At 40.5% G+C, this 144,179-nt stretch overlaps 1 long non-coding RNA gene across 1 annotated transcript; it reads left to right on the plus strand.

Annotated features, from left to right (window-relative positions):
• The first annotated feature begins 55,559 nt into the window (after positions 1-55,559).
• LOC140469461 (uncharacterized) lies at positions 55,560-118,896 on the plus strand. The gene is made up of 4 exons (XR_011956117.1): positions 55,560-55,698; positions 105,798-105,880; positions 108,836-108,917; positions 118,722-118,896. It is a non-coding gene; the product is annotated as an uncharacterized lncRNA (long non-coding RNA).
• The last annotated feature ends 25,283 nt before the right edge of the window (positions 118,897-144,179 follow it).

Below are 144,179 nucleotides of genomic sequence, written 5' to 3' on the forward strand. Positions count from 1 at the left end.
GTCATAAAAATGTGCAGCTCGGAACAAACACAACTTACCATTTGATTTTCTGACAGACTTGAGTATCATGAAGTACATGCTCTAACACTTTGCTGCACAAAACTTGATATGCCTGACATTAATGAGCATTGGGACAATATCAAATTAGCATTAATAATATACACCACTACCTATGTTAGTTCAATTACAGTGAAGATAGTTAATGCATATTCCTAAGTATTTGATAAATGTAGCAACACATTTCATCAAACCACTGTCTGCAGACTGATATAAATGTGTTCACCTCCCCTGGTTCACAACATTTTCTGTCTCTCCCTTGCTGGCAATGTTGTTGTTGTGCTCTTCAGAGTATTTCATTCAAATTTGAAACAGGTTAACAGGCATAACAAGCCACATTGCAGAGAAAAATTGCATTTTAATGTCAAAATACTTTCAGCAATTAATCTGTGTAAGATAAATCTATTGGAACTCTATGAGTATTCAATAGTGTTTATTTTGACTGCAAGTAAACACAACTAAAGAGTTTGAAGAAATTTTTGATATATGCAAGACTTGTGTCTTGCAACAATGATAAGATGGAGAGATCCAGTTATCTTCACTGGTTGTCTCTGCTTCAGTCCAATCAGATATTTTATGAATGAAGTAAGTTTGGACTCTTGAGGCCAATGGTGGTCTAGCATGGAGAATTTGAAAAAGTGAGGACTCCAGATGCTGGAGATCAGAGTCGAGAGTGTGGCACTGGAAAAGTACAGCAGGTCAGGCACCATCTGATGAGCAGGAGAATGAACGTTTTGGGTATAAGCCCCTCATCAGGAATGAAGAGTTTGTCTTTTATCGAAGAAAAAATGTGGAGTGTGTTCAAACTTAAATGTTAGTGGTTTATAGACAAAGAACAAATCTTTAAACAAACAATGTTATCTTGGTGCCTTGAATTTCCAATTACTGTGTATAATGAAGGATATAAAATATGACTTAAGTATTTTCTGAAAAAAAATTAAAGTTTACAATATTACATGGTGCTGGGGCGGCACGGTGGCTCAGTGGTTAGCACTGCTTCCTCACAGCACCAGGGTCCCAGGTTCAATTCCAGCCTTGGGCGACTGTCTGTGTGGAGCTTGCACATTGTCTGCGTGGGTTTCCTCCGGGTGCTCTGGTTTCCTCCCACAGTCCAAAGATGTGCAGGGCAGGTGAATTGGCCATGCTAAATTGCCCATGATGTTAGGTGCATTAATCAGAGGGAAATGGATCTGGGTGGGTTAGTCTTCAGAGGGTCAGTGTGGACTTGTTGCGCTGAAGGGGCTGTTTCCACACTGTAGGGAATCTAATCACATAAGGACTTAGAATATTGAAAGGTATGAGGATCCTTGTTTGAACATTTAGACCAAGTCTTGTATGATACAAAGCAAAAAATATTTTTTTGTTTATGTGCCCAAGAGGCTTTGTTTGACTTTACTCAATATTAACCCCATGACTGTCTTTCTTACTTTATGAAAACATTCACAACAAAATCAGTATTCTGTCCCTTTAAACTGCTTCACCATCAATTAGATTATAGCTAATCTACATCTCAACTCTTAATTTTGCTCCATATCCCTTATTTATTTGTTTAGCAAACATTCACTATTTTCAATCTTGAAATCCAATTTACCTCACATTCAGAGCCTCCTTTGTTTCAGAAACAGAATCAACTGCAAATTCAACCAATTTAGAATATTTGCATTGTCAATATAACAAGATTTAAATTGCTGACTGGGATAAATTGATTAAGTGACTGGGTAAATAAAAAAAATGGGAACAATGTGTTACTGGGTGCAGAAAGAGCGGTTTTACTGTGTAGTCAATAAACTTTATTCACAAGGAAAGGTGCCTTGATTTCTAATCATCAACAAGCTGAGGTCCAAATTGATACACATGAAGGATTTCTGTTTAATTCATGTCTTACAATGCAATTAGACTTTCAACACTCACAGTAAATATGCCTAACATCCCCTTTCCTGATACATTCAAATGATATTTTTCTTTGATATTTGTAAACTAGACCTAAATACCAGCATTTCTTTATCCTTTAGAAATGTGAATATTTCAGCTGGGTTATCTCAAAGGTCTTTGGTCAAGTTGTCTCCTTCTTCAACACGGACATTGGTAAAGGTTTAGGAAGCCACGTTTGCACATCTAAGAGTTTCTGTCAAGGTTTCGCAGATGTGGTGGAAGAGAATCCCAGGAAATTCACTCATCATTGCGTGCCTAGGTCACATGCTTTCAAGTCAGCAATGGTGCAGTTTCTGTTAATGAGTTACAGATTAGGGGTGAATTCCTTCAAGCATTTTCTGGCAACTCTGTCATCTGGGGCAAGGAACTTATCTCCTGGCTCGACAAGGCTGTCCAACCTCCACAAAGTACAATTATAGGTGAGAAAAAACATTCTCCACATGCTAAAATGAGTGCAATAGCAACACCATCCAGAACAAAGCAGCCTACTTAATGGAGAGGTCATCCAACTTAATATCTACTCCTTGTTCTATTGGTGTATCATAACTATAGTCTATGCTTTCCACTCTGTGTGCTGGAGCAATGCACTGAGACATCTTTGATAACATCTCCTAAGCAAGTGAATTCAACCACCTAGAAGAATGAGAACAATAGGTGCACAGGAACGCCATCAGTCTTGGATTCGGCACCAAATTACATTACCTCTGGACTTTTGACTCTAAGCACTGTTCCTTTATCATCACTCAGTCAGAATTCTGCAAAGCAGTACCTTACAGCACTGAGAAAGTACTATCCCCACATAAAGCTACAGCAGCTCAAAAGTAATTAAAGATGAGAAATGTATTCACACCAGGCTGCGAGCATTCACATCGGGAAACAAATAAATCAGATCAAATGGGCCAATGAGCAGAGGAATGGCAGATGGAGTTTAATTTAGATAAATGTGAGGGGTGCATTTTGGAAGGACTTATTCACTTCCAGGTCTTTTTGCTATAATGTGACATTTGTGTTCCTCTGCAATCTTGCGCTATAGAAAATCACATGATGGATAACCGCTATAGAAAATCGTACCCAGGTTCCTGTTCTGTAAGGCAGCAATACTAACTATTGTGCCTCCATGCCATCCCTCTCATATCTCACATCTCAACATGGGACTTACATTTTCCAATTGACACAGTGTTAATTGCATAAGCATCCATTGCACTTTTTCCCTATTGTGGCTGGGGAACATATGCTGTGTGAAGCTGGATATTCCACATTTATTTACAGTTAAGTAAGTATCTTAAGACCATAAGATCATAAGACATGGGAGCAGAAATAAGGCCATTCAGCCCATCAGGTCTGCTCCACATTCAATCATGACTGATAGGTTTCTCAACCCCATTCTCCCACTTTCTCCCTGTAATCCTTGATCCCCTTGATACTAAAGAACTTATCTATCTCAGTCTTAAATATACTTAATGACCTGCCCTCCACAGCCTTCTATGTCAATGAATTCCATAGATTCGCCACTCTCTGGCTGAAGAAGTGTCTCCTTATCTCCATTCTAAATGGTCTTCCTTTTAATCTAAGGCTGTGCCTTCAAGTCCTAGTCTCTCCTACCAATGCAAACATCTTCCCAACACCTACTCTGTCCAGGCCACTCTTTATTCTCTATGCTTCAATTAGATCTCCCACATCCTTCTAATCTTCATCAAGTATAGACCGGGAGTCCTCAAACGTTCCTCATACATTAAATTTTTCTTTCCTGGGACCATTCTAGTGAACCTCCTCTGATTATACTTCAAGTCCAATACAGCCTTCCTAAGATATGGTTCAATTTCATCCTCAATCAGTACATGTGTGGAGTTTGCATGTTCTCCCTGAGTGTGCTTGGGTTCCTCTGGATGCTCTGGCTTCCTCCCACTGTCCAAAGATCTATAGGTTAAGTAGGTTGGCTATGCTAAATTGCCCGAAGTCTGCAGGCTGGGTGAGTTAGCCATGGGGAATGCAAGGTTGCAGGGGTGGGGTGGGTTTTGGTGGATTTTCTTTGGAGGGTCACTGTGAACTCAATAGGTCAATTGGCCTGCTTCCAGACTGTAGGGATCCTATGATATAGTTATAAGTGTAGTAACTGTTTGGTTAAAATATTCCAACTTTGTGACAATGCAAAAGAATTATATTAACTATGACCACACTGATCTAGAAGGTTGGAATAATGGTTTTCATACCTAAAAGGGTGTCACTTTGTTGCTTCCTTATACTTTTTGTCTTGTGCCAAATTAAGTATTGTGATGTTGAGAAAATGTGTTTTCTTAACGTACTGTGGGCTTAAAATTTTATGAAAGATTGATAATTATTGAAAACTTTGATGAATACCTTCTAATTCTGCTTCTATGTGAGTCAAAATACCTCATACATCACTGCTGGTACAAAATATTATGATGTAACCACATCATTTGATAAGAGAATTAGTAAAAATAAAAAATAAAACAATGCTGCAAAATGACAAGTGGCTACCAAAAATCAAAACATAAGCCTCAAGTGGTCCTTCAAAAATAAATCCGTGTCCTGCTTACACATGCAAAAATGAGTTGGCCCTTAAGTTTGCCATAGTCACTGTAGAGAAGGCCCAGTGAAATATCATTCCTTAAGCTGTCAAACTCCTTTTACATCAGCAAAGTTCTTTGTAAATTTTCAAGGCCCATCATTTTAGCAGAGGAAATGTGCTAAATGAGTAGAAAGTACTTATGATGTTATTGTTCAGGAAGAGAGACACAATGAATTAAAACTATTTGTCATGAACCAACTAAACTTTGAAAAAACAGCTGACTTTTTGTCTCAATCTCCCAGAAGGCTATACATCTGATCAGGGCAACAGCAGATGAATGAGACTTCAGTTCAATTCTCCAAAGGGAAAAGAAAAACACAGTTCTCAAACCTACAGGGAATTACTTTTGGGGATTATAATCTTCATGGATGAAACTATTCTTGATCGACAAGGATAATTCTGACAGTGTGATGGTGCAAAGTAACTGCAGTAGCAAATACGCTCAGTATTTGTTATTTGAAAATAACAGAAATTGTAATCTTTTAGCATTGCTTTCTCTCGCATGAACCATTTACAACGAAGATGTTATCAACAGATAAGTGATCCTCGTCTTGCTTTCTTCTTTCAAATCTTCAATGTTGTCACCCTTTCTGTAGTCTAGCCGTCTATTATTATCAGCACTGATCTTCAGCTTTTCCTTTGGCTCTTAACCTTCACCTCTGCCGTCTCACCTCTGTCCTTTAATCTGCCTCCATCAAATCCTTTAGGACCTTAAAATTTCTTAGGTCTTTTGATTTTCCATTTCCTTTGCAATCAACAGATCTTTGAATCCGATGTGTGGCATCACCTGGACATAAGGAAGCTGCTAGCCTTGGGAATAACCCTTTCAACTCCGAATCAGAGATTTGTCAATTTGTGCCCCATTTCATACATGCAAGCCCATGTTCGAGGCTGGCACATCAATGTGATACTGAGTGAATTCTGCACTGTCAGTAGTGTCACCTCTCAGATGAAATGATAAACTCAAACCTTTGTAAACTTTCCCATGACATTTCTCAAAAAGGGAGTTGTGCATTCTGATAATGCCATGCCCAAAATATATCTTGCAACCAAAACAGTACAGAAACAGATTGGGTTTGGTTATGTACTCATGCAGATGTATGACCAATTTCAATCACAGAGTCTTGTCAGCTTGTCAACTCTGTCACCTTGCCAAGTAAACCAGGCAGAAAATTTACAGGTAGCCTTGGCCAGTTGTATATTTAGTTGGCATTGAGGCAACTTCCTGAATGGCTCCTAGCATAAGTTGGTGGTTCAAAGTAAATCCACAAGGGATGTACAGTCTTTTGAAGGATGGGAATTTTATGACAGATGTGCAGAATTTCTCATATTCCTCTGTGTCAACAAACAAATTGTGGGCAGAACCTTTTAGGCATCTGGACAATGTGGACCATGGTGAGGTGTGATGTAGAATCGAGCAATAAGTGCAGCAAGCCCCCACTTCACATTAGGATCACCTCGATTCATGTTTTTTGCTTTTCACATGTAGTGTGACAAGATTTTCACAAGGCAGTGGTTTAAAAAAAAGATTGGCAGTCATTATTGCTTTTTTCATGCTTTGGTATTGCAATATCTCACCTCATGAAGAGTCGGACTGCTTTCTGACCAAACTTGGCAAACAAGCTTGATACTGGGGGGGACACCAAAGTGAGCAGCTGGTGGATTCAGCTTACCACTTCTTCCCAAAAAAAACATCTTGTATGAAACTGGACATAGGTACAGGCCATAAAGAATTCAAATTCATGTCAGTCTCCTCCATAATTTTGACAATTTACATTTTTGGATGTAAGATTGCTCACTGAGCTGGAAGGTACGTTTTCAGATGTTTCATCACCATTCTAGGTAACATCATCAGTAGGCCTCTGATGAAGCGCTGGTTTTATGTCCAACTTTTTATTTATGTGTTTAGGTTTCCTTGGATTGGTGATGCCATTTCCTGTATTGGTGATGTCACTTCCTGTTCTTTTTCTCAGGAGGTGGTGGATGGGGTCCAAATCAATGTGTTTGTTGATAGAGTTCCAGTTGGAATGCCATGCTTCTAGGAATTCTTGTGCATGTCTCTGTTTGGCATGTCCTAGAATGGATGTGTTGTCCCAGTCGAAGTTGTGTCCTTCCTTATCTGTATGTAAGGATACTCATGACGTGGGTCATGTCTTTTCGTGGCTAGTTGATGCTCATGTATCCTGGTGGCTAGTTTTCTGCCTGTTTGTCCAAAGTAGTGTTTGTTGCAAGGTATTTTGTAAATGATGTTCATTTTGCTTGTTGTGTGTACAGGATCTTTCAAGTTCATGAGCTGTTGATTTAGTGTTTTAGTGGGTTTGTGGGTCTACCATAATGCCAAGAGGTCTGAGTAGTCTGACAGTCATTTCTGAGATGTCTTTGATGTAGGGGAGTGTGGCTAGAGTTTCTGGATGTGTTTTGTCTGCCTGTTTGGGTTTGTTGCTGAGACATAGGCAAACAGCGTTCATGAGGTGCCCATTTTTTTTAACATGTTGTATAGGCGGTTTTCCTCTGCTCTGCGTTGTTCCTCTGTGCTGCAGTGTGCGGTGGCTCATTGAAATAATGCTCTGATGCAGCTTCGTTTGTTGATGTTGGGATGATTGCTTCTGTAGTTCAGTATTTGTTGTTTTACTCCTCTTTTGTAAATTTTATGCCAGTAAGGATATTATTGATGGTCTTGAAGGCTTCCTCTAATTTGTTTCATTTAGTGATGACAAGGGTGTCATCCTTTTAGCAGACTGAAAATTTGGGGTGGATGGTTGGCTTACCACCCACTACACTTTCAATAACAAAACCTACAGATGAACCAACAGAACACCCATGGGATTCCCGGTATCAGGATTCTTAGCAGAGGCAGTAATGCAGAGATTCAAACAAACAGCTTGAGATATTCCTTCTTACCTCTGTCTTAACTGGGCAACCCATTATTCTAAGATTATGCCCTCTGGCCCTAGATTCTCCCACAAGGGGAAGCAACCATTCCACTACTACTACCATGTCAAGTCTGCTAAGAAACTTGTTTGTTTTTCAATAACTCACCTCTCATTATTCAAAACTCCAATGAATACAGGCTCAAATGACACAATCTTTCCTCACAAAACAGTCCACCCATAACTGGGATCAACCCAGTGAACCTTCTCTGGACTGTCTCCAATGCCAGTTGATATGTTTCCTTAGATAAGGAGCCTAAAATTGTTCACACTAATCCTGCTGTGATCTGAAGATGATGTAACATAAATTTAGTGTTCAACTTGTAAGCAGTTTAAATAGTTAGGTCCATGAAACAAGGATTACATGAATAGTCTCTGCAAATGCAAAGAATTCCAACAAAGAACAAAATGCTTGTTGGAATTTTGCCTTCATATGCTTTCATCTCTTTTGGCTTCATGTGGTGTTGTTTCTATTTGATATTAATGTAAATTATATTTTATTTAGCCCAGTTCTGATTTCTTTAATGTTGGTCAAAATCAGAAGTCACATGACACCAAGCTATAGTCCAACCAGTTTATTGAAAATCACAAGCTTTTGGAGCATTGATCCTTCATCAGGTGACTATAACCTGGTGTTGTGTGTCTTCTGACTTTGTCCACCTCCACATCATGGTAACTGCTACTTGGTTAATTTTAATTGCCTTGAATGTAATTAATTACTTTATAATTTTGCACATTTTCTCATTCATTGTAAGGTGGTCACATTACCTAGCAACTCCTTCCCATTATTATAAACTGCAACATTCACCAAATTCTCATTTTAAAGTCCTGACACCATTTTATCATTCAATCTGTTAAAAGGTTCACTTGCCATGTGCTTTGAGGTCTCTTTCCTTAAGTGATAGTGCCATCACTGTGAAATATCCTGTGAGAAATCAATTCAAAATGTTACTGAGAGATTATTAATTCTTACTATGTTGTTTCTGGGGATTTGAAGATGATTTTTAGTCATGCTGGCTACGTTTAGCATGTGTTATCTTCTTGTGTAGGACCAGGGAGACAGAGAATTCTTTTGTTTGTTTTGTATATAAGTCAGCTATCGTTGTTGGCTAAGTAATTTTGATTTTGCTTGTATTGATTTGAGGCACAAGATCAATTGTTATTTTCTGTATAATGGCAGAAAGACATTTGTTGAAGTTATATCTGGAGCATCGTATTCGAGATGACAGCCGCAAAGGTAGAACTGGGAATCAGCCTGAGCAGACATTTGCGTGGTCGAGTTTTTTTTATGAGCCTATCACTTTCTCTTTCTCTGAAATAGATTAAGGAGGGCAGAGGTTTGGTAAAAGAGACCTTGAGGTCTGAGCGAGTTTTGAGAAGATGTTTAGCTCAGGTTGAGGTTCTGGATGTAAATTTGCTCGCTGGGCTAGAAGGTTTGTTTTCAGACGTTCCATCACCATACCAGGGAACATCATCAGTGAGCCTTCGGTTAAAGCACTAGTTAATAGGCCACTTTCTATTTATGTGTTTAAGGTCCATTCCAAAGATCGTGAAGAGAAAGAGTGACTACTGACTGTCATACTGACTTTTTGCCTGATAGTCTCTGTGCAAAATACAAACTTGCTCACAGCAGACTGAGAGGATGTAAATTTGTATGATTTCTTTCAGTACAAGTTATTAATCAAAGAAGAGCTTAAGGGACTCTGACACAAATGTGATACAACAACTAAAAGACATATGGAGCTACTTTAATGGTTAATGCATGAAACAAGTGAACTGTTTGGATAAGTGTACATATTTCATCACTTTGTGGATGTGAGTGCTTTTCATTTCCATTAGACTACAGTGTATTTACTGTGTTGGCATTCAGAGTGACAGGATTTGAGTACAGGATCAGGACTGTCTTTTACGTGGCTTTGGGAGACCGTACCTTCAATATTGTGTGCAGTTTTGGTCTCCTTATCTGAGGAAGGATACTCTGACTATGGAAGGGATGCAACAAGGATTTACCACACTATTCCGGGGATGGCAGGTCTGACATCTGAAGAGAGAGTGAACCAGATTGTTTACAAGAAGGAAGTGGATCACATTGAGAGCCATAAATTTTTAACAGGACTAGACAGGGTAAATGCAGGAAGGTTTCCTGATAAGTGGGAGCACAGAACCAGGGATCACAGTCTAAGAATGTAGGGTAGGCCATTTAGGACAGAGATGAGGATAAATTTCCTGAGCTTGTGGAATTCTCTGCTACAGAAAACAGTTGAGATCAAAACGCTAAATGTTTTCAAAAAGGAGACAGGAGCCGAAGTGATTAAGGAGTGAGGGGAGCAAGCAGTAACAGGGTACTGACTTGGATGATCAGCCATTATCCTATGGAATTGTGGGGCCAGTTGAAAGGCCACATGCACACTCCTGCTCCCTATTCCTATATTTCTATGTATCCCCTTTCTCACTGAATAGGAGACAATTCCTGATAAATATCTGTGGAGGAATTTACTGATGGTGACATGCTTCTGGCTGGGTGGCTAGCCAGGTATAAGTGCCCAAGGTAAAAACAATGACTGCAGATGCTGAAAATCAAATACTGGATTAGTGGTGCTGGAAGAGCACAGCAGTTCAGGCAGTTCATTGCACACAAACTGCTGTCATTTTTTAAAAAATCCCTCCTATCACCTTAAAAACATAACCCACCCCCCCGTCTTGAAATCCTCCCCCACCCGAGGGAAAAGACACCTGTCACTCATCTTATCCATGTTTGTGATTTTATGAAGCTGCAAGGTCACCCCTCGGTCTCCTACACTCCAGTGTTGATGCAGCCTGAACTGCTGTGCTCTTCCAGCACCACTAATCAGGTATAAGTGCCCATCAGGCCTATAATGGGCAAGTTTTGGGAGTTCCCTCGGAGGTAGGACCTTGGACAGATATCCCACCTCCTAAAGGCTGTTCGTCAATTAGAGGCCAGCAGTTGTCCACTACCTGTTACCATCACCTGGGAGTGGTGGCTACTACCGGTGCTGCAGCTACCAGACTCTGTGGAATGGCAAGGGCTTCCCACGCCACCGGTGAATAAGAGATCATAAGGAGGAGGTTACTCTTTGGGGCAGAAATGGCCAAGGAAATGATTGGATGGTGGTCCTCACCAATGCCCAGTCTCTCAGTCAGGCATTGAGGGTCTCTAAATAAGCACTTCGAACCACCGCCCCGCCCCCACACCCCTACCCACCAACTCCTTTCATTGATGCCTACAAGCTAATCCAATATTAGAAGTCTGTTATCTTTTCAAATTTGTGCAATCTCTGTCCTGTTCCCAGAAAGTAGGTGCACCAGCCACTGTTCTGCTGCCCACAACCCACAACGTCAATCTCACCCTCCCTCCTTCTCACAGGCTAACTTGCTCGTTGGTGCTTAGCAGAACACACGAAAATGTTTGTTGTCACTGCGCCCTACCATGAACGGTTGAATGGCTTATTTTTTTGAATGATTTATTGTCATTTGCATTTTACAGTGAATAAACCAGTAAAATACAGTGAAAAGCATCAACTGTTGCCACAATCTGGCGCCATGTTGAATTGTATAAGAATGAAAAGTTGCAACTGACAAAGAATCTACCTTCATTCCACTGCCTCCACTATGAACCCTGAACTGACTCAATAGTGACACCTGCTCTGCCTCCCCTCCTCCACCTCCTCACCACCATCTATGCCCAATCCACCAACATAGGATTTGCCATGTCTTCGCTGCCGAGCCCACCTCACTGACATGGAGACCCAGGTAAACCCACACTCGCTGTGCAACCCGGGGTCCCTGGCTTCGCGGTCACCTTGCAAATGATAGGAGTCTCTGCTCAGGGCCTACTGCAACCAGGAGTCCCTAGCTCTGGGTCTACAGCAAGCAGACTCCTGCCAGGGACTCTGGGTTGCACATACAGTGCAAACAGTTAATCCATTCCTACTGAAGTTTCATTGGAGCCATTCTATTCCAATATCCAACTCCACCTTGTATCTCAAGAGTTCTGTAGAATTCTTCTAACTGAATATCTGTTTGTATTTAAACGTTCATGAAGTCATGGAATGCCTTGTTTTCCATATTGTACTCATTGATAGTGTTGAATGACCTTAGGTCAAATAAATTTCATGAAAAACATTGCAATCAGACAATCCTTCACTCCTGCAGTGAATTTGAACCTCAGTTCCAAAGGAAGCCATAGTACTTTTAAACACAACAGCATTCAGTCCTTTCCTGATGGAGTTCTGCTGGGTTTAATGTGATCCCACAGGACAATTTAAATTTACTTTTGGTAAAAAGGCATGTGATTATTTAGGATACATCGTGGTGGAAGATGAAAACTCTAATGGTGCATTCTCTCAATGAAAACATAACATTGACTATATAACACTTAAAAATATTAATCAATTTCCAAGGCAAGGGCAGAAGAGAAAATAAATGCCAAGCAGCAGGAAGAAGGAAAAGGGGATTATATAATAGAGGAATGCAACTACATTTTTAAGGTGAGAGGAGCGAGATTTAAAAAAGACATGAGGAGCAAGTTCGCGTGTGGAATGAACTTCCTGAGGAGGTGATGAATGTGGGTACAGCTATGTTTAAAAGACATTTGGATAAGTACATGAATAGAAAAGGTTTGGAGGGATATAGGCCAGGAACAGGCAGGTGGGATGAGTTTAGTTTGGAATTACATTCAGCACGGACTAGTTGGGCCAAAGAGTCCGAATCTATGCCGAATGACTACATGCCTCTATAACAGAGAGACTTGAGTGTAAGTCACAACTATTTAGGGTTTACAAAATTATGAGGGGTATGGATAGGGTAAATAGGCAAAGTCTGGGATCGAGGAGTTCAGAACTAGAGGGCATAGGTTTTGGGTGAGTGGGGAAAGATATAAAAGGGACCTATGGGGCAACATTTTCACACAGAGGGTGGTACGCGTATGGAATGAGCTGCCAGAGGAAGTGGTGGAGGCTGGTACAATTGCAACGTTTAAGAGGCATTTGGATGGGTATATGAATAGGAAGGGTTTGGAGGGATATGGGCCGGGTGCTGGCACGTGGGACTAGATTGGATTGGGATATCTGGTCGACATAGACGGGTTGGATCGAAGGGTCTGTTTCCGTGCTGTACATCTCTATGACTCTATGACAGGTTACCAATGCATGGGAGATCCTGGTGGTTAGAAGTATGGACACCAATTTTCTCTTGGTTTACTAAAGTACATTGCATGGCTTCTGACTCATGGCTGACTTTGCCTGGGATTTTGGTTTCTTCATGTCAAGGACAGTTTCCAAAGCACAGTTTGTAAGAAACAATACAGTGAGGTAGAGGTGCAGCTGTGAGGGAAAGCTCGTTAGAAGGCCCATATCTGCTCTTGGAGACAGCCATTTTTATGATCACCTCTGTTCTTGTGCCATCTAAATCTAATGATTCACTCGAGTACACATTCTCATGTACCTTGCATGCTTCCTCAGATTCCTGTACCTTCAATGTATGCCACCTCATATCCCACATACCACTTCCATCCATCCTCATGTGGCCTGTAACCCCTCCATGACCCCCCTATATACACCATAACCAGGCATCCAAAATTGACAATGTAATGTCCTCAGGAACCATGCAGTAGCAATGGGCCCAGATTACAAGTAAATTAGCGTGTACTAATCAAATTAAACTCTTATTCAAACATTTGTAATTGATATAGAAAGAAACTGTTGTCCTATAGAAGAAATTTTTATCTGTTAAGTGGCCCTTACATTGTTTAAAAGAAGCATGTATTTGTAAACCACATCAAAAGTAGAGCAATGCAATCTCTTAAACTGTGAGTCACTCTCATTATTCCATTGAGCCGCTGCATCCACAGAGTTTAGTAAGCCAGTGACCTTTGGAACTCAGCCAAAACATTCATAATGGACAAAGCTATAAAATGTTAGCTGACAGCTCCAGCTCCTGAAACCGAAAGAGAAGTGGTGTTACATTCAAACCAGTGTTCCTTTCACAATCGAGTGGAGCCTATGTTTTTCTTTTACTTCCAGCAGCATGGCATTTTTATTTACAAATTGAAAGGGCCCCTCCTCGTTTAAATCACTGTCCAAACCATGAAAGGAGAATCTCCCAGCATATTTTTCTTTGATTGCATTGTGGCAGTTTTTCAATCATAATACACCTCAACACCTCAATGCCGATCATTGTAATGGTAAACTTACCTCTGCGTGAGATCAAACGCTGCACTAAAGTAAGCACATTTACATTACAATGCAACCTCTAATGGTAACAGATAGAGTGTCAAATCATGTAAAACTTACCTGTTAGAATGTTCTGAATTTCCCACAGGCATTTTCCAATGGTTGCAAACACTACAGGGTAGTACACTTATTCTGGGTCAATAAGTGAAAGCAGCACAAGAAAGAAAATTCAACTTTTCAATGATCTTTGTGCAGTGACCATAAACATGAAATTGGAATGTGTGTGATTTGCATCCAAAGCTTTCACAAACTACAAAAAAGCTAAGCAAAAAGAGCATCTTGGCAGGGTGGCAAAGGAAATTTGATATGGCAGTCAATAAAATCATCTCACTTCCAAGTTTCCAAACCTGATTCCTGGTCCTGCTGGAGGAAGAAAAGTATCCAGATCTTGGAGTTTAAAATCTAGGTCGTGCAAAAATAGGATAAGGACCAGTTCTGAATCATATCAGACTTTCCAGACCAGACAGACCTGTGACTTAATAAAGTTATATAACCCTGTAGCTGACAAGAGATGTCAGGGACAGCATAAAAGCAAAAAGTAAAAAAATGCACCATGTGGTGAAGATGAATGAGAAGATTTTACAGCCATCCTCCTGTCTGTAACCATTGACCAATTTTGAGCTAGTTAATCTAAGGGGTGTAACTGCCTTCTAAAACAAATAACAACTCCTCACTCCCTGCTGTGTTCACAGTGTTCGAAGCTCAGACTCCAGTTCAGTAACTGTGAGCTAGAGTTTCTCAGACAATGAACCACAATGGGGTCCACCAGCTCCCACAGCATGCAATTCCAATGCATTGCCTAGCTTGGCATTTCTATTATCAATACTTAGTTCGTAATTTGATTTTTTAAAAAAATTTCATACTAGTATTTTAGTTTGTAGCTGTCAATATATCCCTACCATAACTTCATGCTGAAAATAGCCTATACTAGATAATCAAATTAGTAGCTATCACCAATCAATGAATTGATGATTTACCTGTAATGTCACTCTTTTGTGCTTGGCCCTTGATCATGGGCTTCAATTTATCCTGCTAAAAAATATCTTACAAACTATGAGTCAAAGAAACCAAGGGAAAAGCACCACTCCCCCTCTGCCCAATTCCCACACGGCCTCCAAAATGTCAAACTGTATATTCACCTCGGCTGTGTCTCACTTTAAATGTGATCTCTCCTTCCTGACTGTGCAAAGCTTACTCAGATTGGCAACATCTCAGTCAGCGATAAATCAGGTGAGTGCAAAGACAGCAAGCTGAGGACCAAAAGATGTATCTTTTGCAGATGCATGAGCAGAGTATGTGTCCCTGGGCACAAAGCGATCAGGCAGAAATAAGCAAGTCACAGGTGTTCCTGAGCACAAAAGTGAAGACTTTAAGGGGCTGAAGAGGGCTGTGAGTTGGTCTCAGAGCAGGGTTGATGATCCAAACAGGCAGGTAATTTTCTGAATTGCGTTAAAGACGGGTTGAGGAAGATGATGGTCATGGACCAGAGAAAAGCATTGTTGTGAAGAAGCAGTTACATGATGTCCAGGACAAGCTTTCAGTATATTGCTGACACCAGGTACCCACTACGTTGTACATGTCGGGAATCTGCACTCTCTCGTTTCTCAGTGGACCAGGGGAGAATCGGAGGAAACATGCAAATAAGACAAAGGGCTTCAATGAAATGCAAATGTATGGAAACAAGATGACTGAAAAGTGAGTTGAAGAAGAATTAGAGATTGCATGATTTTTGCTGCATCAAATGCTAAAGATTCAGAATGCACTGCCTGAAACTGGCTTAATATGATGTATTATAGGAATGGGATAAGCAAGAGAAATAAAACTGCAGGGATGGAGGATTTATAATAAAAGTTAACTAAAAGGCTTACTCTTAGAAAGAGTTGATGCAAGTTAGATGCTCTGATCCTCATCTGCCTTTCCTCCTCATTCCCTCTCCTCAAACCCCTTTTCCTCATTCCACCCTCTATCCTCAATCCAGTCTCATTCCACTTTCTCCTCGACCCATCCTTCTCCACACTCCACTTCATCTTAATCCCACCTTTTACCTCTTCACCAATCCACACACCCCAGCTCCACCTCCCCTCTCCTCTGCTTGCTCAGATGAACCAAAGGGTAGAACTGGAAGTTATCCTGAAACTATGTTCTATTCAAATCTGGTACTGGATTCATGGCCAAGAAATGAGACAGTGGGGTAAGTGGGTTTGGGAATTCCAATGGTAATGGGCGTTCTCAAGCTTAAGTTGGCAAGCTCTCATGTGGTGGCCTGCCTAATAATTAATAACAATACCCTGAGAATATAATAATCTAAGGTTTTTTACATTTTAAAGGAGGAGAGGGAGAGGTGACACCCAGGAGCAGGGGGCTGCTTGGAGTATATTTCGGCATCAGCTGAACCCAAGATATGACACATGTAGTGTCTCCCACTCGCCCTTCTCCTCTAACCAAAAAAAAGGACTCTGAAATGTGCATTCAGATTACCTATAATTGTCTCAGGATTTAATTTTTAAATTTGTTTTTCGACCTCTCTTTGGATTGGACAAGCCAATCTTATCATCTCGACTGATATTCTGCTTGAGCTCAGTTAAATCAGTGCATTGTGGATAGCAAATCTATCACAATAAGATCTGAGTCACTCATTATATTGTTTCAGGATGTACTTATTGGGACTAGCCACAGGTAGAAAGGAAAGTGACCTTTGTGTATTTGATATTCTGAGAAACAGCCAAACAGGTAGTTTGATTTAATACATTGTATAATCAAAATATTTGAACTGTACTTGTTAGCTCTTCCTGCAGTGCATGATATGGATATCACCACACCTCAAAGAGACTCATTTGTAGAATTTCAAAACCAAATTGATGGGAAAGATGCAATCACTTTCAGACAACTCAGTCCTTGTCTCTGATAATAAGACAAGTGACATTCCAAATATTTTATCTAAGGGTAGGCTCTATTCATCTCCGTGAAGACTCACCAGGGCATCATGCTATGATTTCTCCTCATCAGTTAAGGTTGCCACCCAAGAGTAATATTGAAAGCTGCATACTTCTGACCACTGCCACTTCAACATATCTGAAGAGTTCTTGAATATTTCCAAAGCAAAGGTAGATAAATTCTTGATAATCCAGATGGTGAAATGTCATTCAGAAAACGTGAATAATGAGATCAGCCCCAATCCTACTAATAGTCTACTCTTCCTTCTAATTTGATTGGTCATAAATGCAGAGGATGGCTTGCAGGCCACTTAAATACGACAGGATCTCTGTTACACATGGCCTGGCTGAGACCTATTTGACTCATTGGCTTGTTTCTGTGCTGTACATTTAATGCGAGAGTCATAGAGTCATAGAGATGTATAGCATGGAAACAGACCCTTCCACCCAATTTGTCCTTGCTGACCAGATACCCTAAACTAATCTAGTCCTATTTGCCAGTACTTGGCCCATATCCCTCTAAACCCTTTCTATTCATGTACCCATCCAGATGTCTTTTAAACATTGTAATTGTACCAGCCTCCACCACTTCCTCTGGTTGTTCATTCCATACGTACACCACCCTCTGTGTGAAAAAGTTGCTCCTTTTAAACTTTTCCCCCTAACCTTAATCCTATGGCCTCTAGTTCTCCACCATCAGCATGTTTGACTGCAGTAATCTAGTCTGCTGTTTCTGACTATATGATCATTTTCCACCCATTGAATCTTATCCCTCTAGCAGCATATCTTTCCTATTCCTTAAGAACAATATAGTTGCTACAAATATCCACAAAGTTGTGGAGTGAAGCTCCATTAAGGTTAGATTTCTTTCCATTTCTGTTTTTCAGTGAATCCACTTCATGCACCATAATTAGGTAGTCAAAGAAAAGACGTCCTCATGTGCAAGTGCTTCAAGGCTTAGAGGGAAACAGAATGAAAGTGTTTGGGCAAGAGATGTGGCTAGGGGACGCGAGGATGATTTTTTTTTCCCCATAATAAGTGGTTGTGATCGAGAACTCGATGCCAATGAGGGTGATATGACACCCTCAATGGTTCAGAAAGTAACTAGATGTGCACTTGAGAGAAGTAAACTTCCAACAATTGCAGGGACAGAGTAAGGGAATAGAACTTGCTCAATTATTCTGCAGATAGTTGCTTGGACACAGCAGACTGAAGACCTCTTTCATTGCGTCTAGACTTGATGACTGTGAAATGGGCTGGAGATTCGAGATCCTCACATCCCAAGGTCACTATTTAATGTTGCATTTCTTCAAATTTCTGTTTGCAAGAAGTGGAGAAAACACTCAGACCTTTCTCATTTACTTTTTCATTGACATTGCAACATTGTAAGATGAATCTATCATTAATACTTGTTTCAGTTGCTTGAAAAGTGTGCTACTTTATCCAGAACAGAGATATGGAGTGTAAATTGGAATCAGAGACGTCTATTAAAATGTGTAAAATCTGCATTGCTTGTTTCATAATAATGCTTTTGTCAGCTTGAATTGACAAAACCTCTTGAGGTTTGTGAGATAAGATTCCTTTGGGTAGCCATTTTGCTTAGCAAGAATTGGAGGTTCGTCTTCTCTGAAAGAACTACTCAATGTTTGAAGTGGATTTTTCACACTTTGAATTGACACAACGAGCTTTTACTAAAGAATCAAGAGAATGTAAGAAGGAGTTCTTTTTAGCTCACTTAGGGGATGTTCGCAACCCTGGCTGGGCCAGTGCCCATTGCCCCTCCCTCATTGCCCTTCAGAGGTGGTAGTGAGCTGCCTTCTTGAACCACTACAATCTATTTGGTTCAGTATAACCACAAAGGTGTTCAAGAGGGAGTTGGCAGATTTTGACACAGTGTCACTTAAGACATAACAATACATTTCCACATCACGATATTGATTGGCATGAAGGGGAACATGCAAATGCCTGCAGCCCTTTTGAGTTTGGGAGATGCTGTTGAAGGACCCTTTGTGAATTTCTACAGTGCATCTTGTAGACAGTGCATATTGCTGCTGATGAGCATCGGTAGTGGAAGGAGTGGATGTTTGAGTAGGTGGTGCCATTCAAGTGGTTGGTTTTGCCTTGGATGGTTTAAAGTTTCTTGAGTTTTGTTGAAGTTGCATTCAACTAAGTAAGTGGGAAGTATTCCATCACACTCTTGTCTTTTGCCTTGTAAATGTGGGCAGGCTTTTGAGAAGTCAGGAGTGAGTTACAGTCTGCAGGATTCATAGCCTTTGACATGCTTTTGTAGCCACAGTATTATTTAGCTACTGCAGCTTAGTTTCTGGTCAAGGTAACCCCCAAGTGGGGAATTCAACAATGATAATGCTATTGAATGTCAAGGATCATGGTTAGGTTGTGTCCTGCTATTGCTTGGCACTTGTGTGATACAAATGTTGTTTGCATCTTGTCAGCCTGAATGATGGATGTTGATGTCCCAGAATTCATTCTGTGCTTTACCAGCTTCAGTGCTTCTTCAAATGGTGTTCTACATGGAGGAGTGCTGATTCATCAGCCGACAGAAGTGTGCTGTGTGCCAGACAACAGGAGGCTTCCTTAAACATGTTTCACCTAATTACATGAGATTTCATTTGGTCCAAAATCCCAAGGTGACTCTCTCCCAACTGTTCCCACTGTGCCAACACATCTGGTAGAACTATCCTGCCAGTCGGATAGGACATTCTTAGAGAAGGTGATGTTGCCTGGTACAAGTTGTATAAGGTACAACTCTGTGGTTTTGACAATGTCAGGCTATGTTTGACTAATTTTTGAGGGAACTGTCTCAATTTTTGCATCAGCCCTGAATTAGTAGTAAGGAGACTTTTGCAGGGTCAATAAGATTGTGTTTGCCATTTTTTGTTCCTGGCTGACTATGCCAATGGGGTGTTGTCAATTCAGTTTCATTTCTGAGACTTGTAAATGTTTGGATTTGCTGAGTGGCTTGTTAGGTCACTTCAGTTAAGTACCAAACACGTTTCTGTGAGTTTTGCGTCAAATATGGCACAGACCAAATTTAGGCAATAACTTTCTCCCTTCTTCTAAGGACATTGAACATTGGTCAACATTAAACTTTAAGTTACAGATTTTAAGTTTCAATTCAAATTTCATCATCAGCCTTGATGGGATTTGAACCAGATTCCACAAACCATTCCCTGCGTTTCTAGTGACAATACTGCCATACCAATACCTGTCCATTTCCGGGCTTCTTAACTGTAACAACTGGGAAAATGGATTGGTGCAGAGGTGGGAGCAGCTTGCTTGTGATTCTACCTTTTAACAAAAATGTTATCAAGTTGCGCTGTGTGAAACTGAGATTTTCAAGGAAAAACTAGCAGCTTCTTCCCAGGAGGAAGCTGACTCAAGTCATTTAAATTTACAATAATCTATCAAATTTCAATCCTGATTGTCATTCCCTGTGATTCAACATTTCATTGCTGCTTCGAAATGAAGAACGTTACTGGGAGCAAAGCAACCAGCATTAAATTATTAAAGTGGAGATTTGCATTTCCATGTATCTTCAGGGTGTGAACGTGTTTGCTCATAAGCTCAAAAATAATTAAACATAGGAATTATAGGCATGAAATAGAACTGTGATTGAAATAAATACATTGCAGAGTAACTGTCATACAGCAATTGGACCGACTGAGTAAGAGGCATGAGGGTGAAACAATTGTTGCACAGCTTTGAATGTTTTTTTTAAATGGGGCAGAAAAGGTTTTTTTTTGTAATGAAGTCTCAATACTTTTCCCCTTTCATTTCAATTGAAGTTTAATTATAATTATAATTATGCAGTTGTTATATCCCAAAGAGGCAGTTCAGTACCTGACATTACAGTTTATGGGCATGACAATCATATATTGCAGAATTTGAGGATTTTATGCACTATGCTGCCTGTGTTATTCTGTAAGGTATAAATATGAAATATAGATAGAAGGAGCATTCTCAACTACTTTACTGAAATGGTTTAAAACATTTTTTATGTCTGCAGAAGTAAATTTATAGCCTGACTTTGAATGTAATCCAGTCAGATTTTTACCTAGATGCTTTAAAAGTTAAATCTAGACAGATTCATAAAGACATACATCTAAAGCATGTTCCTGTACACAATACTGTTTCATGGTCACTTAGTTGGCAATCTTTCATAGAGAACAGAGAGCTTATTAGTCTGTACAGGGCACAAAGTGATAGTGTGCCAACACCCATCACTGGCATCCCTCACCTTAGTGGAAGCAAATTCACTGCAAAATCCGTAAATTTATTATAGGGAAACAGTAAAAGCTGAATTACTCAAGTTCCACATCACTAAGAGTCTAATTTGTTATTGAGTGACCTTCAGTGATTTATGATGCAGGAGTCTGCAGATTTTAATTTGTGCTTGGAGATCAGAAACAAATTCATTAATCTTTATCAACTGGGTGTCTTTAAAAGAAAAATAAATGTGAAAGAATCTCTGCACACTTTTGCTGTGTGCTTTAAATGTCAGACATGTTTACTGCTGTTTGCAAGTTTGAGGCTATCAGCAGGAGGTTAATGCAAGTTAAATAGGACAGTGCTGATGTTGATGGATGTACATAGCTTCTGCAGCCCTATCACTCTGCAAGGTCTGCTGTTACTATTTTGAGCTGTGTTAAGTTTTCTTCACCATTTCTTTTGGTCAGTTGTTTGAGGAGGACAAGCACACACACACACATTCGTGGTGAAACAAGAAAATGAAAGGATTGTTGTTGCCGATAAGATGTAGTGGAGGATGAAAGACAAAAAGCTGATAGTACAACAACTGCATCCATCTCTCTGTCTCTCTGTCTCTCTCTCTCTGTCTCCTACAAATTGCAGGCATGACAGAAAATGATGGAAATAAACAATAGAATCAGAATCAGAATCAGAAAAAGTGATGGGATTAACTTAGAAGTATTAACCTTTGATTGGGACACACATAACAGTGGCTGAAGTTCCCCGCTATGAGAAGGATCACGTGATATATTTGGGAAATATTTGCTGATGTTCGGAATTGCTTAATCTTCAGCACTATTTGCTCAAAGAACCAAAGCAACTTATCACAGGGGTACATTTCACAAATGTGGAAAAATGACTGCATTCATATTGTAGATACATAGTTTTTATTGTATTATGTGTGAATATTGAAAAGATTTAAACTTTTTATTCTTGTGCATTACTCACAGTGCAATGTGACTCTGCCTTAAAGTTCTGAACTAAAGTTAATTCTGCCAAACAAAGAAATTAAAAGGCTTGCATTCAGTAGGGACCTGCCATGATCTAAGATTGTCCTAAAGCACCTTGTCGGAGAAAGTGAGGACTGCAGATGCTGGTGATCAGAGTTGTAAAGTGTCAACTTTTCAGGCATAAACCCTTCATCAGGAAGTTATTGATGAAAGGCTTATATCAAAAACACCGACTCTCCTACTTCTCAGATGCTGTCCGACCTGCTGTGCTTTTCCAGTACCATACTCTTCAACTCTAAAGCACATTGTAGCCCATCAGTCATTTAGAAAGTGGCATCATTATTGTATTGCAAGAAAACAACATCAAATGTATGCGTAGAAAGTTCTTTGGTATGCATCATAGAAAATATACCTTCATGGGATTTATTCATAATGTCATCATTGCATTGTGGCATGTGACCTAATAATATAACGCTCACAGTCTCCATCTTCCTGAGCTCTGTTCTCTTACAGTACATTGAGAAAAGTATGCCACAGTGCATCTGATTGGTAAGTTAAGGGTCCAAATGTGCAAGTTCCAGTGGTTTTCATGTACATACATAGATACCAAGCTCTTTAATAAAAGCTTCATTGAATTGTTCAATACTGTATGACCTAATTATCACCCTTATGTTGTGACAACGAATACACAGTCACAAACAGGAACAGGCCCTATGGCCCAACAAGCATGAGCAGACATATGATGCCTTTCTAAACTAAAAAGCCCTGTTTGTATCCCTCTATTCCCTGCCTTTTCACGTATCTGTCAAGATACCTCCAAAATATTGCTATTGTATCTGCTCCTATCACCTCCTTTGGCCACAGATTCCAGGCACTTAGCATCATCTGTGTAAAATACCTGCCTTTAGCATTTTGTTTCAACTTTCCCCCTTTTACATTAAACCTCTGCCCTCTAGTGATTGACATTTCTACCCTGGGAAAAATACTCTGACCATCTGTTCTACCCATGCTATAATTTTGTAGACTTCTATCAGCTCGTCCCTCAGCTTGTGATGTTCAAGTGAAAACAAACCAAATTTGTCCAATCTTTCCTCATAGCTAATACTTTACAACATCCTGATAAGTCTTTTCTGTACCCTCATCAAAGCCTTCCCATGCTTCTGGAAGGGTAAGCAAGATTCAAATGGGGCCTTACTAAAGTTCTATACATTGTAACATGACTTGCCAATATTTATATTTTATGCTCTGACCAATGAAGGCAACCACGCTATACACCTTCTTGACCACTTTATCCACTGAGTTGCCCCTTTCAAGGAATTGTCAACCTGTGTGCCGAGATCCCTCAAAGAGTTGTGACATTTACTGAATATTTGCCTCCTGCATTAGATCTTTCAAAATGCACCACCTGACATTTGTCCAGATTAAATTCCATCTGCCATTTCTCCGCCCAAGTCTAAAGCCAGTCTCTATCCTGCTTTATCATGGAACCCCTACAGTGTGGAAACACACTATTTGGCCCAACAAGTTCACCCCAACCCTCTGAAGAGCAACCTACCCAGAACCATTCCACTACATTTCCCCTGACTAATGCACCTAACCTATGCAACTCTGAACACTAAGGGCAATTTAACATGGCAAATTCACTTAACCTGCTCATCTTTGGATTGTGGGAGGAAACTAGATCACCTGGAGGAAACCCATGCAGGCACGGTGCAAACTCAACACAGACAGTTGCCTGAGGCTGGAATTGAAGCTGGGTCTTTTGCGCTATGAGGGAGCAGTACTAACCACAGTCTCCCCCAATCTTTGTGTTGCCCTCAAACCTCATATCAGACCACCTACATTCTCTTCCAAATCATTTATATATACACACACATATTACAAACAATAAGGGTCCCAGCACTGATCCCTGCGGAACACCACGTCACAAATCTCCAGTCAGGAAAAGTACCTTTTCACCGCTACACTCTGTCTTTGATGACTGAGCCAGTTCAGTATACATCTTACCAGATCATAGCAGATACCCTTGTGACTTCACTTTTTGTATCGCCTGCCATAAGGGACCTTGTCAAAGGCTTTGCTAAAGTCTATATAGACAACAACCATTGTCCAGCCCTCATCAATCAACTTTGCTACTTCCTCAAACAACTCAATCAAGTTTGTGAGATATGACCTTTCCAGCGTAAAGCCTATCATTAATAAGCCTATATTTTTCCAAATGTGAGTAATTCCTGTTTTTAAGAATCTTCTCCAATAATGTCCCTACCAATGACACAAGGAACCAACAGTGTGATAATTGCTGATTATCAGTCTATCATTCAGCATAATGTCATTGGGTTAGACTTAGATCACATTACAGTGTGGAAACAGGCCCTTCAGCCCAACAAGTCCACACCAACCCACAACCCACCCATACCCCTAACCTAACACTACGGGCAATTTAGCATAACCAATTCACCTGGCCTGCACATCTTTGGACTGTGGGAGGAAACCGGAGCACCCGGAGGAAACCCACGCAAACACGGGGAGAACGTGCAAACTCCACGCAGTCAGTCGCCTGAGTCGGGAATTGAACCCGGGTCTCTGGCGCTGTGAGGCAGCAGTGCTAACCATTGTGCCACCATGCCGCCCAGCAGGTTTGTAAATGATAATGTGATAATGACCAGAGAAGGATCGAGATTCTGTGCTCAGCTGTGAAATAACAGTGCCAACAGACACATACAATTATACTTGTCAACAGACCTTCCATAGGAATTCACACCTGGACTTCATGTGATTAGAAGTCTATTTCAGCAAAGTATTCTCTACAGGAGAGTTGAGACTAGTGCAAACAGGCTAAACAATAATTTACCAAAGCTCCTTTGACAGCATCTTCCAAGCCTGCACCTCGAACATTGAGCAGCAGATGCATGGGAACATCTCCATTTGCAAGTTCCTCTGCAAATCACCCGCCATTCTGACTTAGAACTATATCACCATTCCATCATTGGCACTGAGACTAAATCATTGCATTCCTTTTCAAATGATTGTTTAGCTATGCCTACTCCACGTGGACTACAGCAGTTCAAGAAGGCAGCTCACCACCACCACCTTCTTTTGAGCAATTAGAGATGGACAGTAAGTGCTCGCATTGCCCACACTCTTGTGAAAAAAAAGTTGTGTATTATTGGACTGAAGAATCCAATCAAAACAGATATTTCAATCACTTGTTCATGGGTATGTTATGACATGCAACTGGAGCAGGTGGGACTTGAACCAAGAAGTAGGAACACACGAGTCCTCAGTGAAAAACACTGTCATTCTTATGTTCATGGTGCTTGTCTCATAATGAATTGCTCATCAGTGATTGATAAGCTCTGTGGGTTAGTTTATTTAAAATAGTAAAACTGGTGATAAATTATGAAGTAAACAATACAGCAAACCAAATGATTTCTGTGAGTGTGCAGCATGCAGGCCCATAACTGACAGGCAGTCACAATATTATATACACACACCATATAGATTTCTTCAACGTGAGCATCCTTAAAAGGCAAGGTACATGTACAACAGTCCGATAATTGCATTGTCAGGATTTCCCAAACAGTGGGATGCAAGAGTTCTGCTCTGATGGTATTTCTTGGAACTAAAATTCCATCTCAAACATGGATGTTTTCAATATAAGACTCCTGCCTGTTTCACAACCTGGTTGGGATAGGGGCTTGGTGGTGGGGGGTGCAGTGTGCAGAGCTGGCTGGAGCTTGGAATAAGAAATGAAGGTGTTAAGGGAGAGTCCGTGATCATTGACAGAATCGGATTGGCGGAGAGATGAGGGGAGGGAGTTTGGGGGTTTTACCAGAGGAATAAATAAAAACAATAACTGTTGGTCCTTGGTCAGACTGGAACCCCAAACTGAAGTATGAAAAATCAGTATGTATCATTTACACGATTTACCATTTTTTTAACTTCTGTGTTGATTGATCTGTGGGATCGATTGACAGATTTGTTTTGAGGACTGGCAAAAGCATTTCTGCTTCTCCTAATCCACAATTTGTGCCAAAAATGCACTTAGCTCATCCATGCAACAAACTCCACTTTCTTGTGCTGTGAACTCTAAAGTCTGAGGAAATCAGTTGTCGAACATTCAGTCTGAAACACATTAAAATCGGAGGCATGGAGTCTTATTAATATGTTTGGATGAGCAGCCTGGCATCTCCTTGTTACTCCAAATATAAATGGCTTACTGACCCTTGGGGTGGCATCTCAGGTTTCAACCTTCTGTGGAAAATCTGGACAGTGCTAAACCAGTTGAGGAAGGACCAGGGAAGATGTGGCCACTTTCTCCATAAGTATATTATTGAACTAGAAAGAGTACAGAAAAGATTCACTAGGCTGCTACTTGGACTGGAAGATTTGAGTTCTAAGCAAAGGCTGGATAAGCTGGGATTGTTTTCCCTGGAGTGTAGGAAACCGAGGAGTGACCTTATGGAGGTTGATAAAATCATGAGATGCATAGATCAGGTAAATAGCCAACATCTTTTTCCCATGGTAGGGGAGTCTAAAACGAGAGGGCGTAGGTTTATGGTATGAGGGGCAATTTTTTTCAAACAGAGAGTGCTGAGTGTATGGAAGGGGCTGCCAGGGGTACTGGTGGAAGCAAGTACAATTTTATCATTTTAGAAACATTTGGACAGGTACATGGATGGGATATGCATAGAGGGATATGGACCAAATGCGGGCAATTGGGACTAATTTAGTTGTGAAAACTGGATGGCAAGGGACGAAGAGCCTGCTTCCATGCTATAAACCTCTCTGACTCTATGATTCTATAACAAGAGGAGGAGCTCAAATTGTGACTAACGACAACCATCCAAGCCATTGAGAGGTCCAATGCTTGTGGCATCACCATGATTAGTAATTGCCTAGCTGAAGCCATTCAATGTTTTGTTAAATTTCCCCAGCCATTTAAATGTTAAAAAGAAAACCATAGAACACCACAACTTTGACCTAACAATGATAGAGAGTCATTGTTAAAGCAATATACAATTGGCATTGATATAAACTAGAACTGGCTGCAGATGCTGTCTGATCTAGTCAATAAGCAGGGAATATAACAACATTATTTGGGCACAGTTATGTAAAACAGAGATAGGAATGTTGAACTGATCTCCTTACTGGCTATGGTCTTCACTGAGATATTTTCCAACAAGCAGTATTTCACGTTTGGGCTTTGGTCACTATTAAACAGGCTGCCTGATGTTAATTCTGAGATGGAAAAGAAAGCCCTGCTACTAGAAGTGAATATGGGCTGGAAGAAATGTATTGTACCCTCTTCCAATTCCCGACTAGCATTAGTAGTCACCTTGAGCAGAAACAAGCTCACATTTCAGCAATCACTAATTTCCCAACTGTACTCGACACAAGATAAAACAGCAGCCAGAAGATCAAAACTCTCCGCATCAGTCTGCTGCTTGTAACATTCCCAGCTTCAGATGAGAATTCCCAGCAGCACCAGCTGACACTTCCCATGTTGTATCCAATGTGCATGCGTGAGGGCTCAGGCTATTAAATCACAGAGATGTCCTGGAGCCTCACATCCATTGGGAACTAGAAGGAGATTGTCAGAATTCATTTCACCAGTGACATGCAACAGCCATCACTGATAGCAGACTCAATTACATACCCATAGCTGGACCTCACTGCAGGTTTTAGAGATTATATTGTTTCAGGCAAGTGCTTGGCAGGTTGTGCCATTAAGTCAATGAACAACTATTAAAAATTAACCGTGGCATTTGGAAGAAAGACTTTTACATAAGAACAAAGATTGTGTTGTCACTTAAAAGTTTTCTCTGAACAAGAACACTCTGATCTAATTTTCTTAAAGTCAAAGGTGTACATTAACATTCCTTCCATTTGCACATTTAACTGAGTAAAAAATCCAGTGATATAAACTGTAACCAGGAATTTGCATTACAACTGTGGTTTTCAAACATATACTGAGTTAATTGGTTGTGCCATCATTTTGTAGAAAGGAATGGTTTTTGCGAGATCAGAATTATCAGAGGTGGAGAATATGATTTTCACAGTCCAAATGAACATTGTGCATGTGAATTAATCTAATGAAATTGTTTTTAGGGATGATTGTACAGTCTGAAATGTTTCACTGACTAAAAGGCATTGGCCACCCTCTTTTAAAATGGATTCACTTTCTGTCCGTGGCACCCAGAACCAGTATGAAGATATAGGCTGAGGGGTAATCTTATCGAAGTTTATGAAATCATGTGGGGCATAGATAAGGTGAGAAGCCAAGGTCTTTTCCTCAGAGTAGAAAAGTCCAAAACTAGAGAGCATAGGTTTAAGGGGAGAGGGTAAAGATTTAAAAGGAATCTGAGGGGCAACTTCTTCACACAAAGGGTGATGCATGTCTGGAACTTCCTCTGGAAGTGTGAGAGATGGGAACAAATACAACATGTAAAAAACATTTGGACGGTCCTTGGGCGGCACGGTGGCACAGTGGTTAGCACTGCTGCCTCACAGCGCCAGAGACCTGGGTTCAATTCCTGCCTCAGGCGACTGACTGTGTGGAGTTTGCACATTCTCCCCGTGTCTGCGTGGGTTTCCTCCGGGTGCTCCGGTTTCCTCCCACAGTCCAAAGATGTGCAGGTCAGGTGAATTGGCCATCCTAAATTGCCCGTAGTGTTAGGTAAGCAGTAGATGTAGATGTAGGGGTATGGGTGGGTTACGCTTCGGCGGGGCGGTGTGGACTTGTTGGGCCGAAGGGCCTGTTTCCACACTGTAAGTAATCTAATCTAATCTAAAAAATAATGGGCCAAACACAGGCAAATGGGACTAATTCAGTTTAGGAAACCTAGTCAGCATGGATGAGTTGAGCCAAAGGATCTGCTTCAGTGCTGTACGGTTGTACAGTTGATGGGTTGTGGCTGTTAACTTGATCACTGCAGAAGGACAACAAGTCAATGTGAAGTACGAGATAGACAATGGTGCATCATGCAGCTCTGTGAGTGCTGCTGACCTGCGTAAAGTAGATGAAAATAGTCACCCTAAAACGTAATGATTGCTGGTAAAGTTAAGGCTATGTCATTCAGCAATACTCATTCAAAAACTACAAGAAAGCTAAGAGCTCATTACAATTGGAAGAATGAGGAGTTAAAGTTTCAAGTTGTAGATATTGAGCAAATATCACTCATCTCTTCTGAAGCAAAGTCCAAAACATGTAATGGTAACTCTACATTGTACCTGAAGAGATAAAGAGTATTTCACGAACCGATTGTTGAACTAATCCTAAAAGATTACGAAAGGCAGAATCTTTTGTTTTGGTCACACATGAGTTGCATTGAGATTTTTTAGAGAGATTTTCATGCGAGGTCTAGTAATGTCACCATACTGTATCAAGCTCACTGTATTAACCTCCTTTTCCTGACCCCTGTGGTGTTGCTCACATTGCATTCTAGGTCCATCTTAGCCAACCTCCAGATGCTGTTCCCTGGTGTACTTATGTTTTGTCTGGGTTAGCACACAGCACAACACTTTTCACTGTATCTCAGCACATGTGGTCATAATAAATCAAATCAGATTAAATCAAAAATGTTGCCACTTGGGTTAGCAGAGTATTCACAGTGCAGACAGTACTGCGAGAATGTCAATGACCTTTTCTGCTATGCCAAGGTAAGTGCCACAATCTTCTCACTGCCACCTCACAGTAACTCTGTCTCTGCTACTGCCTTCACCTCCCACCTAGGCTCATCTAACATCTTCCCTCATTTGCTCTCATGCTCTACAACCATCTACACTACCAGCCTGACATGCTCTCTTGCACTGCCTCCTCACTAACTCTTCCAGCTCATCTCCAGTTATCTCAGCTTACTGTGACAACTCCACAGCTTGCTGAAGAAGAAATGCCTGGCACTTGGACCACTGCTGGAGACCAGCCTCCCAGTCAGCCCCATGCAGGAGAGAATGGTCTGCCGTTGGAAATTGAGCATTGTCCACGTGCATGGGCAGGAACAGGAGCTGCAGGTAGCACACCAATGTCTATCATTGCCCAGAAGCTACAGCAGTGAATCATGCCATCGTCTGGCTGCGTCCATGGACAGGTTAGCAACTGCCCTGAATAGCCAGGTCCAGCACCCCCTGGAGAGGTGCAGGCATCCACAATCCAGTACCCCAGCTGCTGGTTCAGTATTGAAGGCACGGTGACAGGGGGGGTGGGGAACCTGGTGCCCTTTCTCAGAAGGAGACTGGGCAGTGCCACAAGGCATCCAGCTCAAATACCTCCAATCAGGACATTCCAGGATTGGCTGAGCTCTACCCCTCCCCCCACCCTCCTCTGACCTTTGGAAACTGAAGACAAGGAGGCTCAACTAAACTCTGACAGAAAGCCAATCAGCAACCCCAGGGTCAGATGAACAAACATCCAGGTCCAATGGACTCCAGTGCAGAGCAGGCTCACTGAGAAACCAGAGATGCGCATAGATGTAATGGAAAGGAGATAAGACAGAAGACTTAACTGCGCCACTGATTGAAGTCACTTTGGTGGCATGGATGACAGTACATTGTGGATGATTTTGCACTTTTAAAAAACATCACTGATTTCCCTTGCATTTGGTTGTTCATCTTTTTGTGTAGAAAGTCATTGTTATAGCAGGAGACATAATGCTGTGTCCACAAGCAGATCTTCCACAGATAGAGGTCTTTTCTGAGATTCTGCTGTATCATTTGTAAACAGAAGGGAACAAGGAATATTCGGGGCTATAGTTATTACTGACAGAGAATCATAGAATCCCTCCAGTGTGGAAGCAGATCATTCAGCCCACTGGAGTTCACACCAACCCTCTAAGAGCATTCCACCCAGACTCAACCCCCTTCTCTACCCCCATAATCCTGCATTTCCCATGGCTAACCCACCTACCCTGGTCACTATGGGCAATTTAGCAAGGCAATTCCATCTCACCTGCTCATTTTCAGACTATGGGAGAAAACTGGAGCACCTGGAGGAAACCCATGCAGACACAAAGAGAATGTGCAATCTCTACCCAGGCATGCAAGGTGGAATTGAACCCAGATCCTTGGTGCTGTGAGGCAGCAGTGCTAACCACTGAACCACCATGCCTGTCAAATAGCCTGCAACATCTTTGGCCTTTCTTGAATAATAACCCTATTCTTTTGCAGCCTCTGTGTACAAAAGTCTAAGTGTAAATGAGTTGTTCAGTGATATCTGTGGGATGGGGAACAATGTGTTAGGATTGCATGTATGCCATCATCATTTACGTAGATCTTAATGCAATCTCCAATCTGACACTTTCTGAACCGTAATCTTATAATACAGGTGTAATATATGACTGTTAGGTTGGTGCAAGGTGTTTACTTTATTTCTATATTCTAATTCCAATATTGCCATCAATAAGACATAACTAGAGTGACTTTGAGTCAGTGATGCTTCCATTAAGTAATGTTTTCTGTTCAGATTGTCTATGTGTTGATCTCTCAACCCATGTATCCAAGATAGAATCTTTGTAAACCCTTTCCCACCATCAGGGATTATTTGTTTGCAAGAACATTGAATAACAACATTCATCTTTGCTTCAGTTTTGGTGCTGGGTTTTTATCCCTCACTGTAATGAAAACATGATAGAGTCCACTGTAACACAGACCAAAGCTCCACAGAGTCAATTCATAGTGTGGATGAGAAGTTAAACAGCATACAATATTCATTGTTCATTTAGAAACTATTTCATAGAATATATTCTTCAAAGAAAGATACTGAAAAGTATTAAGATTAATTCTGTCTTTTTTCTTCTCATTGAATTTTTGTTTAAATAATACTATTAGGACAAAGAGATGGTAATCATTTTTGAGCTTTACAGAAGAAAGTGTAGAAATTAATTTTGGTAGAAATAATTTCATTAAAGATCATGAAATTAATCTCAATTTGTTTTGCCAGCAGCCTTTGGAAGGACATTGATGGGGCTATATCACTTTGAAATTCATGGGAAGTTACCCCAATTTTTAAAGAAAATGTGAATCTAGTTCAGAAAAGTGCTGGAGGAACTCAGCAGGTCTGGCAGCATCTGGAAAGAACGCACAGTTAGTGTTTCTAACAAAGTGATACTAGACACAAAACATTAAATCTGCTTTCAATCCACAGACCAGCTGAGTTTCTCCAGTAATTTCTGTTCTAGTTTAGACTTCTAGCAATTCTCTTTCTCATAAAGGAAATGTATCATTCCTTTTGCAACTGAGAAAAAAAACACTTAATCATGCATTTGCTTCACTAACAACTTACACCTCGAATGTAATGAAACATCCCAAGGATCTTCTCAGGAACATTGTAAACAACCAGTGACACTGAATTGTTATGGACCAGACCAGACCTCCTCAAAATATATTAAGGAGGCATCCTAAACCTTAATATTTTATTTCCTTAATGTAAATGTCAGGTGCTGTGTTCCAGGCACAATCTGATTGGTCAAATTATTTGATGTTAAGCAAAACACAATTTATCCAAACACCATAGTTAAAATACAACAAAAGAAAGAACTTGGAATAATTTAACTCCGATGGAAAACTCAACAAAATAATAGATACAGTAACCATTACTAATTAGCTATTCCAATATAGTAACATCTCATGAACACAGCAGTGGCAAAAGGCAAATTCAACAAATAGTTTTTGTCTCACTTGCAATCCAGCAGCCCCCCAGCTTTTGGCAGAACCCCCAGCTTTTGGCAGTAATTGGGAAAAGGTAAAGTAGCTTCCACTTCTTCAAGACCCCAAAGTAGTAGGGAACACCCTGCCTGCAGCAATAGTAGACCTGCCAACTTTTAGGGCATTTAAATGTTCATTGGATAAATATATGGATGAAAATGGAATAATGTAGGATAAGTGGGCTTCGGATTGGTTCCACAGATCCCGCAACATTGAGGTCCGAAGGCCTGTACTGTGCTGTAATGTTCATTCTGTTCTAAAACAACTGCTGCTAAAAACTAGAAGTCCCTTGTTCTATTGATGGGAGATTATATTGTTCCAGCTTCTAAAAAATAACACCCAAGGCATCACTAGTTGTTTATCTTCTCATAGTCTGCTCACACCTTCCCCCAAACTTTCTCTCTGTAAAAGAAACCAGGAAAAAAACACACTTCTTAAAGCCATAGAACCATGACAGAGTCATGTGAGGAGATGTTAGCTTAGATGACCAAATATTTGGTCAAAGATATAGGTTTTAAAAAGTATCTTAAAGCAGGAAAGTAAGGTAGAAATGCTGATAGAGGTAGGGAGGGTATTCAAGAAGCTTGGGACATAGGCAGCTGAAAGTGCTGCCACCAAGTGTGGAGCATTTAAAACTAGAAAACATAGAAACAAGAGTTTGCTGTTCAATCTATCGAGCCTACTCTTCTATTCAATGTGATCATAGCTGATCAATCACCTCAGTGTCTTGAATCCACACTGCTCCCATAACCTTGTATGAAATTGGCCATCTGAAATCTGTCAATTTCTGCTTTAAACATGCTCAAAGATTAAGCTTCAAGGCTCTCTGTGGTAGAGAATTCCAAAGATCAGTACACTCAGAGTAAAAATAAATTCTATTCATCTTGGACCAACATGGTATCCCTCTTACTTTTAAACTGTTCCCTTGACTCTAGGTTCTATAAGAACCTGCATCTATCCTGTCTATCCATTTAAACATTTTGTAAGTTTTAATGAGATTACCACTTATTCTTCTAAACTCTAATGATGACAGGCTCAGTTTGCCCCAGCTCACTTCCTGGGACAGTCCACCACCATCCAGGAAGCAAGTCTGATGAACATTTGTTGTCATTCCTCTGTAGGAATCTCATCTTTCTGGATGCAGGGAGCCAAAAAGTGGACATAGTGCTTCAGGTGTGGTCTAAACAGGCTCCTGTTATTGAATCAAAACGTCACTACCCTTACCCTTCACTCACAGACTTTCACCAGAAACATTAACATCCCATTAGCTGTCCTGATATCTGGATGCACCTGTATGTTAGCCTTCAGTGACTTATTGACAAGGATACCTCAGTCCTTTCAAACATCTGCACTTTGCAACTCTCTTACCATCTAAGGAACATTTGTTCCTCCTACCAAGGTGAATAAACTCAATTTTTTTCAAATTATTTTTCCATCTGCTGTATTTGAGAATGATTGAGTTATGCAGCATAGAAACAGACCCTTCAATCCCACTAGTCCATAATGATCATATTCCCAAACTAAACCAGTCCTACTTGCCTGCATTTGGCCTATATCCCTCCAAAACTTTCCTATTAATGTTGTTATCCAAATGTCCTTTAAATGTTGTAGCTGTACCAGCATCCACCACTTTCTCTGGAAGTTCATTCCACACATAAACCACCTCTGTGTAAGAAAGGTTGCCCTTCATGCCATTTTAAAAACTTGCTCCTCTTACCATAAAAATATACCTTCTTGTTTTGAACTGCCTCACCCTAGGGAAAACATCTATGCCCCTCATGATTTTATGAACCTCTGTAACTTCACCCCTCAAACTCGTACACTCCAATGAAAAGGTCCCAGCCTATCCAGCCTATTTTACGACTCAAACCCTCTATTTTTGGTAACATCCTGATAAATCTTTTCTGAACTCTCTCCAATTTAATGATATCTTTCCTAAAGCAGGGCAGCCAGAACTGCACACAGTACTCCAGAAGAGGCCTCACCAACATGCTGTACAACTTTGACGTGACATCCCAACACCTACACTCAAAGATTTGAGCAATGAAGGCAAGCATGCTAAACACCTTCTTCACCATCTTGTCTACTTGTTATGTAAGTTTCAAAAAATTATATACCTGAACACCAGATCTCTCAGTTTTACAACACTACCCAAGGACCTACCAACTAAAAATCCTGCCCTTGTTTGTTTTATCAAAATGCTATCCCTCACATTTATCCAAATTAAAATCTATTTGCTATTCTTCAGACCATTGACTTAATTGACCAAGATCTCTTTGAAATCTTAGATAACCTTCTTCGCTGTCCACTGTACCACCAAGTTTGGTGTCATCCATAAACGTACTAACTATGCCTCATACATTCTCATCCAAATAGTTTGTATAAATGACAAACAAAACTGGATACAGTACTGTAGGTCACAGGCCTCCAGTCTGAAAAATGACCGTCCACTATCATTGTTGGTCTTCAAGCAAATTTTGTATCCAATCATCAAGCTCACCCTGAATCCCATTGAATCCAACTTTACTACCATGCAGAACCTTGTTAAAGTTTTACTGAAGTCCATGTAAAAAACATTTACCACAAATCAAGCCTTTTGGTTATTTTCTCAAAAAACTCAATCAATTTTCTGAGGAACAATTTCCCTCACACAAAGCCATGCTGAATATCCCAAATTGGTCTGTGCCCCTTCAAATGCATTTAGATTCTTCAAGTGTTTCCAAATCCTCCTGAAGTCTAATTATATCTTCCATCCAACACACATTTTGACTTAGCTTTGTATAAGATACAAATTCTGGATATACAACATTCCCCCCTGCCAGCAATATCTCCAAATCATTTACATTATATTGTGAACAGCTGGGACCCAATCATTGATCCTTACTTGTCACAGCCTGCTTATATATGCATTACCCATTTACCCCTACTCAGAGAATTTTACAGTGTGGAAGCAGGCCGGTTGGCCCATCAAATGCACATCGACCCTCTGAAGTACATCCGACCTCCCCCATCCTAATCCATCTCGCCTACGCATCTGTGGACACCATGGGCAATTTAGCATGGTCAATCCACCGAACCTGCACAAGTATGGACTGTGGGAGGACCGGGAGGAAACCTATGCAGACACAGAGACAATGTGCAAACTCCACTCGGACAGTCACCCAAGGGTGGAATCAAACTTGGATCGCTGGTGCTGTGAAGCAACAGTGCTAACCACTGAGCCACCATGCCACCCCAAATTGTAAATAATGTCTTCAAAAAAAAACACAAGCAAGTTGATCAAACACGATTTTTTAGTCCCAAATCTATGCTGACTATTCCCAATCAGAGAAGGTTATAAGAAGTGCTTATAATCTTGCTGGCAGATCTTTCAAGCTGTGAACTTGGAACAGTAGTCTTTTGGACCCAGAAGTTGCCAGCTTCCAAATGGCAACCTGGGTCACACATGTTAAGGTTTGTAATTCACTGCAAAACCTTCCCACACTCACCTATCAGCTCTTCTTGAGTTAATAGGTGGATGATAAGGTGCTCTGTCTGCAGGCTGGACTCAAACCTGGGTTCCTGGCACTGTGAGAGCATGGCCAATTCACCCTAACCTGCACACCTTTGGACTGTGGGAGGAAACCGGAGCGTCCGGAGGAAACCCACGCAGACATGGGGAGAATGCTCAAACTCCCCATGTCTGCATGGACTTCCTCCGGATGCTCCGGTTTCCTCCCACAGTCCAAAGATGTGCAGGTTAGGGTGAATTGGCCATGCTAAATTGCCTGTAGTGTTCAGGGATGTGTGGGTTAGGTGCATTAGTCAGGGGTAAAGGTAGGGGAGTGGGTCTGGGTGGGGTACTCTTTGAAGGGTTGGTGTGGACTTGTTTGGCCAAATGGCCCATTTCCACACTCTAGAGATGTTGCTCAAAATAATATTGCTAGTATTACAGTGGTGCTTATCACTTGGGAATTTCATAAAGCAGCTTACTTACAGAGCAATATACTCACTGCCAAATAATTTTAGTGGATTTTGACTTCAATGTGAGGATAAAGAAAAAGAACTCTTATTTACACAGCATCTTTCACAACCTCTGAAGAAACTAAAATACATTGCAATCGAATGTTGAAATGTCGTCTCTGTTGCAAGTTTCTCATCGAATCAAAAGAGTTAACACCAATGACCTGGTCACCAGAAGATGCCAGCCAATTGGAAGACTGCTTGTCTTCCATGATGGGAAGATGCTGCTACCATTGATAAAAAAGATTGAGAATGAAAAGGCACCGATTTAAGGTCATTGGCAAAAAAAACCAGTAGTGGTGTAAGGGAACTTTTTTTGTCATGTAGTAATGAATGCACTGCCTAGGAGTGTGATTCAAACATGGCTTACATGAGGAAATTGGATTGTGATCTGAAAACGTATGGTGTACCCTGTTACAAGGTTAAAAAACAGACACTAAGTGAATTGTTCTTGCAGAGAGCCAGCACAGATACAGTGGGCTGAATGGTCTCACTGTGTATTGTAACCACTCTGTGAATCTGAGAAATCTTGCTGTGTTAGCTGTTGCATCAACAATTTGATATCTGTCCTGCACTGGCAATGTGATGAAGTGTGGAATAATCCTATATGACTTGTTGGTCTTGAATGAAGAAGGATGTTTGGTTTTTGGCGAGAGAAACATCCTACATCTTCATCACATATTGATGTAGGAGCATGTGGGAGAAGAAGACAAGCTTCATTTTCTTGTCAATTATCAACACATTGCTTTAATGTTAGTGAATCCCCAAATTCCTTTGTCCCATGTGTGGTGACTCTGTCTTTGACTTCTGGAGTTCTGTTCCCTAACCTTTTTGCCTCTCTATGTCTCTTTTCCCCTTAAAGGTGCTCCAAAAATGTATTCTCACTAGTCTTTATGTCTCATTATCTGGCTCAATTCTATTTTTCTTTTGTTTGCTTTCATTTCTGTTTAGTGCCTTGGGCTGTTTGTTAAAGTGATAAATAAATCCAAATTATTTTTATCATGGTATAAATAGTAACCCTCAAAATACTCCCAATTTGAGATCATTCATCAGGAGACTCTTTTCTGTGACAGCCTGAACCCTGACGGCCAAGTCAGAATTGTCACCCAAACAGTGCAGCAAAATTGGCTCCATTATGATTTGGCTCACGATGATAGACAGAAAAGATGTAATATCTCAGGAGTCTGATGCAAACTTCAAACTGTTTAATCACTGCAGTGGTCACGGTAAATGACTGTGTTGCTGTTCAAAACAGGATTTACTCACACCTCCCACTATTCAGAGAACAAATCAAAAAGAGGAAACTTATTTTCACGAGTATCACCAACCTTCATCACAACACTGAAATTCATCTCTTTTCCAGCTGAAACATGGCACTGTTTCAGAAAAGTGTTAATGACTCTGACTCAACAGAGTCCTGCCTTGATTTGAATACTTCAACTCAAAAATGCAATTCTTTAAAATAAAGAAATGGAAATGCACTCAAAAATGGATTAACTTGGTCAGGCTGAGTCAGGAAAGCAGCAGCAACAGGCTCCTGGACACTTCCTGTCAAAATAGAAAACAAAGTAAAACTCCATCTTGTTGGAGAATTTCAGAATATCGCTGTGAATTATTTTCTCTCAGAACCCTTCAACTGTATGATTTGACATTGCCCTATAATTAGTCAAAACTGAATGTGTGGCAGGTAGACCAGAGGATTCATTCAACATACCACCTGACACATGAGCCATTCATTAGCCTCTAGAGTACCAAAAGAGACGGCCTTATATTTGGTGTGTTAAAGAATTCATGGTGCAGATTTGGATGAGGAAAAACACTCAGCTTTATCATTCAAGAACATTAACTTTCCATGGGGATAATTTTGACTTTGGAGAAGAGTGCATTGAAATGCTCGAAATCAGCTCAGACATGAGATGGGACAAGTTACAGACAACCAATTCCAATCGCAAGTTGGTCATTAAAACCTTTTAAGAAAATTGTTTGTCCTCCTTTTAACAGGGATTAATTTTTTAAATAACTGAAACAAGGCAGGTAAACGATGAGGTAAGAAGAGCTTGATCCATAAGGTTCATACTTTTCGAGCACTGCTTGTGGGCCAGGATTTTGTCAACATTAAACAAACTAACCTCTGGACTAAACCACACCCCTTCTCACATTATGAAACTCTCCCACTTCTTTCTGCTTCACTGCATGACCGCACTCCACCACCATCACCAGTTCCCCTTTAACTACCATCTTCTCTTCCTATGACCTCTAATCAGATGCCATCTCCCCGTTTCCCCCCCCCCCCAAAACACACACCCATCTCTGCTATACCACCAGTCTGCTCAGCTCAGCTATGACCTTGCTCTTTCCATGTTCCCAAATTACCTGTCTCTAAATCAGGCTGGCTCGCTAACAGCAGCCTTAAAAAATAGATGCAAGATTGTCAGCTTTTGCCCTAAGATAGATAGGTGTGTTATTCAAATGATGGCAAGCCAGGAGCTATGGGCGATCAGATGGAGGTGACCACAAGTACAGATTCTTAATAAGTAAAGGAGTGAAAAATGATAAGGGATAGATAGGAATCTGGAGTAATTAAATCAGTCAGTCAAAGACCCACTCTTGCTTCTTCTTCATATGACCATATCTATGTGGATCACTGAACTCCAGTGAACAGGGAGACGACTGTTGGAATTTTATTGGAATTTTGGACAACTGGAACTTGTACAATTAATGGTACAGTCATGGGTTGTGTGTTTGAACAGAGAGACCAACAGTTTCAGATACATAATTCTTTGAAAGTTGTGTCACAGGTAGACAAGGGAGTTAAGAAGGTGTTTAGCACACTTGCCTTCATTGTTCAGACCAATGAGTACAGGAGTTTGGACCACAAGAGAAGTTGCACAGGATGTTGGTGAGAAGACTTTTTGGAGCATGATGTGCAGTTCTGGTCACCCTGCTGTCAAACGGATATTATTAAATTGAAGAGGATTCAGAAAATGTTTACCAGGATGTTGCTGGGACTGGAGGGTTTGAGTTACAGGGAGAGGCTGGAAAGGCTGGGACATTTTCACTGGAGCATAGGAGGTTGAGGGGTGACCTTATCGAGGTTTATAAAATCATGAGGGACATTGCAAACATCTTTTCGCTAGGGTGAGAGTTCAAAAGTTGGGTGCAAATATTTAAAAGATTTAAAATGGAACCAAGGGGCAACTGTTTCACACAGAGGGTGATTCATATGTGGAATAAACTGCGAAAGGAATGGTCAATACAAGTGTAATCACAACATTTAAAAATAAAATTGGGAAGGTGCATGAATAGGAAGGTTTAGAGGGATATGGATGAAACGTAGGCAAGTGGGACTGGTTTAGCTTGAGAAACTTGGTCAGCATGGACATGTTGGACTGAAGGGTCTGTTTCTGTGCTGTATGACTCTGTAACTCTATGAAGCTTTTTTCCAGATTTTTTAGATTAGAATCCTTACAGTGTGGAAACAGGCCCTTCGGCCCAACAAGTCCACACTGACCCTCCTTTTTTAAAGGGCTTGAATCCAAAGAAGAAGAAATGAAATTTCAGCTGTGTAGAGCTGTTGCGTTATACCTCACAGTCAGTATATATTTAAAAGGCATGCTTAGCACTACTCCATCATAGCATCTAACCTAAGGGTACACAATTCAGGCTCCATCATAACTCAAATAACTTAAGATATGATGCATTCATATATGTATGTTACCCTTTGTACCCTGACAGCTTAACGTTAGTCCAGATGTGGATGTATCTCTGACATCAGTATTTGTATATATTAATGAGTTGTAATAAATGTCAGTTGGATCTCTCAATAACTCATTACCCATATCTTGTTTTAATATTATAAAAAATATTATAAATATTGGTCCATTAGGCGCATTCCTGTTCTGCACACAAAATGCATATCAAGTACCAGAGTTAGATCCCATTTAAGGTATTGCCTTTGAACTTGCATAACAGACCTCAGATCATGGATGGGTTTTAAACTGATTAATCTGAATGATATCACATGTTAAATTATGAGTATGTGTTGTTTAGAGTAGACTTGTATTTCTTATAAGTATAGAAACTTAATGGTTAATCTAATGAACTTCAGCAGATTTTGTTTAAACTGGCACATTATAAACCAGCACTCTTGATAAATAGACAAAAAGTATATACTTCAAATACATGTACTGTGAAGTTTATTGTATTATTCTGTCCAATTATTATAGTTTTTAATTTATTTAGTTCAATGTAGATATACTTGCTGTTCAATCAAATAGCCAAACAAAATATCAATATTTGTTGAGTCAATTTATCCTTAAATATCGCAATCTACTGTCAGAGTAACCAATTGAAGGTGTGAGTGGGAAGACTATCTGCAATAAGTTTTATTTAAGGCAAAGTTGTATTATTATTTAAATGATTTATGCTGCAATAAAGTATAACAGTGATGTGTATACTCCCTACATTATCTTTATATTACTCAGCGTGTGTTTTTTCATTGATTATGCGGACCTTTAGATTATCTGGAATATTTGATCAAACCTTAGCACACTTCAGGTCCCATGGGGCCAGTTAATAAAATGTTTGCTGTATTTAAAAGCATACGTAAAGATCAATTCAAGCCTTGGCTGGAAACACTATCGAAGTCAGACCTCCCTTAGGTTGAAAACAGAACAAGACAGGACTTAAATACCTACATTTCTGACTGGGAACACTATAGTGCGAGTACTATAAATGGGTCAGTTTTTGTCCAGTGTGTGCAGGAGGGCTTCCTGACACAGTATGTAGACAGGCTAACAAGGGGCGAGGCCACATTAGATTTGGCACTGAGTAATGAGTCCAGCCAGGTGTTAGACTTGGAAGTAGGTGAGCACTTTAGTGATAGCGATCACAATTCTGTTATGTTTACTTTAGTGATAGAAAGGGATAGGTGTATACCACTGGGCAAGAGTTACAGCTTGGGGAAAGGCAATTATGATGCGATTAGGCAAGATTTAGGAAGCATAGGATGGGAAAGGAAACTTCAGGGGATAGGCACATTAGAAATGTGGAGCTTATTCAAGGAAAAGCTACTGTGTGTCCTAGATAAGTATGTACCTGTCAGGCAGGGAGGAAGCTGTGGTTTACAAAGGAAGTGGAATCTCTGGACAAGAGGAAGAAGAAGGCTTCTGTTAGGATGAGGTGTGAAGGCTCAGTTAGGGTGCTTGAGGGTTACAAGGTAGCCAGGAAAGACCTAAAGAGAGAGCTCAGAAGAGCCAGGAGGAGACATGAGAAGTTGTTGGCGGATAGGATCAGGGTAAACCCTAAGGCTTTCTATAGGTATTTAATGAATAAAAGAATGATGAGAGTAAGATTAAGGCCGATCAAGGACAGCAGTGGGAAGTTGTGTGTGGAATCAGAGGAGATAGGGGAAGCACTAAATGAATACTTTTCAACAGTATTCACTCGAGAAAACAACAATGTTGTCGAGGAGAATATTGAGATACAGACTACTAGACTAGGTGTGATTGAGGTTCACAAGAAGAAGGTATTAGAAATCCCGCAGAGTGTTAAAATAGATAAGCCCCCTGGGCCGGATGGGATTTATCCTAGGAAACAGACCCCAGGGAAAAGATTTTGTCTATTTTTCCTATACATGTCCCTCATGATTATGTAAACTTCTATAAGGTCACCCCTCAGCCTCCGATGCTCCAGGGAAAACAGCCCTAGCCAATTCAGCCTCTCCCTATAGCTCAAATCCTCCAACCCTAGCAATGTCCTTGTAAACCTTTTCTGACCCTTTCAAGTTTCACAACCTCTTTCCAATAGGCGGAGACCAGAATTGCACACAATATTCCAACAGTGGCCTAACCAATGTCCTGTAGAGCCGCAACATGACCTCCCAACCCCTGTACTCAATACTCTGACCAATAAAAGAAAGCATACCAAATGTCTTCTTCACTATCCTATCTACCTGCGACTCCACTTTCAAGGAGCTATGAACCTGCACTCCAAGGTCTCTTTGTTCAGCAACATTCACTAGGACCTTACTATCAAGTGTGTAAGTCTAATTGGAACCTTCTTAGTGCAAATAGATTGAATGGAGTTGATTTTGTCAGGTGTGTCCAGGAAGAATTCCTGACTCAACATGTAGATAGGCCAACTAGAGGGGAAGCCATTTGGATTTGGTACTTGGCAACAAACCAGATCAGGTGTCAGATCTCTTGATAGGAAAACATTTTGGCGATAGTGATCAGAACCCCTTGACCTTTATTATCGTAATGGAGAGGGATAGGAGCAGACAGTATGGGAAAGTATTTATTTGGGGGAGGGGGAATTACAGTTCTATTAGGCAGGAACTGTGGAGCATAAATTGGGAACAGAAAATGCACAACAAAATGTGGAGGTTGTTAATGGAGCACTTGCGAATGCTGGATAGGTTTGTCCCACAGAGGCAAAGAAGGGATGGTAGGGTGAAGGAACCTTGGATGACAAGCAATGTGGAACATCGAGTCAAGAGGAAGAAGGAAGCTTACTTAAGGGATGGTAGGGTGAAGGAACCTTGGATGACAAGCAATGTGGAACATCTAGTCAAGAGGAAGGAGGAAGCAAGGGTCAGGCAGGACTCTAGAGGGTTTCAAGGTAGCCAGGAAGGAGCTAAAGGATGGACTTAGGAGAGCTAGAAGGGGGCATGAAAAGCCTTGGCGGTTAGGATTAAGGAAAACTCCAAGATACACCTTATGTGAGGAACAAGACGATGGACAGAGTGAGGGTAGGGCCAATCAGAGGGAACTTGTGCCTGGAGTCAGGGGAGGTAGGGGAGGTCCTTAATGAATACTTTACTTCAGTATTCACGACTGAGAGGGACCTTGTCATTCGTGAATACAGCATGAAACAGGCTGATATGCTCAAACAAGTTTGATTAGAGATAGTCAGCATGCCTTTATGAGGGGCAGGCCATGCCTCACAAGCCTTATTGAATTATTTGAGGATGTGACAAAACACATTGATGAAGATAGTGCAGTGGATTTGGTTTATATGGATTTTAACAAGGCGTTTGATTAGGTACCTCATGGTAGGCTCATTCAGAAAGTGAGGAGCCAAGGGACAAATGGAAATTTGACTGTCTGGATACAGAATTCACTGGCCCATAGAAGACAGGATGGTAGGAAATGGAAAATATTCAGCCTGGAGCTCGATGACCAGTGGTGTTCCACAGGGATCTGTTCTGGGACTGCTGCTCTTGGATGAGGAAGTGGAATGGTGGATTAGTAAGTTTGCTGATGATACTAAGGTTGGTGGAGTTGTGGATAGTGTAGTGGGCTGTTGTAGGTTGCAACAGGTCATTGAAAGGATGCAGAACCACACTGAGAAGTGGCAGATGGAGTTCAATTTGGAAAAGTGTAGAGTGATTCGAGTTTGAATGCAAATTACAGGGTTAAAGGCAGGATTTTTGGAAATGTGGAAGAACAGAGGGATCTTGGGGTCTGCTCCCATAGATCCCTCAAAGTTGCCTCCCAAGTTGATAGGTTTTTTACGAAGACATTTGGTGAGTTGGCTTTTATTAGCAGGGGGATTGAATTTAAGAGCCAAGAGGTTTTGCTGCAGCTCTATAAAGCCCTGTTTAGAACACACTTGGAATATTGTGTTCAGTTCTGGTCGCCTTATTATAGGAATGTCGTGGAAACTTTCAAGAGTGTACAAATGAAATTTACCAAGATGCTGCTTAGACTGGAGGGCATGTTTTATGAAGAAAGGTTGAGAGAGTAAGTGATTTTCTCATTGGTGTGAAGAAGGATGAGAGGTGACTTGATAGAGGTGTGCAAGATGATGAGAAGCATAGACACAGATAGTCAGAGACTTTTTCCCAGGGCAGAAATGGTTATCACAAAGGGACATAATTTAAGGCGCTTGGAGGAAGGTTTAGGCGAGATGTCAGAGGTGGGTTCTTTACACAGAGAGTGGTGGGTGCATGGAATGCACTGCCAGCAGTGGTTGTAGAATCAGATACATTAGGGACATTAACACCACTCTTGGATAGGCACATGGATGACAGTAAAAAGTAGGGTAGTTTGACCTTAGAGTAGGATAAAAGGTTGGCACAACATCGAGGGCTGAAGGGCCTGTTCTATGCTGTACTGTTCTATGTTCTATGTGGATAAACTTGAGAGACTGATAAAATGATAGCAACATGTAGAAAATAGGATACTCCTATGAAGTGAATAGTATCAATCTCTGAACCAAATGTAAAGCTTTTATGAGGAAGAATTGTGCGCATAAATTTGCATTTCCATCATACCTTGGTCAATGTTTTTAACTTTGATACATGGCTCCAAAGGTCAATAAGACATTATATTAATAAGGTGTTTGCTGATTGCTAATAAATTGTTTCAAATAAAATATTTATAATGAATAGTGCTTGAGAGTTATCTCTGATGGATCCCTGTTAAGGTGCATGCATTACTCCATGACTGTAGGGTAATAAACCTAAGATTCTTAATCTCATTCCTGTGAAGCTTTTTGAAGGCGAAGTTCCCCATCAGATTGCTCATTGGGAACTCATCAAAATGAAACCTTCTTATAATGAATTTGTTCCAAAATAAACTTGAAAAATACTTTTTAAAATTCATTCATAGAATGAATTTATTAGCATTTATTTGCCCATCCCTACTTGCCCAGAGTACAATTAAGCATCAACAACATTGCTGTGGATGTAGAGTCACAAGGACATTCATCAGCCAGATGGACTTTTCTAACAATTGACAATGGATTCATGATCAATTTAAGACTCTTAATTCCAGATTTAAAAAAATAAAATTCAGATTCCACCTACTGCTGTAGCCAGATTCCAACCTCGGTCCCAGGATTAATAGTCCAGTGACAGTAACACCAAGCCATCATCTCCTCTGATTCCAGGTCTCTCCCAATTATTGATAAAACTTGACTTTTTTTTTTAGGAATTTGAGCATAAAACTTTCATTCCAATTCATTCTGCAAATTTCTCAAAGTAACAATCTGAGGGTACCATAAACTGCTTTACTTTTTAATCAGTTTTAATATTGGTAACTAGGAGAAAGTGAGGACTGCAGATGCTGGAGATCAGAGCTGAAAATGTGTTGCTGGAAAAGCACAGCAGGTCAGGCAACATCCAAGGAGCAGGAGAATCGACGTTTCGGGCATGAGCCCTTCTTCAGGAATGAGGAAAGTGTGTCCAGCAGGCTAAGATAAAAGGTAGGGAGGAGGGACTTGGGGGAGGGGGCGTTGGAAATGCAATAGGTGGAAGGAGGTTAGGGTGAGGGTGATAGGCCGGAGTGGGGGTGGGGGCGGAGAGGTCAGGAAGAAGATTGCAGGTTAGGAAGGTGGTGCTGAGTTCGAGGGTTGGGACTGAGACAAGGTGGGGGGAGGGGAAACGAGGAAACTGGAGAAATCTGAGTTCATCCCTTGTGGTTGAAGGGTTCCTAGGCGGAAGATGAGGCGCTCGTCCTCCAGCCATCGTGTTGCTATGGTCTGGCGATGGAGGAGTCCAAGGACCTGCATGTCCTTGGTGGAGTGGGAGGGGGAGTTGAAGTGTTGAGCCACGGGGTGGTTGGGTTGGAATGCTGACAGGGGAGGGGAGGGAAATATATCCCTGGTGGTGGGGTCCGTTTGGAGGTGGCGGAAATGACGACGAATGATTCGATGTATCTGGAGGTTGGTGGGGTCGTAGGTGAGGACCAGTTGGGTTCTGTCCTGGTGACGATTGAAGGGGCAGGGCTCAAGGGCGGAGAAGCGGGAAGTGGAGGAGATGCTGTGGAGAGCATTGTTGATCACATCTGGGGGGATATTGCGGTCTTTGAAGAAGGAGGCCATCTCGGTTGTTTGGCATTGGAACTGGTCTTCCTGGGAGCAGATGCGGCGGAGATGAAGGAATTGGGAATATGGGATGGCATTTTTACAGGGGGCAGGGTGGGAGGAGGTGTAGTCTAGGTAGCTGTGGAAGTCGGTCGGTTTATAATAAATGTCCGTGTTGATTCGGTCGCCCGAGATAGAAATGGAGAGGTCTAGGAAGGGGAGGGAGGTGTCTGAGATGGTCCAGGTAAATTTGAGGTCAGGTTGGAAGGTGTTGGTTGCCCGAGATAGAAATGGAGAGGTCTAGTGGATGAACTGTTCACCCCCCACCTTTTCCTCCGCTACATCGATGACTGTATTGGCGCTGCCTCGTGCTCCCACGAGGAGGTTGAACAGTTCATCCACTTTACCAACACCTTCCACCCCGACCTCAAATTTACCTGGATCGTCTCAGATTCCTCCCTCCCCTTCCTAGATCTCTCCATTTCTATCTCAGGCGACCGAATCAACACGGACATCAGCGTTCCGAAAAGACCACTCCCACCATGACTCCCTTGTCAGGTCCACATCCCCCACCAACCCAACCTCCACTCCCGGCACCTTCCCCTGCAACCACAAGAAATGCAAAACTTGCACCCATACCTCCCCCCTTACTTTCTTCCAAGGCCCCAAGGGATCCTTCCACATCCGCCACAAATTCACCTGCACTTCCACACACATCATTTACTGCATCCGCTGCACCTGATGTGGCCTCCTCTATACTGGGGAGACAGGCCGCCTACTTGCGGAACTTTTCAGAGAACACCTCTGGGACACCCAGACCAACAAACCCAACCAACCCGTGGCTCAACACTTCAACTCCCCCTCCCACTCCACCAAGGACATGCAGGTCCTTGGACTCCTCCATCACCAGACCATAGCAACACGACGGCTGGAGGAAGAGCGCCTCATCTTCCACCGAGGAACCCTTCAACCACAAGGGATGAACTCAGATTTCTCCAGTTTCCTCATTTCCCCTCCCCCCACCTTGTCTCAGTCCCAACCCTCGAACTCAGCACCACCTTCCTAACTTGCAATCTTCTTCCTTAACTCTCCGTCCCCACCCCCACTCCGGCCTATCACCCTCACCTTAACCTCCTTCCACCTATCGCATTTCCAACGCCCCTCCCCCAAGTCCCTCCTCCCTATCTTTTATCTTAATATTGGTAACAACCTGATCATTTACGCCAGGATTCTTGAAGGAAATAATCACTACCAAAGGGTTAAGGTGGAAAAGAAAGGTTCATCCACATTTTCACTGCATTATAATTACAAATTTGAGCAATATTTTGTAAAAATAAACTGAGGTAATGATGGAACATTTGTCCCCATTAAAGATGTATAAATGAGTATAATCATAGGGAAGGATCTTGTGATATTAAACATAACATATGTATCCCTGAAGTAATTGTGAACAAGAGTGAATAATGTGGTTATGGTAAATTTTTAAACTTTACTATTTATTAAAGAATACTCTGCTTAAAAACTTAATGGACCAAGGAAGGGCTGAATGCTGTAAGCATTAAGCATAAATCAAGTCTACTCACTGCCATTGATTTACAGGCATTCCTTTCAATATTTTATGACATTGCGCAGGTGTCTGATGTACTTCCACAGTCTCCATCAAAGTGCAATTTAGAGTAGTGATTTCCAGCAACTTTGAAACAAGCTTTTAAAAATCAATCATCATAAACATAGCTGTCATTCTGCAGAGCAATCGAACATGTGCCAGCAGACAAATGAGGAAACCTCTCCCTAAGTAATGCTGAGAATGTACCAACTGTGTGTCCTCCACCGTGAAGCTGCTGGGAGAGAAGAGGCAGCATTGAAAAGCGGGTGATGTTTTAAATTAAATGAAGAGTATCGACCGAAAGATATGGAGCATTGTTGGCTCGAGGGTCTCTGGCTATGAAGCTGCAAAGGAATAATTTGTAAGTTATATTTGTACATGCAGGACATCATTCCACAGCTGGTTTCAGTTTATCCAGTGAGTGCAGAGAAAGATGGCTACAGATTTGACCTCCAATCTTTGCTGAGTTGCTTAAGTTCATTTTGGGTGTCTCACCAAGTAGTCTTGATACCCCTGGGGGATATAGAATTGTTTGGAGTTCTGACTCTTGATATTAATTCAAGCTCCAGGAGCACTTTTGTTGACTTAATGCAGGGCTAGGATTTTGCTATTATGTTGCCCACCATCAAGTTGCCTTTTGATGTTCAAGATTCTGTCCATCACTTGGTCACATGTTACACCATTTGACGCTTGTGTAACCATGCAACAGCTCTTCAGAAAAAGGCAGGAAATGGAAGGAAATAATGCCGATGGGAGCTTGTGTTTTCAATTATTCACAAATGACCATTTAAATTCAACAGAAATCATAAGAATCAGGAACAGCATCAACAGCAGTAGGTTCGAATGTGCTGAGTCTAGGTTCATTTGAAACCAATTGCAGTATTTGTAAACCAGCATACTGTTTTAAAACTGTATCTATATAGCGAGGGGCACAATTTCAGGTAACTGTATTAATGAGGATTTGGAATAAATTAGATGTCTGTGGCTCAAGTTGCAGATATTTGACAAAACTAATCCCCAAACAATAGCAGGGTTATCCCCAGGCTGACAATGTCAATGACCAGGATATTCTGAACAAAGGTAAGTGCATCAACTGGACCTATAGTGGGCAACTGGACTGTTTTCAACATGTAATCCTGTCTCATTTCCAGGACATTCACTTTGTAAAAAGAAACTACCTCACTCTCTTTCAATGTTTTTTTTGAAATAATTTTAACTAAATGTTTTAGCCTTTTTAAGAAATCTATATTTTATTTGTGATGCATGCATGAGTATATCTGAGATTGTCAATGACTGGTGTATCGATCACATTTGGGAGTTGATGTTTGTATCGGCTTAACGAGGCTACTAAAAATTATGAAGCAAGCAAATGTGTTGGAATGACTGAAAAAACATAGTAAATTTGTTCTAAAAGGTGACCAATCTAAGATATGTCAAAAATAGAGCTACATTACCCTGTATGGTATGGCACGGAGTACAAACTACACCAGTAGAATTTTGAATTTAGCCTCTACTTTGTTTTGAATTAACTGGTGTTAGTCTGGCAAAGCATGAGGGTGATACTGTTGGCCTCAATGTCACTGGAGATGGAAAGATAAGCCTGTTAAACTGTTGCTCATCAGTCAGCCCCATTAGAATCTCATGACAGTAGATATGTCATCAACAGAGTTTGGATCAAGCCTTCAAATTCAAACTGATACCAACTCAAAAAAGACTTAAGGGGAGCAGTTCCTAAATAGGTTATGAGTGGCAACATTTTTTACACACAGACTGATTCATGTGTGGAATAAACTGCCAGAGGAAGTGATGGATATGTGTACAGTAACGATGTTTAAAAAACCTTTGGATAAATACATGAATAAGAGAGGTTAGGAGGGATATGGGCCAAGAGCAGAAATGTCGGACTAGTTTGGTTTGGGAAGAGAGTCGACACAGACTAGTTGGATTGAGGAGTCTGTTTCCATGCTATATGATTTCATGACTATTGTGCCAGCTGGAAAAGTAGACAAAGAAGCCTGTCAAAGTGTCTTTTCATTCTGATGCTTTAGCATATTGTTTACATGATTGAAATTTTGGGTTAACACAGCACCTTGTACATTTTCTGGAATAATTCTAAATTCCAGATTTCGAATGATAGTCCAGTTTCAATAGTAAACCGAGACAGATTATGAAGCAATGAAACAGACTACATGCTAATGGGAGAACTGGGCATTTGACATTACAATGGGTCTTAATTTTAAGTTTCTCTAACAGAATCCTTTGCAAGTTTAAAATCATTATTTTGAGAATTGACCTAAACCGCCAGAAAACCAAATTAGTTTTACTTTGAAGGTTTAATCCTTCACTCTGCTTTTATATTGGTCTATTTATTTTGTAGACTTAAAATTGTCCACGTTCTGATTCATGTTCTATCTTAACAGAACCAGGGATAAAAGCAAATGGAATCTAATCTTATAAATTTTAGAGAATGCATCAATGCATCTGTGAGGCTCTGTACCATTCCAGTAGATCAATTGTTTATTGCCCAAAGAGATTTAATATCTTATTATTTCTGAGTTGCTGTTGTCTAACATTATCCTCCCTGCTGTTTTAGCAAGATTGATACTAGTACATTAAATAGACTGAGGTTGGACTGCATTTAGAATGTTCTATGAAGAGGTTCTTTGGACTAAACAGAGTAAGGACAACCTAAATGTCTCAAGAGGTCTCTCTTAATTTAAGAGATTTGGTTTGTGTAATTGCGGCCTGGTTTTTTTGATTGCTGGCTGGTCATTTTTCAAGTGTAGTTGGGATTTGTGCATGGAGACCCTGTGAAATCCTCAATGTAGCAGACTCTGAAGGAATTGCACAGAACATTGAAGATTGAAGCTGGGCAAATCCATTCTGCTTGGAACCCCTGACTAACCTCCCTTCCTCTGTTGACAGACCTAACAGCATTTCCCATACTCGGTTGCTCCAGATGCAATCATTTCCACTCACACCAGCCTGACCTAAACCCTCACTTACCTGGCCCTCTCATTACCTTGTCCTCTAGTATACTACCTACCTTCCCAACCACACCTCCCTATCCTGACAACATACCCACTTGACATCTCACTTAGCTCGCATCCAATTCCCTTACCACTGTACCTAGAATCCAAACCCTCACCTAGCACGTTACCCTTCTGAAACCCTAACGTCACACTTACCTCACATAAATACCCTTGAAAGCGGCTGTCAAAGTAACTGGCTATAATTTTGGAACTCTAGATGTCAGAAGCAGCTCACTGCTGTGAAAATGTGAGAGAGATAAGCCCTCCCTGAATTGTCAAAATGGAAGTACAGCTCCACATTTCTGACAAAGCCCTAATCAGAATCTTCTATCAGAAAAGAGGAACTCATTCTTTGCATAAAAAAAGGGCTGCTATTCCTCAGAAAATTCAACTTCATGATATTTTTGTCAAAGCAATGTACCTTGTCAAGGGCTTTAGCGGTTAATTGAATTTCTACCCAGTCAGACCTTTTCACAAAACTGTGTGGCAATGGTTAAACCTTTTGGTAGAAATCTTGTAAAATATGCAATCTGTTATCAAGTTGCAATACATCTCAGTTTAAGGTTCAATGTTTCAGTGATTGGGATGACAAGAGTCATCATATTTAATTTTATATATTTCTTTCTGTTTTATAATCTAGTTCTTAATTGACCTGAATTCAGAATGAGTAATAAATGCTGGTCCAGCCAAAGACATCGACATCTGTAAATGCAATATGACTTTCCCTCTCAACTGTTATGGATATGAAAGGAGCTTTTCTCCTCATGGTTACCTGAATGTGAATTAACTTCAATGCTGACACTATCAAGTTGTAAATAAAGTAAACAGAAAGACACCAGTGAGGGTCTTGATTATTGGGCGGGATTCTGGGGGAGGATATGGAAGAAATCAGCTTCCAGAAGGCCATTCTCACCCATCCCCCCTTCCCAATCCTAATTCCCACAATCAGAAACTAATTTTTTTGATTGAAGGACATGTCTGTCCACTCTGCAAGCAAACACCAATGGGGTTTGCTTTCCAAGTTCGCTGTGAGGTCAGTCTCTCACTTGCTGCTGAACGAATGCCATAGTTGGCGGCAGGATGATGCTCTTCATTGTGGGTTGTGCCTAGTTCAGACCCTCAATTGTGGTATGGTGGGGAGGCTCATATTCCCCCTGAAGTGGACCCAATCAGAGCTGAGGACGTCCTTCCGCCAGCCTCCTGGGAGGTTAAATGCTTCCTTACTGCCAAACATGCCTAGAAAGGGGCATAAAATTCTGCCATTAGTCTGTAATTTATTTCCTGGATCTGTTAGATAGGCACTTCTGACATTAGCACCCACTCACTTCCACAGCATTCCTGAATTATTCAGCCCTTGAATATTTGAGATCTGATCACCTCTGCTTTTATTATGACTTTGTTCAATAATTCAAAGGGATCTGGACCATGGATGGGTTCAGCAAACTGTATTGGTGCCAACAACACAAGCTGTAATGAAGGTCTTAATGCAGCTCAGCTGATAATATTCATCATAATAATTACTCTGTTTCTCCTGCTCTTCAAAAGCTATTTCCTGTGTGAGTTATTAAGAATAGAACGCAACATTCGCCTCGATAGTGTCAGCATTGAAGTTAATCCACATCATGTAACAATGAGGATTAAAGTTCCTTTCATATCTATAACAATTGAGAAAGGTAAGTCACATTGCATTTCTGCAGTCAGTCATTGGCCCCGCAGAATGGGAATAACAGCTTTGTGCCTTTAAGATTGGCAAATAGTGTTTTCTCTGTTCAAGTTTTCTGCTGTCTCTGCCTCTGATTGTGACATGACGTATTATTCCAGAGATGCAGGTTACTCATCAGTACTCCAGTAGAGGTGACCCTCTTGAGAAACACGCAGAAAGTGCCTGTGGGTAACATCGTGAAAACTGCCTTCCTCATCCCTTCTGTGAAATTTTTACATAGTGGATACAGCAGTCTCTTATCAGCTGGACCTTTTTTATCGCACAAAAAATGCCTTTTAGAATGTGGAATGACTATTAGTATTCATGAGAAATTTATCTTTTGTTGACCATTGGTGAAAGTTGCAAAAGCTTCCAATGAAAGTTGGTATCTCTGTGTTCACACAAATTCCAGCTGGTAACAGGTAGCTGGTAAAAATGTTTGAGGTAAAAACAATAACTGCAGATGCTGGAAACCAAATACTGGATTAATGGTGCTGGAAGAGCACAGCAGTTCAGGCAGCATCCAACGAGCAGCAAAATCGACGTTTCGGGCTTTTATTCCTGATGAAGGGCTTTTGCCCGAAACGTCGATTTCGCTGCTCGTTGGATGCTGCCTGAACTGCTGTGCTCTTCCAGCACCACTAATCCGGTAAAAAATGTTTGCCTAGTGGTGCAAGTTTTTATTTTAAATTATCTCTCCAAAAGCAATTAATGGCTTTCTCTATTTTAACATTTCTTTCCATTATATGAATTAAGCGTTTGAGAAGAATTGGTGATGGGAACTGAGTCTGGTCTTTGTGAGGGAGATTTGCTCATGGAAAGCAGACATATCTCCACCTGCATACACAGTCAGACAATACAGGTGCGCACATAGAAACATCCCATCATCAGCAGTCCCTCACGGACGAGGATGACTCTCTTCCCCTCTCAGGGAGGGTCTGTAGGTGGTTGTACAGACTGATACAACTACTGCAGGCTCTGTTACGCTTGGGGAAGGTGGTAGTCATGGGAAGGGCATTAGTGTGGCAATGCACTCCTTTCACTGTTTTCACTTCCACTTTTTCTCGATGGCAAGGTGCTCAATTCCTTCCTGGATGCTTTTCCTCCACTTTGGACAGTTTTGGGCCAGTGATTCCCAGGTATCTGTGGGAATGCCGCACTTCGCCACAGAGGTCTTGGGAGTGTCACTGAATCGCTTCCTCTATCCACCTGGGGCCTGCCTGCGGTTTCGAAGTTGGGAGTAGAGTGCTTGCTTGGGGAGTGTTGTGTTGGTCAGGTGGACAACAGGCCCAGCCCATTGCAGCTAATTAAGGCAGGGTCAGTCCCTCGATGCTGGGGATGTTGGCCTTGTCAAGGATGCTGGTGTTGGTGTGTCTGTCTTTCCAGCGGATTGGCAGGATCTTGCAGAGGCCATGTTGGTGGTGCTGCTCCAGCGTTTTGAGGTGTCTGCTAGAGACAGTTCATTTCTCAGAGCCATATAGGAGAGCGGGAACCACCACAGCTCTGTAAACCATGACAGACACACACACCCACAGACATACACAGATGCACACAGATGTCTACACACAAGTATAGGCTCATATACACATAAACACACGGACAGAAAGGTGCACACACATGATAAACATACATGTGACAGCAACAGAAGATAAAACAGACCACTTTACCATTCTCTTAATCATGGGTGTTAGGACACAATTATGTCCAAGGTTTGAAAAGATTATCACGGAATAGAAGGTGCATGGAAAAATCAGACAAGGAAGAAGGGATAAAAGCAAGTTGTCAGTTCATTACAAATGGTTTTGCATTCACCAATTTTCACCAAGGGCCAAATTTTCCAATGCCCTTAAGTGGAAACTTAAACCTTGGAATGAATTTTAAAAATATTGTTGGGGTATGATGGGGGTACCATGCATTTTATTTCTTTTTATCCAGAACCTATGGCATAGATTGGGTGATCTTAGTATCCCAGTCCCAGTCCACCTTATTATTATGCATTCAACAATGAAATTTAAATCAGGACCATAAATTAGTTCCTTTTGTCTTCATTGACTTAGCTGTGTTGTCCTTGTCTCAGTTTTGTGCTATGTATTTTTAGCTAGTCACACTTTTCCACCACCCACTTGGTTTACTTTGTAAGAGACCTATTTAAGCAAAAATATGTAGAGGCGTGAAATGCAAGAGAAGCAATAATCACCCAGATGGTGTTCCTTTTAATATCAGTGTTGGGATCTGAGCATTTATCAGTTTTCTTCCTCCTCCTCACTTCCTTAAAATTCTTCCAAATATGGTGTCCTTCCGTGTTGGTTGTAACTTGCATTCACAACTTCCTCCTTAGCATTTTATAAATAGAGAGCCGTACTTAAACTTCCCAAAATTTCCAAACATCCAACCCAATTCATGTTTGATAGGGATTATCCATATTAAGACAAGGCTCACCAGGGTGATAGAAAGTAAAAATTTGATGAGATGTTAGTTGGCTCATTTTCCACAGACCAGAAAATATATTCTGAAAACTCAAACACTGTCGATTGTTGTGCTTTGAACTTAGTTCACTCATCTCACCAAGAAGTCTTCCTCCAGCTGTTATATTTCTGTGAATTTGGGAGCAAATTATATAACAGTGTAATATTGTATCTATGTTGCAAATGTTAAAGGGACATACAAAGTATTTTCCACCCACACTATACAGAGACAGCTTATCAAATTATAGAATGTTAACAATTCACTCTGTCATCAATTTCACAATTTTTCCATCTATTGCATGCTCCCCACAGGTTACACCTTTATCAAGCAAGTGTTTCTCTGTTCAATGATTGATGAATTCTCTTCACCAATGGTTTGTGAGAGAGACAAAGAAACTGCAGGTGCTGGAATCCGAAACCAACAGGCAGGAGGCTGGAAGTACACAACAGGCCAGACAGCATCAAGAGGTGGAGAAGTCAACATTTCAGGTGTAACCCTTCTTTAGGACTGGGGGTGGGTGAGGGAGGTGTTGCAGATAAAGGGGGTTGACGGGTCAGGGTGGGGAAGTGGGGATAGGTGAAGAAAGGAAATGAATCCGGTTGATGGCTGGGAAGAATGGAAGGGAGGGGCTGAGAAGGGAATTGGGGGATGGGGAGGGAGGTTATTTGAAATTGCAGAAATTAATGTTGAGTCCTCTGGGCTGAAGGCTGCCCAGGCAGAAGATTACGTAATATTCTTCCAATTTGCGGTTTGGTTTGTTCTGGCAATGGAGGAGGCCAAGGATGATCATGTCGGAAAGGGAGTGGGAAGGGGAATTAAAATGGGCAGTGATTGGGAGGTCTGGTCGGCCTCTGTGGGCCCGGCTGGGATAATTGGCCTTACAGAAGGCAGAGAGGTGGGGAGCGGAAGATGTCCTTGGTGGTGGGGTCTAGTTGGAGTTTGTGGATGCATTGGATGTGGAGAATGGTGGGCTGGTAGGGGAGGAAAAGGGGATCTCTGAATTATTGGGTTTCGTGGGTGGGTTTAGAGCAGTGGAACGAGGAGTGGAGGTGGCGTGGCAGAGTGCTGTTTGGATGATGGAGGGGGAGGTAAAGCACATTATTCAAATAAGGTGGAGTGGAATGTCTCCTCATCTGAGCAGATGGGGCAGAGGCAAAGAAACTGAAAGAATGGGATGGAGTTCTTGTAGGGAGGAGGTGTGGTCCAAGTAGTTATGGGAGTCTGTAGGTTTGTAATAAATGTCTGTCTGGAGACTGTCATTGGAGATGGAAATTGAAAGGTCAAGAAAGGACAGGGAAATGTCTGAGATGGACCAGGTGAATTTGAGGGTGGGGTGGAAGTTGTGGGCAAAGTCGATGAACTGCTCCAGTTCAGCTGGGTGCAAGATGCTGCATCGATGAAATCACCAATGTAACGGCGGAGGTGTTGGGGCACAGTGTCTGTGTAGGTACTGAATAGAGACTGTTCAATATCGCCAACAAAGAGGCAGGCGTAGCTGGGGCCCATCTGTGTGCCCATGGCCACTCCCTTGATTTGGAGGAAATTGGAGGAGTTAAAGGAAAAGTTATTGAGAGTGAGGATCAGTTCGGCAAGGTGGTGGAGGGTACTGATGAAGGGTGACTGGATGGGTCTATTGCAGGGGAAGAAGTGGAAGGCCTGACGGCCATCCTTATGGGGTGTGGACGTGTATAAGGACTGCACGTTGATAGTGAAGATAAAACGCTGGGGGCCAGGGAACTGGCAGTGGAAGGGAGATCACCAAAGGCAATGAGGGCACAGACAGTGCATTTGCTTTTGGTCTGTTGGGTCATGGTGGGGTCATTGGTAAGGGGAAGTAAGATGTGGTATTGGAGAATTAGCGTTCGGCCTCTGCGACATAGGGGCTATAAGTTTGGAGGCAGCGAAGGGGAGCAGAGAATTCCATGTTCTGATTGCAATTCTGTCCAGCTTCATTTGTTGCTGAAACTTTGCTCCAGCCCTTTGCTACCTCCAGACTGGCAATACACAACAATCCATCTTTAATCCTCTATAAGCTTAAGATCATCGAAAATTCTGTTTCCCTTATTCTATAAGGGATGAAGTCCCGTTCTCCCATCACCCCGAGCTCACTGGCTCCCTTTTCATCAACTTTCCGCAGGCCAAAGGTGTGTATGATAAGTGGATAGGCCATAATAAATTGCCCATTCTGTCCAGGATGTACAGGTTAGGTGGTCTAGCCATGGAAAATCCAGGGTTACTGGAATAGATTAGGGTAGTGGGTCTGGGTGGGATACCCTACAGAGGGTTAGTGTGGATTCAATGGGCTAAATGGCTTGTTATCACATTGTAGGGATTCTATGATTCTATGATTTCTCAATTGTAAATCACTCATCCTTGATTTCAAATACCTCCCCAGCATCAGATCTCTCTCTGTCCCCCTCCAGTCCTAAAACTCTCCAAGATATCAATACATTGCTAAACATCTGAACCTCTTGATGTTACCTGATCGTAATTGTTCCCATTGGCAGGCCATGCAACAGGTCCCAGACTAAACTCCTCAAACCACGACACTTCAGATCCTTGCTGTACTCATTTAACAAACTCCTTAAGCAAATTATCTTGACCAAATGATTGCTCTCAAACCCGTTACGTGACTTTGTGTCAGATTATGTGAATTGTTCCTTTGCAAATGACTTGGAGCATTTTAATTTTTCAAAGGCGTTGTATAAGTACAAGCTCTGGTCATTGTTTCATACATAAAGATTTCATTTTCCAACCTCACTATTATGCTGTTCTGTAATTATCTTAATTTTACCTCCTGTCGTTACAGCCTCAACATCCTGTCACAAAAATCTATCACTGGCTTGTTATAATGCTTCGTGATCTCGAACACTTCTATTCAATCACTCTGTAGTTATAATGGGGAAAACATCCTGAAAAAATGCCTTCATTCCTCATCCCTGAAAAGTAATCATGTTGATTTTGGTAGCAGAGACTCACTACGATTTGTCACTTTAACCTTTGCTCTATTTTCTGTAAGTTGTATTTCACACTTAATTTTCAACACATAGCAAAAATATAATGGAAGAGAAAACATTTCCTCAGGTGTTTTTTAGGATCTTCAGCATCAGGCATTGTACCTGCTGTGCACTGTAATACTCATACTGGAATCAGCACAGCAGGGAATGTTACATTTTGAAAAAACAAAGCAGCTATTTTGGGATTGGCAAAAAAGTGTTGTAGAGATCCAATAACTGATAGATTTTACAGGTATACTTGCACCAAATCTTCTGCCTTTTATGTTCAGGCATCTTTCATTTCAAACAGAAGCAAATATCAGAAACTTGATATATTTTACAAAATGCTTTTCTTGACCAGCAGGTCTCTCAAAGAACTTTGCTACCAATTAAGTACTTTGTTTGGAAGGGAAGTCTCTGTTGTGTTATGTCAGAAACATAGCAGTTAATTTATATGCAACAATCTTCCGTGGCTAACAATGTGATTATTGTTATATAAGGTTATGGTCTTGAAGATGGTTATGTTGAAGTGATATTTGCTCCACTTAGCCTGGTGGTAGAGAAATCAACAGCTTTGCCTGAGATCGTAATAAAGATAAAGTAATCTGGCTCCTGTTAGCTGTAATTATATCTAACTAGTTAATGTTAATTGTACCTATCATGAAATTAACTACACCTTGTTTTATCAGACAAGTGCCTCTTATTAAGGTTCTGTAGCAGTCGAACTTCTATCACAGATAATTAGACAAGATTAAATTCAAAGGAAGATAGGGGTTCTTTTGGTATAGTGGCAACGTCCCGACCTCTGACCCTGAAGGCCTGGGTTCAAGTCACACTTGTTCCAGACGTTCATTGTAAACATCTCAGATTGATTAGAAAAACATTACACTATGGGCAGTGTATGTAATTCATTCTTTTCAGGGGGGTCCTCTTGTGGTGCAACGGTAGTGACCCAATCCCTGAATCTAGAAACCAGGCTTCAAGACCCACCGGCAACACAGGTGTGTGTAATAGCATCTCAGAACAGGTTGCTTAGAAAAGCAGGTTGAACTAAAATTTAAAAGGAAGGTAAGTGTTCTTGTGGTGTAGTAGTATTGCTCCTACCTTTGAGCTAGGGGACCTGGGTTCAAGTCCCACCTGTTCCAGAGGTGTGTAAATACATCATTGGGCAGATGATTAGAAAATCAGTTAAAATAAAGAGAAAAGAGCTGTGGTAGTGTTCCTGCTGAGATAGCCTGAGTTCAAATCTCACTTGGCCTGGATCTATATTATAGCATGTCAAAACAGGTAGGTTAAAATAACTGCCAGATGCTCAACAGAGTACAATTGATAACTTGGTCACTGTTTATAAGTTTAAAAAGAACAGTAGTGATAAATGTAACCTAGCTCCTGTTAGCTGTAATTATAATGAACAAGTTAGCGTTAATTGTACCTATCATGAAATTAAAACAAGTGCCTCTTTATTGACACAGCCATATAGGGTCCTGAAGAAGGGCTGATGCCCGAAACGTTGATTCTCCTGTTCCTTGGATGCTGCCTGACCTGCTGCGCTTTTCCAGCAACACATTTTCACCACAGCCGTATAGTGTCCCTACCTCTGAACCCTGATGCCCAGGTTTAACTCCAAACTGTTCCTGAAGTGTGCAATAAGATATCTGAGCAGGTTGATGAGAAAATATGTAAGAAAGGAAGAATATCCCAACCACAAGCCACCAATGGTTGATAATGAAACGAAGTGACATTCTTGCAGCTCAGCTACCTGAAAATACAACAAATAGATGGTCTGTTTCTTGATGTCAATTCGGCAATTAAAATATTTGCAGTTGCGCACATGCAAAATGAAAGATGCCTCATATGGTAATTTTCATTTTGCTTTCTTAATGCAAACATCTCTGAATATGCTAGGCTGAAGATTTGAAAGAAGATGAGCAATTATTGTTTTGGAGACTGGAAATAACTCCACTATTCCTCTTCAGGTTTTGTCAGGAATCTTTTATGACCACTTGAGCAAGTACGTGGGGCCTCATCTGACAGTGGAGTATCAGCCTTGGCAATGCAGGCTCCAACAAGAGATTCAACCATATATTTAAACATCAAGTTATTGTTAATTAAGTAACAGTATCATCTATCTGAAATGGAAAAAGTTGTGAAGTCTTCGGAGAGTTTGGTTCCTGGCCTGAAGGCCTTCAATGACTGAAGAGATTGGGTTTGTTTTTCTTGGAAATGAAAAGGTTGAGAGGGGATTTGACTGAGGTCCTAAAATCTTTCCATTGCTTTGAATTAACCCTGATATTTGTTAGAGTGTGGCTGACTACCTGCATGTCTTCCTTCTTCCTAAACATTTGGTAAATGGATTCCTCAATGTAGTACGATTGTAACAAAGTTACTAAAGGATTGTCAACAACGTTGGCAATTAACTTTAATGACATTTTGTTAAATATAAGCACAATATACAAGAGGAGTTAAGAGAGGTCATTTCTGGAACCCGACATAATGTGTTATTCTCCCAACATCATTGATGTTGGAGTCTACTACTCAGCAGAGTACTGTATATCAACGACAGTTCTTTTCATTGTAGCAGGTAGCACATCCAAGTCTTCCCCGGTTTTCACAGAGGTGAGCACATCCTATCTTGCTAAACCAAATGGCTCAAGTCCCGGAGCAAATTGATTGCATTTATCTATTTTGTACAACTGCAGTACATGACTGAAGTCACCAATGCAAATATTCCACATCAATTTCAAAGAAAAACATTCCTTGAAATGAGATGTCTTAATGATTGTTCTATTCTTGTGTTTCCTATCCTCTCTGTCTTTGCAAACATTTGCATTCATTGATTTTCAAATTGAATTGCCTTCAATGTCCCATTGCTGACTGATCTGCTTATTTGCCTTTGGCCTCGTTCACAAGTTCTATATTCAAAGCTATTGAAAAAAATTCAAGAAAGTAAGAATTCATTTCAGATTCAATCACTGCGTAGTGAGAGTAATAGACGTACATCAGATTATATAGAACTTAAAGCACAGAAACAGACCATTTAGCCTCGCAACAGTGCACTGCTTCCTTAGTGGTCTGAAGCTCTATATGAGCCCACTCTCACTGTCCTTTATCCAATCCTTTTTGCACAGGCTTCCACTACTTTATCTCACTTGAACCTTCCTTTTAAAAAGAATGTATCTATATGACTCGGATTTTCAGATGGGCACATAACAGTTTCAGAAGGGTAGACGGGATTTATGCGTGGGGACGTTATGGAATATCCATCACAGCAAATGCCAAAGGAATTGAGTGGGAAATTTAAGATTCTGCGGGTCAGTTTTCAAATACCTGAAATCTCTTTGCTTAATGTATCCATCCAATTGATGAATCTAGAGGGTTCATTTTAAGTTAAATAAGTTGTTATTCTGGAAAATGTAGCTAATTAAATACTTAGTCTGACATTGAGTCACTACTAAACAGATACCCAATCTACCTCACACGTCCGCAACAGCGCCTTGCCTGAGAACCTTTATAGTCCCCAACTCCTGATCCAACCACTTTTCTGTTGGTTCAGACTCAACTCCTGCATTGCTCTGCCACCCAATCTAACACCCCTGATCTGGATCAGATCATTGTCACCTACCCCACAGAACCCTGAACACCCATTTCCTCACTGTGGATCTAACATCCTTGCTCTAGTGCCAGAGTCAACCCCAGTCTACGGGACCTGACAACCTTATAACCCCCAACTCCTAACTAGACCTGATATCTCTCATTTACCTGACTTACTCAAAGCATTCTATCATTTACCCACTGAATTGCACACTACTCCCTAACTTTCTACTCACATGACACTATACCACCTGTCTCTCTACTGCATTACTCAGTTGATAACTTATCTACTTGGCACATCATTTACTTCATGACCTAGCCTCAGCTTATATACTTACTTACCCATTGACAGCAGTGGTCAAAGTGGATGGATTTGTAAAACAAAGACTACAGCAGCTGACTGCTGTAGAACAGGGATGTTGTATGCTTTTCCCCCAGACGATCATCACAATCAGGGACCTGTCAGAATGGAAGAACACTTCACATTTTTCATAATTACATGATAGTCATTAATATCAATAAATAATTTAGGAGGAACCTCTTTATTTGGAGGGTAGTTAGTTTGGGCAGATTGCAACCACAAGCAGAAGATAGAAAAATAGAAATAGAATCCCTACAGTGTGGAAACAGGCCCTTCAGCCCAACAAGTCAACGCCAACCCTCCGAAGAGTATCCCACCCAGACCGTTCCCTTACTCTATTAGTCTACACTTACCCATGACTAATGCACCTCACCTACACATCCCTGAACAATTTAGCATAGCCAATTCACTTCATCTGTGCATCTTTAGATTGATAATGGGACATGGGACCAGACTTTCCAAGGAGTGCAAATCAGAATGACCTGTTAGAAGCAAGGAGCTCGTTTGTTGTGTAAAAAAGGTGGTAATCTGTGTCAGATATTGAATGATATATAATTTATAGCCCCTAGTTTTCTACTCTACCCATGGGTGTAACTTCTTTATATCCACTATATCAAATCCCTTCACAATGGTAAATGCCTCAGTTAGGCGCATCTTGCACCTTTCTCATTCCTTGAGGAAAGATCCTCAATTTATCCAATTAAAGTATCAAGACAAATTTGAAAGTAAAGATTGATTGAATACTCATGAGCAATTGGCTTTTTTTTTCTTCAATCACAGTCAGGATTGTGATGAGTGGTTTGATAAGAAGATCCTGCATTTCAAAATGCGATTTGCCAGCAATAATATATCGTTAACTCTTCATTGTCCTTGAGGTTGTCTGGCAAGTCACTCAATTGTCTCACAAATAACTGCAGTGGTTAAAAGGAAGGTTCTCAGGATAAACAGAAAATACTGATCTTGTCTAAAGAAGCTATGCCATTATGGGTCATCCATCCAAAATAAATATGCGATACTGTTCCCTTCATAGAATCCAATTAGCTTCAAGTCCTCCATTTCTTATAGTCTTTACAATTAATGATGACGACTGAGTCTCATGCACAGCGTTGAAATCAAGTTGAGATGAGTATTTCTTTGGAACAATATTCAGATCAATATTGGCACCAGTACATTAGTACCTCACCTGATCTCAGAACATTTCAATTGACTCAGAAGCGATGTTTGTCATTGTCAGTTAGACTTCTAAAGTCAGTTCCAGGTTTCTGATTAAAGAGGAGTTTTTAGATGTTCACAGTTCCCTGCTGGTAGCACATGGCAGAAAGATTGGACATATTGACCCTGACTGACACACAGGAAGACTTTGTCCCTAACATTATCAAAATGAGTAGGTGTAGGAAGATGTTTCCATTGTTAGGAAAGACGAGGAGGGCACAGCCTTAGAATAAAGGGAAGACCTTTTAGAATGCAGATAAGGAGAAGCTTCTTCAGCCAGAGAGTGGAGAATCTATGGAATTCATTGCCACAGAAGGCTGTGGAGCTCAGTTCATTGAGTATATTTAAGACTGAGATAGATAGGTTCTTGAGTATCCGGGGATCAAGAGTTACAAGGAGAAAGCAGGAGGAAGGAGTTGAGAAACCACTTGGCTGAATGGCATAATTTCTGCTCCTATGTCTTACGGTCTAATGTTGCTATGGAAAGGTGAATATGTAACCCCTATCAAATGAATTACCAACAGCAGAAGCTTGCATTACTTCAAACTTTTGATGTTGGGAATAAAAGATACCAAGTCAGACACCTGTAGCAAAGGGAAGGTAAAGAGGGAAGAGTGAAACCTTGGTTGAAAAGGTTGATCCCAATACCTGGATTTTCTATCAAACAAAATTCCTCCTCTCTCCATTAGAGAGAGAGGAAAGTAAAACTGGATCAGAATCAGTTGGACAGACTGTTGGGAGGTGGAAGAGAATTTTGCAAAGTTTGTTGAGCCAGGCCATCAAAGATGATAAAGTTAAACTTGAGATGCTGGGATCTTGAGAACCAGCATGGTTGGTGAGCACAAGAATGTTCAATGAACAACACACAGTTAAGAGGAGCCTATTTTTAAAAAGAAAAGTTTTTCATAAGTGAAATTTTCTTCCTAAAACTACATAGCAGTTTTTACAAAGAGGTCTTTTAATGTAGCGAATGCAATGTCAATGGAGCTTAAAACTAATTTAGAGAATTATGCCAAAGTGTTCTCTGTTTGAGGTTTCCTCCCATTTTGGTTCAGCACAGACTTTTAATGTATAAATATAGGCATATTAGAAGAACAGAAAATATCATGACAGGAGGCACAACAACACTTGATATTTGACTGCCAAGAATAGTCCAAATAACCAGTGATGGATGATGACACCTCTGAGTTATCAGGTGAAACCTCCCTTGTGAATACATGCAATTTGATATCACATTTCATGAGGCATCCTCTATCTAATCCACACTGCTTGGTCAACCAAAGTCATAAAGAGAGCATCTGTGCACTGAATGTGATCTCTTTCATTCAGTTAAGTGTTGCACTGGATTTTGGAAAAAAAGATAGAAACCCTTATGACCTAAGGGACATTGAAAGGATGAATTGTTATTTTAAACCATGGTTATATCAGGTCTGGGATACTCGCATGGCTAGTGAGTCTGAAGTAAAGTATTATAAAGAAGCTGCAGTATAATAATTGTATGGTTGATGAGAGGTATTCTCATGAGAGGTATGCTGTTCTTATTTATTAGTAATTTTGAACTTTGATTGATGACCTCAGCTTCCAGACAGCAAACACATGGAAACATGATTTGTCTTGGCAGTGTAAAAGAAGACATTTTTTCTATCTGTGATAGTGTGCTAACGGAAAGCTGTTATCAAGTCTGCACTTTTATTGTCTTTACATATCAAAATATATGGCTCTTTGTGTTAGCTATCTCTGCATAATTTATACATTCTATTTCCAGAACTAGGTGCTGGCGAGTCTCTAGAGAAAGGAAACTGTGAGCAGATCAGGAAAATGCATTTTCAATAACTTACCATGCAAAGCAATCAATCAACAGCAAGAATAGATGAAGTGATAAGTTATTCGATAGACAGAATTCACTTTTGTTTCTTGTGAGATTATGACATTGCTATAATATAAATTGCCTCAGCGATTGTTGAGATCAGAAGAGATTTATTGCTGCAGGCTTTCATCGCAATCCTAGTTCTGAAGGAGTAATACAGATTTGAAGGAACAGAGGTGTTGTTTGCATTATGCTTTTGACTTTACCTTGTATTACTCAGTAGGCTTTATTATTTGTTATGACCATTTTCCGAATTCATTACAGTTCCAGACAAAATACTGCAAATCATTAAACTGCTGAGTGTGGAGAAACAAACTGACTCCCTTCTTTGCTTTCTCCATTGGCTGGAATAAATATAATTTTAAAAGTATCCCTTCCTTTATGGATATCTTTCTTCCAGACCAAACTAATGCATCTTTTAAATGGAGATAATTTATCCAGGCTTTCCTGAGTTAACAAAATAATGAGTTTATTTGTTACTAAATATGAAAGAAAGCAATATACATACACAGATTAGGAAAAAAATCCTTCAATCCAAAAAAAAGTTTTTTTTAAATGTATGCAGGACTTTCTCTCATTGACTCATTAGGATTAGATGGTAGAATATTGTAGCCATTACTTTGGATGGTATTGATAACATTAGCATTAGTGGATGAGAAACCAATTTTGAGATTTCTGACTTTTCAAGCAGATTGAAATTCTTTGATCCTGCTGTCTTCGCATGGCAGCTAACTTGCAGCCAGCAGCGTGAGATGCATGCATTTTTTTTCCTTTCTTTACCTGCAGTGTAGGGTTGAGTAATGGATGTTCCCAAACTTCACAGTACACCAATCCATCCAAGGGTATATCAGATAACTGACTACCAGATCAAGGGCTGCAGACAGTTTTTTTTTAACCCCATTTTTCTACATCCCTGGAAGTGTACACACAAACATGCATGCAGTAAATGGCTTCTTGCTGAGACGGGGAGTACGCAGTTAGCATCTCACTACCTTTTTCTTGCTAGCCTTTCTATTTGACATTTGAAGTTTGCTTTACCTTACAGGTTTCACTTTCTGTGGGTGCACGCACCAGAAACTCACCAAAAATACATCTGCAGACATCTTCTGCCTGTGGCAGTCTTCCTTTAAAACACATCTGTTGAAATAAAAGTATGATATATCCATAACTCCTGTGAGGATGTGAGCCATTACTGTGACACTTACCCCACAGGATGAATGAAAAGTGATCCCATTCTTATTGAAAAAAGGCTGGAAAGAATTAAATATATAAAACAACAAACTCACATGTACATTTAATCTGTTAGCCTCAATCATTGTTATCCCTTCAGTTTGAACCAGCTCCCTTTATGTTATGGATAGATCATCTGTAACTACCTTCGATTTCCTTGAATGTGGGTCATTTTTTAAGGTGGACAGGTGAAGGAACAAAGTCTAATAGAACAACCTGGTATTCTGGCTCTTAAACTTGTTCATAAAAGTAAATGGGTTGTGGTCAGTTTAGACTGTCATCTCTCTATACTCATTCTCACACTACATCTCAAAGTGTTTGAATGCCAGTAGTAAATGAGAGATTTTGCATTGCACTGTAGAGTACCATTTCTGTTGTTTATTTAGGTTTTTTGGAGAAGTAACTGATTGATCCCTCTATCCAGATTTGTGTTTCTGAAGGAAAACAGCTCCATTGTGATATATCGCTTGCATCAATGGCTGCTTTAAATATTTAGTTAAAGTTTAGAGTTGTAAGCATGGGCTTATTTACTAAAGGGGCCTTCAATGTTTCCAAAGCTATACGTCTGTTAGCAGTACAATGATTGTGCTGATGCTTGAGATAAAAGATCAATAGAATCCAGACATTCCTAAGAACCTTATGATTTCCCATTTTGCTTTGAGAATGGGAATCTCTGCTCCCACTCGTGAATTTGCTGCTCTGGGCATCAGTCCTCCTCAATTCCCTTTCCCCCCTCCCCATGTGTCCAAGATAGATCCCTTGAGCCTTCAGTAAATTCGTTCTTTGCAAGATTGACCACTAATACAGCTGACTATATTTCTGCAAGAGGGCTTCCAGCTGCACTGAGTCATTGTACTCTGTGAAGTCATCTCAGTGTGCTGCACAATTAAATAAGTCTGCTGCTAGCTGGTTCATCGATCTTTGAAAGGTAAGTCATAGAGTCATAGAATCCTACAGCACGGAGACAGGCCCTTTGATCCATGCCAACCAAAATGTGACAGGAATCCAATTTCAGAATCCGATTGGCACGACCTGACACTGATATAACTACAAGGGGGCATAGCTTTAAATTAAGGGGGGGTAGATATAGGACTGATGTTAGGGGTAGGTTCTTCACTCAGCGAGTCGTAAGTTCATGGAATGCCCTGCCAGTAGCAGTGGTGGACTCTCCCTCTTTATGGGTATTTAAGCGGGCATTGGATAGGTATATGGAGGATAGTGGGTTAGTGTAGGTTAGGTGGGCTTTGATCGGTGCAACATCGAGGGCCGAAGGGCCTGTACTGCACTGTATTCTTCTATGTTCTATGTTCTATGTTCTATGTTCTATATGGAATTAGAAAAGGGGAGTTTCCTTCACTCAAGCAGTCAAGAAAGCCAACCAAGAATAAATACTTTTTGGTAATGTAGGCTGCTTTACCTACTTCATCAATGTCATCATCCAGCCAGGGGACTGGATACAATTCAGCTTGGGTCACTGCATTAACTTTTCGGTCGTTAATACTGAGCCTTTTAGAATTCATCTGGCTCCAGCACAAGAACAATTGGGAAGCTCCTGCCATTGCGGCTAGACTCTTCTACCATTTAGTTAATCCCTTCCAAAACTGACCCGGCATTTCTGGGTCTACATGAAAGGGATGCTACCTAATGGGATGTTCCTCTCCTGTATCCATACCATGTTGATCTAGAGTGGTGCAGCCTGGCTTGTCTTTGCTTAAGACCTTAAAAACCTTAAAAATTAGGTCTGCACAAAGGTGTATAAATAAAGAATCTAAATTTCTTAGTATATTGGTTGGATAGGTTTTTCAAACAGGAAAAATTTAATCTAAGACAGAATTGGGATTTTGCAAAGCTTTGTCACAGAGTTTATAATTTATTGGTTGAAATAGACCCCTCTGTCTATTAACTTTTTCCCTCTACCTATTAACAAGGTAACGGGGGTTCCGTGTGGATCTTCCCCATGTCTCCCTCCAATTCATGATAACTCCTCCCCTTGTCCTCCAGGCTGGTGTAAATGGGGCAGACTGTTACCTTGCTTGTCCCCTTCTTGATAACGGTACTGATTTATCATGTTGAGATGACACAGCCTTTGTCTTTTTCACCGATCAGGGGGTCTGCATTAGAAAATTCACTTCCTTAAGCTTCTCAGCTACTCTGTATGGGCCACTGAACAGGGCTTTCAAGAGTTCACCTGATATTAGTTGGAGCAGTGACACATACCTCCTGTTAATGCCTCCTAAGAAGTGAAAAAGACAATCAAGGTTGTAAGAGATGGTATTTTTTTTCTGAGAGAGGGGAAAGGGTAGCTAGTCTGTCAATACCTGTTCTTCTTTTTTCTTTTGATATGAGGTTTTCCTGATTCTCTACGAGTGTATCATGGGTCCACTCTGAACTTTGTCTGAAAGTCTCTGAAGTTACATCCGCCCAGTCGTCTTTTGCTGACATCAGTTCTCCCTTCAAAGAGACATGCTAGAATTGAAAGTTCAGTATATCCTGTGGGATTCCAAACCATTAGTAGAACACTTTCTATGATCTAATCACAACTGTTCACAACCAATCTTTGATCATAGACATGAGTCATTTGCTTCTTTTGTGTAAATGGATGGGGAGGGTGAACATCCCTATTCTGGCTGGGAGTAATGGCATCTCAGTGAACAGGCAAACTGGACTCGGCATCTCCAAATCATGGACAGTTCTCAGTTGAGAACAGATACTGCAAAGTTGGATACACATGGATAAAGAGAAATTGGATTTCCAAAATCTCAGATGCAGTCAGTTGTTAACGTGAATGTTCTAAATGTACTCTTCACTGCATTCTGAATGTCTTTAGATCACCAAGGAGCCCTCATTATTGTCCCAACCATTTTCTGAAAGCTATTTGGCACTTTGCAAATGGAAAGCATGTATATTATCCACACTTTTCATGTCTTGCACATTTTTAGCCACTGCTATTTTTGACTGCACTTTTCCTATTTAAGGAAATAGCAGGAAGAAGTACTGGACTAAAAGGATAAATACAGAACATAGAGGTGACAAAACAAAGAAATTGTTAGTCCATCGATTGAGCCTAGATTCAAATCCAATCATCAGGTTCAAAAGATAATGTGCAACACCACTCAATCTCTTCTGGACTACTTTTGCAAGATACTTTAGGGTAGACTACTGGTCTGATGATCTTCAAATATAAATCATCGTTTTTGAACAAAGGTTCATTGGGGTGGCATGGTGGCTCAGTGGTTAGCACTGCTGCCTCACAGCGCCATGGTCCTGAGCTTGATTCCAGCCTCAGGTGATGGTCTGTGTGGAGTTTGCACACTCTTCCTGTGTCTGTGTGGGTTTCCTTTGAGTGCTCTGGTTTCCTCCCACTGTCCCAAGATGTGCAGTTTAGGTGAATTGGCCATGTTAAATTGCCCATAGTGTTCAGGGGTGTTCATTAGTCATGGGAAATGTAGGGGAGTGGGTCTGGGTGGGATTTTATGTGGACTTGTTGGGCCAAATTCCGGTGTCCACACTGTAGAGATTCTATGACACTGGAATACATCAAATTTAATGTTAGGCTAAATTAGGATTCATTGTTACAGAGTTTATAATTTGTTGGTTGAAATAGCACCCCCTACCTATTAAAATAAATTGGAGATGGAAATGTGGTTTGGTTCTGGAACAGTTTCTCATATCTGCATCCCTAATTGACATCAGGGCTTGGAAATATGTGCACCACTTGGCAACAATTCAATTCTATTTCTATCTTCTGTGTCCTTCAGCCTGTGTGACAATGCAAGCGACAAAAAGAAGACAAGTTGCCCAACCCTCTATTTGATTTTGAGAAGTACAGGGATCCACGTTACAGAAGAATTATTGTTTGAAATTCAGCCTTCAGGCCTGTTTGCTTCTTGGAGCACGTTCACCTAACTCTCAAGTGTGTGCTTTGAATTCTTTCATTTACAGCAACAGAGGTGTACAGGGCTAAGTGAATAATTAAAATGGTTCAGTACAGCAAAGGCATTACTCAATTCAGTAATTGATGAGAAAGCACACACAATAATGTGATTGAAGTAATTTGTTCTTCCATTTGCTGACTGGGACCTGGAGATTGAGACTGGTGAAAGACGAGTTTAAATTATAAGGGGCATGTGGCAAAGGATTTATTTCATTACTTCGTGTGAATTGAAGTTCCATGATGGCAACAGAGGCCAGGACAGCATCAAAAGTTTAAGCACAGGGCTTTGACAGGTGGATTATAAGCACTACTGTGAGACAGTGTTGCTGTGTCTCTTATTTAGCATTCAGATAGTTTTTATTTTGAAATATCAGAGGCTAATTGTCATCATGACCAAGGATTTATCAGTGTAACGGTGCATTGTGAATATTTGTATTTTCATGCAACAAATTAAAGATAGACTGTTCGTAAACAGGCAGTCTAACCTGGAAACAAACTGCACAGTGTTGCCATCAAGTAATGAGGGGTCAAATGACCCTCCTGATCCCCCATGGATTTTGTTTTAAGACAAGAATATATATGGCAATTTAATGACTGCTCAACTGTTTATGTTCCCCGGACATAAACAGATTTCTTTCATTTTGGAAAAAAATAATACTGAATGGTATATTTGATCTGGTTTATTGGAAAAGAAGAAACATGCTCGAACTTTCGTGCACACGTGTAACATTTACAGCCATACCAATAGGTTACAGAATGGGAGGACAGATTAAGTCTTTTACAGTCCAGTAAAGTAAAAGCCGATATGATCCTTAAAGATTAGTGACCTGGCTAGCTTTAGGCTGAGTTCAGCAGTCCTCCTGATTTCACAATGAGAAGGCTTAAAGATGTGCAGTTTGCCACTTCCTTTGAACATAACAGCTGCTCTGTCTACAGCACACGTATCTGCAGACAAGGTTCAAACCTTGCAGTTTTCTTTTAATTTCAAAAATATACTTTCTTCATAAAAGTATCTTTAGAGACATGCATAGTGACTGAAGCAGTTCAGTCTGATACAGTAGCAAATGAAGAAACAAACAAATATTGGAGTTTGACATGATCCAGCAAACAAACCAAAGGTATCTCTGAACACGACTGAATTTACAAACACCTGAGGCAAGAGGGTGGAGGGAGAGGTTCAATAACTGAATGAATCCCCAATTAACTTGCGCAGAAAGACCTTAGATGGTGATCTTTCCCCATTGCTCCTTGGCAGCAGCTGTCCCAAGCTTCAGTGTATCCCTCAGCATGTGGTACTGGATCTTGGAATGTACCAGTCTGCAGCACACAGTCGAGGAGAAAGTGAGGACTTCAGATGCTGGAGAGTCAGAGTCGAAGGGTGTGGTGCTGGAAAAGTACAGAGGCTCAGACGGCATCCGAGTCACAGGCAAGTCGACATTTCAGTCATAAGCCCTTCATCAGGAATGTGGGGAGGGGAGAAGGGGGCTGAGCAATATATAGGGGTCGAGGGGTTGGAGGCAAGGTAACTGGGAAGGTGATAGGTAGATGCAGATGGGATGAGTGTGATACATTGGAGCGGAGGGTGGAGTGGAAAGATGCAAAGGAAGATGGACGAGTAGGACATTTCAAGAGGACAGTGCCGAGTTGGAGGGTTCAATCTGGGATTTCCCAGGTGAGCATAAAGACTTGGCACCACACTGCCGTTTTTACCTGCCCTACCTGTCCACCTTCCTTCCCACCTATCCACACCACCCTTTCCTCCAACCTCTCTTGACCACAGTCACAGTCAACTCCTTTGTTCTCGAAGATGAATAAGTTACGGACGAACCAAACAGCAATTTTGTTCGGGTTGACGGTCCTCCAGGTGTAGTCAATGTTTGTGTGCGTCCCCCAGGAAGCAGATGGTAGAGCATGGAATCCCACGTCACGGAGCTACTTGGGATGAACCTCGACAAAAGCCACAGCATCTCTGTCCAGACATCCTTTCCAAAGGCACATCCCAGAAGGGGGTGTGTGACAGTCCCAACTGCTCACACTCCTCTGCAGCTGCTTTGAGGACAGTGTGTGGTGACGCAGACATACAGGGCACACAAAAAAGATTTCATAGGTAGTGCCCTTCTTACCACCAGCCAAGCCATGTCTTTGTGCTTGTTGGAAAATTGTTGGGGAGGGACAGAGAGAGAGAGAGAGAGAGTATGCAGGCATTGTGTTTTAAATGCCAGTGCTTGTCTGAAGAGAAAACAGCTGCTTAACATGCAAATTGTGAGCTGAATTCTCATATGAATTCTCATATAGTGGGATTCCACGTATATTGCTGACAAAAAGTGATTTCTGAACAAATTCATTTCATAAACAGAGCCACATTGTCCGAATGATTTTGTCCAATGGTTTATGTCCATTGGGTTGAGTACCCCAGATGATTATTGGGATATTTTGTGAAATGAATAGGTGACAATCCTATTCATACTCCTTCCAGCTGTTCTTCGTGGTGACAATTAGCAGACTATCAGAATGCGGAAGATACAATACTGCAAATGTTCCACCACAGAGCACACCAGATGGCCCCCTTCTTTAAAGACTGCAATTTCCCCTCCCACGTGGTTGATAATGTCCTCCAACACATCTCATCCACTTGCTGCACCACCACCCTCAAACCCCACCCCTCCAACCACAACAAGGACAGAACCTCCCTGGTCCTCATCTTCCACCCCACCAACCTTTGTTTACATCGTGTCATCCTCCACCATTTCCGCCACCTACAAACAGACCCCACCACCAGAGATATAGTTTCCTCTCCACCCCCCGCCCCCATCCACTTTCTCTAAAGACTGTTCCCTCCGTGACTATCTCGTCAAATCCATGCCCCCCACAACAGGCACCTTCCCCTCCTGGCACCTTCTCCTGCCACTGCAGGAATTGCAAAACCAGTGCCACACCTCCCCCCCCTCATCTCCATCCAAGGCCCCAAAGGAACCTTCCACATCCATCAAAGTTTCACCTGCACTTCCACCATGCCATTTACTGTACCCATTTCTCCCGATGCGGTCTCATCTACATTAGGGAGACAGGACACCTAGTCGCAGAGCACTTCAGAGAACATCTCCGGAACATCCGCACCAACCAAACCCACTGCCCAATTGCTGAATACTTCAACTCCCCCTCGCACTCCTCCAAGGATATGCAGGTCCTGGGCCTCCTCCATTGCAACTCCCTAACCCACTGGATATCTGGAGGAAGAATGCCTCATCATCCGCCTCGGGACCCTCCAACCCCGTGGCATCAATGTGGATTTCACCAGTTTCCTCATTTTCCCTCCCGCCACCTTATCCCAGTTTCAACCTTCCAGCACTGCCCTCATGACCTGTCCTACCTGTCGATCTTTCTTCCAATCCGCTCCACCTTCCTCTCCAACCTATCACCATTACTCCCACCTCCGTCCACCTATTGCACTCTCAGTTATATTTCCCCCCAGCACCCCCACCCCCAATTTATCTCTCCACTCCCGAGGTTCCCAGCCTCATTCCTGATGAAGGGCTTTTGCCCGAAACATTGATTCTCCTGTTCCTCGGATGTTGCCTGACCTGCTGTGCTTTTTCAGCACCACACTCTCAACTGCAAATGTACAACAAACTTTTACTATTATTTCAAGTCCCTGGAATGTGACGTCTGGAAAATAATCTGTGGTTAATAAGTACCAGTAGCTAATAAATTCATGAAATCACATCTCACGAAGGAAGATTTTATAACACAGAGGTTAACAACCACCCTATCAACAGGATTATTTATTCATTTTCCCCTTATGTGCTTATCTAATGCCCCTCCCTTAAATGCACTACACCCCTCTACTACTCCATCAGACAGCTCGTTCCACATTCTGCACAAACTTTGGCTGAAGAGTTTCATGAGAAATCCACACTGGTTTAATTATACAGTGTTTTATTTATGACCCAACATTTTTGGACACCCCCAAAGATGTGGTCACATCTCCTTTACATCAATTTTATCAGAAAACTTCAGGGTTGATTTTCTTCTGACCAGACAGTCAGTGTAGATGGGCGTTACGAGTGGGGATCCTGTGGAACCCCAATCAGAGCACACTCTGAAGGAATTATCTGGAAAATTTAACTTTTTAATTTTCCACTAGACAATTCCACTCGGTATGGAATCCTGCAAAGTATCCATGAGAAACAGAGACTTTGCATGGTTCAGATGAACTTCAGTAAAATACTTACTCAGGAAAACGTTTGATTTTTAAATGTATCGTCCAACAGCTGAATAATTATTAAAGTGAGCTCAAACTTACCTCACTCACATCCATCTCCCGAGACCTTACACTCTGAGACTTTGACCCAACATCCCTGAGGATCTGACAACCATCGGGGATACTTAAAGCCATAGCTCCCAGACCCCAAACCTCCTAACCAAGGATCCAATGCCCACACTCCCAGAGCTGACACCTCTGAATGCCTCACACTCCAAATCCCCTCGATCAGACCGTCGGCAACTATTACCAAATCCAATCATCTTTTTTTTTGTTTTCCTGCCTGGTCAGACCCAAACTTCCTCCCTCACCTCAGTGGAGCCGATTTCTCTGGCCCATCTGGACCCCCCCTAAACATTTAACCTGCTCCCCTGCCACCTTGCACCTTGGCACTCACAAATGGCATCCCAGCAATTGGCCCCAAGCCCCTCCCCACCTTGCACCCTATCCCCACCCCAGCCTGCACCTTACTAGTCTCCTACACCCTACCCATCTGGCACCCTACCTCCTTGTCATCTGACCTAACTAGCATTCCAACCCACTCCCTATCAGGCACCTCAGCATCCTGACATATATATCATTAACCTTTGATGGCAGCTGTCAAAGTGACAAACTGGACCTTTAAGTGTCAGAATACAGTAACTGACCGCTAAGGAAAATGGTAATCGTTTCATCTCTCTCTGGTAGGTCGACACTATCAGAATGAAGGAATACTTCCACATATTTGAAGGGCCAAGTTTCTGGTATTGAGACTGGCTCTAATGCAATGAGGGGTACGTCGGCTTCCAAGAGATCAATTGTGTTAGGGGATTCTGTAGTCAGAGGTACAGACACACGTTTCCTTGTGGCCAGCAGGGAAAAAGCAGAATGGTGTGTTGTTTCCCTGGTGCCAGGATCAAGGATGTCTCACAGAGGGTGCAGCATGTTCTCACGGGGGAGAGGGGCCAGCAGGAGGTCATTGTTCACATTGGAACTAACGACATTGGAAGGGAAAAGGTTGAGACTCTGAAGGGAGATTACAGAGAGTTAGGCAGAAATTTAAAAAGGAGGTCCTCAAGGGTAGTAATATCTTGATTATTCCCAGTGCTATGAGCTAGTGAGGGCAGGAATAGGAGGATAGAGCAGATGAATACATGGCTGAGGAGCTAGTGTATGGGAGAAGGATTCATATTTTTGGATCATTGGAATCTCTTTTGGGGTAGAAGTGACCTGTACAAGAAGAATGGATAGCACCTAAATTGGAAGGGGACGAATACACTGGCAGGGAAATTTGCTTGAACTGCTTGGGAGGATTTAAACTAGTAAGGTGGGGGGTGGGACCCAGGGAGATAGGGAGGAAAGAGTTCGATCTGAGACGGGGACAGCTGAGAACAGAAGTGAGTTAAACAGTCAGGGCAGGCAGGGACAAGGTAGGACTAATAAATTAAACTACATTTATTTCAATGCAAGGGGCCTAACAGGGAAGGCAGATGAACTCAGGGCATGGTTAGGAATATGGGACTGGGATATTATAACAATTACGGAAACATGGCTCAGGGATGGGCAGGACTGGCAGCTTAATGTTCCAGGATACAAATGCTACAGGAAGGATAGAAAGAGAGGCAAGAGAGGAGGGGGAGTGACATTTTTGATAAGGGATAACATTACAGCTGTGCTGAGGGAAGATATTCCCGGAAATACATCCAGGGAAGTTACTTGGGTGGAACTGAAAAATAAGAAAGGGATGATCACTTTATTGAGATTGTATTATAGACCCCCCAACAGTCAGAGGGAAATTGAGAAACAAACTTGTAAGGAGATCTCAGCTATCTGTAAGAATAATAGGGTAGTTATGGTAGGGGATTTTAACTTTGAGGAGAAAGTGAGGACTGCAGATGCTGGAGATCAGAGCTGAAAATGTGTTGCTGGAAAAGCGCAGCAGGTCAGGATGCATCTAAGGAGCAGGAGAATCAATGTTTCGGGCATGAGCCCTTTCCTGAAGAAGGGCTCATTCATGCCTGAAACATCGATTCTCCTGCTCCTTGGATGCTGCCTGACCTGCTGCGCTTTTCCAGCAACACATTTTCAGCAGGGAATTTTAACTTCCCAAACATAGACTGGGGCTGCCATAGTGTTAAAGGTTTAGATGGAGAAGAATTTCTTAAGTGTGTACAAGGCAATTTTCTGATTCAGTATGTGGATGTACCTACTCGAGAAAGTGCAAAACTTGACCTACACTTGGGAAATAAGGCAGGGCATGTGACTGAGGTGTCAGTGGAGGAGCACTTTGGGGCCAGCGACCATAATTCTATTTGTTTTAAAATAGTGATGGAAAAGGATAGACCAGATCTAAAAGTTGAAGTTCTAAATTGGAGAAAGGGCAATTTTGACGGTAGTAGGCAAGAACTTTCGAAAGCTGATTGGAGGCAGATGTTCGCAGGTAAAGGGACGGCTGGAAAATGGGAAGCCTTCAGAAATGAGACAAAAAGAATCGAGAGAAAGTATATTCCTGTCAGGGTGAAAGGGAAGGCTGGTAGGTATAAGGAATGCTGGATGACTAAATAAATTGAGGATTTGGTTAAGTAAAAGAAGGAAGCATATGTCAGGTATAGACAGGATAGATCGAGTGAATCCTTAGAAGAGTATAAAGAAAGTAGGAATATACTTAAGAGGGAAATCAGGAGGGCAAAACGGGTATATGAGATAGCTTTGGCAAATAGAATTAAGGAGAATCCAAAGGGGTTTTACAAATATATTAAGGACAAAAGGGTAACTAGGGAGAGAAAAGGGCCCCTCAAAGATAAACAAGGCGGCCTTTGTGTGGAGCCACAGAAATGGGGGAGATACTAAATGAATATTTTGCATCAGTATTTACTGTGGAAAAGGATATGGAAGATATAGACTGTCGGGAAATAGATGGTGACATCTTGCAAAATGTCCAGATTACAGAGGAGGAAGTGCTGGATGTCTTGAAACGGTTAAAAGCAGATAAATCCCCAGGACCTGATCAGATATACCCTAGAACTCTGTGGGAAGCTAGAGACGCCATTGCTGGGCCTCTTGCTGAGATATTTGTATAATCGATAATCACAGGTGAGGTGCCGGAAGACTGGAGGTTGTCAAACATGGTGCCACTGTTTAAGAAAGGTGGTAAGGACAAGGCAGGGAACAGACCAGTGAGCCTGACCTCAGTGGTAGGCCAGTTGTTGGAGGGAATCCTGAAGGACAGGATGTACATGTATTTGGAAAGGCAAGGACTGATTCGGGATAGTCAACATGGCTTTGTACGTGACTATCTGTGTGGAGTTTGTACATTCTTCCTGTGTCTGTGTGGGTTTCCTCCAGGTGCTCTGGTTTCCTACCACAGTCAAAAGATGTGGAGGTTCAGTGAATTGGCCATGCTAAAGTGCCCATTGTATTCAGGGATGTGTAGGTTAGGTGCATGAGTCAGGGGTAAATGTGGGGTAAAGGGATGGGTCTGTGTGGGTTACTCTTTAGAGGGTCGGTATGGACTTGTTGGGCCAAGGGACCTGTTTCTACACAGTATGGATTCTTATTTTCTTTGCCTTTACTAATCAATTTTATTTGCATAAGAATGAATCTTGGATTCATTTTTGATGATTTTGTTGACGAATGCAAGAACTTTTAAAGATTTGTGTCCTATACCCTTGAATTACTTTGCTCCTAATTACATTCTTCTCAGGCAAGTTTCTTTTTAATGTGTTCTTGGAATATAAGTATTGCTTAGACATTTCTTATAAATTGCTGTGAGTCTGGAGTCACGTGGAGGCCAGACCAGGTAAGGATGGCAGATTTCCTTTCCTAAATGATAGAAATTTTTTAATAACAATTGACCATGACTACACAATTGGCCATAAGACTATCTTTTTATTACAGATTTTTATTCAATTAAAGTTTCAACATCTATCACTGGGGCAATTGAACTCATATCCCGAGAAACAGTAGCTTGGTTTCCCAGCTTGCTGAACTACCATTACATCACCACCTCTCCTTATGTGACATGCTTAATCCTCCCACAAAAATGCACATCCTCATCCCTACCTCTCGTGGAATTAATTGGCATTTGCACAATCAATTTATATACACCTTCTTCCATATTGTTGCAATTTTCGTTAATGTTATCTCTACTCCACAATTTAATGTCATCTGCAAATTTTAAAGTGAGCTGTTCATTCTTGTGTCTACATCATTAATATAAATGTGAGCAATAATGGTCCCTTACTGTATACAATATATTATTTCAAAATTGTACGACACTGCAGTCCCAGTACTGATCCCAGTAGAACACCATTTTCTAACTTCTGCCAGTCAAGGCAATTATCTTCAACATCTAGTCTCTTTTATTTTTATGCTAGTTTGCTATTCATTCTGTCACTTGTCCCCTGACTCCACATGCTCTGATTCCAGTCATGGGGCTACTTATCAAAGAGCTTTTGAAATATGTTGACTCAAAATTATTGGAAAGCAGCATTTTGTTTTGCCAAAGGAGAGGAGCTGATTCTCTCATCCACTCTTGATCCAAAACAATCCTGCAGCCTGTTAAACAGAAGCCATCACTCTGTTTAAGATTCTTGTCTGGATGTCTACTGCCCTTCCCCCATTCTTCAGATGCTGAAAATCAGTCAGCGATTTTAGCTCCTCACTTTTAGTACAACACAGATGCTGTTACTGTGGCTCTTGCAAGTGTTATTGAAAGGAAGTATTATTCTGGTGCTGACTTAAGTGAGGTGGAATATTTATAAAAGTGTTTTAATATTTATTGGCAGCAAAAAAAGTAGTCAAAAAAAGCTCACTTATCTGTTGATGAAGCAGAGGAAACATTCAATAGCTTCTCGCTTTCAAATTGGGTAAAATTGGATGTTAAATTGCCACGTAAGGATTTTTAAATTAAGGATTTTGAATTTGGCACATGATTTATAAATTGAAGTTGCTGGAAATTCATTTTAACACACAGTAGACATCTGTCTTCAGTAGGCTGAGAATTAATAATTGATCCACTTTTCAGAAAAAAAGTTTGTCCAATAATTTAAAGTCACTGCCACTTACTTCAAATGGAGGAATTTGGTTGAAATTTAGGAGGAGGAAGAAGGAAGGCAGATTATTCAAGAGTAAGTCCTTATTTAGTACTTCTAAGTTACCACAAGGAGCAGAGCAGACCCTATATCAGAACAGGTGCCAGAAATCAATCAATAAATTAGAATTCCAGTTCAAACCACATACTGCAACAATATGATGACATAAATATATTTCACATTTGACAGGTAAAGAGATTGCAACCATCCAAAAGATCCTGGATGTAGGTTTGCTCACTGAGCGGGAAGGTTCAGTTTCAGATGTTTTGTCACCATATTAGGTAACATCAGTGAACCTCTAAATGAAGCACTGGTGGCATGGCCCACTTTCTATGTATGTGTTTAGGCTTCCTTGCGTCAGTGATATCATTTCCTGTGCTGATGTCATTTCCTGTTCTTTTTCTTAGGGGGTGGTAAATGGGATCCAAGTCAATGTATTGGTTATAGAGTTCCGGTTGGAATGCCATGCGTTCTAGGTGGGCCATAATAAAAAACAGGCCATACCATCAGTGCTTCATCTGGAGGCTCACTGATTATGTTATCTACTTTGGTGATGAAAAGTCTGAAACCGAACCTACCAGCTCAATGAGCAAACCTAGCAATCCAACATCCAGAACCTCAACCTGAGCTACAATCTTCTCAAAACTTACTAATCCAAGAGATCATAGGCTATTTGATGTTAGTTGTATGTTCATCTCTTTTTTATGCTTCACAGGTTTAATGCTGAAGTCCAGATCAACAGAATATTGCATTTGTAATACTCCAGGAGGTTTTTATTTATGTATAAAGTAAGCTCAGGTCCAGCTTTATAGGATACTGCTTTAACAAAGTATTCACTTAACTCAGGTAGTTGATGAGTAAAGGAATTTTGTGCAGCGATTGAGAAGGAATTACTCTGGAAGTCAATAGAACAAGGAGTGGTCTGTGAGAGTGAAACCAGAGAGCTGACTTCCAGCGACATTAACAAAGTAAAGAGCCAGATGAAAGGCTGATTCAAGGTTTTAAGGTTAATTTTGATAATATTAGGTTGAGAAGGAAGTTCCACTGACAATGGCCCTGTTCGGGGTACAATATACTCACTACTTGTGAGAATGAAAAAAAATATAGAGCAAAGACTGCCACAATGCAAATCCAGGCACTATATCTCAGAAGGCTGTCTAGAGGCAGGGACTGTATTGGTGATGGACATCAAAATAGAAATGTTTAGTAACAGGGCACTCTGTAATTTGAGAGATAAATAGCTTCCACTGTTTCACAGGAAGGGGAATCTGAAGGATTGAGTTGCTTATCCATATATTTTTATTGGAATTTTTTTAAAAAATTAAACAAATACAAAGCAAAACAATTCAAAACACTACACAGAAAGAACACCAAAAAAACTTTAAAAAACCCAAACGGCCCTCATGTACAAATGTATAAATATGTGTATACAAAAAAACTCAACTACTTAACTCAATAAATAATAACTAACAACAAACTAATAAATAATAATAATACAGCTCAGCCAGACAAAACACTAACTCTTGCATATCGAGAGCATTAATTTTCACTTACTCATACATTCGCAGTTTCCCCCGTCTGGATATTAGACTAGTCTGCCCAGTGTGTTCCTTGTAGATGTGCATAAGAAAAAAACTTTTCATTATCCTCACTTTCTGCGCAAGAAAGAATACTTTGCTAGGTTGAGTATCTGAAAATCCCCCAGGCCTGGCGGGTTGGCAGAAGATTGTTATGGAGAATATCCCCTTGTATTATCTCACAAGTAAGGTACACCACAAGACTGAGAATTTCTATGAGACATGGCAGCCCTTTTTGGAATCCAGTCTCAGTTTAAAGGGCATCTCATGGTGGCTGAAGAGATATTTGAGAAGAGAATATGTAAATCCAGTTGCATGGTTTTTGTCAGAACAAAATGACATAAGTATAAACATGAAGAGAGGTCTCCTGAGGGATTAGCCAGCGTTAGGTTCCAAATTAAAGAACAAACTTTAAAAGGTATTAAAGGTGGATTATTGCCAGAAAAATATGTGAATAAATCCAGGAACAAATGATCAGGAGAACTAACATGGATCAAGGACTGGTTTAGGAAAGTGTGAGAGGTTCATTACAATGGGACATTGACAATGGTTCCCAACCAGGAGGAACTGTATTGGTGAGGTGGGCTGTACCTGAACTGGAATGGGTGAATAGGGGAGGTCGCAAGAACTTTAAATGAGTAAGATATGATTCATTGTCTATAAGAAACATAAGCAGCCTGAATGAAAACAAATAAAATGTGGAACATTTGTGTATGAAATAATAGAGTAAGGGAAGGCATTGATTATAAGTTAATAAACTGACTTATAGAGCAAAAAATCTAACACAATGGTTAAACCAGAAGTGAAAGGAAAACTTATTGAAGATGACTTAAAAACGTTAGCACAGCAATTTGTCTGTATTAAGAATCTGATGGCAAAAATGAACTAGGGAGGAACAAAGCATAATAGGGATCATCCAGATATAGCCACAGAAACAGCAGAATTGTGAATTAAACATCTCAGCTGACAAAATATTTTTATAAATAGAAATAAAAAATGGGAATGGAGCCTTTCCACTTATTTGGGTCAACATAATAGCAATAGAACAAAGGGTGTACTTAGTAGCAAAATAAAAGAATCCACATGATTACCTTTCAGAGATAAGAAAAGATTTGTCACATTTATTGATGGGGTGTATCGGCCCCCATTGATGGTGGGTGGGAGTTGGAGGAAAAGTAATATGCAGAAAAGTTAGCGTATTGAATGAAAAACATAGAATAATAAATGCAGGGTTTTTTTAAAACAACTCTGACATTAATTAGACAGATGAGGTAGGTAAGGTGGATACAGGGATGCAGTTCATACAAAATGTATAAAACTCCCTTCACACCCAAAATGTAAAAGGTCAAAGATGTATACTGTTGGACCTCATAATGGAAAATGAGCCAGAGCTGCTAACTAAAGTGAAAACATGGGAATATTAGGACAATAATAGTCATAATACAATTAATTTAAAGGTGTAATTGGGGAAGCAAGAGACAAGTAAGAAATTAAGAGAGTAGGGAAAATTTGATGTTGAACAGCTGAATAATTTTGTTTGCTGGAACCGTGTTCAAGAAGATTATTAATCAGCTGTCACCCTCTCAATCCAATTAAAATACCAATATATTAATTATCACATAAAAATGCTGCAACAACACTATTTTACTGACACTTTATGAATACAGTTCAATAATTATGAACATCATTGATTTGGATACACTGTCAATATGCTTCATGCAGAGTCTGTCTCAATTTGGCAGGGGTACAAACATCGCAGGTAAACTGACATAGCAAGAGAGCAGAGGAAGCAGGATCATGAAGTAACAAAAGAATGAGGACAGCAAAGCATAAAGAAAGCAAGAGTGGAGGGATTGGAGAAGCTGGGAGAGACAGCAGGAGCATGAGGACACAGCATGGAGAAAGAACGGTGTAAGTTTGCAGATGACACTAAACTTGAAGGTTTGGGGGCCAGCAAAGAAAGTTACCTCAGAATACAACAAGGTCTTGATCAGATGGCCAATAGGCTGATGAGTGGCAGATGAAGTTTAAGTTAGATAAATGCAAGGTGCTGCATTTTGGGAAAGCAAATCAGAACAAGATGTACACACTTAATGGTAAGGTCCTAAGGAGTGTTGCTGATCAAAGAGATCTTGGAGACAAGGTTCATAGCTCCTTGAAAGTGGAGTTGCAGGTAAGTAGGATAGTGAAGAGGGTGTTTGGTATGCATTCCTTTATTGGTTGGACCATTAAGTATAAGAGTTGGAAGGTCCAGTTGCGGTTATACAGGACATTGGTTAGGCCACTTTTGGAATATTGCGTGCAGTTCTGGTCTCCTTCCTCAGAAGGATGTTGAAAGAGTTAAAAAGATTTACAAGGGTGTTGCCCGGGTTGGAGGATTTGAGCTATAGGGAGAGGCTGAATAGGCTGGGGCTGTTTTCCCTGGAGCATCGGAGGCTGAGGGGTGACCTTATAGAGGTTTATAAAATAATGAGGGACATGAATAGGGTAAATAGATAGTCTTTTCCCTAGTGTGGGGGAATCCAGAACTAGAGGGCATGAGTTTAGGGTGAGTGGGGAAAGATGTAAATAGGAACTAAGGGAAACCTTTTTCATGCAGAGGGTAGTGCATGTAAGGAATGAGCTGCCAGAAGAAGTGGTGGAGGCTGGTACATTTACAACATTTAAAAGGCATTTGGATAGATATATGAATGGGAAGAGTTTGGAGGGATATGGGCCAAATGCTGGCAAATGGGACTAGATTAGGTTAGGATAACTGGTCGGCATGGACAGGGTGGACTGAAAATGCAGGGCAACTCTATGACTCTAAATAGGTTAAAGAGGCCATGTTAGAGAAAGAGCGCGAGGGCACAGGAACACACCTTCAGCTATCGACTGATTGTTCAGTCTTGACCATGTTGCCTTCAGTACTTGTCGGCATTTCAAACTCTCAAAGTGAGTGATCCTGTATCAAAGAACACAGGAAAAAGATCTATAGACTCCAGTTTGAGTTACAAATATATTTCATTGCTTTTACTGGGGCTTGCATTGTAACACAAAATAGCTGCTACGTTTAATTAGATTGCAACAATGAATACACTGCAGAAGTACTTAATTAGTTGCGAAGCTCTTTGGTGCATCATGATTGGGGCTATATAAATGCAAATTGTTTCTTAATTCAACATATACATTTGCAGATTTTGCATTTCTCTCGAGTCCGTCTATCCTTCTGGTAATCTGTTTTAGCATAGTTGTGAACATTTTGCTGCTGTCTTGTGCTGTCTATCATAAATTTCCTTTGGTTTGATTTGAAGTGGAGATCTGTTCTATTCTGATGGCTTTGAGTTCGAGCTGATGCCATACCTGGCTTTAACGTTCAAAAAACAAAGTGCGTTATGGAGAAACAAAAGATTAGACACTTGCCTGCTGCTGCCAATTTAAAGAAAAGAAGAGGAATTAGCAGAAGCAAAAATTAAAAGATTGTTTGCACATTGTGCTGGTATGATTAGCATCATGCTGTTCTTTGCTAAAGGTTCTGTCAAGTGTGAGAAAAAATCTAAATAATAAGAAAGCAGGTACCAACTTTGAAAGTAACTCATTCCTGGTGGTTTCACGTAGACCTCAGAAAATCTATTTTGACTAATGATCAAAGTTTCTTCACCAACTCAATGTACTGTGTCAGCATTCAGCTTCAGCAAGCAATTAACTCCAAGGTAGGTATTGATTTCATAGTCACAGCTTAGTTTTATAAAGGTTCCAAACAAAACCACGTTTATTTTCATTTCCAGTGAAAAAAGAGCATTTAATTAATTCTGAGTTTTTCTTTCTTGCGATTGGTTGTACTGATATTGTTCTTAATTAAGTTAAACAACGCAAAAATAAGGAAACCTTTCCAGTATTTATTTGATTATTTCTGCAGTTATGTCCAAATTGGTGGCACAATGATGGAAACATTTTTCAAAGTTTCAATCAGTTTTGATGGATACTTTTTAATTTTGGAAACTCAACAGGCAAAATAGGGGCCCAAGGGCATTAATGGAGATTTGATGAAATATCTGTCACAACAATTCATGATCGGGTAACCAGATAAAATTGGAAAAAAGATTAAGTTGCAAAATAGCTCACAGGTCCAAAAATGTATGCATGCATTCAGGATTAATCTCTACGCTACTGAAAGTTAAGAAGTAATTTAATGATGCTTGTTGAAGGTTCGTTTTTGCCAACCCTTAGATCAAATACTTTGTTGAAGCAGAGGTACTTAGTCTAGGCAAACTGCCCATTTAGATACCAAGTTCCGAGAGTATGAACAACAGCTCCTGCGTAATTTACAGCAAGAGCATAAGTTTTCCTCAACTGCTAAAGAAATGTTCACTAGATTGACTTCTGACACATGGCTCACTTTGCTATGATAAGCATTATTTAAGAAATAAAGACAGAACAGCAAAGGATCAACATCTTTTGGGTACTGAGGCATCTTCCATCCTTTCTGATCAAATGAAGCATGTTTATAGCTCTTTGGGGAAGTGTCATAATGTTTACAATGCTCATTTAAATGCTGCCGCATGTTAATTAGCTGAGAGCGTGCTCGTGTTTTTAAAGCACAATGGAATTTTTTGTGGGACAGAAATGGTAAGTACAGTGCCAACGACATGAATTAATATGGCATGCATCATGTGCAAACCCACAAAGGCAAATAGCTGATATGAGGGCAAGCCAAACAGCTAACAGGAGATGAGTCAAAAACATGGTGTTGCTTTTAAAGAGGTTTTTAAAGGAAGAGAAAGTTGTAGAAATGTTAAATTATTTAGATAGGGAAACCGAAGAAAGAGTATTAGAAGATATGTTATTGATGACGGAGAGAAAAATATCTGACACATAAATATACCAAATTACAAAATAATCTCAGTTATATATGCCAGATATGCTATCTAAAAAATACACTTTGACATCTAGCCAAGGCTCCTTCCAACTTTGCAAGCTTTACTGTGCAGGAGAACATGAGCAGTCGACACCTGCAAGTATCGCCACCTGCAAGAAACATGTCATTCAGATCTTCACATTGTATTGGAGGCCCGTGACTAGCAGTGTGCCACAAGCATTGGTGCTGCTCTACTGCTTTTCGTTATTTATATAAATGACTTGGATGTGAACATAAGAGGGATGGTTAGTAAGTTTGTAGACGATACCAAAATCGAAGGTGTATTGGACAGCCTAGAAGGCCACCTCAGATTACAATAGGACTTTGATCAGATGGCCAATGGGCTGAAGAGTTTAATTTAGATAAATGTGAGCTACTGCATTTTGGAAAGGCAAATCAGGGCAGGACTTATACACTTAATAGTAAGGTCCTGGGGAGGGCTGCTGAACAAAGAGACCTTGGAGTGCAGGTTAATGGTTCCTTGAAAGTGGAGCCGCAGCTAGATAGGATAATGAAAAAGGCGTTTGGTGTGCTTGCCCTTCTTTGTCAGGGCTGAAAATGTGTTGCTGGAAAAGCGCAGCAGGTCAGACAGCATCCAAGGAACAGGAGAATCGACATTTCGGGCATCAGCCCTTCTTCCTGAAGAAGGGCTGATGCCCAAAATGTCGATTCTCCTGTTCCTTGGATGCTGCCTGACCTGCTGCGCTTTTCCAGCAACACATTTTCAGCTCTGATCTCCAGCATCTGCAGTCCTCACTTTCTCCTCCTTCTTTGTCAGGGCATTGAGTATAGGAGTTGGGATGTCATGTTGTGGCTGTACAGGGCATTGGTTAGGCCACTTTTTGCATACTGCAGTTCTGGTCTCCCTGCTATCGGAAAGATGTTGTGAAACTTGAAAGGGTTCAGAAAAGATTTACAAGGATGTTGTCAGGGTTGGAGGGTTTCAGCTATAGGGAGAGGCTGAAAAGGCTGAGGCTATTTTCCTGCAGTGTCGGACGCTGAGGGGTGACCTTATAGTGGTTTATAAAATCATGTGGGGGATGAATAGGATAAATAGACAAGACCTTTTCTTTGAAGTGGGGGAGTCCAAAATTAGAGGGCATAGCTTTAAGGTGAGAGTGGAAAAAGTTATAAGGGACCTAAGGTGGAACTTTTTCACGCAAAGGGTGGTGCTTATGATGAATGAGCTGCCAGAGGAAGTGGTGGAGGCTGGTACGATTACAACATTTGAAAGGCATCTGGATGGGTAAAGTTAAAAATCACACAACACCAGGTTACAGTCCAACAGGTTTATTTGGAAGTACTTTGGTGTTGTGAGATTTTTAACATCCACCCCAGTCCATCACTGGCACCTCCACGTCATGAATGGATATCTGAATAGGAAGGGTTTAGAGAGATATGGCCTAATTCCAGCAAATAGAACTCGATTTATTTAGGATATCTGGTTGGCATGTACAAGTTGGACCTAAGGGTCTGTTTCTGTGCTGTACATCTCTATGACTCAATGACTCCATGTATTGACTTTCCTTCACTGATGCTGCATCAAAATCCAAGAGTTTCCCATCAAACAGCACTGTGCACCTAAACCACATGGTCTGTATAGGTTCAAGAAGGTGTCTCACACCGACCTTGTCAAGGGCATTTAGGGGTGGGCAATTTTAGCCTCTTATGTATGAATGGCAAAACAAAAGGTGTTCACAATATCTGGATGTGTCAATATACCTTACTGCCCATTTTGAAGTATAGTTCCTATCATAATGAAACAGGAACAATTAGAGAATCTGTGTTTTTTTTAGAACTGTTGGATTCTTCTTCAAATATCATTGTTTAGGTGTGTTAGATCCAGCTGAAAGGTGTGTTAGATCCAGTTTCATCTTCAAGGTGGTACCTTCAGTTCCAGGACTCTGAAGGTGCAGCTTCACCTTTGTACACAAATCTCTGCAGTGGAACTTGGATCCTCAACCTTTGAACTTCACAATGAGAAGTGCTACCACTGAAATGAGAAGTGTTTAAGGAAGACCTGGCTGTCCCAGACAGCAGAAATACAGCACAGAAGCTGCAAATGTGCATTGGGAAACATGGAGAGATAGGTGAGGATGAAGACCCAGGGAGCAATATGTTGGAAAGACCAGAGGCAAACATTGATCATTGAGGAGGGAAACCACAGAAGGAAGTCCAGAAGTTCCTTCGATGCAAAGCAACAGACTGTGAATGCTAGAATAGGAATTGTTGAAGATACTGAGTAGATCTAATGGTATCTGTGGAGACAGAGTTAACATATTCATTCCTGGGGTGGCAGGACTGGTGGATGAATAGAAGCTGGATTGGTTGGGACTCTATTCAAGAAACGTAGCACTGGAAAAGCACAGCTGGTCAGGCAGCATCTGAGGACCAGTCGACATTTTGAACATAAGCTCTTCATCAGGAATGTCTGATGAAGGAAAGTCTGATGACTCTATTCCCTGGAGCTTAGAAGAAGGAACAGGAAATTCATAGAAACCTATAACTTTTTAACAGGACTAGACAGTATAAATGCAGGAAGAATGTTTCCATACATTGGGAAGTACAGAACTAGTGTTTTAAGGAAATGGGATAAGAGCTTAGGACTCAGATGAGATGAATTTACTTTATCCAGAAAGTGATGAGTCTGTGAAGTCTGGGCCAGAGGCTAAAACATGGAATGTTTTTCAGAAGGAGTTTGGCATAATTGATAAGGCTGAAGAGATTGAAGAGTATGGTCACAAAGTGGGAACAGGTTACTGAGTCGACCGATCAGCCAGGATCCTATGGAATGGCTCAGCTTGAAGGGTCAAGTGCCCTCCTCTTGTTTCTATTTGCTTTCTTTCCTTGGGTCAATATGGCTCATTTCTTGAAACTTTTATCGCAGGTACTTCAAAAAAAAACACACTTACACCTCAAGTGAAAACGTCCTTTCAGATGTTTCAGAGTTTGATCTGTTGCATTATTTGAACTTGAACCAGATTACAGCAGTTATTTCACTAGGATTAGTGCGCTCAAAGTCATGGGAAGGACAAGGTCCTGCATGGCTAGAGTTCTTGCTGCCAGCGAGTGTGAAGTGTCTGTGTCAAGGCAATGTGCGCATTGGGATTAGCTCTACCTGAGACATTGGGTTCCCTAGAAAGGGAACTGTTGAAGTTTGTAACATTCCCTTTTTTGTGTGTGACAAGTAACCTTTCTGCTCCAAGATCTTAGAATGCCTACAGTGTGGAAGGAGGCCACTTGGCCCATCAAACCCATGCTGAGTTTTCGGAGAGCATCCTACCCAGACCCACCCCCACCATCTTAACCCTGTAACCCCGCATGGCCAATCCACCTAACCTGCACATCTTTGGGCTGTGGAAGGAAATCGGAGCAACCAGAAGAAACATATGCAATCACAGAGAAAATGTACAAACTCCACACAGACAGTCACCTAAGGGTGGAATCAAACCTGGGGTCCTGGTGTAGTAAGGCAGCAGTGCTAACCACTGAGCCATCTTGCTGCCCTGGCATCACACTGGTGAGATGGGTCAAGAGTATATACAGTGTACATCAGTTGGACAGATACAGAGCACATGGATCTTTGCACCAATCTGAAGTCAACACTGCTTTGATTGCATTATTGCTGTTAGGAAACACAACCTTTCAGCCAGCATTCTACCTTAACCTTTCATCACACATGAATAGATTCTCATCTCCCCAACACTTCAGCAACCAATAGCCTACTTGAAACCTATTCAAAACCTAATCACTGGTTAGTTGCTGGTTGATTTCTTCTGGCTGTTGTTGTGATTCTTTGAGTGTTTGTGCTTCCTATAGCTGTTCCAAAAGCACACAAATCTAAAGGGAGTAGTGTGGCAGGTGCTGAAGGACTTATTGCTGACTTCAAGCATTCTGCACAAATCAGCTGCTCCCAAACAGCAATGTACTCTGAACAATTCCCTTTAGAAAACAGCCACGATTTGGAGAGCGAAATGAAATCATTTAGAGGAGAACAAGCTGCTCAAAATGGGAAGAGAGGGGGAGGAGGACTCTTAGGCAGACACTACATCTACCCAAGATATTCAGGAAGCAAATCTCATTCCTGAATTTGAGTGAAGACCATTACATAAGAACATCCTCACTGAAATTTATCATCTGCTGTAACTTGAATCTCAGAACAGGGTAATAATTACATTGCCAGGGACTATGAATATGAATACACCCTCACTCGAATTTTATGTCAGAAAGGTCACTGGGTTTCTCTATTCGAAAAGAGCTGACAGTATTTTCACTTTACTAGAGATACGGAAACAGAGCGAGGATATCATTGTGCTGAGCTGATATTTTCTCTTCAGTGAAGGGTGCCATTGACTGAGCATATATCGTTCTGCAGCTATCACATGTCACCTTAAAGGGAAACTGAGTGGTCCCTGCATGTCCAGCTGGCGACAGGCAGAGTACCATGCAGGTCAATGCCTAGTACTCTGGCAGCAGTCATGGCATCATCATGCAGAAGTCCACTGTACTAAAGGGTAGTTACAGGGCACCAAGCAACATGGTTGATGACATTAGTGCACAATCTATTACTGCACGAATTATTGCCAAGCAACAGCAATGCCTTCCCAACCTGTCCTGCATGATGGACAAGCTCCTCATCATGAGGGGATAGTTCTGTTCACAGTGATAAGGCTAGAAGCACATCTGAGGGAAAAGGAAGGGAGGTGAGATTGAAAAGTTGACAGCCTTTTCTGCCTACACTTTCCAGGAATAGGTTACCTCAGTAAATGCGACCGCAGTTTCCTGTTCACTGACAGCCCCAGACCTGAGCTTTGCTGTGCCACAGACCATCAAAGTGTCTGCTTGACCCCAGTGCAAAATCAAAAGCCACATCAGCCATGGTGGGGGCAACAATGTGATTTGTCCACAAATGTGCAAGTGTAGATGGCCACTGTTCCATTCTGTAAAGTGTGAACTCCAACTTCTGTGCAAAGTTAAATTAAAATAATGTGGATGGTGAAGATCTGAAACAATTGCTGGAGAAACTCAGCAGGTCTGACAACATCTGTAAAGAGAAAAACACAGTTAAGATTTCAAATCCAGTGACCATTCTTCAGAATGTATAGACAGCATCATTCTGAAGCAGGGTCACTGGTCTCAACATTTACTCTGTTTTTTATTTCTCTCCACAGATACTGCTAAGGTAGAGTTTCTCCAGTAATTTCTGTTTTTGCTTCTGTGCAGAGTCAATGTGGGACCCTTCCCTTGACTCTAACATTGATCACAGGCTTTCTGGCATCTCACCAACTCATCAAGTATTTTATTGTTTCTATCCATCAGTGTTCTTCAATATTCTGTGCATCAAATGCCTCATCTGAAACCCCTGAGGTGAAACTTACCTATAGCCTCACACTCCAGTGGAGTGACACTACCCCAGCACATGTCCCTTAATGCCCTTTATCTCACCATGGGCAGATCCTGCATGTAATCTATACTATAAGATAGACAAAGTGTCACCATCTGTATCTTGCTATCATCGCCATCTTGGTGTTCCTCTGCTTCCTTGCCAGTTTGCACCTTTTGGCTATCTGAAGATATTCAAGTATGTGGATTAATCTGTAGTGCAAATTAGAGCAGGAATGTAAGCACTACATACTTACACCATCAGCCACTTGAGCATTAGAAGAAAGCATGGGATGAATCTGGGTGAAAATGTAAGAAGGAAGGTTAAATTTGAAGGTGCATCTTCTGATGGTTTCAGTCATGACCATTGCAAAAGAGGTTAGTGAGATATCCTCCACCCATGACATGCAAGGATGTTGGTCTCCTGAAAGCTAGGTCCTAATGTCTCTTGTTTAATGTTGCCTTGTTCTTAAGTGATAGAGAACTGTGCCAGTGATTGTTGGACAATCTCTTTGACTGATGTGGATAGCATAGTTGGTGGGGGAGGGGTGGTGTCTGTGTGTGCCTGTGTGTGTGTGTCTCTGTGTGTGTAAAAGCTTTGCAGTGTGGATGCAAGATTTGTAATACTACTAAGTGAGATAAAGCATAGCAAGGTTTAGGTATGTGCTCAGTTTTGGGGCCCATATCTCAGGGAGGATATACTGGCCCTGGAGCATCTTCAGAGGAAGTTCACAAGAATGGCCCCAGGAATGAAAAGGTTAACGTATGAGGAACGTTTGAGGACTCTCAGTCTATACTTGATGGAATTTAGAAAGATGGGGTGGGGGGATCTAATTGAAACTTACAGAATACTGAATGGCCAGGACAGAGTTGATGTTGGGAGATGTTTCCATTGGTGGGACAGACTAGGACCCAAGGGCATAACCTTAGTGTAAAAGAAAGATCTTTTGGAATGGAGATAAGGAGAAATTTCTTCTGCCAGAAAGTAGTGAATCTATGGAATTCATTGCCACAGAAGGCTGTGGAAGCCAGGTCATTGAGTATATTTAAGACTGAGATAGATAGGGTCTTGAGTATCAAAGGGATCAAGGCTTATGGGGAGAAAGCAGGAGAATGAGGTTGAGAACCTTATCAGCTATGGTGGACCAGATTCAATGGGCTGAATGGCACAACTTTTGCTCCTATGTCTTATGAGTCTTCTGTGTGTACCCTGATTGATAGGGATTGATGATAGCTGAGTAATGGTGTTGGGATGATTTGGGATGAGTATACAATAGATAGGACAGAATCCTTGAAAATGCATCCAGTGAACTTGACGACATGTCATTGAACTCCTTGTGCACTGCCTTACAAACTTGATTCCTGTCAGTGCCCTGCATATTTAGTTATCTCTGCCCATTTTCTTTTGAACATTTATCCAGAAGAGAACCACGTTCTCTGTACTTACAGGACATCTCTATTCATTTCTGATCCTCAGCCAAGGCATTGAGAGTGCACCCTCCAACCTTTTGAACTTGTGCTCTGTCCAATTGTGCCTTAACTCACTTATACCCAACTACAATCCACCAGCTGGAGTATTGATTCCAATTCTGGACATATATTTTAGGATGAGTGTCTATATGTTAGAGAGGGGTAGAAGAGATTTAACAGGTCATTACTGGGTTGTAGGACTTCAGTTGCATGGGGAAACTAGAGAAGATGGGATAAAAGTAGAACATCTAGTAGATACTCAACATTTGCAGAAAGAAAAACAAAGTTTCAAGTGTAATATGAGTCTTCTTCAGAACCTATTCGAAAAGCTAGGATTATTCTGATTAGAGCAAAAGTTAAAGGAAAACACAGTGGAGGTGTTCAAAATTATGAAGAATTATAAAAGCTGTGAGGAAAATTTGTTTTGAATAATTAAGAATTATTAATCAAAGTGCAATAGCAATGATCAAAGGAACCAGAGGTGAGATGAAGAGATTTTTCTTTAACTTCAGTTCTCATGCTCTGAACTACCCTGCCTGAGGAAATGGTGGAATCAGATTTACTACTAACTCGCAGGAGGGAACTCGAAGGAGAAACACTTTGTTGAGCTTTGGAGGGAGGGTAGGAGATGGACACGGATTGCTTTTTCTGAAACTTGGCACAGACATGATGGGCTGAGTGGCTTTTTCCTCTGCTGTATCATTCTTGTATTCCATATCATTTATGTAGTAAAACATTGAACCATATTTCTGATTTGCACTCAAAGTTAGATCCATTTAATTGTTTCTCTGCTGCTACAATTAATCAGATTTGCTCATTTCAACTTGAACTGCTTTCTACATAAGTGGTAAACTAATAATTTAATGGTTTTATTGCTGTAGTACTTGAACAATTCGAATGCAAGTGTTCCAACATGAGCAACTGGCAGGAGAGCAGTGTTAAGTAGCTGCAAAGCTGCTTCAACTCAGTACAGACCAACACAACATTACAAAACCTTTTATAGTCTTTTTTAAATCTAACCCAATTGCTCACAAAGACCATCAGTTCTCTTTGATCTTCCACAAGTGCACACTAAAATAATTCCTCCACAATATCCAATGTTAATTCCCAGAATCTCCTTCAGTCTTTTCAAACTGTCGACACAATGTTTAGAACACAGAACATAGAACAATACAGCGCAAAACAGGCCCTTCAGCCCTCAATGTTGCGCTGACCTGTGAACTATTCTCAGCTCATCCCCCTACACTATCCCATCATCATCCATGTGCTTATCCAAGGATTGTTTAAATCTCCCTAATGTGGCTGAATTGACTACATTGGCAGGTATGGCATTCCACTCCCTTACCACTCTCTGAGTAAAGAGCCTGCCTCTGACATCTGTCTTAAATCTATCACCCCTCAATTTGTAGTTATGCCCCCTCATACAAGCTGATGTCATCATCCTAGGGTTTACCTGATTTTGCAAGTAGTGGATCTCTCATTGAAGGCCCAAGCTGAGGTTAGAAAAATTCTCAATGCAGTGATGCTCCATCAGGTGGAACATGAAAAGTGATGCTATAATTTTCTTTGACGGCATATACCATTCTTTGCCAAGGCAGCAGTGACCTTATTCATGAACATTAATTTCTCTCAATGGAAGAAAACTGTACAACTACAACTTGAAGTCATGTCCGCAAGTTTGCAAACCCAAATGCATTTTGCTCAAAGCCAGTCTTAGAAAATGCAGCATTTTTATTGATTCAAGTATTTGAGGGTGTGAGTTAAAAGTAATCCATCCCTCAGTTGAGGAACCATCTTAGATTTGGTGTGTGAGCATGATGAGCACATCATCCACTTGGATTAACAACAATTCTGTTACAGTTGGTCCAAAATTAGTTGTTCACAGTGATTCTAGTATGTCATCCCACATTGGCTTTTATTTGATTATTTGTATTTTCTTTGGTGAACTAATTGGGAAAGATGAACCAACTGCTGTTGAAAATGCCAAAAATGAAGGCAATGCAATTAAAAACTGAATTGAAGTTTATGTATATTCGATAATATTTACTAGGATGGAAAAGGAGTGGCAGTGGTCAGAGCCACATATATCCTGTGCATTAGCTGTATGGATGCATATAATAGACATTGCATAACATTGACTATTAGTATTATTGTATGACAGGACGTAATCTGTCAGTGGGTAAAAATTAAGGGGTATGAGTGAAGAAAAAGTAATCAGCACTGGAAGAATTTAGACAAGTTGCAACACTAAAATTAAGCCAGGATCAAATCAATATATTCATTCATTCCTGACCTGAAAGAACAATCTATGTTTCTGTAGGAATTCTTCCACTCAGTTCTAATAGATGAAGGTCACCATTAGAAGATTTAATGGGCGATTTGGTGCAATGAAGAATCCCCATTGTGCTTTGGGACTGAGGCTACATTAATACAAAATTTAAATGATCCATGAAATCAAGTGTATAGAAGATGCCATTATTAGCTATTGTTCTTGCAAAACATGAAAACAAGCAAAATTATTAGAAAAGAAGAAAATTAGAAAGCAAAATGGAATTGTTGATGATCTGTAATAGAAGTTGTTAAAAATGAGGTAGAATATCTGAAATAAAGGCAAATATGCTGCTAATATTTATTCTCAATTTGAGACAACTTACTAAAAAAGTAGTCATCTTGATTGATTCCCTTAGCCTGAGAATGCACAAATGAAGTGAGATTCAGGTGCATTAACCAGCATGGCTGTCCTACCAGTGGTCAGAGCTGACGTGGTATGAAAATAAATTCTGCGAATTGTTGTTCACTTCATGGGCTAATGAATCAGCTCAGGAAAGGGTTCATTGAATAAATTCAGTTTTTCAGAACAAAGTCACTTTATGCAGAAGGAAGCATCAGGCCAGGTCAGTTCACAGGAAACTGAGACTCTTTCAATGCCACATTTTGTCATGGAGTTATTCAATCATTCCACTATTGCTATTATTCATTGCAATTATGTCAGGAGCAAATCTTTTCAATATGTTGTCTTGTACGTTTGCTCTTTTTAGCTTAACATCCTTTTGTATAGTGCAGAATTGCGACCACGTATATTTCATTGTTGGTTTGTTTTGATTGATGTAAATACTTCAGCTTCACCTGTGTGGGCAACTTGATCAAAGTTTCAGCAAGATTACATGCAGAACAATGCAAGGCAAAGTAAGTGCTGCAATGGTGGAAGAGTGGTGAGATACTGTATTCTTGTCATTTCTGAACAAGTGGAGAGACAAGGAACCAGAGACTATCACCAGCACCCAAAGAGCAGGAGAACCCACAAATCAGGAGACAGTCAGCAGCACCTAGGAGAATCGGCAAGTGGTCTACCCAGGGATGGTCAATATGACCAAAAGAATGGGAGAGAAGAGGATACAGAAACCAGAAGACGATTACTATCAAATAAAGAAGTGGGAGAGAGGAAGACTCAGAGACAGTCAGTACCGCCTAAAAAAAAGTGCAAGGATTTAGATAATAGAAAATCAGCTTTTACTTTTGATTGAAAACAGTGACATTTTACAATAAATCGCTATTATTGATTGATGATTTGATCACTATTTGAACAGAGTTTGCTTGTGTTTCCTGGATAGTAACATCGATGAAGCAGAGATCAGAGAGACAACTGTCAGGGCTACAATCACAACCAGCTCAGATACCACACCACCTGGAGAGCTCTCCTGTACTCTTTGTTCAACCTCAGCCAGGGACTCTGTGCCAAGTTGGTCACCTCAGTATCCACAATCCAACTGAGGTCTCACCCTCCCACTTCAATGTACCTTCACTCTCACAGCTTCTCAAAACCAAAACGGAAAAGCAGTATGAGGAGTGGAAGCAAAATAACATCACAGTAAAGCCAGGGGTTGATTGTTTGTTGAGCAGCTCCTTTTAGGATTATGTTTCAACTCCTATAATTTTGAAAATGCAAAGTTATAAAGTAGCACATGTAAAATAAGAATTTATTTTCTGGGTTTTGGAATGGTGAGAGTGACTGAGGTGTTTGACAGTCTATCTAGTTTCTACTTAATTTGTTGGTCACACAGAAAACTGGTGACCTCCTCAAACCTGCATCAAATGAATATGAATATATAATAAAGATGGTGCCTGCCACTTATAAAATCATCATTTACAACGAATAGTCACTTGCATCAGCCAAAATACAAGAAGCATAACCGTCGCATGAATGAGTTTTTCAGAGCTGCCGATAGTATTTTAAGTGCTCCACTTAATATGAGCATTTGAGCAGTGAAATGTGCTGTTTGTTAGTTCACACCTCATGAAACCGGGCTGGTTTTTAGTTGCTTTTCTCTCTTGCTTTATTGATATCTCAGCTACTGATACCTTTAGCATACACTGCAGTGTGAATTGTAAGTGTTTTTCTCCTACTGCAGGTGTGTTATCCCAGTCACTGTGCACTCACACAGAGCAAGCCTTTTGACCATCCCTGGACAAGAAGTCCCACTCCGTGGCTCCAGGAGACTGTGTCACTGAGAACTTTCCAGAAAACATACATCACAGTAAATGGAATGGTGTTTAATTTTATTGATGACACCACATTTTACCATCCATTAGATTTAATGGATAAATCAGAATAACATGCACATAACAATGCACGTGGAAGGAATGTTGCATTGCTTTCTACAAGAAAGGTAGTTGGTCTAAGTGATAAAATACATTTGAGTGATGAGAATAGATTTTCTTATAGATATCTTACTTTGGCAAAGCATCCAACTCCTAACACCAATTGGCCAGTTGCTATAAGCAGTAACACATGTGTTGTTGGCTTGCACAATGTCTGTCAGTACATGTTTGGTTTGATTTATTACTGTCATGCATGCCAAGGTACAATGAAAAGTATTGTTTTACATGCTTTAAAGACACATTGTGCTGTACAAAGTGCATCAGGGTAGCAGACAGAAAGCAGGATACAATGTTATGTTTGCTGAAAAGGTGCAGAGAGAGATCAACATTAACATTTGAGAGGCCCATTCAAAAGTCTGAAAGCAGTTGGGAAGAGGCTGTTCTTGAATCTATTTGTACATGCATTCAAACTTTTACATCTTCTGCCCAATGTAAGAGAGTGTAAAAGAGTATAACCGTGGTGGGACAGGTCTTTGGTTATGTTGGTTGCTTTCCTGAGGCAGCAGGATGTATAGATGGAGTCAATGGATGGAAGGTTGGTTTGTGTGATGGACTGGGCTGTGTTCATTTCTCTCTTTAGTTTTATGTGGTCTTGGGAAGAGCAGTTGCCAAAGCACACTGTGATGCATCCAGACAGGATGCTTTCTTTGGTGCATCAAGAAAAATTTGTGAAATTCTTCATGCTCATGTCAAATTTCCTTGGCTTCTCGAGGAAGTAGAGGCCTGGCAGTGCTTTCTTAACCATAGTGTCAACGACGGTGGATCAGAAAAGATTATTGGTGATGGCCACTCTTCGGAACATGACACGCTCGACCATCTCCACCGCAGCTCCATTGATGCAGACAGGGGCATGCCCTTTACTCCACTTCCTGAAGTCAACGACCAGCTCCTTCATTTTGCTTATGTTTGTGGAGAGATTTTTGTCTTTACACCAATCTGCAAAGCACTCAATCTCATTCTTGTATTTTGTGTCATCGTTGTTTGTGGTGGTATCATCAGCAAACTTGGAAATGGAGTTGGTGCAGAATTTAACTAGGCAGTCAGGTGTGTACAAAGAATATAGTAGGGGGCTGTGTACGCAGCCTTGTGGGACACCAGTGTTGAGGATTATCATGGAGGAGGTGCTGTTACCATCCTTACTGACTCCAGTCTGTTGGTCAGGAAGCCAAGAATCCAGTTACACAGTGAGTAATAGAGACCTAGGTCCTGGAGTTTGGATTTGAGTTTGTTTGTGGTTATAGTGTTGAAGGCGGAATTGTAGCCAATAAGTAGGAGCCTGATGTAGGTGTCCTTGTTGTCCAGGTGTTACAGGGATGAGTGTTGGGCCAAGGAGTTGACATCTTCCTTGGAACTGTTGCCTTAGTAGACTCATTGCAAGAGATCAAGACAATCTGGGAGGCTGGTGTCGATGTGAACCATGACCAACATTTCAAAGCACTTCATAATTATGGGTGTCAGAGCCACTGAGCGGTCATTATTGAGGCATGCTGCAAGTTACCTCTTTGGATTTAGAGTCAGAAATGTGCAGCATGGAACTTCTTTGGATTTTCTTTCGGATTGTGATGAGGAGAGGTTGAAGGTGACTGTGAATAATCCCGCCAGCTGGTCCATACAGAATCTAAGTGCATGGCCGGAGACTCCATCCAGGCTAGTTATTTCCATGGGTTCAGCCTTAAGAGGCTGATCAAACATCAGTGGCTGTGACCATAGGTACAGGGGCATTCAAAGCTGTTGGAGCAGATAACATAATTTTATTGACCTTCTGTTCAAAGACAGCATAGAATGCTTTGAGCTCATTGAGGAAGGATGTACTGGCGCCCATTGACTCTGCTCGACTTCACTTTGTCGCCCATTATGTAATGTGACCCTGGCCACAAATGATAGTTTTCCATGTGGTCAGTCTGCATCTCAAGCTTAATTTGGGATTGCCTCATGACGTCTAGGAGAAACTGAGGACTGCAGATGTTGGAGATCAACGTCGAAAAGTGAGGCGCTGGAAAAGCACAGCGGGTCAGGCAGCAAACGAGGACCAGAGTCAAAATTATGGGCATAAGCCTGCGTGATGGCTGTGTAGAAAAAGTCAAGGATGTTCGGACCTCTGGTGGAGCAGGCGACGTGTTTGTGGTAGTACATTCTGGGCTTGGTTGAAGTCACTGGCTACGATGAACAAGGCCTTAGGGTATTCAGTCTCAAGACTGGTGCTGTATACTGCATCAAATGCATTCTTCACTTTATCATGGGGTGGAATGTAGACCATTGCCTGGATACAGAGGTGAACTCACACAATGGGTAGCAGGGATGGTACTGAAAATACCAAATGCTGGAGATCACTGTGGGTCAGACAGCACCCACAGAGAGAGAGCAAGCTGATGCTGAGTCCAGATGATGCTTCATCGGAGCTAGTGAACTGTGGAGGGGGCAATATTTATGCTTTAGTCAAGAGTGGAATGCTGATGGAGAAAATATGTTGATTGTGCAGGTTAATTGATTGGAATGTGAGAATAACAGAACAATGGGGTGTATCCTGTCAGAGTTGAAAGGACAGTAAATTCAATGGGGGGGAAGGGAGGACATGCCAACAGGCTAAACGGAAGGAAATAAATGTTTACAATTTAAATGTGCTGAACCCAATATTAAGTCCAGAAGGCTGCAAAATGCCTTGTCTGAAGATGAGATGGTCTTCTTCCAGTGTGTGCTTTGGTTCGCTGGAGCATTGCAGCAGTGCAGGAGAGAGAGAGAAAGAGAGAACCTGCACAGTTACTGCCTTTGCTGTTTGAATTCGTGTATCGCTGGACATCGGAGTGCATCTGGGAAAATTAACAAAGAGTGAAATTCACAACTAATCTTGGAGGGACTGTTGGGCGAACTTCACAACACAGAATCAGATAAGTTAATTGTTGTTTTAAGTCTGTCCAAGAGAAAGGCTACAGTAGTGAGGATAGTGGATTCTTTCTTGATTATATGTTTTCTAGAGACAGATGTTCGCATGTAAAGGGACGGCTGGAAAATGGGAAGCTTTCAGAAATGAGATAACAAGAATCCAGAGAAAGTATATTCCTGTCAGGGTGAAAGGGAAGGCTGGTAGGTATAGAGAATGCTGGATGATTAAATAAATTGAGGGTTTGGTTAAGAAAAAGAAGGAAGCATATGCCAGGTATAGACAAGATAGATCGGATGAATCCTCAGAAGAGTACAAAGAAAGTAGGAGTATACTTCAGAGGGAAATCAGGAGGGCAAAATGGGGACATGAGATAGCTTTGGCAAATAGAGTTAAGGAGAATCCAAAGGGTTTTTACAAATATATTAAGGACAAAAGGGCAACTAGGGAAAGAATAGGGCCCCTTAAAGATCAGAAAGGCAGCCTTTGTGTGGAGCCACAGAAAATGGGGGAGATACTAAATGAATATTTTGCATCAGTATTTACTGTGGAAAAGGATATGGAAGATATAGACTGTCGGGAAATAGATGGTGACATCTTGCAAAATGTCCAGATCACAGAGGGGGAAGTGCTGGATGTCTTAAAACGGTTTAAGATGAATCAATCCCCAGGACCTGATCAGGTATATCCAAGAACTCTGTGGGAATCTAGAGAAGTGATTGCTGGGCCTCTTGCTGAGGTATTTGTATCATCGATAATCACAGGTGAGGTGCCGGAAGATTGGAGGTTGGCAAACGTGGTGCCACTGTTTAAGAAGGGCGGTAAAGACAAGCCAGGGAACTATAGACCGGTGAGTCTAACCTCGGTGGTGGGCATGTTGTTGGAGGGAATCCTGAGGGACAGGCTGTACATGTATTTGCAAAGGCAAGGACTGATTCAGGACAGTCAACATGGCTTTGTGCGTGGGAAATCATGTCTCACAATCTTGATTGAGTTTTTTGAAGAAGTAACAAAGAAGATTGATGAGGGCAGAGCAGTAGATGTGATCTATATGGATTTCTGTAAGGCGTTTGACAAGGTTCCCCATGGGAGACTGATTAGCAAGATTAGATCCCATGGAATACAGGGAGAACTAGCCATTTGGATACAGAATTGGCTCAAAGGTAGAAGACAGAGGGTGGTGGTGGAGGGTTGTTTTTCAGACTGGAGGCCTGTGACCAGTGGAGTGCCACAAGGATCAGTGCTGGGTCCTCTACTTTTTGTCATTAACATAAATGATTTGGATGCGAGCATAAGAGGTACAGTTAGGAAGTGTGCAGATGACACCAAAATTGGAGGTGTAGTGGACAGCAAAGAGGGTTACCTCAGATTACAACAGGATCTGGACCAGATGGGCCAATGGACTGAGAAGTGGCAGATGGAGTTTAATTCAGATAAATGCGAGGTGCTGCATTTTGGGAAAGCAAATCTTAACAGGACTTATACACTTAACAGTAAGGTCCTCGGGAGTGTTGCTGAACAAAGAGACCTTGGAGTGCAGGTTCATAGCTCCTTGAAAGTGGAGTCACAGGTAGAGAGGATAGTGAAGAAGGCGTTTAGTATGCTTTCCTTTATTGGTCAAAGTATTGAGTACAGGAGTTGGGAGGTCATGTTGTGCCTGTACAGGACATTGGTTAGGCCACTGTTAGAATATTGCGTCCAATTCTGGTCTCCTTCCTATCGGAAAGGTGTTGTGAAACTTGAAAGGGTTCAGAAAAGATTTACAAGGATGTTGCCAGAGTTGGAGGATCTGAGCATCAGGGAGAGGCTGAACAGGCTGGGGCTGTTTTCCCTGGAGCGTCGGAGGCTGAAGGGTGACCTCATAGAGGTTTACAAAATTTTGAGGGGCATGGATAGGATAAATTGACAAAGTCTTTTCCCTGGGGTCGGTGAGTCCAGAACTAGAGGGCATAGGTTTAGGGTGAGAGGGGAAAGATATAAAAGAGACCTAAGGGACAACGTTTTCACGCAGAGGGTGGTACATGTATGGAATGAGCTGCCAGAGGATGTGGCAAATTTAAGAGACATGTGGATGGGTATATGAATAGGAAGGGTTTGAAGGGATATGAGCCGGGTGCTGGCAGGTGGGACTAGATTGGGTTGGGATATCTTGTCGGCATGGGCGGGTTGGACCGAAGGGTCTGTTTCCATGCTGTACATCTCTATGACTCTATGTCGAGAACAGACAGTGGGCATACGAGCAGGACGTATGTTTAAATGACCAGCTGCGGGAAGGTCAAGGTCCTGCTTGGGCATGGACTGGAGGTGTTCTGCAAAGTGGTCACCCAGTCTGTGTTTGGTTTCTCCATTGTAGAGTAGGCCATGTTGGGTGCGCCTTGGTTCAAACATGGACAAAAGAGCTGAGTTCCAGAGCTGAAGTGAGAGTGACAGCCCTTGACATCAAGGCTGCATTCACTATCCAGTACTAATACATGTGGGAAACTGGATATTGTGAATATCCTTTTTAGTGCTCTGATTACTGAGTCTGCTCTGGTTGGATTAAGTGTTGCCACTGCACATTCTACCTTGAGTATTAATGCCTCTAAAATCAAGCATGTCCATTGCTAGCCTTTCTGTAAGAATCTTGCTGAAATAATTGGGTTCTGTCAGTATTTGACTGTGAATGGTTCATGTTTGGCACTGCAAAATGCAAGCCTGCATGCTTTTCAAAATGTCAGGTGTCCCACACTTTGTTCTTCCTCTGACCTTCATGATGCATTGATGGCCCATGTGGATTTTCAGTGTAAACATCTCTTTGCGTCAACTTTTCTATAATCATTCTGTGGTCGTCCACCAATAAATTATCCACTATCTTCCAGTGTTGTTTTTGATTATAGTGCCACATCAGCACTTAGTTTGCTGAATGCAGGACTTTATTTCTACCATCCTTGCAGTCAGACTCATTGTCACACTTCTGAGCTGAAAAAAATTGACTGAGCATTCCTTTAGTTGTTGGAAAAGTGTTTGTTACAACTTATAGTAAGTATCTACTTCTTCCACAATAATAAACTCCTTTTATTCCTGCTCAAGCCTTACCTTGCCTAGAATATGAAAGCCAACAGTGGGTGGCACAGTGGCACAGCAGTTAGCACTGCTGCTTCACAGCGCCAGAGACCTGGGTTCAATTCCCGCCTCAGGCGACTCTCTGTGTGGCATTTGAACACTCTCCCTGTGTCTGTGCAGGTTTGCTCCGGTTTCCTCCCACAGTCCAAAACTGTGCAGGTTAGGTGAATTGGCCATGCTAAATTGCCCATAGCATAGGGGGAATGGGTCTGGGTTGGTGTGGACTTGTTGGGCTGAAGGGCCTGTTTCCATTCTGTAAAGTAATCTAATAATTTCCAGAGTCATACCTCATCAGGCTAATTCTAAATCTGTATTTTATGAGACATTTTAAAAGATTCTTCTTGATCATAATAACGCTGCCAACGGCTTGTGATCCATCTCAAACTGGAGTTTTAGTTCCATGAGATAATTTATGAACCATTTATGACCCTATGTGATGGCCAACACTTCTTTCTCTAAGTTTGCATACCTTTGTTCAGTCTCTTTCAAGTCCTTCAGTGTAAAATAGACTCAGCTTTGCGTTACATAAGTTTGTACTTAAACAGTGATTGCAACTGACTGTTTGTACATTGCATTTGAATTTACTTTGTGAATAAACCTGGGTTTCAATGTACAACATCCTCAGAAAAGGCAGTTCCTCTGCAATCATTTCAGAAAACTGCAGCCTGTTCCTGACTTTAATCCCCTCATTTTGTCTTTTTTTCAAAAGCTCTCTTATAGTTTGAGTAAGACTGACTCAGCCTTAGATAAACTTTCCTACCTGATTCATCACTGCTCAAAACACTGTACATTATTTATGCATTTCTGTGCTGGAAATTCCCTGATGTGTCTTAAATTTCTTGGATCAACCATGGTTTCCGTTCTCTGATAATATGACCCAGAAATATAATTGTTTCGCTGGAGAATTTGCATTTCTCATTTCATGTAAGGCCTGTGTTCTGTGGTTTCTCTAACACATCTCTGATTCTCTAGTCATGTTTTTCTTTTCTTTATTTTACCACACACTAAGATATTATTCATATGGCAAATAGTTCCTTGTCTCCCTTTCAGGACTTTGGACATTGATGTTTGGAAAATCTCTGGTGTAGAGGAGGTCCCAAATGGTCGACAGTTGAAACAATAATATCTGAATAGTGTGTTATGATCCTAACTGATGCAATTATTGGACAAGTCAAATTCCAGGTGGAAAACCAGCTTCATAGGTCATAATTTATTCTTATTTTAATGGGGTCGCCTCTCACTGAAACTTACGCACATCATGATGCAGAATTGGTTTTAACAATTAAAACAGAAGTTTATTATACAAAATAAGAGAAGATGGAATAAACTAAGCTATGTACAAATGACATAAATTTTAAAGATTTTGAAATACGAGGTAAAATGCAATCCCATTAATCCCAATGATACTGCTTTTGTGTACTCATGTAGAAAGAATCCACTTCAAAAGGTTTAATTTTAATGTACCCCAGTCTGATACGCCTTCATACAACCGAGCGTGAGCTGCAAGTATAGACTTCAGTGTTTTAACCAAACATTTCTGATCTGGAACTTTTATACTAAATTCTTTACATTGGTGGAACATTTTTCTCAACATTCCTAAACCACCTCGCTTTCTCTGGAGCAATTACTTTATGTATCCAGTTTCATCTAAGACTTTGACAAAGTTGTCCAAATTGAAACTAAAGAGTCTTTTTTCCCCACATTATAAGTGTTTCTCCTAACGAAAATTAAAATAAAAATAATCTTTGCCCTTCTAAACTGAACCCTATGTACAAATGTTCACTATGTCTGCTCATAAGCCTCCCAAACTAAACACATTTCCATAGTCTCTCCAAATTGTCTCTTTCAGAATGCTTTTTGTAACAGATATCATTTTGGCTACAGAAACAACAAGAGGTTAAATTAAATCATTTAATTTGACTATTAAATTAAATAATTGAAAACAATCATTAAACTTTTAGATGCACAGAAAACCCAAATGCCATTAGTTCAATAGTCAAAAATATGAAGTAAGTTATATTAAAATATCTATTGTGAAGACACTTTAAAAAAACATTTTGTATTTTTGATTGTGCAGGACAAAGGAACAGAGCTGTTGTATAGCCCAAGGATTGTTGAAGAATGTTGCACCTTTTAGAAGCCAGTAACGGGGTAGCCATTGTAAGTACTGTTTACACAGTTGTTTGTTCAAGCAGGAAAGGAAACCTGGAGAAAAACAGGAATCACTGGAAAAACCAACCAGGTCTGGCAGGAGCTATGGAAAGAAAGCAGAGTAAATATTTCAGATCCAATGAGCCTTCTTCAGAACTGGAATGAAAACTGAGTTTATAGATGAGCTGGAGACAGGCACAAGAATGGACTTCTGGCGGGCAATGAATAGTTGATTAGTCTGGGGGCTAGAGACCATTTATCAATGACAAAGGCCTTAGTTGCAATGCAGAGACCAGACAGATGAACCAAATTAGCCTTTCTACCTCTGTATTCACAACACCGCAAAAGTAAACCATTGAAGACTGCCAACATCTACTCCAAAGGTTCCTGACCAAACTTTGAATAACCAATCCCAATCTTTGTGAATAATTAATTTCAGTTACTGATTTTATGTCTGAAACAAATAATTCTCTGCTAAAGGTATTGTGTATTTAACAGAGAAAAAAATGAAACAACAAAGTAATCTGATTGATATCTCTGCTTTAAACACAAAACATTTGCAATCAGCCCCCATTCACACAGAAGGCAGACAAATCAACACAGTTGAGGGATGAATAAAAGAAAATAACAAACTGGCCAGGTTACTTAAATGGTTTCATGATGTATTGTTTCACGAGCATAGAGTCATAGAATCCCGAAATTGCACAAAGGGGACATTGAGTTGAGACTAATCCTTTCACCTGGACCTAGCCTCCCACCCTAGCCTCTTAGCATTTACCATGGTTAATCCACCTAACCTGCACATCTTTGGGTTGTGGAAGGAAACCATCAGAAACGCACTCAGGCACAGAGAGAATGCGCAAACACCAGACAGTCACCCAAGATGGGAAATTGAACCTGGTCCCTAGCTCTGTGAGGCAGCAGTGCTAACCTTTGATCCATTGTGCCACCCAAATGTTGACTGATTTTTTTTTAAGCCATTGATATGGATCACTTTCTCAGTTCTCTCAGGACTCTTCTAACACTCCTTTCTAGTTTTTAGGCTGCCAAAAGTTCTGGTGGGAGTTTAAGCAGAAAGCTTTCAAATCTTCATGCTGTCTAATCTGCCGCCAAGATAATTTCCCCTAGAAAACATGTTTCAAACACAGCTCCAACTATAGTCATGCCCTGATAGTCTGAAAGACTTTTCCTGAGGCCTCAATTACCATTCAACCTCTGCCATCTATTTGAGCATAAGATTTCTTCCAGACTTACCAGAACCAATTCTCAGGTACTGACCTTGTTAATAGCCAACTTCAGCTATCGGTTGAAACACAATGCTCTTCCTGGGATTGTTGGGAACCCTTTTGAACAAGAATCAACCTTCAAATAACCTCCAGGCTAGACCTTATAAAAGTTTGTCTGGTCTGTTCTTTTCCTTTTACTACACAAAGTCCATAATTCAATCTCACTTGCAAACCAAAATTGATAAAGGAGTAAAAATACAGACAATAAACAATTAGAGAAGGTTCCAAAACCTACTACCTGCGAGCAACTACACAACTGACAAGCAGCTAAGTAGCTGGGGGGGGGGGGGGTGGGGGGGTGGGGGGAAGGGTATGAACATTTTGGTGGAAATATTGGACCTCTAGAGGAAATGGAGCTGTTTTTGCTCTATAAGCTGGAAGATAGCCAGTTATTTTCACTTTTTCAGTTACAGTAAGATGTGACTTTCAAAAAGACAAGTCAAAAACCAGTTACCAGTTACCCTGTGACTCCTGTAAACAAGTGAAAGTATCTAAAGAATGAAGATAAGGAAGCAATGTTCTGATCAGCAAAAGGATTATCTCAGAAAATCTTATGCACAGGAACTACTGAACGTTTTTGTCAAATTCCCCCTCCCTTCATCACACCCATTTTTTTTCCTATTTACATGGGTGTGGAGACAGGTTGTTTATAAGGGGATTGGAGTTTTAATTGATCAAGTTATGTGCCAATGGTTTATAAATCTTTACCTGGAGATAGAGTAAATTTATTCTGTAATAAATTGTCATTCTTTTTAAAAATGGAAACCTGCCCATGCTTTCTGTTAACCTGGGTATAAAAGACAGGGAAATTGAGAATTCTGAGGAAGTCACAGAAGTCTGTGACCTAAGCCATCCTTAATACTACGCCAGGTCCAATGTGTGAAGTGAGCAGTTCCTACAGCACCTGCAGACTATGACTTCAGGGGGGCATGGAGCAACCCCTCTCTGCTGGACATCGATGGCTCCCCTGTGGAGATCATGAAGCGCACCAAATGTCTTGGCATAAACCTGACAGAGTATATCACCTAGATCTTCAATTCCATACCCAGGAAAGTCCAGCAGCGTCTTTACCTTCTGTGTAGACTGAGGAAAGCCCACATTCTACAGAGGGCTCATTGAGCTGCCGCATCACTGCTTGGTTCGGGAATTGCACCATCTCGGATCATAAGATCCTGCAACGCATAGTGAGGATAGCTGAGAGAATCGTCGGGTCTCTCTTCCCTCAGTTACACACCTTTCAAAAAATACCCTCAGCTGATAAAATGTACTTGTAAAGGTGACAAATACTTCATGGTACCAATTGTGGCCATCTTAAATAAGATCACTTTCCTCATTGTGAAGACCAGGAACAACTTCTTAGTCAAATTAATGACAATGGTTAATATGATAGATGCTGTGAATAATGAAACAAGAAATATTTCACACCCTAATATCTGTATGTCAAATTGAACTAAACTAAATGTTTCAGAAATTCACTAAGAATATAATTAGTACAAAAAAGAGCCTCCATCTCTCACTGATACTGAAATTAATTGCAGTCAATCTGCTACAAAAGCTGTTGTCTTGGCAGGAGGTGGTTTGCATATCTCTTCATCAGTTCCCATGGCGGCAGTCAAATTCTTGGACGAATGTTCATCAAAGGCAGACAAATGAATAATATTTCTATGTTTTCCTTTAGACCCAGCATCGATATTGATTTTGGCCTGAAGTGGTCTTCACCAATCCAGACTTAAAAAGCATGACAATGATTGCTATTCTTGGTGAGCACGCAAAAGTTGTTTGTAAAGGATGAACAATTGAATTTTATTATCCATCAATAGCCTAGCTTTATAATCTACCTTACATTACAATATGTTTGATAAATGTCTTTTATTACTAATCTCAAATGTGTTCAAGATTGCTTTATAAGTGTAAACCATCTCCTCACTGGACTTTGGAATAATTTTTTTATTGAATGCATGTAGATGAATAAGTTAGGTGAAGTAACAGTGTTGGCACAAAATATCAATGTTCATTGTTTCCAAAAGTTTTTATATTTTTATGTAGCGATTTCATCATCAAAATGCCCATCAAATACTCAAATTGTTTCCTCACTACTTCAGTTCTAATTTAGATATTGTTGTATAGAGTATAAGCACCAACCAATGCACCTAAAATGTCATTACTTTATCCTTCACTTCAAAGACAGCCAACACATCAAAAGAATGAAACAGATGACCTTCAATTGACCTTTCATTACCTTAGAAGATCTCAATATCCAACAAAGTACTTAGCAGCCGATTTGGGCAAAACATTCAGCAATGTGACAATGAGCAGACAGTCTGATATTTAGTGTAGTTGTGTCCAATTATTGGCTCGGACACCAGGCAGAGTTACAGTGTTCTTTTAATTGTAACCTGGCACCTTTAACATCCACATTATCAGACAGATAGAGCCTTGCTTTATCATCTGGCAGCTCCAACAATGCAGCACTCCCTCAGTGCCCCACTGCAATGTCAGCATTGTTGTTGTATACATGTTCTTTGAGCGAGAACTTCAACCTTTAATGGCATGTGCTGCGGATTAACACTGGAACATGGGGGTTGACCCACTTTCCAGCTGAGACGTGGTGCATATTTTGATTTGGAGGCCCTTCAATAATTCAGGATGCCATTTAGTGAAGATAAGTGCCACCAATATAATAGAAAGCAGATGAGATCAACTTTATCTTTAATGACAAGGTGTTGATGAAATTTCGTGGAGGTATTCTTTTGCAGTTGTTGGGCCAATTTGCAAGAAGTATCAAAATGCAGCAAAACCAAGTTGTGAGAGGAGTGTATATTAGTTGACCAATGGATTCTGATTAATACAGGAATTGGCATGTAGAATGCACCAATTAATAATGACTGAAAGTTAACTGCTAAGCTTCATTTAAATCTTAACTCCAATTGGTCAAGACATTATCCTGAACAATGAAACAATGGCTGCAGTCAAATCTGTTGAGTTGAAACCCACTGAGTAGTATATTCATACTGTATGCAAACAGGACTTAGTGAATTAATAAATGTGTATTAGTGTGCCACAATGCAGATCAATGTAATTCTTCACACACTCAGGATTACTTAGCAAATACTGCCTCAGCAAAGAATCATATCTAATGTTGAACATGGCACAATGCACAAATTCTGTACTACCAAATGACTATTTTATGACAAGATTGAAGCAATACGATACTGAATCTGACACCCAAAGTGCATCCCACAGACTGATTATTTTCCCATTTAATTCATTAGAAAAGGTCTGGCATAACATAAAATAGTATGTGAAGTGCTGTTATCTGTGTTGCTCCCAGCAGTAAAACTTAAAGTTTCCCCCAAATAAATTGGCACAAATACATCTATTATTTGTTCTTGAATGTCACTCAGCATATTTTTTAGGCTCATGTTTCACAAACAACATTAGGTTGTTTGAAGGTGACTGCATCTGTGAATATGCAAGATCAATTGTTTTGATGGAGAAAATAGTTGATAAGACAAGCTGTTGATTAACATTTGGCCACTCTACATTTACCAGGGTGAGTTTCACTTCCAGAGAGCAAAGTTTTACATGGAATGATGCGAGATATTTGTTATGTGAATGTACATATCAATTACATTTCTGTTAGTAGTGGCAGGCTTGTTTTGAATATTATTTGTGTGTGTATCACACTCAAATCATTGTGGGTCATACTGGGACTAGTCAGTGAGCTCTCCAAAGGTCTAAATAATGTTTTTAGCCATTGTCTTTCAGGATGTCTTCTGCTGCCTTCACGTGTTTTTTTTTCCGGTCTTTTAAGAAGCACAACATATAGTGAAAGCAATTGCAGTGTCTCCTTCCTGCCTCTACTTTCGTCATGTTAGCATACCAAACATGTATTTTTATGTTTCACCAGTACTTATATAGTTAGCACGAGGATAATCAGACATGACCTGCTGATTTTGTGTACCTTATAAACTTATCAGTAGAAATAACCCACCTGTGGGTCTTCAAGATTTTTGCTCTTGTTACTTCCCTTGGCAGCTGGTTCCAGCCTGGGATTGACTTTGGAAAGAAAGATTGTTAATGTACTGTCTTGGAAATAAATGATCTTTGTAGATTATGTGGATATCTGCCTCAAGTTTTGTGATTATCAGAGTGCACCAGGTACTTGCTTCTAACAATTCCACCAGCTCATTCCACACTTTATAGTATGTTGTTAGTTTAGTTTTCTTCCCATCTTTGCTGTAGTGATTCCCACTCCAAGTCCTTGATCACAAAACTGACAGTGGTGTATTTTCCACCCTAATTCACACAGAATCATGTAGCACGTATCACCCTTGTTAAACACAGTAGTAGTTTCCAATGATTTGTTTTATCCTTCATTGCCTTTTGACGTTTATGTGGTGACAATGTCAAACATCAATTTGAAACAAAGCAGCAGAAACTCAATTTGAAACAAATGGCAACAACTTGCACTGGTTGACTTCAAGAATGTCATGTCACATTGAACTATTGAGTAAGATCACAGAGCCTCAGCTCTGGACAGAAGCTTAGGCTGGCAAAACATGACCTTTCCAACAATGAAAATCAATTCTTACTTTATGAAATATTAGGTGGCACTCAGCAAATTTGGTGTTGACATAAATTGTAGAGCTTTGTGAACCAGTAAAAACACAAGCTCCTGAAGTTGTCAATTCAAGATTTGTGTAACTATCTGATAATTCACTCATTGCTATCCATCACAGTGTAACAACATATACAGAGCAGTTAATTTACCACCAACTACCTGTCAAAGAAAGAACACTAGACGCATGAAGTTACATGCCTTCAGGTCCTACATTGCAAGTTTGTTTTTCCCTCATGCTCCAGTCATTGAGCTGATCTGCTTGGTATATTTGCTTTGATCAGAAATAATTTATAGAGTTGCAGGCCAGGAGTTTAATCTCAAATGTGCTTCATTATTGTCAGTAAATTAAAATCAGTTTATTCACAGGCAATGGATTGACTCTGATTTAAAATAATAATGATTTGAAAAAGCACTTCAGCAACATTTATCAAACTTTACCAAGCCATCTCTCTGAAGGAATTTCGTAAACATTTTCAATTTAAAACTATATTCTGAAATGCTGCTTAATTGTTACTAGTTCACAACCCTTAGCTTTGGACGAAATGCAAATGGCTTTGGATGCAAATTTAGGAAGAAATTATTTCTCAAAATGAAGAGAATTTTGTGCCAAAATTGACAATTGTGCCCAAAGCAGTAACTATTCCACAATATTCAAATATAAAATTACAGAAACATATAGCAAAGAAGGAGACCATATGCTACATTGTGCCTCTGGAGTTCGCTGTTTGAAAGGTCTGTTCAGTTAATCCATTCTCAGAGATTTTCCTAACTCTTTGCAATCTCGACAAAACATATTTGTATTTTGCTTTAAAGGTAACAAATCATTTTACATATCCTGTTATCTTTAGAAACTTACTAATCAAATTACTTCCATCACATGTTCGGATGATGTGAACAGAGTTTGCACAGCAGAGTCATATATCTTCAAATAAAATTAAATGGCAATAAATTCAAGAAATCACTTCAATTTAGAATTCCTCTGGATTTTAGATTGATCAACATGAAATTGTCAGAAACAAAAACAGAAATTGCTAGAAAAACTCAGCAAATCTGGCAGCATCTATGGAGAGAAATTTAAGTTAATGTTTCAGGCCCAGTGACCCTTCCTCAGAACTGATGCTAGCTAGGAAAATGTTGGGTTTTCTGCAGAGAATAAGGTGAGGGGAAGGGCTAAAGAGTAAACAATAGGTGGGGATAGAGCCTAAAGGAGGAGAAGACAGTGGACAGACAAAGGAGTGGTTAATTGTCAGTGTAGGAAAATGAATAGTTACAAATGAGGGCAGTTAATAGTAAAGTAGAGTAACAGTAAAAATGAGACAGCGTTCCTCCAGGACCAAGGATGCTACATGGACAGCACAAACGAGACAATCGTACATGGCATAAAGTGCATAAGAAGTGCAAAACACGCAAGTTAGAATGTAATAGAAGAATGATAAATCATAGACAGTGTTCTAGCAGCAATTCAAAGTCATGCAAAGAATTTCAGATGGGAAAGAGTCTGATCATACTATGTTAAGGAGCCTGATGGCTTGGATGAAGAAACTGTTACACAGTCTGACCGTGAGAGACCGAATGCTCCGATATCTTCTGCCAGATGTCAGGAAGGAGAAAAGTTTGAGTGAGGGTTGTGTGGGGGTCTTCCACAATGCTCTTAGCCTTTCGGTTGCAGTGTGTAGTGTAAACGCCTGTAATTGAGGGAAGAGAGACCCAATGATCCTCTCAGCTGTCCTCACTATCCGTTGCAGGGTCCTGCGATCTGAGTCAGTGCAATTCCCCAACCAGGCAGTGATGCAGTAGCTCAGGGTACTCTCAACGAACTCTCCATAGCATGTGGTGAGGATGGAGATGGGAGGTGGGCTCTCCTCAGCCTGCACAGAAAGTAGAGATGCTGCTGGGCTTTCTTGGCTATGGAGCTGCTGTTGAGAGTGCAGGTGAGATTCTCTGCCAGGTGTACGCCAAGAAATTTGGTGCTCTTCACGAACTCCATGGGGGAGCTATCAATGTCAAATGGAGAGTGGTCACTCCGTGCCCTCCTGCAGTCAACAACCATCTCTTTTGTCTTGTCCACGTTCAGAGACAGATTGTTAGCTCTGCACCAGTCCATTAGCTGCTGCACCTCCATTCTGTGTGCTGACTCGTTTGTGCTGATGAGACTGACTATAATCATATCATCAGCAAACTTGATGAAGTGATTCAACCTGTGCAAAGCTGCATAGTCGTGCATCAGCAGGGTGAAAAGCAGTGGACTAAGTACACAGCCCTGGGGCACCCTGCGCTCAGCGTGCTGGTGTTGCAGATGCTGTCCCCAATTGAGCCTGACTGAGGTCTCTCAGTCAGAAAGTCCAGGATCCAGTTACAAAGTATTGTGTGTAATAGCTGGTGAGGTGATAACAAGGTCTGGTGTGTGGAGGTTGGGGTAAAGTCAAGGGAAAAGCTCAAACCCTAAAATTGTTGAACTAGATATTGAACACAGAAGGCTGTAGAGTTCCCAAATGGAACTTGTAAGACATTGGTAGACAACAAATACCATGTGTTCTACATAGTTGCTGTGTTTCTATAGCCAACTGTGGTATAACTCTGAGAGAAAGCAAATCATTTTATGACATTTGCAAAAATTCAAATTATCCTCAAATGGCCATCTTCATATTGGCAAGAATGTAGCCCACACAAAAACCTTGTTACATTGATATGCGATGTCTCTGTAAATAAGCTCCACTCACCATAAGGAAATTTGTTGTTTCCTGTCAGCTACAGCTTCCTGTCAGCAAGCTTTGGCTGGTATCAAAAATTCTTTGGCAGTAACGTTCAAAGAGAACAAATTCACATTCCAAAAAGCCTGAGAAACACCCAAAAAAAGTTCAGTTCTGAGGATATGGGGGTGAGGGAAAGCAAGGTTTGACCTAAAGGAATGAGTTTGGTATGATCAGTGACTCGAAGAGGCCAAGTAAGTGGCGGAAAAATAAGACTGAAAAAAGGAGATCGAGAGTTTGCAATGAGGTCAGTGAAGAACTGCAAAAGAGGGAGAGAGGAAGAAAGGTGGGGGGAGAGCTATAAAGGGCAGAAAGGGACAAAAGGAAGAGAGCATGATTTTAAAGTTTCTTCAATAATGGAATACTCAGCTAACTCAAAACTGGGAAAATCTGAAGTCATGCAGGCCATGAAGTATTAGGTGGCACACAGAAAATTTGGTATTGGTATAAATTGTGGAGCTCCATGGGCAAGTAAAATCACAAGATCCTGAAGTCGTCAATTCAAGATTTATGTAACTATGTGATAACATGCTCATTGCTTCAACCTCAAATGGAATTTTGAATATTTTCAATGTTTTTGGCTTTAATTTCCAACTGGCAGATGGTTCCAAGAACTTATTGCCATTTGAAGAAAGCAATTCCTTTGAGTTTATTCTTCATAAATCTCGGCTTATACTCTTGATCAAAAGGTCCTGAAAGTTTTATGTAATAAAAATCAAGGCTCACATTAATGTTTGATATTTCCTAATCTTCAATTACAGGTTGTCTCTTTTATAATTGAAGTTTGCAATAGATAAATATGGAATCTCTAACTTAAGGTTGCAGAAGTAGAAGAGCAATGATCATATGTTAGGAAAATTAGAGGGTTCATTTTAATGAATTCTATTGTTTAGATATTTTAATATTCTGCAGTTTTATTTCAGAAAAACACACTTACGTCTTATCGCATCTTGAAGTGTTTCACGTACTATGAATTACTTCAGGTGCAGTGATTGTGTTAGAGACAAGGATGCAGCCATTTACTATGACAATGATGTAGTTTTTCAATTCAGGAGAAGTTTTTACTTGAACTCATCTACTTTTTCCACTCATTTACATTTTCTAACACCAGGGTTGCAATAAACACTGAAATAAAAACTGAAAATAGAAACTTGGAGATGTGTTGCAGAGTCTTTATTTCAATTATTATAACTTGAAGAAAACAAATTGAACTATGTTTGGTTCACTCATTCATTATACAAGACTATGTAACTCTTGGAAAAAAATGGGTTTTAATACTTTTGTGGGAACTACCTGGCACCAGGTGCCAATGGATTGAAAAATAAATAAGTCACCCAGTGACAGCTTTTGAATCAGTTTTAAGCAACAGCTTAGTTACAGAACTGAGAGTAAGGAGTAGATTGTCAAAAGCCTCCAAGTGAGTCAGTTCTGCTGGATTTCTCTCATTCTCTCGCTCAATGGATCAAAACTAATATTGAAAGACAGTGAGAAGAATAACTTCCAACTCAAGCAAAAGACCTTAAACCAACTGACCAGCTACTGAATTGAAGGTTGCCATGCTCAACAACAATGCAATGTCTTTACCAAACACCCCAAAGGAATCGTGAATAAGTCACCCTTGTTTCCCTTTGTGGGTTGCAATCTCAATCCACAGACTTTGTTCCTTTTTGTCTATATTTTTCACCCATGATAAACCTGAAAATCTTCTGTCTCATCTGTTTGGTCCATTTTCATGTTAACACGCGTGTGTGTGAGTCTGTGCACATGCACGTGTGTGTGTATGTGTTTAAAAAGGGTAAAGTTGAAGTTTTCATAATAATCATAAATGATACATTTTCACCACTTATAAAGACTAATTTTGTTTGGATGAGTGTTTTTGCTTGTTTATTAATAAAACCTGGTGTGAGTTTTTTTAATGTTCGATGGTGGTTACAGTCAGGCAAATTATCAATCCTAGTGATTAAATAGGTAATACTTCACATTTGTAATGGCTGTTGGATTAGTGAAGCTTGATTTCCAGTCCACTCATCTCATGAGGGTCATGACACTACAGGTCATGATTGAGCAGCTCAGTGCCTCCAATATTTCTGATTTTGTTCCAGCTTTCCAATATTTTTAGTGCTTTCTTTCAGTTTAATTTTTTTCATTGTATTGTCCCATTGTTGCTCCATCACCAAAATTTCATAATTATTAAAAATTATACAGTGTTGGCTTATCAACAATGAAAAGAATGAGTGAAGGTCATTTGATTCACCAGACACTTCACTATGACAACTTGTTTCAGCATCAAATTGAATTTTGAACATTTGCAATGTTTTTGGCTCTAATTTCCAACTGGCAGATGGTTCCAAGAGCTTATCGCCATTTGAAGAAAGCAATTCTTTAAAGTTTATTCTTCATGAAGTGAGGCTTATACTATTGTTCAATTGTTCCTGATAGTATTGTATTTAACAAAAATCAAGGCTTACATTAATGTTTCATACTCCCTAATCTTCAACTACAGGTTGTCCCATTTATAATTGGAGTTTGTTACATTGGGCTAAGTCTTACACTTCCTGGCTAAGTATGACTTTTACTAAGTTAATTGGAGGATTTTAAAAGTCTTGTTACATTTCTCACCCTATCTTGTCAAACATACCTCATCGATTACCTTTCACATCCCTATGGCGTCTCTCATATCCAGCTTCCACCTCAACTCACCAAGTGCTAACCCCAGAACACCTTAATACCCAGTGGATATTTTTCAAAAGATCAACATTTATTCATCTATGCCATCTTTAGAAGATTGCTGAGCACCTGGGTTAGCACTGTCATTCAAAAGCTGTCTTACTCTGTCAAGGACAGAGAACGGGAAGAAAGTTCTGTGATTCTCCAAAAGGATGTGGAGGTCTTGGGTGGACAGGGTGGTGCAAAGGAGAGGAGTCCTCTTCTGGGAAGACCAGCAGAGATGGTGGTGCCACCAGACCTTGCCAACCTGGTCTGAAGTTGGTACCCAGGTCTGCATGGCCTGCAGAATATGGAGGATATGTCAGCAGTGTCTTCTCCAGGATAAATGCCATACTGTTCTGTTTGCTCCCTCACACTCTTCTCTTTGCTACCTCACATGTACTTTATCTCTGCCATGTACTTACCTTTCCCATCTGGGAGCATGTATTCAGTACATAGATGTCTTTTGTTTCGTGGTCAGCTGGTTCCTATCATTTTAATCTCCAACAGCATTGCAATGCTCCAAAATATCTGTCCTGCTCCAATGTTGACTTTTTCTACATCTCTGATGTTTTATCACTTCAATGTTGGAAATAATTCTTTCAGCTGCCAAGGCCTTAAATTCTGGAATTCCTTCTGAAAACCACTTTATTTCTCTTTCTTCCATTAACATTTTCCTTCAAACCTTTTCCCAAACAATGGCTTGGTCACTGCCCAAAAACCTGCTACAAGGTTCTGCTTTAAGGATGCCCTATGAAACACCTTGGGACATTGCAAAAAATGATTGATAAAACAGAAGTTGAATATTGCTGAGCCAAAACATATTTGTTAAGGCCTTCCATCTTGCACTTGTCGTGACAATATACTATACCAATATACCAATATACCATTGTCCAATAAACCATTGTAAGGAGAACAACATGTTTAAACTTTATGAAAAGAGCATCCTAATTGGTTGTCCAATGGACTCTTAGTGGTAAAGGCGTTGTTATGGAGAATTCATCAGTTAGATGATGACTGATAGTTAACTACAAAGTTTTATTTAAATTTAAACAAAGCAGATGGATTCTGAAGGTCATTATTGCCAATGAATCAAAGTGTGTCATTCATTTGGCTGGACAGTTGGTTTGCAATGTAGAGTGATATCAATAACATGAGTTCAATTTCTACACCAGCTGAAGTTAACATTGAAGGGACTTCCTTCTCAACCTCACCTCTCACCTGAGGTGTGGTGATCCTTTAACTAAACCACAGCTAGTTGTCTTTCTCTAATGAGAGAGAAGTCCTTTTAATATTATGGTGACTTTACCTTCTCAAGCAAATAATTGCTGTGATATTGAGCAATACAGAACATGGGAAAGTTGGCCAACACAGTGGCTCAGAATTTTTGAGTCAGTGGCAAATAAATGACATATGCTGCTTATAAATATTTCTTGGGCTTGTTAGCAACAATTAATTGTCACTACATTCCTACTACATTGCAGAGAACTCCACAGGGATCTGTGTGAACAGGGCAAACAAGGACCTATCTCCCTACAAAGCAATTAACTTGAAGAATTATCATTGAGACACTGAGTCTTATCCAGGATGTGACAGAATATTTAATTTAATGCAGAATAATTTGCTGAAGATTAAACAAGTGGTAAGAGAGACTTGATGAAGAATGAAATGTGAAAGTAAGGAAAAGAAAAAGTAAGTCTGATTTAATTTTGATCATAGCTCAAAGAAAGTTTGAAATAATGTAATGAAACACATGTAAAAGTTCATTTTTATTGCTAACAAGGTTGGCATTAATTAAAATTTTCCATACCATTACAAATTGGTCTATTATTGAGTGGGAGATGATGAGGAATGCAGATACTGTAGAGTCAAAGTCGATAAAGTGTGGCACTGGAAAAAGCGTAGCAGGTCAGGCAGCATCTTCATCAGGACCGATGTGGGGTCCTGCCTGAAATATCAACTCTCCTCTTCCTCAGATACTGCCTGACCTGCTGTGCTTCTCCAGTGCTACACTTTATCAACATTATTGAGTGGTTATGGCCTAAATTGTTCTGGTGTATTTAATGAACAAGTGGATAAGAACAGCAATTTTATGCCCAACGTGCATTTTAATGCCAAGACGCTCGATGAGCGCTGCTATAGTAAAACTTGGAAAGGACCAGAATAAATTGGACATTGACATTCTGAACTCTACCCTTCATAGGCTGTCCAATTTATTCCACAATATTGGTAAGCTCTGATTGTCTCTTTTGTGTTATCCATAAGAATTAGGGTCCTCTCTGTAGATGTGCACTTTGATGTCCTGGGGAGTATGCATAGTTATCTATATCTGAAACAGACTAATATTGAATTATTACCCAGAAAATGAATTGATTCCTTTAATTTGTCACTGTTATCTTTGTTCACTCTGTGCAATTGCTTCTCAGCTTAGCTTTACTCATCTGGTAAGAACACACCATGGGGGCTCATTTATCTCACCTGTGTTGATGTGACACTTGGCTCCCTGCAGGGGATTGAGTGCAAGAGAAGACAAAAGTGAGCAATATGAAAAATATTCTGCTCCTGGGCTTTGCTTCCATTCCAACATTTGATTGCTTGCTGCACTGTAATTGCATTCTCTTCCACTGTCTGCTCATGTATCCTTTAAATAAAGTATTGCTGCTTATTCCAACGACACCATCTTTTAAACATTATAATGGTAAATGATTATTTTACACTATACCCATCTTGTCGAAGAGCCATCTGGGAATCCGGACTGGTCCAAAATACAATTACCAAATGACCTTCTGAAACCTGTGGGATGGTGTAATCAGTTTCTGTGCCTCTGACCCTTTGGGGCCTACCTTCTTCTTGTTGTCACTTCTTGTTCTAATACAGCAGCTGCATTAAACAGTGACAATTAAAAGTTAAAGCATTTGTATATCACTGAAACCAAGCTAACAAGGGTCTTGGAAAGAAACCTCAGTAATGAGTCATAACTGAGGACTGCGCCAACATTTTTTTTCAGATTTCTCTGCTCAGATAATCATGGCCTTCATGTATTCTTTATGTATTGCGGCAGGAGGTAACGGAGGATGATATTAAAATAAATCGGGTTGTTTAGCTGCTGCCTGTATAATGATGAAGAGGGTCATTAAGCATTCACAATGGAAGCTCACCAAGGAGCAAATGCATGTACCTGACAGAATGCAGTGTTGAAATATTTACACAAACTATTTATAAATGCTGCCTGCCTAAATGTTAGTTAGCGATATAATGCATTGTTGATTTAATGTTTCCCGAAGCCCTCCTTGCTCCCAATGTCCTTTTCTTCATGACAGTTAATTCCTCAATTCTACTCAATTCCTTGAATCTCTACAATTCTACTCAATTCCTTGAATCACTGCATCTTTCAGAGTCTCAGAGCCATTGACACAGTAGCTCTGTGTCAATGGCTCTGAGACTCTGAAAGATGCAGTGATGTAACTGTGGATGTCAGAAATGTCAGCGTTTTAAAAAAATCAGTCTAAATGTTGATCATTTCAGGTGAAAAATATAAAATACTTGATGATTTGCAATTGAGAGGTTGTAAATTATAATTGTGATAAAAACAAAGAAAATAAATTAGATGTTTTAGGTATTTTGTTGTTGGAGAATAATCTTGTTAATCTCAATTTCTCTTTAAAGTAAAACCAATGCACTTTTTGGTATACATCTTTTAAGCAATGCAATCTTTTCAACTATTGCAGAGAGACAAAAATAAAAGGAAATAGAGTGTTTCTAGATAAACATAGTACATTTTATTTAGAGGAGGCTATGTTTCGAACCAAGTCACTCTGTGAGCAGTGTCCCATTTTGCTGTTATTGCTATTAAAAATGGTGTCCTTCTGATGTGTATTGAACTTTTTTTCATTCATTCACAGGATGGGGCATCATTGGCTGGGCAGCATTTATTGTCCATTGGGCAATTAAGAGTAAATCGCATTGCTGTGGGTCTGGAATCACATGTAGTCCAGACCAAGTAAGGATGGCAACTTCCTTCCCTAAAGGACATTAGTGAACCAGATGGTTTTTCCAACAATCAACAATGGATTCATGGTCATCATGAGACTCTTAATTTCAGATATTTATTGAATTCAAATTCCACTATGTGCCATGGCAGTATTCGAACCCAAGTCCCCAGAACATTATCTGGGTCATTGGATTAACAGGCCACCGCCTCCCCTTGTACTGCATATCATTGTGGGGGAGGTCAGCTTCTGACCTCCAATATTGACCCAGGACTCATTAGGATAATGTTAGCATGATGGAAATACTTTACAAGAAGAATTTATTTTCAAGTTGGTAAGCACAGAGAATATTTTAAAATTATTTCAAGATGGTTTTGGAATTTAACAAGCTTGTCTACTCTATTCCACTTCAGTATCTATGATTATTGATGATTTGGAGTTGTTTGATTCTGCCCTTCACTACTGCAGCTGATTAAATCTGGATATATTGAAGGCTCTTAGATTTTCAGTATCGATATTTGCTATCTATTAATGGAGAATTAAAGGAAGACTTGTAACGCTGTTTGTAGATCTTGTAAATATTTCATCTTTGAGCAAATCTAATTATGGCCAATGGAGCAGGAACCGTCAGGGCAATACTCAACCACTCACTTTGAGTTTTAAAGGAACTGACTTGGAAAGGAGCATGACAAATTAAAGTATGAACAACAATTGGAAGATAACTTGTGTTCAGTCAATCAAAATTGAGACAGAATTACAGACAGGCTGATTAAGGATCGATTCCTAGTGGGAAATAGATTGTTTGCACTGAAAGTTCAATCAAATAGATAAATTTGGGAAAGTTGACAGAGTTTGAAAGCTACAACGCACAATATTGTGGTTCAATCAGCTCTGGGAGTGAAAAGCTTGCAATATTTTCAAAGAATAGCAAGCGATTCCTGGTGTTAAACACTCCAAAGCCATTTAGTATTGATGAATTGATGTACCAGCAGTTGAATTGATGTATTCACCGTTGTAGATTTTCAATTAAAAGCATATAAAAATCAAGGACCTTTGGTCTTTTAATGTTTAAGTGTTTTGGGCTATGTTATTACTTAAGAAAGAAAACACAACATTAGTACAGGTTATTGTTTTAAATGTGGCATTGGTCTCCATTAATCATTTTGCAGTATTAGTTTGAAGAAAATTTCTTTATGCTAGCATGAATATGGTTGATTACATATCAATATTTTTAATCACTAATTTTAATTATGTTAATGTGGTTAGAAATAAATGGATTGAAAATATATGATAATAGAAACTAAGGATTGTACACATCAGTGAATTCTTTTGTCTGTTTTATTAGAGATGTCAAACCTTCTATAACAAATGAAACCATTTATAAGCAGTGTCCTTGGTGACATCTTAAAAAGACACTCAAAACACATATCTTCAGTACAAAACTCTATTTCTTGTGCAAAATGTTACATAATACATTTGACTAATTTCAAAATAAAAGAACATTGCTATTCGATTTATGTATTCTGAAACTTCAACACAATTCGGTAAAATGATGTAAATATCAATGGCATTAGTATTAACTGACTTTTTTTAGACAATTTCCATTAATTATTTAACTACAACAGTAATTTTCATTTCTATAGCAACTACTATGAAAAGAAGAATACCACAAACAAATTTGTTCAGCTCAACAGAAAGATTATAATGGCATCTTGTTTGATTTTGCGACTGATTTTGGAGATCTGCAAAAATGGCAAATTCCACCAGCGCGAGATAAGGGTTATTCAATTCAATGGCTGTAACCACTGACTTAGTCAGTATGATTGCAGGGGTAGCCATCATCTCCCAAACTATTTTAATGGCTCTGGGATATTTTTCAACAGCTCCTCCAGAGGAATCGTGAACCAGAGTCCAGGTTCAAGAAGATTTTGCAAGGCACAGTTAAATAGTTTTACTCATGCCCCATCTGGGAACAGTATCCAGAGGGGAAAAAAAAGAGTCAAACATTTGTTTCTGCATATGGCTATAATGAATGTTTGGCTGAACTTCAAGACTTAATAATGGAGTGTCTCAGAAAATGGAATGATAACAAAATGTAAGAACAAAAAGTTAACAATAGTTTACTCATTCCCACTGATCACTGTTGACAAACATGGCAAACTGTCTGGCTTTATATATGCCATAAGGTAAGGGTTAGTATATCTGTGCTAACAGATATGGCAAAAGAGAAGGACTGTGAGCCTACAAAGAGCAAGAGCTGTGAATGGTGAGGACACTGAAGCTGAGGCAAAGGATCTTCAAAGAATGGCAATACACTGGAAAATGAAACAGAGAAAAGGAACACTTGACTGGAAACAGTGGAAACCCAAGCCTTCTTTGATCAGCAGGGGGCAGTAAAGGACAATAGTCAATAGAGGGTCAGATCCAGTGTTGACTTGCCATTTTAAAGCATTACAAAAATGTGTATGGCCAACAGTGAGGCCAGAATTGAGAGTTCTAGAAATGTATTTCCTTACAGAACTGCATCAAATCTGCACATGAAAGAACGATGACAAAAAGTCAACATTCATTGTATACTGCAGATCCAATAGTTGATGACATTCTGCTGAGGCAAGCATGGAAGAAAGTATTGTTGAGAATGATGCATTGATTAAAGAATTTGGTGTACAATTTAGTCCCCAACGAACTTTAGTAATACCAAGTCCAGGTTCAATCACCAATCTTATCAGTTGTATAAATTAGTAGAACATTTTTCAATGGATCTGTACCATCTAATGAGGTAAATATTTCAACTCCCCCTCCCACTCTGCCAAGGACATGGAGGTCCTGGGCCTCCTTCACCGCCGCTCCCTCACCACCAGACACCTGGAGGAAGAATGCATCATGTTCCGCCTCGGAACACTTCAACCCCAGGGCATCAATGTGGACTTCAACAGTTTCCTCATTTCCCCTTCCCCCACCTCACCCGAGTTCTAAACTTCCAGCTCAGTAACTGTCCCCTTGACTTGTCTGGACTTGTCCTACCTGCCTATCTTCTTTTCCACCTATCCACTCCATCCTCTCCTCCCTGACCTATCACCTTCATCCCCTCCCCCACTCACCCATTGTACTCTATGCTACTTTCTCCCCACCCCCACCCTCCTCTAGCTTATCTCTCCACACTTCAGGCTCACTACCTTTATTCCTGATGAAGGGCTTTTGCCCGAAACGTCGATTTCGAAGCTACTTGGATGCTGCCTGAACTGCTGTGCTCTTCCAGCACCACTAATCCACCATCTAGTGAGGTGTTCAGGGCACGGACATTTAACAGATGTAATTGCAGATTGTATTGTAATTGGTGTTAGGATGAGAAATTGTCAGGCAATCTTCAACCCAAATAGGTTTTAACTTTCAAACAATCAAAACTTATTATTAGAGCCCAAAATCAGTCAGTTCCATGAGGCAACATCGGGATTTTTCTGACAAGATAAGAGTACCTCATCCCAAAAACCTGACAAAATGCCAATACTGTTTGAATCCTTGTCATAGGTTGTACAAGATGTGTTTCAGGCATAAGCCCTTCCCCAGTAAGAGAATGTGCAAAGCTAGGCAAACGTTTCGGCAAACATGACCCTGCAAAAGACTGCTGGATCTCTCTACTTGTACACTTCTGGAATATTTCTCATCCTGAGAAAAGTTGAATTTCAATTACAGAGCATGATCAAAAGTTGGGTCATATTGCCAGTGACAGAACTGGCACAACCATTTCAGTGCTAATAACTGTTCTCAAGATAAAGGGAGAAATATGATTGTGTCTGGATCTCACTCAGTTAAACAAAGGAACAAGAAGGGAAATCCATTCTATTTCATCTGTCAATGATAATTTATCAAAAGTGTCAAGTAAGACTTTCTCAAAATTGAATGCCAACATTGGGTTCCAGCAGATACCCCCGGACCTTGCCCTTCCCATCACTAACAGTAGTGTAGTCAGTACCCCCTCACTTTTCATCCCACCACCCTCCACATCCAAAGGATCATTTCCTGTCATTTTAGACAAGCTCAGCATAATGCCTTCACCCAACACATCTTCCCATCAATCCTCTATCTGCATTTTACAGGGATCATTCCCTCTGGGACACCCTAGTGCATTCCACAACCATTAACACCAGCCCCCACTTCTCCACAGCACCTTAACATGTAACTACAGAGAGCACAATTCTTCACCCCCTCCCTGCTCAGCATTTAAGAGCCTAAACAGTCTTTCCAGGTGAAGCACAATTTCACTTGTATTTCCTCCAGTCTGGTGTATTGGATTCACTGCATCCAATGTGACCTAGTCTACATTGGCGAAACCAAACACAGACTGGGTGACTGCTCTGTAGAACACCTTTGGCCCATGGGCAAGTATGACCCTGATCTTCCCCAAGCTGGTCATTTTAACACAGCTGCCTGCTCACATGCCCGTTGTCTGTCCTCAGCACACTGCAATGCTCCTGTAATCACAGCACAAACTGGAGGAACAACATCGAAGCTCAATATTGAGTTCAGCACCTTCAAATTGTGAACCCATTCTTTCCCCTTCTTTTAGCTTTGCTTGTTACATTTTCTGTTACCCTCTCTCTTGCCCCCTACCCCAGTGGAACTGTCTGTTCTTTCTGGTCTGGCAGGTAACTCACCATTGTCCTGCTATTCTCACATTTTGATCACTTAATCTGAACTATCAACATCTTTTCTCCACCATCTGTCCACCACCTCCCCCCTCCACCGCAACTATTAAATAAATGCTGCCCCCTCCACATTTCATTTCAGGTTTGATGAAGCATCATCTAGACTCGAAACATTAGCTCATTGTCTTTCCTTGGATGCTGCCTGACCCATTGTGAACTCCAGCAAATGTTATTTGCAGAAACCCTAAGACCATGTGCCAAGATTTTTGAATCCGTTCATTAAACCATTCAGGCAATATTAGTTCAACAATCTACTATTTGGAATCTCTTCTGCATCTGAGCTTTTTTCAAAGAGCAATGTCTAGAATTCTGAAAAGGAAGTAGGAACCATTGCCACATGCATGATATTCAAGTGGAAAATAAATGAGGAGTATTAGCTATTACGAGGGGGCATAGCTTTAAATTAAGGGGTGGTAGGTATAGGACAGATGTTAGGGGTAGATTCTTTACTCAGCAAGTCATGAGTTCATGGAATGCCCTGCCAGTAGCAGTGGTGGACTCTGCCTCTTTATGGGCATTTAAACGGGCATTGGATAGGCATATGGAGGATAGTGGATTAGTGTAGGTTAGGTGGGCTTGGATCAGTGCAACATCGAGGGCCAAAGGGCCTGTACTGCGCTGTATTCTTCTATGTTCTATGTTTTATCAGAGTATTAGGGTAGTATTAAGAAGGCAGACCCAACAATAGATGAGAAATACTATTTCTGAAGAATGGTAACTATATTTCCAGGACATATTTTCCAAGAACAAGGTATCACAAAGGATCCAAAGAAGACAAAAGCCATCCGTGTTCTTCCAAAACTGAAATTTTCAAATGATATACAGTGCTTATTAGACATAGTGAATCAAGTGAGAGAGTTTATCCCAAACTGAACCTGTCTTACTTAACCCATTCGAGAGCTTTTGGGAAAAATGGGCTATTGATGGTTTTGGAGTCAGAAACAGACTGCAGCTTTACTAAAATTCAAAAGGAGTGACTTTCTACTGATGTTTCAGCCTTTTACAATCTAAGCTTACTCACTATGTTAACCTCAAGTGTCTCTTGATAAAGGAAGTGCACAAGAAAGAGAAAAGTTTGGAAGAAGAAAACCTATTAATGTTCTGACTATCAAAATGACCACCTGGTGCATCTGCAAATGATACTGGTGATGTCAGTTATCAGCAACAGACATTCCTAAGTCACAATGCATCATGCTTTTCTCCATTTAAATAATATTCTGTTCTTTGGTTCTCTGTTTCAAAATGAACAAGCTCACATTTTCCCACATTATACTGTATTTGCCAAATTGTTGCTCACTTACTTAACCTCTCAATATCTCTCTGTTAACTGTATCCCTGATGAATGTGAATGTGTAATCACAAAGTTAAATAGAAGCGCCCCTGGTGCTGTACATGGGAAGCATGTCATTTTACTTTATCCCGGACGATGTTCTGATGCCAGTTCCAAACAGCATTAACCTGCAGTGGGATTTTATCGGCAGTGCCATCTTTGTTCCTGAAGCTTTCAATCTGTCACTCTGTAATGACATGGCGCTGCAAGCCTGTGTTTCTGCGAATCCAGTTTCTAAACCACATAGCAACGGTGTTAATAATAAATGTAGCCATACATTTTACATTGCGAGCTTTTGTGGAGACTGAATTGAGGATTGTAAACATGGAGACGAAAGCATTCACAGTTATATAGACTGAAATTCCAGATCAGGACGAGCCACAAGCCTATGACAACATTGTTAACATCTAAGGAGATTGCAAAGAATGCAAAAACACTACAAAGATTCAGGCTTAGACTAACGAGGAGTCAATTACTGGAGGAAATAGCTTTCACGGAAAAGGGGCAAGTTTAAAGGAGATGTGAGATACAAGCTTTTTATATAGAGCACGGTAAGTGCCACTAAAGGAGGTGATTGATGTTGATACAGTAGCAATGTTTAAAAGGCACTCCGACAGATATATAATTAGGCGGGGAATAGAAGGACATGGATCGGTTCGAGGGAAAATGTTTTTAGCTTAGAAAGGCATTGGGTGTCTGCGCAGTCTTGGTGGGCTGAAGGGCCTGTTTTTGTGCTATACTATTTATAATTCTTTGTTCTTTTTTCTTTATTCTTTGTTCTTTGAGTTTCAACTAAAATAGATCTACAGAGGCAGGTATCCCGTCACCAAGTCACCCTTTATTTACACATGGAAAGTCCGAAACACTGATCCAGCTCTCTTAGAGCCAACTCTCAGAGCGTCAGAATGTTTGACACTCCTGTTTATATCTGTCAGCCAGGGATCCCTGACTGGACCAGATTAACAACCCCAATCAGAAAACTCACATTCTATGAGGTCCACCTGGTTGACCTTGTTACAATCACAACAAAATAATGTCATAGATTATGTTCAAGACAAGGCACAAGTAAATGCTGATACACTCTCAAAAGCAGTAGGTTGGTCAAGTAGTAAAGAAGACCTAATTCTTAGAGAAGTGGAATCTCATTGTATGACAATAGCCTAACTTTTAGTAGCAACCGAAGGGAAGCTCAGCAAAGGTTGTGCAGTTCAAAAATCTGACATAGTGCTCACAAAAGCTAGACAACTCTGTCTGCAAGGATTGGTGAATTATACTCCAACAACCAGCGAAAGGTATCCTCAGTGAAAACAATTTTGGAAAATTGATTGATGTATGACCATAAAATGGTTATAACACATTTGATGAGGCAAGGAATTCTACAGAGACTCCATTGGAGACACCGTGGCATCACAATGTGCAGAGAAAGCACTCTACCATCAGTCCGATGGGCAGATATTTCAAAAGACGTCCGCAGATTTACATTTTGTTGTGCTAACTGTGCAGTGTAAACAATCAAATGCCTCATCCGTTACAATTTCATCAAGATTTCCAGAAAGGCCATGAGAAAGACAAGCATTGAATTTGTTCCAATACAGAAGATAGAATCTTTAATCTTAGTCAATTATTATTCAGGACGGATTGAAATGGCAAGATTTCATCTAACCTCAGCTGGCCCAGTGATCAGAGTACTGAAAAAAACTTTCAAAATACTGGGATTAAACAATGGTTTCAATTTGTGAATGAGGTACTCAGGAAGTTCACTGTACCCTCAGTTGAATGGAGAGGCAGTGAAAGAGTGGTCAGGATTGTAAAGTGACTCATGGATGGGAATACATACTGGGAATTAACTCTCCTCTGTTACAAAGCAAATCATTTTTACCATGGTGTGATAATCCCTTAAAGTCCATGGGGAATTACGAATTAATCTCCCTGTGGAGCATATTGAATATGTTTTGCCCTGGTAACAGGCTATGGCCTGTTGAGCTGGAACTCATCATCTGAACCCACCATAAATTAGATCCAGAGATGGGGCAATAGCTGGCTGTCCCAAACTGGGATTAGTGTCTGTATACTGCAAGTAATGGCACTATTTTGGTGTTCAATGATAAATGATGTTCCTTTCCAGTCAGACTTCCTGAGGTTTTAAAGTGCAGTCTCAAGTGAAACATCATCTCCCACATGTTAAAAAATATAGAGAGACACCACAGTAAAAAGCAAAAAATGTACAATTTTAGACGACGGAGAGCAAAAGCACTGCAGGTTTTTAAATCATTACATGAAGCTCTGGTTAAGAAACAAGAAGTCAGTGGAAGCAGTCATGAAAGAATTAGATATTAAACCATCAGTATACCTGAAACGACTATCAGGAGAAGTAAGAAGGTATCGATATAGAGAGACAACACAGTAAAAAGCAAAAAATGTAATATAGAGAAAGTCGAGTGTAACTTTGCACAGATGGACTATAATGAAATTTGCAAATGACAACGATATAACCAATGATGTGCCTCTGACTTCAGTGAGAGAGATCGAGGGGTGACATCAGATTAGTAGAAGCATGTAATGAGGATAATCTTACTAATTACACTGTTGCATTTAGTTGCATTTAGTAACTTGCAGTTGTAAATATAAGCATGTTACAGCACATCAGGAGGGCAAGAACAGCCTGAAACAGAGTCTATCCATGATCACAAACACTTCAAAGAACTGTGTAACAATGCTAAGAACAGTATTAGCCGAAAGCATAAAATAGCACTGAATCAGAGCCAAGCTCAGTCCCAGGTGCACCCAACCTCCCCATAGAGCTCACAAGTCAGGACTGGCAACTGAAGGAGAGGACAAGGTTACAACTGAGCTGAGCTTTTATCCTGTTGCACTGCCTAAAAGAAGCTAATTCAAAGAAAAGCAAGGTTTTGTTCAGATAGCTGAATGATTTGACAGTTCGATCAATCGATGTATGTGATTTTTAGTCTTTAACTTTCTGTAAATCCTTTGTCTCTCATTACATTGGCCATATCACAAAGAACATATTTCTAATTCTGTAAATGATATCAATCAATCATTTCATGAAATGTTAGCAAGTAAATCAGGTAGCACACGCAGAACAGGTGCAAAGATAAAGTGTTATAATAATTCCCAATACAAAGCCACAAATTATAAAAGGCTCTTAGCGTCTGCAAGGAAAATAATGAAAACATGATAAAAATGCAACCATTAATCCCCAGGCTTGCCCCTTCCATCCTGAAACTAGCAGTATTTGCTGTAACTGCGTTTAACCAAAGCCAAGAACCTGTTTGGGTGCATAGCTGACCACCTCTGAGCAGACCACCAATCAAGAGAAAGAGACCACTGAATAAAGGGTTAACAATACAGATTTATCCTTGGGCCTCATGAGTCACCAGAGCTAATACTGCACTGAGGCCACTCAAACAAGGTGGAGTCCCAATGATTTCCAATCCAGTAAATTATAATCAGCAATATTCATCTTCCAGTACACACTGAGCTGCCATCAATCCTTTCTGCCAACCACAAGTTGATGAAAACCTACTGTCCATCCATCTTAAAAAGAATAGTTACCATATTACTGAAATATCTTTCAGATGGAATTTAAAGATAAGGTTATAAAAACATATCACTCCTCAGTGAAAAACCGAGGCTGCAGCCCGATGTCTTGGCTAATATTTATTCTTGAACCATAATCACTGATGCATTATCTGGTCATTACCACACTGTTTTTTGTGGTAGCTTGCTACACTCATGATAGCTGTGGCATTTCCTACAAAAGTAATTAATTAATGAATTGGAAAATACTTTGCAATATGCTGAAGTCATGAGATACACGCTGTGGATGTTAGCCTTTCTTTCCTTTGATAACAAACTGATTAAGAAGGTCGAGTTTGCTCTCAGGTTTTTCTTTCAAGTGCCGGATGATAAGGTTACCTTTCTTTGCTTCTTTAAAAATTATGGTTAAGGCAGTATTTTGAAGCCGTAGCTTGATGGCTTGCATTTGCAGAATTATTAGTCAGTCAAAACTTTGGGGTGTTGTCATACTCATAATCCATTCTGCCTCTGAAAGCACCATAAAACACCAGAGAACAGGCACATGCAGTAAATTAGCAAACTGCTAGAGTCCTGAACAGATGAGCTAGTTTAGAGTAATGCTTCATAATAAGATTGACTGATATGAAAGTAAGTTTTTTTTGCGTTGTTTCGTGTTTTCCTTTCACTTGTCTTGCTAAAAAAAGTAATCATGGTAAACTGCAAATTAAAGTGACCGTGTAAATCAAAAGTTATTAACGGTTTTGTGTTTCTTCTCTTGTTTGTGAGATGTGGTGTATGGAGTCACCCTGATAAGGAATGTGTTTCAAATAAGCTGAAAGAAAGATTTATACACAGTGGGGTTCCACAATATAGCAATGTGAGAATGACCACACAACCTTCTTTTAACTATTGGTGTAGATATTGTCTATAATGCCATGATTAACTTTCTGAATCTCTTTAAAGTAATGCCACCTGCGCCCATACCTCCTCCCTCACCTCTATCCAAGGCCCTAAAGGAGCCTTCCGCATCCATCAAAGTTTTACCTGCACATCCACCAATATCATTTATTGTATCTGTTGCTCTCGATGCAGTCTCCTCTACACTGGGGAGACTGGACGCCTCCTAGCAGAGCACTTTAGGGAACATTTCCAGGGCACCCGCACCAATGGAGCCCAACATTTTAACTCCCCCTCTCACTCTGCTGAGGACATGCAGGTCCTGGGCCTCTGCCACCGCTGCTCCCTCACCACTCGACACCTGGGGGAAGAACGCCTCATCTTCCAGCTCGGAACACTTCAACCTCATGGCATCAATGTGGATTTCACCAGTTTCCTCATTTCTCCTTCCCCCACCTCACCCCAGCTCCAACTTTCCAACTCAGCACCGCCCTCATGTCTGTCCTATCTGCCTATCTTCCTTTCCATCTATCCACTCCACCCTCCTATCTGACCTATCACCTTCATCCCCACCCCCATTCACCTATTGTACTCTATGCTACTTTCTCCCCAACCCCATCTCATTTATTTCTCCATTTATTCCTGATGAAGGACTTTTGTTGAAACATCAATTTTCCTGCTCCTCGGATGCTGCTTGACCTGCTGTGCTATTCCAGCACCACTCTAATCTAGACTCTGGTTTCCAGCATCTACAGTCCTTGTTTTTACCATGTTTATTCTTTACCCATACGTAGTACTGTAAAGGCACTTTATAGACCAGTGAGCCTTACTTCTGTTATAAGAAAGGTTTTGGAAAGGATTATAAGAGATAAGATTTATAATCATCTAGCAAGCAACAATTTGATTTCAGATAGCCAACATGGTTTCGTCAAGGGTAGGTCATGTCTCACAAACCTCAATGAGTTTTTGAGAAGGTGACCAAGCATGTAGATGAAGGTAGGGCAGTTGACGTGGTATACATGGACTTCAGTAAAGCCTTTGATAAGGTTCCACATGGTAGGCTGTTGGAGAAAATGCAGAGGCATGAAATTGAGGGTGATTTAGCAATTTGGATTAGAAAGAAAGCAGCAAGTGGTGGTTGATGGAAAATATTCAGCCTGATATCTGGTTGCTAGTGGTGTGCTACAAGGATCTGTTTTGGGACCACTGCTGTTTGTCATTTTTATAAATAACTTAGACACAGCCATAGGTGGATGGATTAGTAAATTTGCAGAAGACACTGAAGTCGGTGGAGTAGTGGACAGTGTGGAAGAATGTAGCAGGTTGCAGGAAGACTTGGATAAGCTGCAGAATTGTGCTGAGAGGTGGCAAATGGAGTTCAATGCAGCGACATGTGAGGTGATGTGAGATTTGGGAAGAATAACAGGAAGGCAGAGTTCTGGGTCAATGGAAAGATTCTTGGTATTGTGGATGTGCAGAGGGACCTTGGAGTCCATGTACATAGATCCCTGAAAGTTGCCAGCCAGGTTGATAGTGCTGTTAAGAAGGCATACGCTGTGTTAGGTTTCATTCGTAGAGGGATTGAGTTCCGGAGCCACAATATTATGCTCCAACGATACAAAATGCTAGTGCGGCCACACTTGGAATATTGAGTACAGTTCTGGTTGCCATATTTCAGGAAGGATGTGAAAGCATTAGAAAAGATGCAGAGGAGATTTACCAGGATGTTGCCTGGTCTAGAGGAAAGGTTTTATGAGGAAAGGCTGAGAGACTTGGGTCTGTTCTCATTGGAAAGAAGAAGGCTAAGAGGGGATTTGATAGAAACATACAAGATGATTAGAGGATTAGATAGGGTAGACAGTGAAAGTCTTTCCTAGGATGATGACATCAGCTTGTACGAGGGGACATAACTACAAATTGAGGGATGATAGATTTAAGACAGATGTCAGAGGCAGTTTCTTTATTCAGAGAGTGGTAAGGGCATGGAATGGCCTACTTGCTAATGTAGTCAACTCAGCCACTTTAGGGAGATTTAAACAATCCTTGGATAAGCACATGGATGATGATGGGATAGTGTAGGGGGATGAGCTGAGAATAGTTCACAGGTCGGCGCAACATCGAGGGCCGAAGGGCCTGTTCTGTGCTGTATTGTTCTATGTTCTATATGCTGAAATCTCAAGAAGTGGAACTTGAATCCACACCCATTTCATAAGAAAAGCTCCAATTTAGCTGCAACTGCTGTCTAAATAATAAATTATAATTGATGATGGGCAGAAGCCTTATGCTTTTGAGTTTGTTTCTGGATCCCTGTTCCAATCTACCTGCTGAGCTATGGTACCACAGGGGCTGCAACTTCCACCCCCACCCCCACCCCCACTCCCCCCCCCCCCCCCACCCCCCCAGTATTTCATCAACTGGACATTGTGTGTGAACCTTTAACAGCCAGCTTTAGAAAATGACTCAACAGAGTGGGGCACTTCATGAATTACAAAGGCAATCTAGATTAAAACTTGCAAATTTAATGTCAAAGCAGTCTGCTGAATTTAACTTCAAAATTAAAACAAAAATGTATTTTTGGAACAAGATTAGAGACCTTTAACAAAACTCCATTTTCCAGACATTAGAATAATTTATAAATCAAGTTAGCTTTTAAATGCTTTGATATTTATTCATTTTAATATTAGAGTGCTTAATGCAATGCATGCATTTTCCTGTTTTAAGAAGTTTAGATCAATTTGTTTTAAATAGATTAATGGTTCCCCTAAAGTAGCACACATGGCTCTTATTGAATTATTCCAATTTCAAGGCAAAAGCCAGTAACTTAATCCCTTTTTTGTAGGATGTGGTGTGAAGTGAGCGTTAGGCAATAATTCTCCAGGCAGGAACAGCAGGGAGTCTGCTACGCACGTCCAGTTATGTCAAGCATTGCCTGCATAATTCACTATTATTTTATATATGTCATAACAGGACCAAGTGTGTTAATGCCACAGCAACTGAGCACTTTACATGTGTTAATGAAGTTATTTTACAGCTGCATTAAGTGTGAAGTTGTTCTAATTTGTAAGGGCTGAAAACAAGTGGACAACTGAACAAATTCTATAAGTGAGTTGACCCCAAGTTGATCCTTTGTGCAAAAAGACCTGAAATTAAACTATTAAAGGGGCGAAAGTCGTTTTCTTTACACAGTGTCATCAAATCAGTGTTGTTTGGAAAGGGTTCTCAAGTATTCTGCATTCAAATAATCACCCCATCTCTATGACCAGTGCAAAGCAATTAATTATATACATTCCAAGATGCAATATGAAAACAGTCTTCACTTTGCAATGACCCTGCTTACTTAGCAATTGGTTTGAAAGGTGAAATAAATCTGTTGATAGTGTAGTACTTCAGATGTAATGGATGGCTTAGATATGACTATTCTGCAGTGGTAAGAGTGACTTATTAAATTGTGGTTTGACTGGTGGGCGTTAGCATGAGAACAGAGTCTCATGCTGATTCCCACAGTGAAATAAAACAAATCAATCAGGAATGCCTAGTTTTGCTTGCAGTCAAGAAGACTTTTCATCTTTGTACAGATCTGCTTCTTTCTGACCTCCCAATCTCCCAACTTGAGGAACAAGTTTGGAGATGACGCCTTAAGCACATGTTGCCGCTGTAAGGTGCAGCTCCATTTCCTGGTATTCAAAGCTGTTTTAAATATTCTCAGAAGCTTTACATTGTCAGAAACTTTCACTAGCACTTAATATACGTGACTGCAATGAGGCAAATTGACAGGGCATAATTCAATTTATTTATGGAGGCTTTGAGTTCTCAGATATCTATGTATTTTATACTGTGGGGTTTGACACTCTTACAGGAGATGTTAGCTGGGACTCAACAATCAATGTTTTGCCTTCTGGTAAGGGGTGAAAGAGGATCTGATTGTCTCTTAAGTGCCTCTGCAGTTGCAAAACAGAGAATCATACTATGCAAAAGAGGCCCTTAAATGGCTCCGTAGTCTGTAAATGTTTTAATAATAACCATTTCTTTATAGACCAACGATATACACAGTCATGGAACTGCATCAGGCCAGAAAACCTCTATGCGAGCCCTCTCGCTGGTTTCTCATGAGTCATTAGACCTTAAGTCACCATTGCATGATGACCTTGGAGACTAATGTTGTTAATCAATTAATCCAAAGCAATACTCAAAATACACAACAGCTGCAGGTCAACTTGCCCCCAAAGTTTCTCAAACAGTCAGGAAAATGTCATCATAGGGGGAGGTCAGTTGGAGAAAAGTCATTTCTGCATGTGTTACAGAGTGACCCTATGAGGATCTGCATCTCCAATCATATGCTAAAATATCTCACACAGTCACTCAGTGAATCTTTCTGCAGTAGATGAAGGAGTAAAACCAGCCTGTGATTGGAGCAGCAGAGAGAGGGTGAGTGGTGACAGTGAATTAGCTTGACAAAACAGTCGGTAGCAGGGCCAGATGCTCTGCAGTTTGTAGAGAATGAGAAGCAAAGTTGGCAAGGCCTTGGTAATGAGGCTAAAAAACCAGGAGTGAGTGAGGCCAGAGGACTCTGGAGTATGGACTGGTGACAAAAAGCTACAGTTGGCGGAGTGGGATACAAAAACAGAATGATGAGCTGCAAAGGAAAGAGGGGGTTGAAAAGAGAAGAGAGCAATTTTAAATCTTTCAGCCAAGGATGCTATTATAAAGAACACTTATTAACTGAATAACTTAATACTGAATAGTTGATGTGTTATCCCATCTCAGGCATCTCGTGTCCTACAAATTATTTCAGGGGCAGTGACAAATTAAAGATAAACATGCAAACAAATTGCTTTAACCTTGACAAATGGTGGAAAGGTGGTTTTTGCTGACAGTTTATTGTGTGTGCATGCGTTTGTGTGTCAGTTATGGTGGTGGAAAGTTGCTTTTCAGACTAGAGGCCTATGACCAGCAGTGTACCACAAGGATCAGCGCTGGGTCCACTGCTTTTAATCATTTATAGAAATGAAATGGATGTGATCACAAGAGGTATGGTTAATAAGTTTGCAGATGACACTAAACATTGGTGGTGTAATAGACACCTCAGAGTACAATGGGGTCTTTATCAAATGGGCCAATGTGCCAAGAAGTGGCAAATGAAGTTTATTTTAGATAAATATGAGATGCTGCATTTTGGAAAGGCAAATTAGTGGGGGGGGGGGGGATTTATACATTTAATGACAAGGTTCTGGGGAGTTTTGCTGAACAAAGAAACCTTGGAGTGCAGGGTCATAGCTCCTTGAAGGTGGAGTTGCAAGTAGATAGGATAGTGAAGAAGGCGTTTGGTATGCTTTCCTTTATTGGTCAGTGCATTGAGTATAGGAGATAGGAAGTTATGGTGCATCTGTACAGGACATTGGTTAGGCTACGTTTGGAATTATGGTCTCCCTGCTCAAGGAACGATATTATGAAACTTGAAAGGGTTCAGGTAAGAGTTATAAGGATGTTACTAGGGTTGGAAGGTTTGAGCTCTTGGGAGAGGCTGAATAGGTGGGGCTATTTTACCAGAGTTTCAGAGACTGAGAGGGAACCACATGAGATGTATAAAATCATGAGGGGCATGGATAGGGTAAATAAACAACATGATTTCCCTGGGATGGGGGATTCCAAAACTAGAGGGCATAGGTTTAAGGTGAGAGAGGAAAGATTGAAAAGGCACCTAAGGGCCAACCTTTTCACCCAGGGGGTGGTACGTGTATGGAATGAACTGCCAGAGGAAGTGGTGGAGGCTGGTACAATTACAACATTTAAAAGGAATCTGGATGCGTATATGAATAGGAAGGGTTTAGAGCTACACTAAGAGAGGTGCTCTGTTTGTGATGGCATGTTAAATCAAGGCCTTCACAATCTTACTAGTGAATTTAAACATTTCCATAATGTTATGTTGAAGAACAGTGGAATTCTTCCCTCTTTCCCAGTGAATATTTATCCATCAACTGACATCAGTAAAATGGGTTGTTTGGTCATTATTGTAATGCTGTTTGTGGAACTTTGCAGTCCCATATTTTTGACATTACAGGAGAGCCTATACTTCAGCAAGTGTTTAACTGACTGTAAAGCAATTTGGAACATCCTGAGGGCACTATATAAAAGCTAGTCCTTTCTTTCTGCCACTATAAGGAAACAGTATAACATTGGATCTGAGCTCTACTGACATTGTACAGTTTGTTGAGTTGAAATTAGTGGTTGAAACAGTGAAAGAACAAATCCTACCATGAATTACAGATGCATTTAAGTGTCACTATTCCACAGACGACACCTTCAGACTTATTTGGCTGATCATTAAGTTAAAAATGCTACTTTCTCCTTGCATTTGTAACATACTTTATTCACTGAACTTTAGTTCCCCTGAGATGTCAGGCAGCATACTTTATTAACTGCTAAATAATGCAATTATTTATTGTGAGAACTTACTAATACGCTTCTGTTATTCAGGTCAGATAACTAATGCTTACATATTTTAAAGTGGATATGTTGCTTTCAAATCACAGGAGAAATGATTTCAGTGGAATGGAACACTTAAACAAGAAGCACAAGTTAGGAAAAATGCAAAAATCAATTTAAATGGGTTATTTGTAGAAGCTAAAGTGAGTATAATTTGAAATATTTAGGAGATCTAGCCAGAGATAATTCAGCTGGAAAAGAAACATTGCATTATGAATGAGAATAATTGTTAACATGCAATGTTTTTAGGAGCAGATCTTAAGATGCAAGAATTCACATTTGCCAAACTTAAAAAGATTGATCTTTACCCTACACCCAACCCACTTCATTCAGATATAAAACAAAGAACTGCAGATGCTGGAGATCTAAAACAAAAAGAGAAATAACTGGAGAAACTCAGCAGGTCTGTCAGCATCAGTGGGATGAAAGCAGATTTAAGCCTAGTTTTGATGAAGAGCAACTGGACTCAAAACATGGACTTTCTCCAGTAATTAATGTTTTTCTTTGTCCAATTCACCTAGAAATTGCCTGTCAAACGTGATAAAATGTCTTTCCTATGGTGAAAGCTGGCTGGAGAGCCATAGTCCATAATCTGCGATTGTACCAAAGTCAACAAGAGAATTGAGATAAATCAATAGGTACGATGCAATCCATATTTAAAGTTTGAGGATTGTACCTAAAAGGGAAAACAAGGACATTTCACAGTTTTAGCCTCCTGGGAACCTATGCAATTAATGTTTGAAATGGAATAAAATAACATGAACACAAAGGCACGTAATTTTGCATTTTGAGCTTTGTGGGAATAGAAAGGCTATCTTAAAGAAAAAAAAGGCATTGATGTGTTTTAACAACATGGAGGCTGTAGATAATAAAAAGGATCATCGATCAGTCAAGTTCTTTTTTGGATCAGCATAAGTTTCTGCACCACATAAACTCAAAAATAAAATGTTCAAATGTCAATGCAATTAGTTCTATAAAATATCCTTATCATACCTCTCCCATCCCATTGCCTCACCTTTGCTCAGCAGAAAAGGTAATGGAATAAACATTTTCTCCAAATGGTCTGATCCACAGCTGGTTCAGTCATTTTTAGCGATCAATTAAATTGATTCAATTTATTCCAGTTGGTTGTCAGGAGTCTGGCTTTGGCCGAGTGGTCGTATTCTCATTTCTGCATTAGATGGTTGTGCGTTCAATTCACAGCCCAACAACTTGACTACTTGATATAAGCTGACCCTCCAGTGAATGATTTATATGTTTGTATCAACTGAAGAAACAGGGCATTATCAAAGGAGTCTTCCTTTGGATGAAATTTTAAACCGGAGCCCTAATTATCATCTCAGGTTGAATAAGATCCTATGGCATTGCTTAATGAAGAGCACGAAGGCCAACACTTTTTATTCACTAATACTTAAATTAGATTATCTAGTTGTTCAAAATATTACTGTTTGTAGGAGTTTGCACTGCTTGCCTGCCGCAATGACATCTTCAAAAATAATCAACTGACATCTTCAAAAGTAATTAATTGACTCTAAGGACATATAAAGTTATAGAAAACAGTGCCCGCATGCAACTCTTCCTTTCTTCTGTGAAAGTTGTTCTTATGTACAACTATCCCATTGCAGGTTCATTAATTGTACGTCGTTGGAATGTTGATCAATAAGCTGGCATTGAGTGCTAACCCAGTCCGAGTGATGAAAACAAAATATCTTAGGGTGGGATGTCGCACATGCTTCAACTCCCCTCTGAAGTAACATTGATTACAATTGGACATTGCAGTGATCAGATTAATAGATTTGGAGGTAGTTTTAATCAACCTATTCATGTTATAAACCTCAACATGTTATGACACACTATAAGAGATAGTGTATTATTGCAGATGCTGGAATCTGTACAGAAAATAAAAGATGCTGGAGATCGCAGCGAGTAGGCAGCATCCACGAAGAGAGAACAGGTAACGTTTTGAGTCTAGCTGACTCTTCAAGAGTCTGCCTGAACAGAGTCAGATGCTGCCTGACCCATTGTGATCTCCAGCATCTTTTGTCTTCTGTCATGTTATGACATAACACTGGAGCAGGTTGGACTTGAACCCAAGCCTCCTGCCTCTAAAGTAAGGCCACTACCACTGCACAACAGGAGACCATTAAGTGCTGGTTCCCCTGGAGTAGCCAATAATTAACTTGGATTTAACAAATTGAATATTGGTAGATCAGAGACAACTTTATAAAGCTGTTCATTTGAACATCTACCACAGAGGTCTTAAATTGACATCTGTAGGAAAGGGGCCATTTATCACCTGAAGGCTTCCATATTTGGACTTCGAAAAGCACTTCTATTTTCAGTTGAAGGGAAAAAGAAACAACTGACAGATTTGTCAGTAATAGTTTGCCATTCTCTGTAACAGCCAATTGCTCGTGGGATGCAGTTTTTTTGTTGTGGATTGCATTATACAGTTGATGTACTCTTATCTCTGTTATAATGCATGTTTGAAGCAAACTATACATTCACAATAAGGAATTTGTGTCTTTTGAAATGTAACCATCTTGTCAAGGCAAAATGATGCTGAGTATTATTGCACATTAAGCACCGGCATATTGAATGAAGATAGAGTCAGTGCAGCTGCACTGGGTTAAGCATTTGTGGGCGTAATACTGAAAAATTGGCAGCTAAATGTGTCATCTTTTGTGAATGGAAGAGGTAATTTTTCTGCAGGATTTAAGGAATGAACACAATGTTTGTGCAGTGTTCTTGATTGTTGTTCACCAGCTCCTTTTTTTTCCATAATTAATTTTACTCAGTAATTAGTAGCCTTAATTTGATGTGAAGAATGCAGCATGAAATCTACTCTTGTGTTAATATTACTTTGTGTAAATTCCTTTTACATTGATGGGATTTGTACATTCTATGAATATATTAACACCAAGTGCCAGCCACTGCTTAGTGATAGTTGGGTGTCAGAAGTTTTTGGGTGCATTCTAAGATGTTAGCATATCTTGATTAACATCTTCAATGCAGTGTTGAAGGACACTTTGGATCTCATATGATTGTGTGAGATGTTATATAAATGGGAATCCTTATTTTTCACATAATACTGTTAGGTTAATTGCTTCCCATGAGTTGCCTCTCATTTGCCACCAGAACACTCCAGATTTATTACTTAACTTACTCTTTATGCTCATCGGTCCTGCTTCATCATGGTGTAGACCCATTCCATCCATTGGCCCCACAACTATTTAATTATAAATCTATTTTCCTCTGTTGGTATTTAAATTCTAAATGTGATTTCATCAAACCATTGCTGCATGTCAATCTTTTTTATAACTCTTTGGCCATGGTTGTATTCTGATTGATCATTAATTCTGTTTCACTCTCCAGAGAGCACTGACTGACTTGCTGAGTATTTTCTGTTGATTTTGCACTCATTCATAGAAGTTTGCTGTTTTTCTCACTTCAGAAAGGAACCATTTACCTGTTAACTTATCTGTTTATTTACCAAGTCACCAGACAGGCCTGATCCGTGGACTACTAGAAACTTGATATGGGCCTGCTCCCAGTACTCTTCACTCCAAATTTTTTCCTTCTCTCTTATTTCCCTCTGATGCTGAAATGTATCAACAGAAACTAAACATCTGAAACAAATCTATGTTGGAAGTATCTGATCCAAAGTTACATTTTCAACATTTAAGCCCATTACTGGAGAAGGGCTGTGAGACCAAAAAAACGGCTCACATTTCTGAACATATGCAAAACCTCAGAGACTTAAGAAAAGGCATCGGTGAACAATGGGTTCAAAAATGACAAGAATGTTATTTTCTATCAGTAACCATGGACAGCAATCTTGACAGAAACTAACTGATAGGGTCCAATAAAGTAGGGTAGGAGTAAGCTCTTAGAGCGTGAGCAGTTGTCCCAACTGACCAGTTTGTATTCAATTACTTCTTTGTCAACACTGAAGAAAAGAAATGTAATTACTCTGACTGAAGCTCAAAGTACTGGAGCCAACCTATCAAACAATACACTAATTTCTTTACTACAACAAGTAAAAACAATGTTCCTCCTTTAGCACTGCATTTTCTTTGGTTTCAGATAGGTATTCATTTTTCTATTGACAATAACACACTGGTTTCTGCTATAACCATTCCATCGTGCAAACATTCCAGCAATTTTTTTGGAGATAACTGTTTAAATAATCCTTCTAATCAAATGGAACAATTAAATTGTAGACTATTGACTGTCAAACACTAGAAATTGTCTTTCTTAAAATGGTCAAAATTACCTCAATACATATTTTCTTTGCTCCAATGATAATAGTCCCAGAATCTAAAATTTTTCATTTTTAGAATTTCTTAAATTTGACATCATCTTGATAATTTTTTTATTATATAGTGGTAATACCATATTTCTGTTGCTAATAATGAATTAACCATTGCCTTACACAGTTTGTTTTTAGTTTGTGAATTCTATTTGCCTGGATATAAAACCCAAAATGTTACAGGTTTTGCTTTTAAATCTACCTTTACTTCAATCTTTTATGCACAAAGACATAAAGAAATCACATTTCAAAGGAATGGATTGGAAAGAAACATCCCATCATTCAGAGATCTCAGTGAATAGTGGAGAAGATTTTACAATTAATTTAACTCATTTTTGCACCTCTTACAGTGTAATTTAACATTGTCAGTTATAATTGTACTAAATTCCTTTTTTTCAGTTGTATCCATTTAGTCTGTGTAGCAGCTAGGAATCAATGGCTTGTAACATTCAGGGAACTGGATGGTACATTGATAGTTAGGTAGCCATATTCAAATTTGTTTAGAAGCAAAGATGGGGCCGGTTGCAAGATTTTCAATTTTTAAAATTCATTTGTTGGATGTGGGTGTCGCTGGCTGGCCAGCACTTTATTGCTCATCTCTAGTTGCCCTTAAGAAGGCAGTGGTGAGCTGCCTTCTTGAACTGCTGCAGTCCCCCAGCTGTAGGTAGACCCACAATGCCCTTAGGGAGGGAATGCCAGGATTTTAACCGAGAGGCAGCGAAGGAACGGCAATATATTTCCAAGTCAGGATGGTGACTGTCATGCAGGGGAACTTGCAGGTGGTGGTTTTCCCACATATCTGCTGCCTTTGTCCTCCTAGATGGAAGTGGTCGTGGATTGGCTGATGCTGTTTGAGGATCTTTGGCGAATTACTGCAATGTATCTTGCAGATAACACACTGCTGCTACTGAGCATTGGTGGTGGAGGGAGTGAGCTGCTTTAGCTTGGATGGTGTTAAGCTTTTTGAGTGTTGTTGGAGCTGCACCCATCCAGGCAAGTGGGGAATAGTCCTTTACACTCCTGACTTGTGCCTTGCAGATGCTGGACAGGCTTTAGGGAGTCAAGTAGTGAGTTACACACTGCAATATTCCTAGCCTCTGACATGCTGTTGTAGCCACTATGTTTATGTGGTGAGTCCAGTTGAGTTTCTGATCAATGAAAGCCCTCAGGATCTTGATAGTGCTGGATTCAATGATGATAACACCATTGAAGGCCAAGGGGCAGTGGTTAGATTGTCTCGTATTCTCATAGCCTGGCGTTTGTGTGGTGTGAATGCTACTTGTCACTTGTTAGCACCCAGATGGGCTCCAGTTATGCTTGCCTCTTTGTTGGTAATGGCGAATAGTCGCTCTTCAGAATGCACACAGGCACTGTGCTCCAGCTCTTCCGCCGTGACATCAATGACTGTATCGGTGCAGCGTCCTCCATCCAGGCTGAACTGGAGTATTTCATCAACTTCAGGCACAACTTCCACCCCGTCCTCAAATTCACTCGGTCCATCTCAGACACCTCCCTCTTCTTTCATAACCTCTTCATTACCTTCTCCGGCAACAGTCTCCATTTATTACAAACCCATAGACTTCCATAACTACCTGGACTACACTTCTGCCCACCCAGTATCCTACAAGAACTCCATCCCATTCTTTCCTCAATTCCTCCACCTCTGCTGCATCTACTTGGACAAGGAA

Source organism: Chiloscyllium punctatum, chromosome 49 (assembly GCF_047496795.1).
Source record: "Chiloscyllium punctatum isolate Juve2018m chromosome 49, sChiPun1.3, whole genome shotgun sequence".
Taxonomy (NCBI): domain Eukaryota; kingdom Metazoa; phylum Chordata; class Chondrichthyes; order Orectolobiformes; family Hemiscylliidae; genus Chiloscyllium; species Chiloscyllium punctatum.